This window comes from Ostrea edulis, chromosome 4 (assembly GCF_947568905.1).
Source record: "Ostrea edulis chromosome 4, xbOstEdul1.1, whole genome shotgun sequence".
Lineage (NCBI taxonomy): Eukaryota > Metazoa > Mollusca > Bivalvia > Ostreida > Ostreidae > Ostrea > Ostrea edulis.
This window is the reverse complement of record NC_079167.1, coordinates 37,529,283-37,656,213: the sequence shown is the minus strand read 5'-3', so window position 1 is coordinate 37,656,213 and position 126,931 is coordinate 37,529,283. Positions and strand designations below refer to the sequence as shown.

Genomic DNA, 126,931 nt, shown 5'->3' with positions numbered 1-126,931 from the left:
ATTTTTGGATGTTATTTTTGTTTAGGCAATCTGATATAGTAGCTTTATTCAATTTTTAATTTGTAAATAGAGCTAATAAAATAATTGCTTAGAAATTCCTCTAATATTTTTTTCTCATTGTAAAAAATATTAATATCTTGATCTAAAAATTCAACATGAAATGCTATTCTAAGGTGAAAATAAAGTAAATATATATACGAGTTACAGCCCTTTATATGGAAAGGAAAGAGAAAAACGTGCTAATCGTTGTTTCTGTTTTAATCAAGAATTACGTGTGATTATACATTTTCAAAAGCGCAATAAAGAACTTAAATTATTTCCATGAGTGTACCATTATGAGTAGACTTATAGCTACATTATCAGAATTTGAGTCTCCTACATAAAATGTAAACATGCGATCATGCCGACGACGATGTAACAGAGTTCAATATGGCGGGAGTTTTAGCATTAGCATACTACTGCTGTCACAAAGTACTATAAAAAACAAACTGTACAACAACTGCAGTTAAACAAAACAACAATGTTGATTTTCATAATAGTCAGTCAATCCTTATATAAGCCTAACGTAGCTTTTACGTTTTTTGTTTACATTCCGTCAATCGTATACATTATAAAACTTGTTTTTGTACCACGACATCAAATCGATATATGCATAAAGGTGCAAAATAATATCTTTTTCAGCATACGCTTACCTGCTCTTAACAAATTAACTTTGACGGGAAAGGCTAATCTGGATAAGTTTAATTTTCCAACTCAAATCACTTGTTTTCTTGTGCCTTGCAAACTTCGGTATCCCATACTGCATTACATGTGCTCAATACGCATGCTCGACTTCGTCAAGTTTAATGGCCGGCTTTGTTTGAATTATGAGGCGGGATTCTCATTCTTAAAATGATTGTAGGGTTTAAATTAGATTCAGTACCTGGGGCCTACTCACAAGCATCCACACCCATTTGCAAATAAATAAAATAAAAATGGAATGTAAAAAATTAAAATTAAAGAACAAAAACAAAACAAAAAAGGACCCCAAAATGAATTTTCCTTTAACTTTAGTTAATATTCCAGAATCGCTGGCTGAATAAGGTTTGTAACAGACGCTCAGGTAGCTGTGCCTTGATCTACTGAGGTCCGAAATTGGGCTTGGAGGTTATAAAACTTTTTTGAGCACATTTTCATATACTCAAACTCTGTGCTCTACATATATCATATATAATATTCAAAAGTGAAGGTTATAAAACTTATAAAATTATTCTCATTCTCAAATGGAGTACATGCTCAAGATTTTTCAAGTCTATGCTTCGGAACTTGCTCAAGTTGTACTCAAAACAAACATGACTGAGTATGAGTATGGTAAAAGTTTTATTAAACCTCATCAGCTGACACTTAGCAGTCCAGTTTTCTACCAATCAGGCTAAAGGGCTAATCCACCAACCAGAACTAATAGGAAGGCCATGTATCTAACACTACCACATTGCCCCCCTCCAGAGAGAGAGAGAGAGAAGTGTCCCCACTCTCCCGGAGTGCCAGCGCCTGTGGGGAGAAGTTCTAGGGGCAATAACTCTCACCAAACAAAGATTATACCCAGGCCCCAACATGGACAGTAAATGTAACAGACTGGTTTATACCTCTGCTGAGGATCAAACCCTCCGACACAGTCTGTTTTACTGGTTAACACACTAACTAATCTCAGCGAGATTCGTTGATCAGGCTGGATATTTGGACTCATATGCCTCTTCGGAAGAGGCGTCAGTACAAATATCCAACCTCGATGAATCTCGCCAAGATTACAATTAACCAGAGCTAGTATAAGAAGGTCATGATGTATCTAACACTAACATAGATTTGCCACTCCTCATCAATGAGAATTCTTCAATTGCTCCCAAGGAATCCAAGTACTGTTATAACTGTAGCAGACAGTATAAGAGGGAATTTATACTGCCTCCCTAGTGAGCTAGCTTTTCTAGTAATGTGGTAGAGTTTCTCTCTCGATCATGCAAGTTAAGCAACGGCAAGCATGATTAGCACTTGGCTGGGTGATCGCTACACGTTACAAACTGGTGGCAGTGTAGCGACTCTTGTGTTTGGTGGGCCTTCTTCAGGTAGAGTTTCTTCAGAGCTCTGGGACTTCCGTGTCCATGTACGGATGTGGTTTCGTCCAATGCCGACATGTGGTCATCAGTAACAGCGAATGCAGTCGGTGAAGAAGTGCCAAACATTCAGAGAGAACTCACGCTAAGCTTCGGGACGAAGCCTCCCTGGGCAGGGGGAGTGTATCGGACAGTATAAGAGGGAACTTATACTGCCTCGCTAGTGAACTAGCTTTTCTAGTGGTATGGTGAGTGTCTCTCTTGATCACGCAAGTTAAGCAATGGCGAGCGTGTTCAGCACTTGTCTGGGCGACTGCTACACGCTACATGACCAAGTCATCATAGCAAAAATTGAATATTGGGCTATTCCAACACATCACAGTTTCATTTGTGACAGTACATGTTGTGGTAAAATGGCAGAATTCATGGACCGTGAACTATGATCAGCCTGGATGGCTCTGTGAGTACAACACCTGATAAGTGAGAAGGGTTACCTGGTCGTTTTGTTTCCAGTTCAGCCAGATATTTTTAATCATTCTTCTTACTATTACACATGATAGGCCATAATTTTGCCTCCTTGAATGACTTGAAAAATTTTCAAAGCAAAGTTTATTAATATTGGAACAAGAAGGGAGAAAATGCAACAGACCAGACTGGGATTTGAAAACGGGGCCCCAGAATCTCTAGTCAGGTGTTCTACCAACTGAGTCTATATGGCCACCAACGATCAAATCTGACTGACCGCTATATTCCTCCCTCCTTAAATGTCTTCACACATGAAGATATCAAACCCAGGATCTTAATCCCCTGGCAGGCATTTTCACCTGTCGGTTCCAGGGGCTGGTCTACAGCACCAAATGTAATAGGGAGAAAATGCAACGGATCTGATGAAAGTATCGTAAATATGTCTTCACTGTGTCGTCTTATTTATCCTAGATTTAAATGATATACTGGTGTTGATAAATTTAAATGATGCAAATATCCATCTTTCATATAATTTTGACTCAGTCTCGTTAAAATTGAATTAAACTTTTTGGTCTGCAAAAAAAAAGGGGGGGGGGGTCCGGACACACACACACCCCTCTGGATCCACCCTTGTGTTTAAAGAGAATTAGGTCCTACAACTTATTCATAAAGTACAGTTGATCTTCTTGGTAGAAAGTAAGAAACTCAAGAGCAGATCCAGAGGGAGGGAGGGAGGGGGGGGGGGGAGTGTCCAGGCCAGGTCTAGCCCCCCCCCCCCCCCCCCCCCTCCTTTTAACGGACCAAAATATTTAAGAGTTATTCAATTTTAACAAGATCTTGAGTCGAAATGATATAAAAGGTGGATACTTACATGTAATTGCATCATTATTCAAAGTCAACATAAGTACATGTATATCTTTTAATTCTAGGATAAATAAGACAAAACAGATATGTATAGTTACAATATTTTCGTCAGATACAAGTATCACTTAAGAACTCTTAAAACGTATTTGTAACATTAAAGTTTTGTTTAAGAAGTAGAAAATTTAAAAAAAAAAAAGAAGTGCCAAGAAATGCTCAGAATGCAGGATTTTGCATAATTTACCACATAGCTTCTGGGGGCCTAGGCGGCCTTCAGCCTATCATGAGTAAACTTTAAATCAGCTATCTCTTTCTTTCTTTTTTTATATCATAGTGAAAAACAGATCTGAGTATGCCGAATAGAATTTTTAAAAGAAGTAATAAATAACTATAATTAAGCATTTTCATGTATTAAAAAACTGTCTCAAGATCTTCCTAAGATGCTATGAACACAAGCAAAGGGTGTAATGGGGTAGGGGTGAAGGTTGAGAAAAGTACCTAAATGATCAAGTGCAACCCCCCCCCCCCCACCACCACCACCACCTCTTCACAATTTCCTGGATCTCCCTATGGAAACTCCAAACCTGAATATGAATTTTGATAACTACTGTAGATTCCTACATGAGAAATTTATCATCACGCAATTTAGCAAAATTCACACTACTCGGAAAATAAAATGACTCGCTTTTATTTCGATATTGCTGAAGTACATATGATCAACAGACCATTTGGAAATGCATGTTCTTGTGATTTGATGTCAAGGAATCATTCTGCAATAAAAGTTCTCCCGTAAAATAAGGAATCTGCAGGATAAACCAGACTTATCCTGTTAGACTAATAACTTGCCAGTTACATTAATTTATTTAAGCAGTATTATTATGATAATTCATGATAGGATCAGACAGAAGGCACTGCCTACACAAGTCCTCTCCACCAGTTACACAAGTTATGGTCTACTACCAATGTCTGAATTAAACACCAACATGGTGTAAATATGCTTCTCTGTTTTAGAGTATGGCATTAAAATATTGGCTAAATATAACATACTGTAATAAATCATTATGCTTCCTGTCAATGTCTTCCTATATATTCATTACCCTATTCATTTTGCATGGATATACACTTTTATGTAACTTTAATTTGTTGTCTTTTCACATTTAATTCCATTGATTCAGAAAAATATTTGCTATTTGCAGATTAGAACCCAGTACAGTGCACTTCCTAAGTGAACATGCTATCCACTACACCACCACATCTTTACTTTTATCCAGGATAAATTATAAGTATAAACTAAAGTTTACCACTAGCTAATACAACCTTTATTTGTCCAGATATTTGATTAACCCAAAAATGATGAGTTATCATCCATTTTCGATGATCATGCTCCAATAGAATAACAAACTAAGTAATATCGCATTTAAAATTTCCCCATCAATCATCACTGGACATGCAATCAGAGTGATCCCCCTTTGTTCCATTGAAATGTAAAAACTGATCTATTTTGAAAAAATATGGACAGTCAGCATAATAATCATAAAAATGTTACATTTTTCGTTTTTAGCACTCTCCTTTAGGTCGTGTACTATTTGTTCACACCCTAACTACTATTTTGGCATAGTATATGACAAATGTATCATTATTTTTTAAATGGAACCTCCCCCCCTCCCCCAAAAAAACCTTCAAGTTGACAACAACAGGCCTTAAAGTAGAAGAAGTACCATTATTCAGGAGTCTGTTTATAGTACACTGTAAAAGTGGTTATTTACATGTGGAAGGAATTTACACTAATTATGTGGTCATGTATTAAGTGTGTAAATTTCCCCCATGCGTATAGCTATAAATATTTGATATACATGTACATGAAATATATATCATACATGTATTAAATTATCGCATATTTTCCCCCCACGCATAATGTTGGACAGAAAAAACGCGTACTTAACCCCCAGTGTAAATAACCACTTTTACAGTAATAGAATCTTAAATAGTTCATGTCAGAAATTAAAATACAAGACTCGCTCCAATGAGCAATGCATTCATATAAAGTAATAACTTTAATCCAATAAATAAAATACATCTTACTAGTTACATCCTTAGTAAAATGTTAACATAAATATCAGAATTGTCATATTTAGAAATAACTATTCTGTATTTCAATAATGTTCAGTTGGGGAGATTGACATCATAAAAGAATTTTGTATTTTTCTGCACGAGGAACTCTGTTTATCACAAGACGACCATCATAACTGAGGGAGGCGAAGACCCAGGGGTCGGCTGTGGACCAACATGAGGCATACACGCTGTCCTCGTGTTCTTCATAAGTCGCTATAACGCCATCCTTCGGTGGCTCAACTGATCTGAAAAAGAAGACACAGTTTTACATTTCTTTGGATACTACAAGGTACATATGTTATTTGTATGTATAATATAAGTAGGCATAGATATCCCCCCCACCTCCCACCTGGTAAAAAGTACATATGTTTGCTTATTTTTATACAATTTCAGTTGTAAAATCCAAAGTTAGTGAAATTACAATTACATGGGGTGGAACCCCCCCCCCCCCCCCCCCCCCTCCCAAAAAAAAATTCTTGCATCTGTGCAAGACATTATAATGCACTTTTGTTGGACATTAAAACATTTATGTGACTGACATAAGTTAACATAAATCATTACTCAAGTATTATCATAGTGTTGCCAATTCACCCCTCATCAAGGATGACACATTCCACAAATTCTGGTTATCCCCCCCACCCCCACCCCTACACATATGATCTCCTTTTTATATATCCCTTTACAAAATCCCACATTACCCAGTTTTAACAAAATAACTGCCTACTTTCAGAATGTTCAAGGTTGGCAACTATGCAGTAAGTCTGGTAAATCTGCAGAGCTCCATATATTCATAATATGTCAAGATTTTTTAAAATCTGATTCTTGTATGCTAGACATCTGAACATATGTCCCAGTCTGAACAATGTCACTTCCTATTATTTGGTGGAAGAAAACTTTCGGACAGGCAGTTTTCAAAAACTTTACATGCAAAGCATTAAAGACTGGACTCTATGATCTACTTCAAAGACACATGTACATGTTATGTCGTAAGCTTGTGGTGCTTAGTTGTATGGAATGTGAACTGTTTTTACTGTAAATAAACAAGCAGAAAAAAATGTGGTCATATCTAAGAGTTAAAGGGTAGATGAAACTGTAAGTCATTACTTGTCTTCAGCATCTTCATCGCTGTCATCTTCATTTTCTGCTAGATGACCGTATGGCTCTGAGGAGAGGGACACCACACTGTGTAAGATGACCCGGCTGTCACTGCTGGAGCTCAGCAACAACTGGTCATGGAAGTGATTGTACTTCACAGACCAAACCCTGTAAAACAAGTACATGTATACTATTGTAGAGAGAGAGAGAGAGACAGAGACAGAAAGAGAGATTGTACTTCAGACCAAACCCTGTAAAACAAAAACATGTACATACTATTGTAGAGAGAGAGACACAGAGAGACAGAAAGAGAAAGAGAGATTGTACTTCACAGACTAAATCCTGTAAAACAAGTACATGTATACTATTGTAGAGAGAGAGAGAGAGAGAGAGAGAGAGAGAGAGAGAGAGAGAGAGAGAGAGAGATTGTACTTCATATTATTGGAGAGAGAGAGACTGACAGAGAGATAGAGAGAAGCAGAGAGAGACAGAGAGAGAGAGGGAGAAGCAGAGAGAGAGAGAGAGAAGCAGAGAGACAGAGAGAGAGCTGGTACTTACCAGTGTGAATGCTCTGCCAGAACTTTGAGAGGTTCTGATGGGTTCCTGGTGTCCCAGAATTTTATTTTACAGTCATCACCACAACTCACTATGTAATACTGTTTGTTGGGATTGAAGTCCATATCCCTCACTAGCTGACCGTGAGCATTTTCTATGTGATACACTTGCCTGTAATCAATAAAGAAAATGATGTAAACTTAAGAATTCTGAAGACTGATAAAACTTATTTGTTTATGGTTATTTGTTATCCATATGACTGAGTACCCTTAAAAATAAATTACATTGGTACATGCACGCACTGCATACTGGGCTAATATCATGACCTTTGTATCCCTTTTGTCTTAAAAGGGAAATAAACTGGATGATTTTTCACTTCGGTAAATTGTAAGATAAACTAGTAAAGTAAATGGGAATCAATCTTGAAATTTTCACTTGATACAAAGTTGTATTTTCAAGAGTGATGTAGAAAGATTGTCTGATAAACACTAGGCATACCTAAGAAACAATACATTTGTAAAGTTGTATTGCCACACCATGGTACACAATATACCCATCAGATTGTTTATTATCATAATCAGAGGATTTTTTATGGGACAGTATCATATCAAACTTGCAACAACAACTAACTTGTCAATATATTGCTTGAATTGTTCAAATAACTACAGAAATGATATTGCAAAACATATTTTCATTTTATTAAATGTATTAAGATAACTTCTTTCACGTTTGGTACGAATTACTTAACTATTTGGAGTTGTAAAAAGAAATGCCCTATAACAAAAGTGACGATGAATCATTTCCACAGCCTTATTACATTATACTCATTCTAAGTGGAAAAAAATTGATTAAGCAAATGAACATTACCATGAGACCAAGTTTAATCGTAATGAGAATGTTAAAGTTACGCAAGGTCCACATTTTTCTATACAATAAAGAGAAATTTACATAAACTTTTAAGCAGTGCAAGATTTGTTGATGTAAATAGTAAGTGGAATTTTGTACTATTTGAAGACAATGGAATTCCTCCATCTGTTGTGTGATGTACTTGTTAAGTCATTGCAGTTTTGCAGTGCAATATTGCATATTTATGTCATTATTTTTAGAAACAAAAATACTATAATTATATGAATTGTTATATGGCTATACTTTATGTAAATATGCGCATTCCTTGATGTAATAAGTTTTCAATGAGGTTACTTAATTGCTCTTACTTGAAACATAGTTTTTGTGGAATACTTGTCACTTTTTAAAGTTTTAATTACCTGAATTTGAGCTGCAATTCACATTTTTCTACAGATGCACCAATTTTCAATTCTAGGACTCAATCCATGAGTCCAGAGGGGGTTATGACATATATGGCATCTTAATTAAAGGCCACTCTAATAGTGCAAAACACACCTTCTAATTAAAATAAGATTCATTAACTGACCAAGTTTGATCATTCTAGGCAAGATGATTGTCTAGTAATGAAACAGACAGGGTTTGCCATATTTGGCCATATCATTTTAATTCAATCACAGTGACCTAAATTTAAAGTGTGACACATCTTCTACCCATAATGCATCAGCTGACCAAGTTTGATGATTCTAGGTCTCAGTTATGAGTTCGACACGAAAAAGTTAACAGACAGATGGATGAACAGGAGTGCCATACCATTATACACTCCATCTTAGACAGGCGTTTAAGAACCATATTCTTTTTAAATAATTTTCAATACAGCCTTGTATTGCTGATACTAAAATCTTAATGATCCCATCCTTATGTCCTCGAAGTATTCTTCATCACTTTGTTTGAGCATCATGATACACACCTTATGATCAGAGAATCTGTAGCCATGGAAACGTTTTGTTCATACTTCACTTGTGATAAACTGGGAACTAGAAAACTCACATGTCAGAAAGGGTCCCACAATAAGTCTGAATATCTAAAGGGGTCCACCACTGCCTAATCCAAGTATTATGTACAAAACTTATGAAAATCTTCCCAAGGAAACCAAAGTTACTGCAAGTCATAGAAAGTGCTGACAGACAGATAGACGGAGTCATTATTATAGCTAGGGCACCCCCATATGGTATGGCCCTAAAAAGAACTCAATAGTCTCCTTCACCAAGGTCACTGTAACACAAAATTAGGTCATATACAGCATCTAGTCCATGATTTGGAAGAAGCAACCTATTGTATGAATAAGTTTAGTTTGTCATAAGGTGAGAACATTTCTAAATGCTGTCTTTAACCACAGAAATACAAAATGTAGTAAGATGCAGCATTAATATTCAGACCATGAGTTGGAAGTTTGATTTATATTCTATCTGCCATAAGATGAGAATAGAACTATATACTGGTCAGTCACTCAATGTACAGTTAGGTGAGATGCCAGCAGCAATAACAGGAGTTGAAAGAAGCTCCACAAGATGTTTCAGAGTACAAGCAAGTTTCATTGATCTGTATACCACAAGTCATCAGGTGAGAACAAACCTAATAGCTGTCCTTAACGAAACTCACAAAAGAACAAAATCTGTGTCAGATGCAGCCTCCAGACCAATAGTTGGAAGAAGCATCCAAAGATTTGTCACGCGAGAAAGTTTGCTTTGAATATTACACTTGTGGTAAGGTGAGGAAAGACTTCAATTCTGTCCTTAACTCTGTGTCCGAGTAGCACAGAGGTAACGCTCTCGCTTCTCACTGCTGTGACTCGAGTTCGATCCCCTTGATCAGCAGTGGTTGTATGTGATAGGGTATGGCGGTCGCCCGCTCGGACATGTGGGTTTCCTCCGGGTACTCGGTTTCCTCCCACATAAATGACCCCCTAGCGCAAACATTCGTGCATCAAAGGACCCCATTGGAAATAAGCCTTCGAGCTTTCATGGGTTATCCTTGGTATTTATGTATGTATGTTTGTATGTATGTATATACCGAATAAATATTTATTTATTTTCTCCAAAGATATATGTGTGGAATACTATGATGGTTCCAGAACGGGTATATCCCCCATAATTTCATTACAAAATGAATAATAATCCTGAACTATATGGCATTTTTTTCTGTCAGAAGAATAAAAATGGTTTTCAATATCAAAGTGACTACTTACTGCATAGATCTGAGATCCCAGCCCCTAATGCAGGAGTCATTGGCGGTGGCTAACTGAGTGCAGTTGTGATGGGGGTTCCATCTAACACATGTAAACTTCGGCTGACCTTTGCTTTCAAGCCCAGCAGATTCTTTAATCTTTAAAAATTCACACATCATTTTATCTCTGTAGTGTACGAAAGGGTAGCCCTTGAAATGTTATTACTGATAGTGGCAATTATTAATCACATTACTTGGTAAAGAGTTTATTTTCAATTTTGAAAACAGTGATGTTGTTGGAATACTTACTTTGGCCCCTGAAGACGAAGTGTCGAAGTCCCAAGTGACGACATGGCTGTCGGTTAGTCCCACCAGGGTAGTGTTATCTCCTGTCGGGTGCCAAAGCACACTGAAAATGCATATATTGTCAAGTGGGTTTATTTCAAAAGGCTACTCTCACAAGAAAATGGGAAAATAATTTCAGAAATGAAAATACTGTAATAGAGTGTATTTATAAATAGTATTTTAAGATTGTGGAGTCATTTCAATTTGTCACGGCTAACTTTAGTAGATTTTCTGAAATTTCATTCCTTTATTGTGGCATAATTAGTACTTTGTAAATTAGTTTTTACACTTACTGAAATTGTTGACAAGATCACACCTATATAATACACAAATTTCCAGATTCATTGGAGTTATTTCCTTTTATAAGACTCTTGTACACAGTAAGGTGCAAAACAACTTGTCTACAAGGGGGTGGGTGGGACAAATGCCCCTGCATTATAAAGTAAATGTACACAGTAAGTTTCTCAAATGCAATTTTAAAATTCCATTAATACATAAACCAAGTAAGTAATAAGTATCAAGGGGTACCGTAAATAAACACATGAAATCTTTATTAGGCCAAAAAAAAAATTAATAAGTAATTTCTCAGACCAAAAATTTCAAATTTTGATGAGACAGGCAGGTTTCTTTTTCTTTTTAGCTCACCTGAGCTGAAAGCTCAAGTGAGCTTTTCTGATCACCCGTAGTCCGGTGTCCGTCCGTTTGTAAACTTTTAACATTTTTGACTTCTTCTCAAAAACCACTGGGCCAATTTCAACCAAAGTTGGCACAAAGCATCCTTAGGGAAAGGGAATTCTAAATTGTTAAAATAAAGGGCCAGGCCACCTTCCAAGGGGAGATAATCAAGAAAAGGTAAAAATAGAGTAGGGTCATTAAAAAATCTTCTCAAGAACCACTGTGCCAGAAAAGATGAAATTTATAGATAAGCTTTATTAGGTAGTTCAGATTCTAAATTGTTCAAATCATGGCCCCCGGGGGTAGGATGGGGCCACAAGGGGGGATCAAAGTTTTACATAAAAATATATAGGAAAAATCTTTTAAAATCTTCTTCTCAAGAACCACTGAGCCAGAAAAGCTGATATTTACATGAAAGCTTTCTGACAAAGTGTAGATTCAAGTTTGTTCAAATCATTGCCCTCGGGGGTAGGATGGGGCCACAATAGGGGATCAAAGTTTTACATACAAATATAGGAAACATCTTTAAAAAATCTTCTTCTCAAGAACCATTGGGCCAAAGAAGTTCACATTTACAAAAAAGCTTTCTGACATTGTGTAGATTCAAGTTTGCAAAAATCATGGCCTCCAGGGGTAGGTTGGGGCCATAATAGGGACTAAGGTTTTACATGCAAACATATATGGAAAGTCTTCAGATATGGGCCAAGGTGACTCAGGTGAGCGATGTGGCCCATGGGCTTCTTGTTTACTGTAGCACAAGTTATTTCTCCTTTTTATGTTGACCATAGAATGAGTTACATTTTCTTTCTCATGTGCACGTTTATATAGAATAAGCAACGGAATTTTTATTTTTCTGAGAAAAAAAATAGCTTCACATTACTTACTACATGTATTGAGTGTATACTTTTATTCTTAAACACATGCGCATGAATGAGTATGTATTCAATAATTGCTTGATCAAACTTACTTACAATTTTATTATAACCTTCTGAAAGTTTACCATAAAAATCTATATCAAAAGAGTTACCTCATTTACTTAAGAAAATAAATATAAAATGGAAAAAAAAAATTCTATGTGGTACCTTTTCAACGGATGCGGTGGTGCCTGAGAAACTATTATTTTTTTGGTCTTATAACACTTTATTTTGTTTGTCATTCATACCATATCTAAGATATTACTTGCGTATATGGCATTGGTTTTTTTGTTTTCATTTCAGTAAAGTATTTCTTTCGATAGAATTTTGTATTTCCTACAAGTACATTTACGTCCTTAAACAGAAATCACTTTTCATATTTTTTATCATCTTCCTCACTGATGTCTGTCAGTGCTTAGGCATTCAGAGTAGCACTAAATGCACCTCCTTACAGAAGAGCTCGAGATCTTATCTTGAAACTTGCATCTTTTTATATAAATGTAGTTTGTAAACATATAAACAAGAAAGAAATATGACCAAACATATAAAGATTTCACAATGAATTAAATATGAGTTTAGATATTATTACTGTATGCATGTGATGAAGTTTGATTGAAACACTTTGGTTTCCAGTTACCTTTTCATATCACCATAATCTGCATTGTCAAGATGGCACACTAATTCTAATGAACTATGGGAACTATCATCTGAACTATTAAAATCACATGGTATCCTCCATATGGCAGCTTTCATTTCTGCCTTTGACTCTGAAGCTGAAGTACAAAAAAAACAATTCAATTACAAATTTATATGTTCATGCTGCACATAAAACATACGAAGACAATGGTCATTGGGATTTTTGTGACCAATATTTTGGCCACTGCCTTACTGTAGAGTCCTGAATATAAGTGAGGAATTTATCATCACATAATTTCGCAAGAGGCATCACTTGCGAAATAAAATTTCTCACTTATAATTGTTTGTTGCTCGAATAACAGATGACTTGCGACTTGTTCACGTGATTTGACGTATAAAATTCATTTCGCCATATTAAGCACTTGTGTAAAATAAGGAATCTACAGAATTTTACATCTTATTGCACATTATGTTTGAGAGAGATCTGAATGTTATTGCTGCTATGAGCCATTATGTAACATACTTGGGATTTCCCTTTTTTGGGCATAAATATGTTTTTCTTTTGTCATTAATAAATGACAATATTCAATTGCAGTGCTTCATTGTTCCTGTTTTTCTTGATGGATGAGAAAAATACCAGTCTGCAGGAAACTGGTTGAATTCTAGCACACATGAAAGGATTAAATGGCGGTATATACAAAAGAGAAACATATGCCCAAATTATTCTTCATACTTACTTTTATTGTAACATGTTGTCAGTAAGTTTTTGTCAATGGTGGATGCTGTGAGGTTCCATATTTCTCCCTCTCGATGTAAAAACACATTTTTATTGAGAACATTATTTTCATCATCGAAATCAATGTGATGGACCTATAAAATAAAAGATATTAAAGAGATTGGCCTTTAATAATACCATCAATATTACAATCTCCATTACATTTCATGTAACATTAAAAGTGCACTGCAGGAGCAAAAATATTCATTTGGATACAATTTCGTGATTTTGGGTCTAATATCAACTTCATGGGGACTTAATTTTGTGGTTTTCAATGTTGCCAAATAAAATATTTTTTTAACGAAAGAAACAAGAGGCCCATGGGCCACATTGCCCACCTGAGTCACCGTGGCCCATATTTAAAGATTTTCCCTATATATTTGCAAGGGGTGGGTGGGGGGGGGGGGGGTCATGATTTTAACAAACTTGAATCTCTATTATGTCAAGCTTTCAAGTAAAATTTAGCTCTTCTAGCTCAGTGGTTCTTGGGGAGAAGATCTTTAAATGACCTCACCCTATTTTTGCATTTTTGTGATTATCTCCCCTTTGAAGGGGGCATGACCCTTCATTTGAACAAGCGTGAAAGCCCTTCACCCAAGGATTCTTTTTGCTAAGTTTGGTTGAAATTGGTCCTGTGATTCTGGAGAAGAAGTTGAAAATGTGAAAAGTTTACAGACAGATGGACAGATGACGGACAACAGGTGATCAGAAAAGCTCACTTGAAAGCTCAGGTGAGCTAAAAACCTATTAGTCCGGAACTGGTTTTAGTCTTTACAAAAAGCTCACCCATAATCTTTCTACATTGTCACCTAAGGCTGAGTAAATGTAATTCATTTTTTTTCAATGGATATCCAAATTAAAGACCCTTGATTTTCACATTTAATGCCCATCATGCAAATATGAACCAGGTTTTAAAAAACAGTTCCCCTAATTTTTTGTCGGCTTTTCTTGAATTTCAACCCCAAGGCAAGGGTGCCCCTAAAAATATACTATTGTAAATTATTCTTAAAATTGTAACTTGTCAAAATGTCTAAACAAACAGGGAATGCTTACTCCTCCCTGGCACCTAATCCCACCTCTGGTATATCCAAGGGTTCGTGTTTGCCCAACTCTCTATTTTGTATTGCTTATAGGAGTTGTGAGATTGATCACTGTTCGTTATCTTCACCTTTCATCTTAATTATGGGCAGACCTGCCTTGAAGGCCTTAAAAGACAAAATTTGTTTCAAAATCCATGATTAAATGGAAAAAAATGCTGTTTAGGCCAACTTTGAAGTTTAATTTCAACATTGTAGACAATAAATTATAGGTTCGAAATGAAAATATGAAAATCGTATGACAGGAATTAACTAAAGAAACTTGTTATAACAATGCGACTTTTTCTGGAAAATTGTTCTCCCTATTAGGCCAATTCAACTTAATTAGTAGATTATCATCCAGGGTCACCAAAAAGTATGGGGCGGGTGGGAGGATTTTATTTTATAATTTATATTTTCTGAGAAAATTTTTAATGACAAACAAGTAGTGCATCATTTAATGCCAGATGAATCTATGCTTATTTCACAGACAAATTCCAGGTTAAGCTTTAATTTCAAACACAGAAAGATATCAAACTTCTTCAAGATATGAAGCACATTAATCCTTTCCTTTCATTTACGCCCGTAAGAAGGTGAGAAATTAAGAAAACCATAATATGATCCATTTTCTTCACGTTGCTATACCGGAAATGTAAACAAGAAGTGTAAATACTGGAGTCGGACATGAAAATATTTCGGAAATCACAAGCTCCGCAAAATAAAAAAATTCTGGGTGGGCTGATTTTTGAGGGGTGGGCGGGGATGATAATCTATCAATTAAGTTGAATTGGCCTTAGGTCTTTTCATTTGTTATCCTGTATTGATCCTCAATTCAACAATAGTTGTTGCTGCTGCTCAAGGAATTGTTGAAGTAATAACCAGGCATTATCGATCATCAAAAAATGGTTGAAATTTTGATATGACCCTCATGCAACAAATGAATCTTGTAAAAGAAAAGAAACCGAGACTGTGAGAAAATTTTCGAACAGTTTCGAGCAAATAGAATAAGATTTTCTGCAAAAAAATATCTAAAAGTATAAAGGAAAATGATGTTTCACATAATTATAAATTTCAATCAGACTGGCCTCAAAATGGTACCAACCAGTTAATGGACTTTAGAAGAGCAGGGATCAAAAGATAGTAGCATAATGGTGCTTGACAACAATAGGAAAATTACTAGCCTTATTGGAATTTCCTTAACTAACACAGTTCTTCTCATGACTCATCTAAAACGGGCTAACAGACATGTCATCCTACATCGAAATTTTCAAAGGAATGGAATGTGACACATTCTCAAAATCATTGGTCTATTTCTGAAAGAATGATCAAATACACAAACACTATTTTGATCTTTTACTTTGAAGAAATAAAAGAAATGAGGCCAACGCTCCTGCTATCTTTGATGTTTTCAAGGCTCATCAAAAATTAATTAATTAATCAGAAATTAAAACATTGTGATTGTACCGTTGATACATCAGAAATTAAAACATTGTGATTGTACCGTTGATACTAGCTTGAAATCATTTCTAAAAAACAAGTTTATCAGTTGGTATTCCTAGGTTTCTGGTCAGCATTTGACAGGTGTACCTATTGTCAAAATCACTGTTGATCACATTCAAATGAAATGAAATCAGCCCACACCAACTAGCTTCTTCACAGCTTTGACCTATCATTGTCCAAGGACACCAACTTTACAAGTAACAGGTTTGAACTTGCAGGGATTGCTGGTGCACTGGGGTGTGAATGAATGACTGTTATCCAACTCCCAAACTGTTTGTGTAATTTGGTTGAAATAGGATTGTGTGTTTATATTAGTATATGCACCAAAGATATAATATCTTGATAATACTTCGCTTACATAATATCCTAGTATACAAAGCCTAAAAAATATTGTGTAATGAGGGTTGTGAATTTTATTGTGTATTTCTCAATAGTGTTTTGATTAAATGAATTTCTGTTTGCTTTCAGTCCTTTTTTTTTGCACAGTATTTGGATTAAATATTTGTTGGGATTTAAATTCGTTGGAAACTTCTGTCCATGAAATAAACATAATTAAATCCGCAACTTATAATTCTGCTTCTACAGTATTGCATTTCTTCATTCAAAGAAAAAATTTGTACAATCAACTGTAATATTCTACCTGATTCTCAGACCGGAGAGATTGTGTTCCAACAAGAAACCGTATTTGTTCTGTTTCTGCTGTCTGAGCCGAGATTGTTCTTGCCTAGAAGTATACAAAATTATTTTATCATGTATTCAATTAGCATAAAGTGAACAGATAAATATTCAAAGTTGAATATATTCAAAACTAACATTCTGCCTTTTTACTTTGAATTGTGTATTGATGATCAATGATAAGATCAGGTACCTACAGCAAATATTCACTTATAACCTATTCATAAAAAATATATAATAACTTGTTTCCAATCCAATGATATCTTGATGCAATAAAATATGTTTGACTCTACACAAATATACAATACATGTATCAACACTTCGCTAAAAGTACTGGTCACAGTAGCTCAGTGGTAGAGTGTTCGTTTCATAACTGGGAGGTCATGAGTTCGAGCCCCACTCGTTTCCATGGCCGCATCGAACTTACGACGTTAAAATAGATGGTGATTGCTCCTTCGCCAAATGTTCGGCATTTAGAAGTGAGAATCATGGGTCTTTCAGATATGACCTTAAAAACAGAGTTCCTGTGTCACGGCAGGCGTTGGCATGATAAAGAACTCTCACTGCTACGGCCCTGAGCGCTAACCATAGGTCTACAGCTGGTGACATCTCAGTATGAGTGAAAAATTCTCAACAGGACGTACAATATCAATCAATCAATTGGTAAAAGTTATGTTCCTTGTCTGCCATTTTGCAGTGAAAAAGTCTTATTTCCCTAAGTTGGCCTTTGTCTTTTTCTGATCTGTAGCTTTGATATTTTTATTTTTTCATCAATTGCAGTCAACTACAGTAATGCTCCAGGATGTGTTTGAAAACTTAATAATTAGCTATAATTTACACTTAAGACCTCTTACATTTGGTAGAACTTGGCTATTCACTGACTGACCTCTAGCTGATCCCGCAAAGGGGGATAATTCAAATAACTGGATGACAGAGATAAACAACTGCTTTGGCAGCATGTTTACCACTTGAAATATGTAACGGTCCTACCTTTAGATATATGGTTAATTCCTATTCATATATTGGTTTGATAAATTTATATTGATTTAAGTTTATTTCAGTCCTATCATAAATTGGAATCCAATGTAACAAGTTTTGAAATGATTCTAAGATTAGTAAATATACTATTAACAGAAAAGTAGGCAAATTATAACCATTTCCTGAAATCTCTCTGATTTTGCCGAGTTGAGTTGTGTTTCGCCTTTGAAAATTTCACTTTCATTTTACTTTGAAGTGAAACATCTTCTGAAAATATTGTATCTCAAATGTTTCAGTGGTAGGATTTGGATGGTTTGAACTTGATATCTCTCATTCTAATAACGGTATACGTAATTTAAATAAGGGTGTGTATTTTTACTGAAAAACGGGACCGCAAGATAATACGAGACTTGGAGAAGTTGTTAATCTCTGTTACATATGTCTCTGGTGTATATTAACACCTTTATCTCTTGAGTTTTTATCATCATTATTGACAATACTGTCAATGATTAACGGCAGAAATGTAACTCCCTTGTGAGGCTTGTCATGAAAATCTGAAAGGACGAATGAGAGGATGTCGTCACTCTAACAGGTTGGGAACACTTCCCCTATAGCGAGATATTCTCGCTAAAACGCGATTATCCCTCTCTAGTGAGAGTAAATATATCCCGTACAAGTTACAACCGAGAAAAACCACCCATGGAGTACATCTCTTCATGTTTCACGTGAAAAGAAGAAAAAGTACTAAAATGTCTGATACTTCTGCAAATATATTAATCAAAACAAAAACACTCACAATGTGTATTGGATTTCAGACTGCTTCCCTCTTATGCAGCAACTTTGATATGCAATTTCTTGACTATGTTGTCAATTTCATAGAAACAATTCTCGTCATGTTGAGTATGTGTCACACTTATTCAGTGTTGCACGGGATTTGCCATTATTTTCAATAAAGACGCCAAAACACCTGTTTATGGTAATGTTTACTCTCGCTTAAGAGGGATAATCGCGTTTTAGCGAGAATATCTCGCTACAGGGGAAGTGTTCCCAACCTGTCTAATGTTTCAGATAATGAATCGAGCTACGGTACAGGTGCTTGTTTCACAGACTCCGTAAGTTAAGCTAAGCTATTCAAATAGCATATATAATAGCTTTAATACGAACTCAAGATTAGAAACAAGCGTCTGTGAGCTACAGTCCATGAAGAAATAATGTAAAATATTAAAATAAAAGTAATCTATTTTTTCCTAGCTGTCTTAAGATACTTTCATATACATGTATATAAGTGTTGTATTGATAAAATATAGATGAAATTCAAATTAATACTTGAAATTCTAATCCATAGATGACAGGTGCCTCATCTTCCATGGTGTTCAGTCTTTGGTTGTCGTAAAATCATGCCCGCGATTAAACACGGGTTTTTAGGCCTATTGAAAACTTAATTACTACTTAATAGCGTTTGGTTTCAGATTTAAGCATGTCAAATTAAAATATGTATAAATATTATATTTTTTCTTGCTTTGCTGAGACTTCCATTGTAAATTTTACGACATTCAACAGTTAGATTGACCTGTCAGAAGTACTGCGAGATACCAGCCTACTAGGTACTGACCTAGCAGACGTAGCTTATTATATTCCTACTAGTCCTTGTGCTAGTACTGCCAGGGTAAGATCCAAGTTTGCTAGGCTACCTGTGGTCAATATTGACGGTTTTTGTTTTGGTTTAGATTATTTTTTTTAAAAGTTCGAACGGTGTCATTTTTTATTAATGGCAGTTTTTCCTTTCCTTACACTACCAATTATTTGAGCTTACAGTTACTTATGGTGTTTATATGAATTGTAGACTAATATCCGGGTCGCCCTGTTTTGTGTCAACGCAGCAATTTATAAGGGGGGGGGGGATACCCAGCCCCAGGTCACATCAGAATAGTGTTACAGACCCTAAAGCCATCTTCGCAAGCCAAGTGTCCGATTCGCTTACTCTAAGCGAATCGGACAATTGGCTTGCGAAGATGACCCTAAAGCATACGACTACACCTGTGGAACGGTGAACGATTTAGGAACAAATTTTTTTGTTTGGGGAATGAACGATGTGGACGGAATGGTTCTCATCAAGAATGGAATGGTTCTTATCAAGAATGGAATGCGAGATGGGGAACAAACGGTTCATTGAGAACTAATCTCAGCGAGATTCGTCAAGACTGGATATTTAAACTGATGCCTCTTCAGAAGATGCGTCAGTCCAGATATCCAGCCTCGATGAATCTCGCTGAGTTTAATGACTAGTTGTATTCAGCACGCCTGTGTCACAATTTTTCTGAAGAAAATTTATCGCTTAGTTTTTAATTGTACGTTTCAGGCTCGATATTTCACCATAAGTCGCACATGGCGAGGTCACATTAGGGGTAGTTTTAATTATACACAGTCACTTGAGGCATGATGGGGAACACTTCTAGTATACCGGTACCCAAAACATGGCGCTAAAATAAGTGCCATCGAAGGCGGTTTAGTAAATATACGATCGTGTGATCGGTAAAATCGTTAAAACGGCAAGAAATCGCCCAAAAAAAGCCTTAAATTGAATTCCTTGTGTAAAATAAAATTTTAAAAACTGGTTTTTAAACACATTTTTTAACGTAATTCCACACTCCTGTGACGTCATAAGATTTTGCAAAGTCAATAATTTAATGACTGGAACATAAATTTTGTTGGAGTCTTTTTTAATAGTTATTGTAAAAAATCTTGTTAGCCATAAAATATTTCTAAAGTCTTAGTTATATTTGAATAATCAATGATGTGTTTCAAAATATTGAATCCAAGGACAATAACTCTGTTTTCATTAAATTATTTATCAAGTCCATTATGCAATAGATTTCCTATATTTTTCACAAACATTTTACCAAGGTGATAAGGAATTATTATCTGTGTCTTTTCATGAAATTACATAAAATTTTAATCCATGAGTGGTTTTGAATAGCTCAGTTGTATGGTGCCAGACTAAAGTTTTTTATGGGGGTATACATACTCTGGAAGCTATAGATTTGAAATTATTAAGGACAGGTATGGATTTTTTTTCATAAATAACTATAACAGATGTACATCTACTAATATAAACAGAAAAAATGATATGTAAACCATGCTATAAGGAAATTGTGTCCATATTTGTTTGTTTTTTAACATTTTGGAGAATAAGGCTAATTCAATAATTTTGCACTTATTATACTAAAACTTGATGAACATATTGAAAATGACATGTGTTTTAGTTATTGACATGTTTCCTGATAAATAAATGCAATTTAAATTTTTTGTTTGTTTTTATTTTAAAATAACAACAGATAACTGTTTCCAATGAATTTCATAAAAATCTACATAGGGGTACATTACTTCAGTAGTGTCTGTAATGAAAATAAATATGGAAATCCTTAACTAATTTGCCTTTTCTCATTACTCTGAATGTTAATCTATTGATTCCAAACAAAAAAATGCTACCTAAACCCCAAAAATCCAGGACTAAGGACCCACCTTAATTCAAAATCAAGATTTTAAAACACAATGCAAAAAGACGTACAGTTTATGTTCCTAGAATCTGTTGTTTAGGAAATCGTCACGTGTGCATTATCTTACATAATTCTCCTGATTCGGAATATTATCGTCAATGATGTGATGTTGATGTAAGGAAACTGAATTTTAGCCTTAGGCTAGTACCCGAGGCCTTCCGAATGCATAGCAATTGAAGAATTCCATGCTTGTTTACTTAGTTGTTATTGTAATCTGGAAGTGACATGCCCAACAAATTACGTTCAACACGTGATAAAAGTCAGAGTGGATCCGTATCTCAAAATCCCATATTGGGGGCATGCCCCCAACATCCTTGCTTTATAATTTAAGTGGGCCCAGGTGAGGTAAATATATTGAAAAATATGATATTAACAATTTGAGCAGGAATTATGTACATATAAAATTTTGATGAAAGTCTGATGGCTGATTGATATTTAGACACTTGGAGGGACTCTTTATTTATCTATTTAGTTATTTAGTAAATAATTATTTGTCATAAAAATGGAAACCACTGTGTGTTATATCCTAACTTTTCTTTTTCACAATTTCAATAGATGTCTGACAACCAAATTGCCGATGTATTAGATGACGACTTTCTTGATGATAGTCAGTTTGATGACAGTCTCCTTTCAACTCAATGCAGGAACCGAATTGTGCACTCAGCTACTTCTGACACTTTGGACTCGGTGGTCCTTGAACCAATGACCGATGAATTATCACTACTGGAGGATGCAAATGACGGCAATCGAAGCTCTACAGAGGAAGTAAGGCCTGAGGATGCTGGGATAGAGATAACGGCATCAGAGGAATCAAAAAATGTACAGGAAGAGGATCAAAGTACAGACATACCGGTAAACGTCGAAACGGAGAAGCCTCATGATAGTCCCGTTAAAGAAACAGTCAACATCAGTAGCTACTTCAGCAGTGACGTTCAGGAAAACGATCCTTTTAGTACACTAAACAGTGAGAAAAGTCAGGAGGAAGATATATTTAGCTCTTTTGGAACACCACAAGTAGAGGATATTGCCCAATCAATGACAGAGGTAGAAAAAGAAAAATTTCCAGATCAAACTAAAGCTCCGCAGTCCGAAATAGAGCTGAGTGATGACATTATAGTTCACCATGATGTTTTAGAAAAGAGACTTTCTAAAGAGAAGGCAGAAAGTGTGGAGTTTCAAGCTGTTCCAGAGAGTGATATTAATGTTATGGAAGCTTCCATGCAGTTGATAGATGATAAAGAAGATTTTGAATCGTTCACTGCTGAGAGTGGTCCAGCAGACATGGACCAGGTTATTGGTGGGATAACGGAGCTTCATCTTAATGAGCGACACAGAACCACCTCAGAAACAAATCACCCGGAATACAATACTCAGTTGTCAGTATCGAGTCAGCATTCCCAGAGTGCAGTGCCAACTTCTCCCATCATTCCTTCTCCTGTCAATCAACCATTTAATGGAACACCTCTATCTGCTATGAATGTCTCACCGTTATTAACATCAAGCAAACCGGTCCTTCCTACATCTGTTAGTGGTAAGTTGAAGAATTTTTTTGTCAAGCCATCATTTACAGAGTTTGTGATATTCAAAACAGTCTTAAAACAATTGATAAAGTAAGTGTGTTTAGGTATTTGATTTTGTATGCATTTTCGTGAAGCATTTGGTGCTGAATTTTTGCAGATGATAAAGATGTAGTGCAAGGGTCTTTGGATTTGGAGAGCAGTGCTACCAATACATTCCAGTCTTTAACAAGTGTAGATACCACTGATCCATTCACAGCAAGCTTACAGATGAGCGAGACGGACAGACAGCATGATGCCTGGATTGCCTCAGATGCGACTAGAAAAACTCTGCTAACGATAGCAACAAACGTACCCGGTACCTACCTTCCGTCTCCTGAAGAGCTTACCACCCCTGGCATTGTAGTGGATGAACCACAGGTAAATATAAACCTTTTGGAGAGGAAATAAATGAGATACCGTGATTTCAAAAGTTTCGTTTCTGCCGTACCAAAGTATCAAGTAATCAACAAAGTGCAATTTTTGTTATTTTCTTAATTTTGCCAGACTGTAGTATAGCGTAATCAACAAAGTGCAATTTTTGCTCATAAAGGAAGAACAAAGAATGGCTCTCAATGAAACTTTATGTATTTTCAATTCCATGAATGTTTTGTTTATGAAAATTGATGAAACCACAGTATTTGAATTTTGTACACAAAGGTGCAATGAAATGGTGTTCAAACTGTAGATTAATTCAGAGTTCCATTCAATAGACATCATTTATTGCTGATAGTAACTGAATCTGAAAACTGAATGATCTTAATGGCATGATATTAAACCTCAAAAATATTACATCTGCATAGATATATGTAGAAATGAATCAAGTACATATTTATGCATAATTTTGAATATTTGAGTATATGGTAGTATATTTTCTGCTCGATGAAATACTCTCTTTTTTTTGTACAGGGTGATCCATTGAGAGATTTAGTGTACAGATACATGGGAGAACAGGAGGCTATCAAGAGACAGATTCTGACAGTGGACAGCGTTACACAGGATGTAGAGGGACTAAAAGCTCTCATAGTAAGATTACATGTATTGTGTAGAAGTATGAAAATATAATGGTAGCAAATCAAAGCTCGGTAACAGCATTTTACATGTATAATTATAAACTAATTTTGATACAAGTATATAGGCCAGAGCTTGTTTATGTATATGAGTTTAAAGCATTGTTGTAAAAATTTATAGGTGTGAAGGAGTTTCCTATAAACTAATGACTCCTTGATAAAAAAGTTTCCCTGTAAATATTGGTTTACATTTAACAATTTCATGAAGTATTGTATTGTTACAGAAAGGTGGTTGTTATCGGTCAGCTGTTGATATGTGTAGAAGGTTGTTAACTGCAGCTGGCCAGGGCCCAGGAAAAGCAGGGGAAGTAACCCAGCATACGGTGCACACAATACAGGTAGGTTTCACAGGTTAGGAACAATACATTGATAACATGTAAGGAATTTATGGAATTCATTTCAAAGACTACAAGTCACTGCTGTAAATTATCAGTATGTGGTAATTAATTCAAATCTACATCGATAATCACTTTATAAGCTTTATTTAAGGCAGGCGCCTTTATATATAGTAATCATTGTTTCTGTCTGTACATTTGTCCGCCCATCAGTAATTTCTATGTCATATGATAACTTACATTTCTTTAGGAAGATTTTCATCAATTTTAATGAAATAATTTGTTCAGGCAGAGGAAGACCCCTTTTGATTTTCAGATTTTTAGATTACGGAGTTAAGGGACTTAGAACATTTTTATATTAATAGGGTAATAGAAATTTCTATGGCACGTGATAATCTAATATTTTCATAAATTTTATACACAAAACTTTGATTAGGCAGAGGGAGACCCCTCTTGATATTCAGATTTATTCGTTTTGTTATTACAGAGTTATGGAACTTAGAAATATTTTTTCTATATATTAAAAGATTACAGCACTTTATATTGCATGTAATAACTTGAGATTACTTGAGAAGATTTTCATAGAATTGAAGGTAATGCTCAGATTAGGAAGAGGGGACCCTTTTAGACTTTTGGATTTATCGGTTCTGTTGTTACGGAGAGCTCTCATATTTCATATGTGCATTCCTTGTAACAACCTTTCTTTTTGGCACCATTGCTTGACCTTGTGACCTGGGAGTTTGACTTACCTTAAGAAAAGTTAATCTAGGCAATATCTAATAATTATCTAAGATAGGGCTTTCATATGTTGTATATAGATTCCTTATCACAAGATCTTTCATTTGATTCCTTAATCTTTAATCTTGTGGCCTTGACATTAGAGATCTTTCTTTTGGTAGCAAAGTGTTTGACTCTGTGACCATGATCTACATTTAAGAAAAGGTAATCTAGGCAATATCACCTAAACTATTTAAGGTTAGGCTTTCATATGTTGTGTATAGATTCTATATGGCTAGAACTTTTGTTTCTTTGTTACCACTGGGAGCTTGGTGTTTCAGAAACATGTCTTGTTCACTTGACAGTTATGGTTCTGTCGATTTACCCTGCTGCTAAAATGTCTGGTTCACTTGACAGTTATGGTTCTGTCGATTTACCCTGCTGTTGAAATGTCTTGTTCACTTGACAGTTATGGTTCTGTCGATTTACCCTGCCGATGAAATGTCTCGTTTACTTTACAGTTATGGTTCTGTCGATTTACCCTGCTGTTGAAGTTGAGACTGTACAGTGTGGCAGAATCAGAGATACAGGCCTTCCAAAATCTAGACACACCGGACTTGTATTTTGAATTTTATCCACACATTTATCCAGGACGCAAAGGTCAGAATTACATATTGTATTCAGCATCTTCACACATAAGTGAGGAAAGCATAGCACATGTAGCTCCACAATATTCTCTTTTACCGGTATCTTGTGACAGGGTCCATGGTTCCATTTGGAATGCGAATTTTACATGCTGAGATTCCTCATTACATGGGAAGATCCCAGGAGGCGGTAGACAGACTCTACTACATGCTGGCCGTTACTCAGAAGGTAAAACCCTGTTACAGCGAATCCCAGGGGACTCGGGGGTTATAGTGTCTGTGTGGGTACAGCATTTACTTTGTTTAGGGGTTGTACCTTGGTTGCGTTAAACCCAAGATTTAAAAGTAGGTAGTGAAACCAATCTGATTACATGGGTCACATCAGAATGAACTGAAGATAAACCAATCAAATTGTCATTAGTAAAATCGTTAAAGGTAGGAATAAGTGATAGTAAATCCCGAAATGTTCTGAATAATGACTTCCAAAGGAACCGTAAGTGCTGAATTCAACATGCAAGAATAGGTTTCATTGGTTCTTACAGGAGCATATAAAATTGGATGACCTAAGGTCACCAAAGTGCATGCTGACGTAATTGTAATTAAAAGATTTATATAGCACCCTCTCAACATTAGTTCTCTAAAGCGCTTTACAAATGACATGACCCTATTCAGGATGTTTTCAGATCTTTGAATTAGTGACATCAAAATAGTAAAGTGAATCAAAGACCTGGTTTTAATCAGATTGGTTGTGAAATGCTCTGTATTTAGAGGTGATAGTCAGGAGAGTTTTTGGATGAGACTAAAATCAGAGGTCTCTTATTGCAGCAGGTGTTGACACTATAAAAGAAACCCTCACTACAAAAGCCCTGAGCACCATGCATAGCACTTTACCTACAGCTGTTGGCATCTTGATGTGTCTGTAAAATTTTGAAATCGATGTGAAAGAAATAAAAGAAACAAATCTTATATCTGTAATAATAATACATGTATTTCAGATCAACTAGACATGCTTCATTTTGGCGACAAGGCCTGCAGGTTTACTGATAACCAGGTTGAACAAAAATTCATTTGATTTCACTTGGTCGACGAGGCCTTCAGGTTTACTGATGGCAGCATGTGTTTTATTAATGCTTGTAAACTGTATTTGTATTTAGATATTGAAAAACCTTGATGATGGATATGCAGAAGATGGCAGTGCTGTACAACTAAGTGATGATAGCAGAAAAGGTGCTTATAAAAATAGACTTTACTATCTCTTGAAAATTTTCATTGCATATTTAGAATTTTCCAGTTCTGAACACGTTTGAAAATTGCTTATGTTCCAGGATCTTTGGAAATCTGGCAAGAACGTGAAAGACAAGTCCTGTATGTTATTGGGAATACCTTCCTGACATTAAGAGTAAGATGTAAAACTTTAATAGTACCTATTGTATGTATAGGAGGAAAACAAATATTTACATTGAAAGTTGTATTTCATTTTGCCAACAGAGGCACATACATGTACAATTATGCAATAACCCAGTACCTTAAGCTGAAAACAAATCACTGCAAAAAGCTTGTCTTTCTTTCGTAATTTTGGACTTTTAAGGGAATGTAAGATTAAACTTGTTTTACTTTGCTGCGTTGTGTTTACAACCATTCATTTACACGAATTCCAGGACTATGAAGCAGCGATGACCACGTATAATAGCCTACTGGAAAAAGACCCCATGAAGAAGGTTGGACTACTTAGTGGTATTGGTCGTTTATATTTGCAGGTAAGTACACTCTACCTATACTGGACAGCAAGTAGACACTATAAAAATTCAAAAACCTACGATGAACTTGTAGCTTTAATTTAATCATGAATTTTATATTGAATTTACGAACACACTTTTAAATTCTAGGTCTGCATCAAAATAAAAATTATGTACCTCTCATTGACTGGTCATATTATAGATAGGTCTTATTATGGTATCTTTTTAAAAACAAACTTATATCTTTTTAAACTTGCATTTAATCTGTAATTGGGTATTTATGTTTACAGTTATTTTTTTTAAAAATTCAAAAAAGCACCTCAGTCTTAGTATTATTTTATGCCTTTTTCAATGTAATTTACTGTTCTTTGTTCTAGTCTGTTTTTATTGTTTTAAATGTAGTGCACTTTTAATTAGGGTAATTGTCTTAATCAGATAAAGTGCTATATAAATGTATAATAATAATAAAGTGTCTGTCAGCACATATTATAAGGCTAGGTAAGAAGCCTATTGGTATTGTTTCTCAAGGTCATAGGTTTAAGGTCGAGGTCAAACTTGCATGATACATTCTATAAGCACAAAACAAGATACATGTAGAAACAGTACTAATAAGGCTAGGACAATTGAACTTAATACACATATTCAGCCATCACAGATGGATTGTATTATGGTGCGATGTAGCGTTTGTTTAACCATCAGCACCTGGGGTGGATAAAGTGTACCAATAAGGCTGGGATAATACACCTGGTACATGTTTCCCATGCTGAGAGGAGGATGCCATTTCTCAAAGTTTAAGGTCACACATGTACTTTCATGGGTAATTATGCAGAGAAAAGTTCTGATAAAGTTAGGATCAGTAAACTTGGAACACTCTCTCCATGTTGTTGATACCAGGAATATATTTTGAAAAGTACCAGTAGTAATTATGCTTTTTCAAGTTACCCTTTATTGAATGATATCTTTCTTCACTTTCATAATTAACAAAGCCATCTTAACAGTAACATTTTTTAAATATTCTGTGATATTAAAGAAAATGTCAAAAGAACACTGTCAGATCCATTTTTTGACCAAAGAATGGTTTATTTGTATGTTAATCCTTTATTTGATTACAACTGCATTACACAGGTGTATATTGTAGTGAGAGTAAGGTGGTTCAGGTCACTAAAATTAGATAGAGCTGACAATTCATTCCATGATGGGAATCTGTTCTCTTTCTTGGCTGTCAAAACCGTAAGCTTGGATGACTGACATTTTACGTACTAGTATAACATTATTAAAGTCAAAGACTTATGTTTGATTTATTCATTGATCAGGATATAATTTCAATTTGACCAAGAAATTTGTTAATAGATGATATCTATTTCTTTTAAAATCAGGTTTAAAATCAAGCAAATCTTCAAGCACTTATTGAAACATAAGCACTTGAAATCTTATATTCACCCAAATAAAACACAAACATGCAAATTCATACTATTTCAGTATTTACGACAATTTTTATTGTACAACCATATAACTGTTATAGTGAATACAGGTACACAATTGCATGCACTGAGAAAGACACAGTGCAGAAGCATCCCTAGTAAATCAGCCAATTAGAAATTACAGTTCTCGGGACACGTGCTCACAAAAGTTTGGAATTATAGATTTCCCAAAGTATCATCTGGCTAAAATGAAATATCATATTTTTGCAAATATATGGCTCATTTTGCATCTCAATAAAATAGCTACTCTTATGATATTAGCAAATATTGTCCTGCTGCAAAATTCACCTATAATAAAGTGCACTGGCATACAATCATCCATAAGAAACGGCCTGGTGATGTCCTGCAAGTGGGATGTCAATCAATGACAGAAACTCACCCCCAACCTTAGCTTGTTACATTATGTATTATATTATAGACATCCTTTGTAGAATATTGTGAATATAATAAACTGATTGTGCTTATACATATAGATATATTTAGATGTATGATGTTTGATGTGCTGTAGATGGGCAATGTTGACAAGGCCAAGGAATGTTTTAAGCATGCAGAAGTGATCTCCGACAACAGTGACAAATCCATACAATGCAGAAATGCTATCAACAGGTAGTGTACATGAATGATGATGTATAGGGCAAGGGTTTCTGGTAATTAGTAATTGAAATACTAGTCTACAGAATAATGTCTTGCTTTGCTGGTATCCAACAATATACATGTATCCAAGTTCCATTTGATTCAAATTTTAAAAAATTTGAATTATCCACTGGAAACCAAAATTTTTGGAATTTTAAATCTCTTTTTGGTCACTGTGACCTTGACCTTTGACCTATTTTCTCCAAAATCAACAGGGGTCTTCCTTACCTGGTACCCAACAATATATCAAAGTTTCATTTGATTAGATTGTAAACTTTTCGAGTTATCATCCGGAAACCAATTGTTGACGCCCAACCGCCCGCCCGCATCACCAAACCAATCCGTTGCAACTCGGCTAAAAATGGAATTGTGTTTAAATTATATCTGATCAACTGTCAAAACACATGGTATGTACCAACTTCCTTTTGCTTTTCAGGGGACTGGAGGCCATGTGCATGAACAATTTTTCAGATGCATACCAAAATTTTAAAGAAGCAGTGGAAGCAGATCCCACCAACACCTCTGTAAGTTTCGATTCCAGATTATCGACGTTTCACAAATAGTGATTCCAGTGTGATGATTATCAATGTTTCACAAATATTGGTATATGTGAATATCGAAGTAAAAACTCTCCTGATCTATTTTTACAGGCAGTTAATAACATGGCAGCATGTTCCCTGTACCTAGGGAAGTTGATGGATGCTCTAAAGACCTTGGAAATCCTGGTTCATGAGGACCCAGAGCGAAACCTTCATGAGGGAGTTTTATTTAATCTGTGTACTTTGTATGAACTTGAATCATCACGTGCTCTCCATAAAAAGCAAGCTTTACTGGATCTCGTCAGTAGACACAAAGGCGATGGCTTTCCTGCAGCTTGTCTTAAAATGGCATAATTTATTGTGATTTCTTTGGCATTGTGCAATATCTATAAACATACGGTGTACTAGGTCAGGTTTATTAAATAAGTGGATAAATATACCAAGTTTTATTTTTATTTATTCATGTGCAATTAGTGATGAAATGAATTTGTAGGGGAGACACATTTTTATTCATTTACACTTTACCGTACTAATAGAGCATTCAAATTACAGAATGAGCGACATCACAGGTGGATTTTAATTGAGTATCCTAAACAAAAAATATGTATATGAAAATTCTACTCTGATTTTATCATAATTATTAACATTCTTTTAAAATTGACTGTTTGGAAAACCTTCAGATTGTATCTTATCTAAATAAGCAGACGAATTCATTACTTTATATAAATCATTTTAATGCTATAGAATTCCATTTAAACCAGCGCTCATCAAAGTTGAGAAATTCTGTATTTTGATCTTGCTCTGGTGGTTCTTTAATAGTATCCTCAGCATTGTCAAGTTTAAAGATGTCTTCTCCCAAATGCTGTTGGAGCAGAAAAAGACCAATTAAAGAGAAAAATTACTCTTACCTGTCTATCACAATGTTGTTTGTTTCCCTTTTGTGGGCCACCAATTTGACTTATGGGTAAGTATGTATGTAGAAGAAAAATGTGGAGATTTTTGGTTAAAAAACAAGTGAAGTGATATTCATTGAGCTTCAACCAAAAATTGTGATTTAAACCGCATATATACATGTAAAGTCATTGGTTTTTGTTTCAAGTCCAAATCCTATGATCAACCCCCAGAACCTCCCAGTTTCCTATTTTCAAATAAACAATTCAAGTCCCCTTGAATAAGTTATGGGTTTTTTTTTAAAATGGGGAAATCTTCTTGCAGAGTCCCATTGCTAAATCACAGTATTTGAGATATCCCAAGACAATGTTATTTTATCTAAGCTGATGACCTTGACTTTTTACCTCAAACGTGATAAAGGTAATTTGTGATTGACACCCTTCATTTAAAATTCCATTAGAATATTAAAATTTATTTTATTTGTATCCCAATTCACTACAAGCTGGGGATATTAATTGGATTTGTCTGTTTATCTGAAACACCTTGGTTTTCCGATGGTCATCTCAGATGATATGCGAGTTACTTTGCATGAAGAATCTTCATGACTCCCCATCCTTAATGGGGTCAAGAGGTGAGGATGTCAATATCACTGATCACATGGTTTGGTTTGTGACCCTGGCCTAAAACACAATAGGAGTTATCCTTACATTATGGTAAGTTTAATTGCTAAGGCCTCAATAGTATCAGAAACAATATCTTACCCTATGTGACCCCATGATATAACCTGTGAGAGAAAATATTTATAAGCAAGGGTGAGGTCACTTGCAAAACTGGTTCCAGCCAAGTGTGTCAGTTCAGCACGAGTTATCAAAATGTGTGTTCTTCCTGTAGAGAGTAATGTAGCTATGTCTGTGTGTCAGTTCAGCACAAGTAACGAAGCTATGTCTGTGTGTCAGTTCAGCACGAATAACGAAGCTATGTCTGTGTGTCAGTTCAGCACGAATAACGAAGCTATGTCTGTGTGTCAGTTCAGCACAAGTAATGAAGCTATGTCTGTGTGTCATTTCAGCACGAGTTGTCAAAATGTGTGTTCTTCCTGTAGAGAGTAATGTAGCTATGTCTGTGTGGTCATATCCTGGGTGTTGGTGTTGCTGGGTCTTTTGTGTGTGGAACAGCAGAGACATTTGGTATATACACTCTTTGAGACGATTCACATAATCCACGCACTGGATGTATCAATGTATTCCGAGTGTTGCTGTACCACTACTGATGACAAACTCTAGTTCTGCCAGTACCAATGTACTTGGATGAGGCAGTGTGTGAATGTCTTGTTTGTGAATAAAGTCATTTTTGTCTTTGAGATTCACTTTGATGTTGATAACAATGTGGATTATTCTTAATTCCTGAAGATTCTTTGTGTGGTTCCATTGCTTAAGCTCAAACAATGTATCAAATGGACAGACACCCAGACCCATTTAATATTACCTGTTTTGCTGAAGTGTGCAATAAAAATAGATGACCTTGAAGAAATATTAAACAATTAAGAATTTGAGTCCAGAAATTTTCCTGGGTTGGTCACAAAAGAGAAACAAACAAAATTCTGATTTAGGACTTGCCATTTCAATTAAACTCAAATTAGGGAATCCCATTCATACCTTTTTGGCTAAAGCAATACAGGGCTCAGTAGGTTGTAACTTTTCTATGTCTGCATCCACCTGTGTATTAGAAACTCATTCAGAAAGATGCAGGTCTCAACAAGGTTAATTCTATACTGATTTGTTGCTAAAATCATATATCTATACCTGCTTAATGAGTCGTTACTCAAATCATACATCTATACCTGTTTAATGAGTCGTTACTCAAATCATACATCTATACCTGTTTAATGAGTCATTACTCAAATCATACATCTATACCTGTTTAATGAGTCGTTACTCAAATCATACATCTATACCTGTTTAATGAGTCGTTACTCAAATCATACATCTATACCTGCTTAATGAGTCGTTACTCAAATCATACATCTATACCTGTTTAATGAGTCGTTGCTAAAATCATAAATCTATACCTGTTTAATGAGTCATTACTAAAATCATACATCTATACCTGTTTAATGAGTCGTTACTCAAATCATACATCTATACCTGTTTAATGAGTTGTTACTCAAATCATACATCTATACCTGTTTAATGAGTCATTACTCAAATCATACATCTATACCTGTTTAATGAGTCATTACTAAAATCATACATCTATACCTGTTTAATGAGTCGTTACTCAAATCATACATCTATACCTGTTTAATGAGTCATTACTCAAATCATACATCTATACCTGTTTAATGAGTCATTACTCAAATCATACATCTATACCTGTTTAATGAGTCATTACTACAATCATATATCTATACCTGCTTAATGAGTCGTTACTCAAATCATACATCTATACCTGTTTAATGAGTCGTTACTCAAATCATACATCTATACCTGTTTAATGAGTCATTACTCAAATCATACATCTATACCTGTTTAATGAGTCGTTACTAAAATCATACATCTATACCTGTTTAATGAGTCGTTACTAAAATCACACATCTATACCTGTTTAATGAGTCGTTACTCAAATCGTACATCTATACCTGTTTAATGAGTCATTACTCAAATCATACATCTATACCTGTTTAATGAGTCGTTACTACAATCATATATCTATACCTGTTTAATGAGTCATTACTCAAATCATACATCTATACCTGTTTAATGAGTCATCACTAAAATCATACATCTATACCTGTTTAAATGAGTCGTTACTAAAATCATACATCTATACCTGTTTAATGAGTCATTACTCAAATCATACATCTATACCTGTTTAATGAGTCGTTACTAAAATCATACATCTATACCTGTTTAATGAGTCGTTACTAAAATCATACATCTATACCTGTTTAATGAGTCATTACTCAAATCATACATCTATACCTGTTTAATGAGTCGTTACTACAATCATATATCTATACCTGCTTAATGAGTCATTACTCAAATCATACATCTATACCTGTTTAATGAGTCATTACTAAAATCATACGTCTATACCTGTTTAAATGAGTCGTTACTAAAATCATACATCTATACCTGTTTAATGAGTCATTACTCAAATCATACATCTATACCTGTTTAATGAGTCGTTACTACAATCATATATCTATACCTGCTTAATGAGTCGTTACTAAAATCATACATCTATACCTGTTTAATGAGTCGTTACTAAAATCATAAATCTATACCTGTTTAATGAGTCATTACTAAAATCATACATCTATACCTGTTTAATGAGTCGTTACTCAAATCGTACATCTATACCTGTTTAATGAGTCGTTACTAAAATCATACATCTATACCTGTTTAATGAGTCATTACTCAAATCATACATCTATACCTGTTTAATGAGTCATTACTCAAATCATACATCTATACCTGTTTAATGAGTCGTTACTCAAATCATACATCTATACCTGTTTAATGAGTCGTTACTCAAATCATACATCTATACCTGTTTAATGAGTCATTACTCAAATCATACATTTATACCTGTTTAATGAGTCGTTACTACAATCATATATCTATACCTGCTTAATGAGTCATTACTCAAATCATACATCTATACCTGTTTAATGAGTCATTACTCAAATCATACGTCTATACCTGTTTAATGAGTTGTTACTAAAATCATACGTCTATACCTGTTTAATGAGTCGGTACTAATATCATATGTCTATACCTGTTTAATGAGTCGTTACTAAAAACATACGTATATACCTGTTTCATGAGTCGTTGGTGTCTCTCCTTGACAAAAGAAATAACTGATGTTCTCACACTCCGTATAAGTAATCTGCAAAGAGAAAGTTTCCCCAGATCTGTCTATTATCATATTTGCTAACCAAGGAGGACGCTCCGCAGTGTTTCTCTTTTCAGAGAGAAACACCGTGGAAAGTCGCCCTTGGTTAGCGAAGATGGTCTATTATATGCACTTGCTAACTTTATGGTGACATTTCATTTCTGATTTTTCTTGAAACCTAACATATTATTCAATACTAATATAGTATTCTAATCATTCAATTTTACATGTAATCACTCGGTTATAATATAGTATTTATTTTAAAGTACATGTGTATCTTTTGATTTGTAAAAATGCGTAAAATTTTTAATTAGAGCAATAGTCTTTAATTTTCTGTATATGGGATATGTTACTTCAAGAGAGTAAATCTTCCAGCTGAAGTGAGCACTGTTTATATGGTAATACAGGTGCATGCTACCTGGCTCTAATAAGGCAGGTTAGTAGTTTTGTGTATTCCTGGCTTTGCTGGTCCCACTTCATCCAATCATCAGCACAGAATTTCTGCCAGTAACATGTCTTTAGCATCAGCCAAAACTCCACATTGAACGGGTGTAAGGTAATCAGTTGTTTTAGTGAGGCCTCTTCCCCTGCATATGGAGCGATCAGTGAAATCTGACAGCTTTTTTTAACTACAGTATTCCGTAAAATCCTTAATATTTGTGTGGGTTTAATTTTTGTTTTTATGCCCATGAATTCAATTCAAACACACAAAAGTTAGTGTGAGCTACTTTGAAGACCCCCCCCCCCTCAAAAAAAATAATAATAAACTGTACAAACATTTTTTTTTCTCTATTCAAAATTTTTATTCCCAAGAAAATAAGTGATTTTACAATAATGTCTTTTCATTTATAAATAAATTCTGTGCAGTGAATTGATAAAGGAAAATAGGTCACATAAAATTCTAAGCAGTGAATTGATAAAGGAAAATAGGTCACATACCTTCCAGATCTTGTTGTTTGTGTTGTATGTGATGAAGAAGAACATAAGCTTGCAGTGTTTGATCTGTATTTGTGCTGCTGTTGATCTGTTAATTATAAAAATAAAAAAACAGGTTGCCTCCTGATAAGTTCAGCTTTTTGAGAGTTTTTAAGAGTTTGGTCTGGTGCAAAACTTTTTTAAAACAATATTTAAGTAAAATTTTGGAACATGACATAACATACTGACTATCTGTCCAATCATCAGAAATTCATGTCAACACTTTAAAGGTTTTTACCAAATTCTGAGTGAGTTCAAGAGCCTCAGCTGTCTTCTCCAAGGCCACATAGCACCTCGCTAATGACTCGTTTAAATCATGTCTCATACATCTGTTGGTTAAAGGAAGATTTTCTGTAAAATAAAAACTTAAATGTCACTTGATATACATCTTTCTCCCTATATCATTCTCTGAGTATGGTATATCCCTATTACTTGTCTTAGAGTTATGTTACTAAGAATCAATAGTTTGTTTCAATTATCATAATTTAAGCCATATAACTATGTGCCCCCCCCCCCCCCCCCACCTCATCTAAGGTGGATAAGGGGGGGGGGTGTCACCATAAAAACATGTTTCTACAACAACAAAAATTCAGTGGATTCCTAGCGTAAAGATATAAATTCCACACAAACTATTCTGCTGACCCAGTGCATCTTTGTAGCAAGACACAGCCTCCTCATACTGATTGTGGTAGTATCTCTGGTCACCTCTGAATTTATAAACATTGGCTGCTGTTTCTAAATCCAAGAATTCTGTTTCTTCAAACCACTGGAATTAAAATGAAATAGAAAAAATCAACATGGCCTCTGCAAAGCCATGCAATTCCTTGCATAAGTTTTTTTTTCCAATTTCTTCCAAATCTGATGTATAATTACATATAAAACAGAAGATTGGTTTTAATGCAGGTATGTTACTGCTTTATAACTTGAGATGAACAAAAATCATTTATCACATGTGGAAAAGTTTATATTTCCCATTCTTGTTTTAGTTTATACATTTCAACAACACATTTACTTTCAAAGGTCAGGTATCAATCATTATATACTTTATGGGGATAATTTATTGAATTATTTAAACTGCCAAGAGTACACATTCCATTGTTTATCTTGGTTGTAATTATTTATAAATATGTTTTAATTATTGCACCCAATCTCATAAAATAAAGACAGGATAAAATGATCTAAAGAAACTTGAAAGTAAATAACATCAAACAGAAAATAACACATTTTTTAACCATGTATAGAGCTGAACACCAGTACATTATTAATGTCAAAACTCATAAGTAATTCTACACAAATTTGAAGCCTACCATTGGTCCACAGACTTTAGCATTATAAGATTTGAGTTTTGACTCGTTAGCAGCTGTCTTCTTTTCTTCTATAAAGTCAGTGTCCTCAAAATCCAATCCTAATTCCATTTTGTCAATGCTCTAGTAGCGCGCATTTGCAATGAACAATTATTGATCTTCAGAAAGACAGTAGGTCTAGTGATAACGAAACCACAATTTCACGTACAAAACTTACACGGCGTTGGTTCACAACTGGATTGTCTGGTCACCCAGCTCAGTGAAACGTACTACAGTATGTTTGTATCAAAATTCTTGTATCTGTGACATGACATTCACTATCAATCTTACGAAATAAACTATAGGCGAGACGGCGTTTAACATATAGATCTTAAATTTCATATTTCAAGTATGATGCGTCATATGAAGCTACGTACAGACAATACTGGGTGCGAATAGACCAGAAGATTGAACATTTTAGTCTTTACACACACTTGCTTGGAAGTAGGAGCCTTGCTTGTGTGTGCGATAAAAACGAGAAGTGAACCATCGTCTCTAAAATAAAAAACAAATACGTACATCGTTCCTAATCCGGGTGATTCTGACGGCATGCTAACGTGTGCTTTTTATTAATAATGCAGAAAAGGCTAACTTACTATTTAGAGTACACACACCTAAAAAAAAAATAACTAAACAAAATACAAAACATATTTTTCATCAGATAAGTAGATCAAAGCAAATTTTAGAATACTGAATTTGCTACACGAGTTGAACAGAGCTAGTCTGCATGCTTCTGATCCAATCCTGGTCATAGCACCAAATGTTAACAGAACAAGAGGCCCGTGGGCTTTAATGGTCGTCTGAGTATACACATTTGTTATTTTTTACTCTTTAGAAATCATTGTTACCAGACTATATGTATTATACTTCTCCATTTTGATACTTTATATATATATATATATATATATATATATATATATATATATATATATTATATATATATATGGTATAACTATCATACACATCTGAAATAGGATTCTTTTATCCGTTTTATCACGTCACAAAGCAAACCGATTTTCTATTCGAGTTCTAAAAAGGACAAATAAATCTTTTTAGTTTTCAAAGAGTACTCAATTCACCATAATTAGGTAACTGCATATATAGTTTGCCTGTTTGATTTGCAGGAGTAATTTAGATTTTCTAAATCATATCGCATTTCTAACATACGATCAACTAAGCTCCACCCTGGGACCTGAACCCATAGGACGGTAAATTTCTCATTATAATGAGTTTGTCTGTTCTATGCATGTCCAACAGTATATATAATTAAAGAAGATTTTTTTATTGCATTAATTATATCATTATACAATTTATATGACCAATCTAGCACCACCCTGGAACTTGAACCCTAAAGGGTAATGAAATTTCACAATTTTGACAGAGGGTGAAATGTATGGAGCGCCAAATTAACATAAACTCAAATAATTGAAGATATCTTCAATTATTTGAAGATATCATCAATTCAATTATTGCTCTCTTTAATTGAATTAATGCGCGCATTAAATCAATTATTGCTCTCATCAAATGAATTAATGCGCGCTTCAATTCAATTATTGCTCTCATCAATTGAATTAATGCGCGCATCAATTGAATTAATGAGAGCAATAATTGATTTAATGCGCGCATTAATTCAATTATTGCTCTCTTCAATTCAATTGATGCGCGCATTAATTCAATTAATGAGAGCAATAATAGATTTGATGAGCGCATTAATTCAATTATTGCTCTCTTCAATTCATTTGATGAGAGCATCAATTTAGTAGAAATATTGCTCGCAATAATTAATTTAGAGCTCGGTTTAAATAATTTGATGATCTCTTTAATTCAATTGAAGATATCTTTAAATCATTTACAATGCTTTTGTATAAGGAATTAATGAGCGCATCAATTCTTTTAAAGAGAGCAACAATTCAATTAAAGATTATCATTAATTCAATTGTGGATATGTTGAATTGAAGATATCTTTAATTATATAGTTGCTCTCTCTAAAAGAATTATTACTCTCTTCAAATGAATTAAAGGTATCATTAATTCAATTGAAGAGAGCAATAATTGAATTAATGCACGCATTAAATCAATTATTGCTCTCATCAAATGAATTAATGCGCACATCAATTCAATTATTGCTCTCATCAATTCATTTAATGCGCGCATTATATCAATTATTGCTCTCTTCAATTGAATTGTAGCACGCATCAATTCAATTGTTGATATCATTAATTCATTTGAAGAGATCATTAATTCAATTGAAGCGCGCATCAATTCAGTTGAAGAATTGATGCTATCATCAATTCAATTAATGTGCGCAATAATTCAGAATTGAAGATATCATTAATTATTTGAAGAGATCTTTAATTCAATTGTTGCGCGCATCATATGAATTGATATCTTCAAATAATTGAAGATATCTTCAATTATTTGAGTTTATGTTAATTTGGCGCTCCATTAAAATGCTCATTATAATCATGCAAAAATTTTGCCTCCTTGATGTCCACAAAGATTTTTCTAAGATATGCATTTCCATTATATGATCAACTTAGCCCAAACCAGAACCCAAGGGTCATGAATTTCAGGTTTTATTCGAGGGATCAATGTATTACAATTGAGCAGACATTTCGTCTTCTCGATGTCCAGAAGCAAGATTTTCTGGGATATGCACAACCATCTTGGCCCCACCTTAGGGCCTAAACCCTGGATGAATTTCGATGCTCATCATAATCATGCAGACATTTTTATCTCCTTGATGTCTAGATTTTCCAAGATATAATGCATTTTCAATATATGACAAAATTAGCTCCACCTTGGGGCATGCACCCTGAAGTCATGAATTTCAGTTTCAGTATACCTGGCTGACATTGCTCATAATAATCAAACAAACAGTTTGACTGCTTGATGTCCAGGAGTAAAGATTTTTGAAGATTACATATTTTGATGGTTTTGGCCCCATTCTTCAGGCTCCTGGGTCCATATATTCACAAGGTTTGTTCCCATTCACCCATAGATGTTATATGCAAAATTTGATTGAAATTGGTTCAACAGTTCCAGAGAAGAAGCTGAAAATGTTCGTAAGTTTACGACCGATCCACAACAGACAAAAGCAGATACATGTAGCAATACTGTCAGTCTGCCACTAGAGTGACTCGGACGACCTAAAAACATAAAAGCCCCCCCGAAAGTGTCCATACTAATGAAAGACTGCATAATTATGCTATGTTAAAACACAATATGACTATTTTGAACCCGCCTTAGAGTCAGAACCCTGTGATTGTGAAATTCACAATTTCTGCTTTATTTATTCCTTATACATTAATTATAAGCAAATGACAAAATTGAAGCTATATATAATTTTATTTCAATCTGAATCCATTGTGTGCAAAAAAAAGCACAAAAATGCTATGAAAAATTTCATCTACAATCCTCTTGAAAACAAAAGAATTATATATTTTCATAAATAATTATAATTTACAATAAAATAAAGTTAAGCATTCCCTTGGAGTAAGGGACATGGGGAAAATCAGGATAAGGATATGTTTTATGTTTATAGGGGAATGGCATTACAAAACTGAAATGATCCGATTTACATGTACAAGAAGACAACCTATAATACACATGTAAACAAATATGACATGCATACAACACTGCCCATTCATTCTATAATCATTACACAAAAATCTTTCACAGAGATCACGATGAACTAAATCACAAAATTAAATACATGTACACCTAGTATACAGAGAATCACAATTATTGTACAAAATTAGCACCATAAAATCATAAACTTCAGATCTAATACCAAAATAAGAATGGTCAAAATAAACTGCCATTATTGTGTAAAAAATGGATTCATTTTTCTTCCAATCACAGTTATGCAAATTGGTATATCAGTGAAATATGCTTGATATATGCATTGTGTATCTTATTGTCAATATCTGATCATTAATAAGTTCCTTTGAACTGATAATTAAGATACTATGTATCCAGAGAAGTGTTTAGCACTAATTTAGAATCATTTACACTAAAAAGAATACAATATTCTGAGGTAAAAGTTAGACAATATTATATTATTTAATTTTTTTTTTTAAAAACTTTTAATAAGGGCATCCAGTGCGCTGAACATTTTCCTGTTCTACCAATGAGAACCAGTCTACAGGGGTGGAGTCTATCTTGAAGTTGCGTAAACAGCCCTCAAATCCCTCGGCTGTTCCATCTTTCTGGTTAAAGGAGGCAATCTGCTTAACTGCATAGTCTGAAACACAGATAATACTAGAATAAAACATGATTTTAGTCCCATGATACTACGATGGACAAAAGTATTGGAAATCTGGATTTTTTCCTATACAGTTGACTCTCGATGGTTCAAACTTTGATCTCTTGAAGTGAAATCATGGTCCCAAATTTTTTCTCTATATGACTAAGCAAATTTACTATCGATCTCTCGAAGTTCTCGATCTCTCAAAGTGAAGTTGGGTCCCGTAAAACATGTTTCATTGTTTTTCACTCTCGATCTCTTGAAGTGGTGGTAGCGTATACCCACAGTAAAGCTTTATCGGGAATTAGTTTTGTATGCTTATCTTAGCATGATAGAAGAACAAATAAATACATAAACTTTTAAATCTTTTTATTAATGCAAAATAAGGTTCTTTACTTTAAATTTAAATTAACTATCTGACAAATATGAAGGAAAACCTGTCAAAATGATCCCATGATCTTGCTGGTAAACATTTCCAGTTTATACTGTAAAATCTTAACCATATGGTCGGACCTTCAATTTCCAAATTTCGATCTCTCAATATCTCGAAGTTTTATCAAGGCCCATTGAATTTCGAGTTATCGAGAGTCACCTGTACATGTACTTACTTTCACAAAATTGGAATAAATCAAGATTTTGAGAATCATACCTTTGTTACTAAAAGACTTGACAAGTATTTTCTACATATTTAAATTAATGTAAATTATTTTTACTACTTCAATTGACTCTAAATCTGTTTGCTTTCATGCAATCTGTATAAAGCGTAGATATTTAGCAAAAATACAATGAAAATATTTCTGGATTTCTTTTTTTCTTTTTAGATTTGCACTTGGCATATGCTCCTATATATTGAACTCTTAATTACCTGGTACCCCTCCCACAAACAGGGCAGAAGAGGTGGTGACATATGCTCCTATATATTGAACTCTTAATTACCTGGTACCCCTCCCACAAACAGGGCAGAAGAGGTGGTGACATTTCTGGCTGTATCCTGGCTGCTGCCATATTGAGGGGGACCACCATCTAGAACCAGCTTCACCACATTCCCAATCAGTGTGGCTTCCAAAGAGTGCCACTGATCATTACAGATGCTCTCAGAGCTTTTAGACTCTGCTGTGAATAGGGCGACATTGAACACGGAGAATTTCAACTGCAATACAATGAATTAACTATATTAACAATTTATTATACGTACTACAGTAATTTGATCAGAAGCTTTGATTCTCCGATCAAACAAGTCACAATGTATTACTGAGGTATTGCTTATTAAAAACAAGTCTGGGATCAATTAGTTTAGTTTAATAAATCTGAAAAACACAGTAGAACACTGCCATTGAGACTGAAATGCAACAGAAGTAAAGGATACCTTTCCTTGGTGAAGCTCTAGAGTAACTGCCTGGTTGTCTGCGATAGACAGAATTACACCATTGGGTTTGTGAGTTCGGAATTCTAACTCGATCTTCATTTCTCGACCGACTGCATAATTACTGGCTGTTGAAATAGAAGAAAAACAGGGTATCCAATCAAATCGAACAGAAAGGATAATGAAAGATACTTGCTGATTTTTCTAATCCTGGTTCAGCAAAAGAGTACATGTATTGCTAAAGAAATATTCCCAGCTGAACCCAATCTAAATCTTTTAAAGAGAATCTTAAATTGAAACTATAGTTAAGTTTTGTTGGACTGGCAATGGTATGGCAATTCTAAATGGTTGAAAAATTCTCTTGATCATAACATTAATAAAAATACCTTCTGTGATGGCACATAATTGTAATGTTGCTTTGGTGTGTTGTTTGCAATGTTGATGCCGTATGTACATGTAATTTTTAACATTGTATGATTTGATATCATTTTAATCATTGAATTCTAATCAAATGATAGAAATGAAACTTAAACAGCACATCGATGCAGTTTTCAGCACAATTTTTCAATTAAAGCCTCAATCAACCAAAAATATCTTTTTACTAGTAGTTCTTGCAAAAGGTAGATAACTCTTAACAAATCAATAAAAAAAATGCTCGTGAAACAAAAAACGAACATTGTTGTCAGTTACATGTACACTATTAGATGAACAGACATTGGGGGGAAACTATGGCTTCCACCTCTTTTGCTTTCAACAGAAATGAACTAAGTGATTACATACTATATACAAGTGCTTGTAGAATTTTATCCCAAGAATGCAAACTGAAACATACCTATGACTCCATAGGAGTTTTTATCCATGAACACTCCAGGTTCCATGTTAATATAGCATGTGGTGACTCCCTGTACCTCTGTGGCATCGGCTATCATTATACTCTTGGCGTTAACTTTAAAGTTCTTCATACAACCCCTCAGACTGTGCTTTACCTGAAACACAATCAGAAAGTTATTTTAATTACTTCTTGGGGATGGCGGGAGGGGGAGTTGGGAGTCAAACTGGGAAAAGTGAACACAATATGATTTTAAACTGTTAATTGTTATAAAACAATTCTTGGTTTATATCAGATATATATACAATGTAATTAGATGGGGACTTACCATATCATTGTTACTAATAGATATATCCATAATACTTCCAACAATTAGAGGAGATATTACGGATAATTTCTTGGTAATCTTCCGTTTATCCATTTCCAACTTCCCATCCACCACAAGGCTGATTCTACGTCGATCTTTAGAAATGATGGCTGTGTGCCACTGTCCATTTGTTACAACTTTTGAGGAGATGAACTTTTTTGCCTTTCCACCATTATTTGTCCAGTACACCGAAACAGATCCGTCTCTTATTTGGGCTGCGACATATTTTGTGTTGTTCTTATTGGTCAGCAGAAATACAGCCCCATCGTCATAAAATGTACGAAAGTCAAAGGAGATCTCAAATCTACAAAGAACAGCTGTTTTAATCATTTTGTGGGAAGAAGCTGATAATTAATAGTACAATGACATATGTGATTAATCAAACTTGTACCAGTAATATTTCATACATTTTACATCTATCGCCACTTTATGCGAGTCAAAAATATTGCTTTGGATCAGATGAACATCCATTCCAAAAAATATTCTTCGCAACATTATGCAATGATTGCACTATGATAATGATCAGTGAATGATGTTGGAGGAGGACTCACGATTCTTGAACCTCTGCAGGATCAATTACAATTTTCCCGTGACTTTTTTCTGAATTCCCAAATATCAGTGAAAAAATATTTTGCTGTAAATCTGGAGTCTGTGCACAGGAATTTGGTGCAATAGATGTGGTGGCTGCAGAAGTGGGGACTTTGGTGGTTGTCGGTGTGGTTGATGTAGTGGTGGTGGTGGTAGTTTTTTTCTTTGAGGTTTGGGCATCTTCTAAGCCGACTGGAACACCATTAGTTGGCAATCTACACCTTCCTATGTCTGCTCTTTCAAACTGGAGGGGGGTATTCAAGTTCAAAATTCTGTTTAAAAAAGACAAAATGTTAATCTGTCCGTGGACTTTAAATATTCGTTTGGTAAACATAACTTAATTCCCTTGAAAATTTTCATTCATCCAATGAAGGAACTAGGTTCATTATCAACGTAATCTGGCTTACATCTGACTGTAATTTTACACATCTACTTAAATAATACTAACATCTGACTGTAATTTTACACGTCTACTTAAATAATACTAACATCTGACTGTAATTTTACACATCTACTTAAATCATACAAGTGTTCTTAGTCTACATCAGTTGTTACATAGGTGGAATATACAAAACAAATAATTGTAATTTTCGTGATAAATCATTAATGTACTACATACAATGTCACATGTATTCTTGGCATTGTTTTTTTCCTTTCAAATATACAAAAATCAAGGTTATAACTAGCTGTTGGGCTTTAAAAAGTATGGGCCACATACTGTAGACGTATTTAATTTCGTGTTGGATTAATTTTTTTATTTTCCTGTCTGGGAGAAAATAATGAAATTAAATCCAACACAAATTTTTTATTTCAGAAAATCTTTATTTGGAGAGCATGTATCACAATATTTTGAGATTGAAAACTTTTGAATTTACTACATTTAGTCAAAAATGCAATTTCAGTAAAAAGTAATCTGAAACAAGAGGCCCATGGGCCACATCGCTCACCTGAGTTATAAATTCACATGTAAAACTTTGATCCCTATTGTGGCCCCACCCTACCCACAGGGTCCATAATTTTAACAAACCTGTTCTATATCAGAAAGCTTTCATGTAAGTTTAAACGTTTCTGGCCCAGTAGTTCTTGAGAAGAAGATTTTTAAAGATTTTCCCTATATATTTGCATGTAAAACTTTGATCTCCTATTGTGACCCCAACCTACACCAGGGGGCCGTGATGTTAAATAACTTGAATCAGCACAATATCAGGACGCCTTCATGTGAGTTTCAAATTTTCTGACCCAGTGGTTCTTGAGAAAAAGATTTTTAAAGATTTTCCCTATATACTGGCAAGTAAAACTTTGATCCCCTATTGTGGCCCCATTCTATCCCTGGGGACCATGATTTGAACAAACTTTAATTTGCATTATGTCAGAAAGCTGTCATGTAAATTTCAACTTTTCTGCCCAAGTGGTTCTTGAGAAGAAAATTTTGTAATGACTCCACCCTATTTTTGCATTTTTGCGATTATCTCCCCTTTGAAGGGGGCATGGCCCATCATTTGAACAAATCCGAATCCCCTTCACCCATGGATGATGTGTACGGAGTTTGACTGAAATTCACCCAGTGGTTCTGGAGAAGAAGAAAATGTGAAAAGTTTACAGATGCAGACAGACGATGGACAACCGGTGATCAGAATAGCTCACTTGAGCTTTTAGTTTTCAGTTGGTGAATACAATAAAAGTAATTGAAACATTCTAATTGCTTGGGTGAAGCAATTTAATGACTCAAGCTTAAAAAGATCACAAAGTAATGATTTGTTTTGGAATAGGTGTTAACATCAACTTGCTTGATCTAACAAATCATATATAAATGGCGCATGTATCGTAACGGTATTTAGGTAAGTAAGGATTTCAGATAAGCAACCTTGTTGATACTTGGTATGCATGTATTTTTTCCATAACTTTTAAGTGATTTCAAACAACGAAAATACACACGAAATCATGTTCACTACAAAAACAATGAAATTTTCCCCCAACAAAATTAAATACATCCACAGTGTGATCAAATTAAAGTATCGCCTTATCTCAGTGTTGTACATGTATATTTAAAAAAGATTTTGTCAATGCATTTGTCCCATAATTCGCATTTTAAAAATTGCCTACCAATTTTACTAGAAAATAACAGACATCATAATTTCGTGACTTCATATTTCAAACTAAGAATCAGGGCCAGATATGACCGTTGTCCTTTGTTTTTAGATCACTTTAGGTATGGGAATCAGATAATCCCCATTATCTAAAGATCAGACACACATACTTTTGATTAATGATGACATCACTGACACATCCCTCCAGCCCCTGTGTGTTGGCTGCCATAGCTTGTCCCTGGGGAAAGTTGAGGTTAATAACACCTCCTATATACAAATGGTCCACACTGACTTCCTTCCGCTGTAGAGTAACTTCCTCCAGCTGTTCCTCATCATCAACATACACAGTGATCCTAAAACCAAGATAAAATTTCAACTTCCTCATCAACATACACAGTGATCCTAGAACCAAGATAAAATTTCAACTACCTCATCATCATCAACATACACATTGATCCTAGAACCAAGATAAATTTCAACTTCTTCATTATCAACATACACAGTGATCCTAAAACCAAGATAAAATTTCAACTTCCTCATCATCAACACACAGTATTCCTAGAACCAAGATAGAATTTCAACTTCCTCATCATCAACACACAGTAATCCTAGAACCAAGATAAAATTTCAACTTCTTCATCATCAACATACACAGTGATCCTAAAACCAAGATAAAATTTCAACTTCTTCATCATCAACATACACAGTAATCCTAGAACCAAGATAAAATTTCAACTTCCTCATCATCAACACACAGTAATCCTAGAACCAAGATAAATTTCAAGTTCTTCATTATAAACATAGTGATCCTAAAACCAAGATAAAATTTCAACTTCCTCATCATCAACATACACAGTAATCCAAGTACCAAGATAAAATTCCACCTTCCTAATCATCAACATACACAGTAATCCTAGTACCAAGATAATATTTCAACTTCCTCATTATCAACATGCGATAAATTTTCAACTTAAAATTTACTATTATAAGTCTGTTATTAAATGACACAAAACATCACATTATGAATAATCTAGCACATTATTTTTGTCAAACAATAAAACTTTTTTTAAAATGCAAAATTGACCTGTTTCCAACTTTCTGGATGGCTACATTGTGCAACTGTCCATCATTAAATAATTTGGATGTTGTTATCTTTTTGGGGAGACTGTTGGTACTAAATCTTCCTTCAACTTTACCATTAGATAGCACTATGGAGTAGAAGTTCTGAAAATAAACCACACTGACAAATTAGTGGAGGAGCTCTAATCACACTTTGCAAATCACAATACCATGACAAATGTTAGAATATAATTAAATGATGATGTCTGTGGTAAATATGTTCCCTGCAATACTTCAACTCTCAAAAATTTTGGAGGTTAGAAAGTGTCTCAGAAAGACAGTGCTTACAAGTAATACTAGGTCACTGTCTCAGAAAGGCAGTGCTTACAAGTAATACTAGGTCACTGTCTCAGAAAGGCAGTGCTTACAAGTAATACTAGGTCACTGTCTCAGAAAGACAGATGGACAACAAAGTAACATAATTGAGTTTGCATTCAATAATTATTTGAACAAAAGATACTTATAATCTTGTAAATTTGTCTAAACATTTTACATAAATATCTATGACAAAAGAGATACCTCATTTACATAAATAAATATGAGGGGGTGGGGGGTCCATGCAGTACCTTTTCAACAGATGCAACGGGGCCTGAGAAACCACTGATTAATTTTTTTTGGCCTTATTGATTAGAACATGTGAAACAGTTTGTAAATATTCAGTTTTGAGTAATTCTTTGTACCTTGATCGAGGACAGCATATTCTCCTACTCATTTTACAACACTATGGATATGATATATTTCTTAAATCAAATTAAAAGTATTCCTCCAGAATCACTTTCTCACAGACAGACATGTAATACCTAAATGGGACTATTCTACATAATTCTACCAATGAGACATAACTACAAACTACCCACCCTTTGATCATTATCATAGGCCAAGAGAAGGAGGGCGTCCTTCTGTGTAGTTCGGAAGGACAGTGAAACATCTGCCGTATCTAACAGCATGCTAGCTGCCGTGTACTTGGCAAATCCATTGCCATAAAATCCTATTGTCCTGTAGCCCTGCAAATGAAATCAATTCATATTGTTTTATTATTTTTTCCATCTACATACAAATGTACATGTATTTTAAGATTGTACTTAAAGAGAGACTGAGAGAGAAGAGATAAAAAGAAAGAGAGCAAGCAAGAAAATGTGTCCCCCCGACTGTACTAAGCTCCAATACATGTATCCAATTCTATTTTATTCCTATACTGACAATTAAGTGCCCTCCAACAACCCTTCATCTCCATCCCTCATCCACTTCTTAATGAAAACAAAATACAGACCTCATCTGGACAGCCATTGGTGACCCCTACAGTTTCTCCGGTCAGCAGATCCTGAGCGAAAGTCTGAAGTTGGACTTGTCGAAGGCAGCCTAGGAATCCAGTTCTATTTATATTTCCCCTGTAGAAACATCATTTAACATATTCATTTATCAATATCAGCAATTGATTTCATGATTTTACATGGGTGTCTTCTAGGAAGTGATTTTCAAATTCTTTATATCATACTCCGAATCTTATTTTAAAAAATATTACTTGATGTCTACATACCATTTCAGAAAAGGTTGCAGATCATAACTTTCAGGAATTCCTCCAAAATAGAGTGGTCTCCCTTTCATTTCTAACCCTGTGTTACTGCCAGGAGCAGTGAGATATTTCATATCAGTACCATCCACCTGAAGGTAAGCTAAAACAGAAAAGATATCATTACTGCTCTACAGATAATAACATAACATCTCAGAATATTGTTTTACAGTTCTTTCACAGTTAATTGAATCTATCTCAAATCTCAAAAAAGCAGTAACTTCTTAATTTTAATATTTTGAGTCAAAGAAACTTCAGTGTTAGCGATGTTTATGATTTAATGCAAGGATACACTTCTACAGGTACCACACACAAGAGTACAGGTGTATAAAGTGCAGTTAGTATCAATGAAAAGTATCACTTCACACCAGGTATTGTTTAAAAACATGCTTGTACAGGTGAAGGTCGCTTACATCTATCTACGAGTACATATACACATTACTAATTCAGGGAAGATAACTCAAGAGGATCAGGGAAAGGCTAATTGTTAGTAGTCAACATTATTGCCAGACAAAGCAAGGCTTTATTATATAAAACAGCAGAAGCCATATGTTATGTGTGACATTCCAAATATGGGTTGTGGATCAAACAGTGCATTAGTTGGTCTCTCGTGAAATATGTAAAATATGTGTTAAATGAAGGCACTTTACTCCCTAAATAAAACTATCAAAATCAATCCTTGCAAGAAATATAGAAGTTACCTGAAATAATATTAACTAATTTTTAGATTGAACCTTTTTTTTTTTGGTTTTCTTGACAAAGAAAACCAACTAATATTTTGTTTGATTGCCTAGTGATATATCCGAGTCATTTAATACCCTGTAACCCATCTCTCTCGGCTTGTATTCGAACCCATGAATTGTTAGCGTAAGTTTTATTGGATTCCAAACGTGCAAAACTAACACCTCCCAGGTAAAACTTCAAAACCACTCGTTTATTTTCAAGTGCAAGTGATAAAAAATCACCCTGTAATAAATAAATAGTGTGTTACTACGTGATCTGTAACGACAATGCATTAGTTTGTGGTGGATGGGTTAGCAGCAGCGCCTGATGGGCCGCCTGTGATCTCAGTACCAGTCAGATCTTGCCGCTCCGACACAACAGTATGCCACTTGTTATTGTTATATGCGAAATTGCTGGAAAGTGAAAGATAACTTCTGCCACCAGTATATATCTGCAGAACCACTTTCTGATCTTGTAAACCAACATATAGAAAATCTCCCTGGAATCACAGTCAAGAAAAAACATACAAAATAAGAAAAAACAGAAATTCAGTAAGCGTTCATTCACAATTGTTATATTAGCAGTTACTTATAATATGCTCTTCAATTTGCATTTTTTTTTATCAGAGTAACCTGAACTTTAAAGTTGATCCTTTGAAAATTAAAAAAACTGCAGAGAAAATTAAATATATGAGCTCTCCACCTACAGTTTTGTTATTTCCAGTGAAGAGTAAGATAGCATCCCTCCAGAAAGTTTTGAACTCCATCTTGATGTAAAATTCTGTGCTTCTGTAGGACCTGATCTGAGGTTTGGCGGAGTAACCAAAACCATCAAAGTGGAACGTGCCCGTCTGCTCCGCAGTGGCTGTCGGCCTGGTGAACAGAGAGCAGAAAGTGAGCACAATTCAAATGTGAAAACACTGTAAATTATTCCATTAGTGCAAACAAAATGAATTGGAATTTGTCTGCTTCAAGTTAGATCCATAAAAACTACTGACACATTTCTGCAGCCCCAGCAGCCTTGTTCAGTGGAAGTCTTGAAGTTATGTAGTCCAATTTTCTTATCATCAATGTACATTTCATTCATACATCCAGAGAAGTTCGCCGAGCTGCTCAATTCTTTTGACCTCTGAAACAGATGTAATTCTTTTGACCTCTGAAACAGATGTAATTCTTTTGCCCTCTGAAACAGATGTCTTTCTCCATAAAAACTATTTCAACCTTCAAAAATAAAGCTTTTTAATACATGTATTACCAGTAGATCTGTTGTGAGCTAATACTCAATACCCGTCCAAACTTTGATGAGAGTAATATCCATCAATACAGAATCAAACAATTAGACAGATAAAATAATCTTTAAAAGTGCCCTGTAAAAGGTAAAGTGGATACAAATTGACTGACTGGTACGAGATATTAGACTGGCCATCTGTGAACCAGAATACCCCCTCCTTTGTAGTAGGACATGTTTCTACTTAAAAAACTTCCTAGATTTTATATGGCACACAGATATTTATGTGTTAATTAATGCAATTAATGTAAAGTTTAATTACTGCATGAAAAGTACATCTATGCTTACATTTATGCCAAATGGTACACCAGACACATAGAGTTCAGAGTTCTCGTCCAGCTTCAGGAAAGATCGGCCAACAGGGGACACCCCAGTGACTTTTTTGGTTTCATTCAGATCCGAGAGTTTACTAACCAATAATGTTCCTATTCTTCCAAGTCTGAAGTTTACAGTGATCACAATACTAATATCATACACTACAAAGGTTAACAGATATGGACAAGATCAACTTTGATTTAGAATAACTCCAATACCTGTCAGCTTTGACATGGTACCACTTGTCAATGGTTCTGATGAAGTTAGCCTCATTCTGAATGGGGAGGTCACTTGTGACACTACCAACACCTGCTCCAACATTCCAGGAAAACTGAATCTTTGCATTGATCATTTCCAATGCTAGAAATTCCTACAAAGAGAGTTTTCATTGCACTAAACTAGAATATGATAAAAGCAGAACTATCGCTTACAAGGTGGCTGATAATTCTTTCTAATTCAAGTGAATTACACACAGACTCAAAGGGTTGTTCAAAACCAATTAACCCAACACTTACTAAAAAAAAAACCTGCATATATTCAAATAAATCAAAGCTTTACACCTATCTTCAATGAATAGCAACCAAATTCTGCGTACATAAGTGAATTTCCTATAAAATCGTCACTTTAAACTGTGACCGTCACCTACTGTAGGGGACCTCTGTAACAGCAGAATGATCTGGTCAGTGGTAGTGTTGTTTGTCTTGAAGGAAAAGCTGATTTTGTTGGTGACCCCAGGGACAGACTTGGAGTGGTAGGATCTCACACACTGTCCGCTGGCTGACAGAGACACCTTCACCTGTAAATAAAACAATTCAGGCTGCACACTGCACTGGCAAAAATACTAGAGATTTTACCTACAGTCTGATAATAATCCCGTTTAAAGATTCATTTTATTTTTGCTCTTGTTCTTTTGTACATGCAAATTCTGGATTATTGTGTGATCCCTCACCTTTTCAGCTTGAGCACGAGCTTGTTTGATGTTGTCCCTCAGCATCTTGAGTTTGTCGTTGAGTCTGGACTCTGCTGTCATGCTTCTGTTTGCCGCTGACTCCACCCCCTCCACAATGTCACCTATCTTCTTCACGTTCTTCGCTGCTGTGTCGACTACAAAAACAAAATCCCCGTTATTATTATTCTAACTTTGTATCATTAATATGCAAGATTTTGACCCCCATTAAAATGAAAAATAATGATTGCACCTCCAACAAAATTGATTTGTTAAAATCAATGTCAACTGGTGTTGCCCTGCGACTATAAGGGGTCTGTAAAACTTTAAAGGAGATAAAATGGCTGCTACCCTACCATTCTGCCATCACTTTGCATGTTTCGTTGGCAGTATCACTTACAGCTGATCAATCTTTATTTAGGGCTTTCCTTCCACGTATGTAATGTCAAAGATCGTGTTTCTTACATCGTGAAATAAAAACATGGCTTGCTTTGAGCATACAATATGGCATAATACTGAAGGGAAAAATTACTTGAATTAATTTAATAAAATAGTGATCGGTGTAATAACTTCGATTTTACTGACAATGTCTTTGGTTCTGTGGTAGATTGGTGACAAACAATATAATATGGGGTTCAAAATCTTAATAAATGTACATTGGAACTTACTTGAATTTTCTATGCTTTCAAATATGCCATCAAAGCTGACATCTTGAATTCGGTTAAATTTTGGGATAAGATCGTTCTTTATGTTACTATCCACATTTCCAACGGTTTCCTCCAAGGTTTCTAGATCATCAGCTGTCTTGTCTACGTTATTGGAAACCTTCACAGTCCTGTCTCCGAGATCTATTACAACAATAACGAACAATTACTGAAACATATTACAGCCCTGTCTCTGAGATCTATTACAACAATAACGAACAATTACTGAAGCATATTACAGCCCTGTCTCTGAGATCTATTACAATAATAACAAACAATTACTGAAACATATTACAGCCCTGTCTCTGAGATCTATTACAACAAGAGGTACTGTGAGCAATGCTCACTAAGAATACCCCCCGCTTACCCCAATCTCCCAAAGGGTGTTGTTATTGCAATTCACCTTTGAATTAGAACGCTTTACCCGATATAGTATTGCGTTGTGTGACGACACAATTGAATGAGACGATTGAACAATTTGAATGACATGTTTGATGTAATACAGCAAGAGTTTTCATTGGCCGATTACAGCCCACCCACTTTCTCGAGCGGATTCAGTGTAGCTGGAGAACTGTACATAGCTCTCTGAAAAGATCCACCTCTTATAAAAACCTTCGATTTACGGGTCACAAAAAGCTGCGGACGGTTGAGGCCTGAAATCGGTGTATTCTTGTGTTGCTGTCTCATAAACTCAATATAAAAAAATCTTAACATATTTTCCTACTATATACTTGCGTCCAACATACCTTCAAATATTCATTAAAGCCACACATCACCCGAAAACTCGCAGCTTCAAATGATTTCGTTTGTTGACGTAGCCATGTTAGGTAGCCGGTCAATTCGAACTCTTGCTATTGGTATCTATTCATAAAATCGGTTGTAAGTTATGTATTCGCTCATCATTTATTATCAACACGAATAATTAATAAAAATTAAAACATTTTTGTACCAGTTTTTGTAAAGGTAAAATAAGCTGTAGATGAACGAATATGCTACATAAGGACATTAGATGGAGACCGGCCGGCGCGGCCGCTCATGACTAATGAAAGCCGCACTGCCGTGAGTTTAGCTATTTGAATAATTATCATTTAATAGGATTGGGGTGGTATATTATTTAAACAATTTAGCTAAAATATTTGTGGGGTATTAGTACACATCTAGACGCTATTGTGCCAATATGGAAATGAACCGGGATTCGAATTGACTGGCTTCCTAACATGGCTACGTCTACAAACGAAATCATCAAAAGCTGTGATCGAGTTTTTGGGTCGTATGGGGCTTTAATAAATATTTGAAGGCAAGTTTGGACACAAGTATAGTAGGAAAATATGTTAGGAATTTTTTTTATATTACATTTATGAGACAACAACACAAGAATACAACTTTTTCTCTTTCTTCCTTTGAAGTTTTTTTTCCATCTAGCATCTGGCCGTCATGTTTTCAAATGCTGACTACTCCCGTATAAGGGAATTTGGGCGGACTTATACATATGGACCAATGAGAGTTTCTGTTGCATTTCGCAATTGTATTACAAACAGATTCAATTGTGTCGTCACACAACGCAATACTATATCGGCCAAAGCGTTCTAATTCAAAGGTGAATTGCGATAATAGGTAATACTTCAGTATTATGATCCAAAAGGTATCTAGGAACACAGCATCTCCATGCGATGAAAAAAGCCATTAAAGAATTTAAATGGAAACCATATTGCTACTTCGATGTCCAGTGCACTTGACCTTTGACCTTTTGACCCCAAAATCGATAGGGAACATCTTCATCCCATGGGTAGTCCATATGTATGATATGGTGACTGGAGGTGGAAAGGATAACACTTTAGAGCCCGGAAACCATATTGCTACTTCGATGTCCAGTGCACTTGACCTTTGACCCCAAAATCAATAGGGAACATCTTCATCCCATGGGTAGTCCATATGTATGATATGGTAACTGTAGGTGGAAAGGATAACGCTTTAGAGCCCGGAAACCATATTGCTACTTCGATGTCCAGTGCGCTTGACCTTTGACCTTTTGACCCCAAAATCGATAGGGAACATCCTCATCCCATGGGTAGTCCATATATATGATATGGTGACGGTAGGTGGAAAGGATAATGCTTTAGAGCCCGGAAACCATTGCGTCTACAGACGGACGGACAGACAGACGGACAACCCGATTCCAGTATACCCCCCCCACAACTTGTTGCGGGGGGTATAATAATAACGGAACAATTACTGAAACATATTACAGCCCTGTCTCTGAGATCTATTACAATAATAACAAACAATTACTGAAACATATTACAGCCCTGTCTCTGAGATCTATTACAATAATAACAAACAATTACTGAAACATATTACAGCCCTGTCTCTGAGATCTATTACAATAATAACAAACAACTAGACATGATCTCGTTGCGAGCAACGAGTAGGTCTTCCGTCCGATTTGTTGATGCACTCGGAGTTAAAAAAAGAAAAGAAAGACAAATGAGTCCCAATTTAGTTTCCGACTTTAAGACACTTTAGATATAATCAATTTTTCATATCATAAGCTTCTGAAGCAAAGTTGCGGTGAAATTCGTTTGAAATTCGACTCTCCAGGCGAGCCATAAGGCCCGCGGGCCTATTTCTTGATGTCATTTGTTAGCCCTCTATAGACTCAACAACTTTAGTTCTATATGTCTTTACAAAATATTTACCTGTAAAAAGTTATTGAGATCGACCGATATCGACAAAAAATCGACTCTACAGGCGAGCCATTAGGACCATAGGCCTATTTCTTGATATCAATCGATAGATCTCGATAAACTGAACAACTTTTGTTCAATATGTCCTTACAAAATATTTACCAGTTACAAGTTTTTGAAATCGACTGATATCGACAAAAATCGACTCTACAGGCGAGCCATGAAGCCCACAGACCCATTTTTTGATATTGATCGATAGGTTATGACACATTGAACAACTTTTGTTCAATAATGCTTTTCCAAAAATATGTCGTTTTAAAGATATGAGGCGTCAAATATTTACGATTTTGGCCCTTAAAATCCCTTATTACGTAACATATGACCTACTTTTTGATTTGATAAGAACAAGCTTGTTTAGATGAACATTTCCGCTTCAATGACTTATTACAAAATATTAATAGTTTCTGAGATATTCTCATAAACCTTTGGACCCTTCTGGGCCCCTAATTTAAAGGGTCAGCCCCTTTTGCTTGATATCGTAAGAAAGGTCATGACATTTCAAACATTTTTTGTTCAACAAGTATTTAGAAATTCTTTACCGTTCTCGAGTTATTTCTAGAAGTAATTTTTAGGGGCCAAACTGTAGCTCCCTAACGGGGCTACATAAGGTAAAAACGAAATATGCATATTGTCCAGATCATCATTCTGAACAACTTTTGTTCTTTATTGCTTTTCAAAATATTTGTCGTTTTCGAGATACAAGGGGTAAAAAATTTATGGTTTTGGCCCTTAAAATCCCTTATTACGTAACATATGACCTAAATTTTTATATGAATAGATTTGGATTGTTGAGATGAACATTTTTTGTTCTTTGACTTATACCAAAATATTAACGATTTTTGAGATATTTGATCTAGACTTTGAGCCCTTCTAGATCCCTAATTTAAGGGGCTAGCCCCTAAATCTTGATATTTTCGAAAAGATCTCGTAAATGTGCACAACTTTTGTTCTACATGTCTTAACAAAATATTTGCAAGAAAAAAGATATTGGAGATCAAAGGTCAAAAATCGCCGAAATCGGCGAAAAATTTTGGCATCCATTTTTTCAGGTCCAGGCGAGCTTTTAGGCAAATCGCCTCCGGTAAAATCGAATCCCCCACAAATCTTCTAAAATGTTTACTCTATCTTGTGTAGAAATTTCAAGACTCTAGCTTCAAAAGTAACGGAGGAGATGTGTGGACAACAAGGCCCTTCAAAAAGTCACTAAAAGAGAGATAACTCCTGACCGGAAGTGACGTCAAGCACGAAATTTTGCAAGCAAAGTCTCGTCACCAAAAGACATCTTTCCTGAAAATTTCGTGAAAATCGATCGAGAAATGGCTGAGAAAAACGCGTGTACTACCAAGGAAAATAATAATAATAATAATGAAGAAGAAGAACGCGAACAATAATAGTAAGGTCTTCCGCAGGAGACGGAAGACCTTAATTACTGAAACATATTACAGTCCTGTCTCTGAGATCTATTACATTGAAAATGACAATAACGAACAATTACTGAAACATATTACAGCCAATAAGTTTCCCTCACAAGAGAAGTGCTATACAATGTATTTTTTGTTAATTCCAATCCCGCTTGTGTGATCTGAAGTCTCTAAACTCACCTTTTGGCAGCTGATCTAGTGCTTCCTTAATATCAGCATGACCCTGCTTGATTATGCCTTGTTCTTTTTCCACACGAAGCAAATCTTCATTCAGAGTGTTTAAATGCTTGTCTAGACCTAAAATGGACAAATCTAATTATATAAAATGTGACCTTAATCTTTGAAAATCTGTTATGCTGAATATGAAGCGGTTGAAAATGCATTCTCCGTCATAATCTCATTGTAAAATTGACCTAAAAATTTACTGGTGTCTCTCCCTTCATCAACTTACATTCAACATATTCTATGACCAGTGAATATATCATGTCACAAGTGTTGCGATACAAAGTGTGTATATATGCAGACAGTAAGGGTCATAATCATAACCTGTATTTTAAAACTAATATCAGCCTGTAATTAACTAGTTAAGATGCCATTGAAAAACCAAACTTTCATTACAAGTCATCACAACTAAGCATGAGCTGATAAAGTACCTGTATTCATCAACAAGTCGGACATACCTGGAACTTTGCTCAGGGTTTTACTGGCTTGTTTGAGCAGCTCCCTGCTCCGGTTAAGTGAGCGAGATACTTCATCTGTAATATTCTTCACACCTGCCTGTTCACAGCAAAGAAAATGTAACATTTACTGAATGCATGGACATTCTATACAACAAATTTGCAACATAAGCAAATACATATGCAACAATAGGTACAGTGTATTAGGAAAAATGCATCACATATACATTCTTCAAACGTGTGTATTCTTAAGACTGTGGTATTTGTTTATCAATGATTCCCCTCCATCAAATCTCTTGTGAAAATGAATAAATTACATATTAACCTACAGGTTAATAGGCTGGTACATGAGAGTCCTAAACAGAATGTGTGTGGCAAGGGAAATTGATAAGCACACTCATTCTAAGCTAAACCTACAATTTGGATGGAGTCCTCTGCCGCCTTGATGGCACGTTTGGCGGCCTCCTCCGCCTCATTCACAGCCTTCACAATATTGCTGTACACTTGGGCTGCCTTCAGGGGATCCGCAGCATCTGCTTTGGTTTTTTCGAACTCTCTAATGTAAAGATTAGATAACATATATGTTATATATGAGTTCTTGATTTTAATCATTTGATTAACACTTACTGTTGCATGAAACGTACAAAACTGTAGCATGTATACCACCAGATAATGCATACTGCAAAAGTGGTTATTTACGCTGGGGGTTAAGGACTCGATTTTCCATGCTCAACATTACACGTGGGGGAAGAATACGTGGTAAGTAAATATAATATATATTATATAAAAAATTTATAACTATACATGTGGGGGAAAATAACGCACTTTTTATGTGACCGCATAATTAGTGTAAATTTCCCCCACATGTAAATAACCACTTTTACAGGAAGTCAAATCATTTCACAATATCAACAAAAATCTTCACCTTTCCAACTTCTCAGCATAGTCTGACAGGCCCCTAGCATGACTCTCTGCAGCTCGGACTTTGGCCTCGGCTTCTGTTATCTGACTTCTACTGTTTACTTTTTTTCTCAGTTCTGGCAAAATCTGATCAAAGATGCTTGCTTTTCTTTCTATATCCTAAAACAGAACAAGTATTGTTACATTCATATACATGCTGTCGGAGTGCATATACATCCAAACAACAAGACTGCAGCAACTCGGCTCAGTCAGTCAAGTTTTAAAAAAAATATTATTCCTTGTTCAACTGTTTTAAAAGTTTTACAATACTTTTTAAAAGATGACGGAGTGACTACCTTGATGTTGTCCTTGGCTTGGTTGAGTTCCCCTGCTGACTCGATGTTGAACTGGTGGCCATCCCCTAATATCTTCACAGTGTTATCATGTACAAGGTCTACATCCACCAACAGGTCCTGAAATATACACCTCATATACAACACCAAGTAAACAGTAACGTTCACAATATGTTTTAATAGCTACATTTACACAACTCCATTTTGATACATATGTACTTTAACAACTGTACCTCCGTTTGATTTTGCTTTCTGACAATGTTATTGATCATGTTTAACACTTCATCTGACTGACTCTGGGATTCATTGGAATGTTTCTGGAGGTCCATGAGTTTCTCCATTATGGCCTGAATTTCCTCCATAACGCCAGAGGTATTTACGAGTGTGTTCCTCATATCCAATATTGTTTCCGACAGCTTTTCTGATAATCTGGAAAGTTTGATAAATTGCAAAGTATCAAACCTGAAGTCTTGCTGATGAAAATGTCTATGATATTGAGGATAATAGATACCATCTCAAATAAGACACAAAGTGGGTAAGATATCTGTCTATATATATATACATCTAACATCCCAAAGTAATACATGCTATAGATATAAATGTACAAGAGTACAAGATAATTTTCCACCTACTTGTTCTCATCGAGTGTTCTCTGTAGATTTTTGGAGAAATCTCTGTCTTTGATGTCCTTTAAAATGGCCCTGACTTTCTCCAAGGCGTCTGTGACGTTTATTCCACTTTTGTTGTGGAAGAGACTCTGAACGATATCCACCAACTTCTCCACAAATTCTGAAAGAATTGCATCTTTCTTAAAGCAGTGGAATATATGGATAGATTAGTTAGTGTATTGTTATAACCTTCTGGCCAAAGTATAAACAGGCATGCAAACCCAGACAACCTTCTGTTTTCAAATCAACCAGCTTTATGTCGTACAACGTCTCCATTGCTGACTGTTCTCACCTTTCATGTCTTTGACTGTGTTGTTGAGATCGACTTCTAAGTCCGTGGCATTCTTCTTCAGCGTGACAGCTTTCTCCTCCAATGGTCCTGCCTTAAGTTTAGCTCTCCTGGACTACAACATTCAAATTTCATTTTCATATAGACGATAAAAACCTAATCTGTAAAATGAGTCATTGTTTCAATAAAATTCCTTATAGTTTCTACTTTTAAAATATGACACTTTTTTCTGAAGTGACTGGAATTTAACTTTATGCATAATCTTTTCTTGTATCACAGGTTCCCTCAAATCATGGTACTCAGGTATTCTAGATTTTTTGCTAAAACATCACCAATGTTGAAAACAATGTATTTCTTTCAAAGAATGTCTGATTTTATTTCAATTCAATGGTTAGACATAGATTTCCATGACATGTAAAATTTTCTATGAAATTCCTTGTTCCACAATATTATGAGACCCTGATACAATCTAGTAGACGTGCATATGGATTAATGGTAATGTTTTATCATGGTATCTTGAATGAAAGCTGCAATAGTATATAATGTCTTAACTACTGAATCAGATCCATTTACTCAAACACAAGTTAGATTTAACTGATAGTCAACATATAATTTAAAAGTTAATAGCCAGTTAACTGGCAGTTAAAGTGAACTAAATTTTGTGTAACTGGGGCCGACATATAAAAAAGAAATTCTGAAATTTCATATTAGTAGAAGGAAAGTTAACTGCATGAGACAATTAGAATTGACACGAAAGCTATACGTGACAGTTCACCATGAACATTCAGCAACAAGCAATAGGAAACAAATAGAAAACAAAGCAGTAAAATACATGTCATGAACACTAAAAAGATTAGCATAGCATATACAAGTACACTACACACGCACTACACAGCACATATATCACTCACTCTGGTGAGCAAGTCCTGTGCCTCTTTCTCAATGTCCCTTGTCTGATTTTTCAAATGACCCAGTTCAGCATTCCTAATGGTCTCCAATTCATCCTGATTTTGTTTGAAAATAAAATTAATTACTCTTAATCATAAACTAATTTGTCAAACTTCTCAACAGGTACACAGAATCCGTTTTCTTTATAAAATGCCTCTGGATTCTGTTTATGCACGTGTACCATACCAACCTTGAGTAAGTCAGTTTCATTTTTGATTTTCCAGAGCTCATTCCACGGGACAGGAAGTTTACCAGTGAGGTTCACTTGAAGGGTCATATTTCTGAGGTCATCGAGTTCACTCATCAGGTCAGCAGTACAACCTTCATCACATGCTGAAAGATAAACAAAAAATCACACTAAATAATACAATTCATTTGATATCTATAGAAGCAAAGATGTGTTTGTGAAACTTTATATCCCCATGGCAAAAATCAATTGCAGTAAATCTAACATTGAAACCACCTTGATTAGTTACATAGATTTGAACTTAAACCATCAGTTCATCAAGAATGAAATCTCAATTTCATATGGTTCAAAGTGTAATTCAGATTAAAGTTGTGGACAGTGGAAAGAGACAGCTAGGCCAAAAACATGTCCTTAATCTTCAATCTGAAGGGGAAGGGGGTATAAATAACAAGAATTTCCCCTTTAAAAACCTGCAAAATATTTTTTCTTGATGTTTACAGTAATTTATAACAAGAGGCCCAAAGACCACATCGCTCACCTGAGTTATCTTGGCTCATATCTGAAGACTTTCCATATATATTTGAATGTAAAACCGTAGTCCGTATTGTGGCCCCAACCTACCCCTGGAGGCCATGATTTTTCCAAACTTGAATCTGCACTATGTCAGGAAGCTTTCATGTAAATCTCAGCTCTTCTGGCTCAATGGTTCTTGAGAAGATGATTTTAAAGATTTTCGCTATTTATTCTCATGTAAAACTTTGATCCCCTATTGTGGCCCCAACCTACCCCCAGGGGCCATGATTTGAACAAACTTGAATCTGCACTATGTAAGGAAGCTTTCATATAAATTTCAGCTGTTCTGACTCATTGGTTCTTGAGAAAAACAATTTTTGTAAGATTTTCCCTATATATTTCTATGTAAAACTTTGATTCCCTATTGTGGCCCCAATCCGGGGGGGGGGGGGGGGGGGGATGATTTGAACAAACTTGAATCTGCACTATGTCAGGAAGCTTTCATTTTCACCCTATTTTTGCATTTTTGTGATTATCTCCCCTTTGAAGGGGGCATGGCCCTTTATTTGAACAAACTTGAAAGCCCTTTACCCAAGGATGCTTTTGGTCATCTTTGGTTATAATTGGCCCAGCGGTTCTTGAGAAGAAAATGAAAATGTGAAAAGTTTACGACACCACCGCTGCCGCCAGACAACGGACAAATCTCACTTGAGCCTTTGGCTCAGGTGAGCTAAAAACCTATAAAATATTGTTCATTGATGTTCATGGCAATTTATAAAAACCTGCAAAATCCATTTTCTTTTTTAAGTCTACAGCAATTTATAAAAACCTGCAAAATCTATTTTCTTTCAAGAATCTTTTTAAGTTCAAAGCAATTTATACAAACCTACAAAATCTATTTTCTTTAATGTTTATAGCCAGCTATTTTAAAGATAAAGACCCCATCATTTCAAAATTTATTTACCCTCCACTTCTCAAAATATATGATCTGAAGACATTGATTAGATTAATATGTTGTAAATATTTGAAAATATTGAGCACACTAGTATCTAACTACTTACAGACACATTGTCCGTCTTCAACAGCATATCTGGGCTGACATCCATCACACTTATCCCCTGTTATTCCAGGCAAACACTGACATTGCCCGCGAGCATTACAAATAGTGGACACAGAACCTTGTGGATTACACTTACAAGGCTGACACTTTCCACTGGGTTGTCGCGGGTTTCCATAGTAACCTTCTGCACACCTAAAAATATTTTAATTTGTATAAATGTCAATATTTATGCAAGAAGAAGCAGTTTTTAAGTATGAAAGAACTACATGTGATCATAAGGGTTCTGTTTGGAACCCTAAAATTCAGTTATGCTTTTGCTCCAAAATAGTGCTTTGTGCAAAATTCTTGATGCATTCCTAATTTGACAAAATTAGCTAAATTTAGATCATTATGACATCAAAACAATAACATATAAAATGACTATTATTAACACGGTATTTCTTCAGAAATCACTGAGTGCAGGCGTAGACAAGTTCAATGTTTATGCCATAGATATACCGTTTTCTAGTACACTCAAGTAACAGAAAAAGAATGTTTTGTTTATTAGTAAAGCTGCACTGTATTTTCTGAAGAAAAGCATGCTAAAAAATGTGGTGCACTTTGTTTTCTGAAAAAGAAAGCATACTCCAAAATATGTATTTTTAAAATGATTTTGCGTAAAATTGTTTTACTTTTGAAACCATATATTCAAAATGACTGTTAACATTAGAAACAAATTATATGCAACTATTGAACACTCTCTTTTATCAAATAAAAAAGTTTTGTCTGTTTTCAAAGCTTTGAAATTTCTAGTTTTAAGGGAACCAGAAAAAAAGTTGTTATCATTATATAGTCCCATTTAAAAAATAATCTCATTAAACTTTGTAAATCAAACACTTATAACCTACGAATACGTTGAATTTAAAAACAGCAAATAAAGTAAAACACAATAATAACAAAAAAACACAATACAATCCAAATACTCCATCAAGACAAAAAAGATTACCCTAAACTCCTTGCAGAAGTAAAATCAAACAGCAATAACAAGCAAGCTAACAAGTACATGCTTCAAATTCTGAAGAAAAGACCAAATACGTCCTTCAGTCCACAGTCCACTCAAATCTGTTATGACATGAGAAAGAAGTGAATAATTTCCCAATATGACAGAGTAAACTTCTCCTAAGGAACAGCTTTGAGTGGTTGTAATTGGTGGGGGATAATTAGAGCCTTATAACAACATCTCCTCCCCCTAGTATTGTCATTCAGTAGCAGGAATAATTACCTGCACATAAGCAGATTAGTGTCCACTTAAATACAGGCTGGTTTAAAGCTTTCATTCAATTTCTTGTTTTTCTTTATTTGATTCACAAGCAATAGAACATATATATATATATATATATATTTTGAAAGGTATCAAAATTCATACATATGTCAAACATTGAAAAAAAATTGCTTGCTCAAAGAAATAACATGTAATAAATAGGGATTACATATAAACACATTTAAAGTAGGTATTAAACTATTTAAGTCATTATTTTTGTCTTATGTCTATACTTCACAATAAGTTTTTTAAATTTTAGATTTCTAAAGAACAATTGACTGACAAATACTATGGGAAATAACTGCTTATGCATTCGACACTTATTTGACAAATCCCAAGGAGAAAACATGTTTATGCAATAATCAATACCATATATGTATTCTTTAAATTCCCATCTACAGTAACAATTCTTTTCATAATTCTGCAATGAAATAAATGATGTATTAGTGTATAAACCAATTTTCTTTAATCTTTTAAATGGGACTGGACACCATAAAAAAAACACCCAGAAATCTTATCCTAGACATCACAACAGAATGTTATAAACCCCCAAACAGAACTATAATATGGTGTTATATAATATGTAAATAGAAAAATAGTTTTAAAAACATATGCACTCGCCAAGGAAAACTTGTCATTACTAGTACAAGATATAGTAAAAACCAATTCTGGCCAGATTTCTTTAGAAAGAAACAAAAGAATATGTGAATTATGTAACCTTAATTGTGTAGAAGATGAATTTCATTTCCTTACTGATTGTCCATTCTATGTTGAAGAGAGAAATATGATTTTTAATGGTATATACAAGCTTAGCAAAATTTTTATATATCTAACAAATAAGGACAAATTTACTTGGTTGATGATTAATGAAGACAAACCAGTAATTGTCAAATTGAGTGAATATTTAGTGCAAACTTTCAGAAAAAGAAGTGATGCTTTAAAACTGCAAAAATCATTATAGTTTATTATTCATATGTTGGTATAATACTGATACTGTCCATTTACTTGTGTATACACATGATTAGCAATTCATATATGTATGTACTTGTTTCCCCCAACATGCTGCATCCACATGCAGTTTGCAGTCTATGTAACCTGTAGTTAATGTTGTAAACTTTCTTTCTTTTTTGAATTTCCTTCTTTATAAACTGTCTTACTGTTATGCCCTCTGGGCCCAAAATTGGAATAGACTTATCTTATCTTATCTATAGTAATTAAGAAACATCAAAGCAACACTGGCATATGTTTAACCTCGTACAATTTTCCGATTTATAAAAACATCACATTTTTCTGATCTAGTAGACTTAACAATTGTGGCAATAAAAATGAAAGAAAAAGTGAGCAAGCTCACATACCCCACGCTCCAACATTGCTGGACACAAAAATTACTGAATCAGAATTTCCTGGGAATGTGCACATATACACTGTGTGTTCTTATTAACTACAAAGTTTCACGAAATTCTGTTGAGCGGTCTCAGGAGTTGTGCTGACAAGAACAGGACAGACAGGTTCAAAATTCTAAGTTCAAAAGGGGCATAACTCTGAGAAAAATTGAATCAGAATTTCCTGGAAATATGCACATCTACACAGTGTGTCCTTCTTAACTACAAAGTTTCACGAAATCATGTTAAGCGGTCTCAGAGGAGTTGCTCTGACAAAAAAGGGACATTATACCCTTTGCAAATTTTTGCATGGGGTATAAATATGGCCTATACACATTTCACCAATATTGAACTAGAACTACCCTAACAGTACTAATACCCCGAGGGACTCATTCATGCTGGGACATATTTGAAATGTTATATAGATGGATACCAGAAAGAAAATGTGCTTCAACATTATTCATGTTTCATCTGAATGCACATAACAGGATCCATCACACTCCTTTGACCTCGATATCTATCAATAATCATGATGTAATGGAATACTATCCTAATTTTCAGGAAAATCCATTCACTAATCTGTTAGAACATGTCCGGACAAAATCACGACAGATAGATTTTAATTTAAACCAAATTTTATATTCACAAATAAGTGAATGGGATCAGGCAGCAGGTAAAACCTATTTTAGCCCTCTCCCTACATCAATGTCACAATGACAGATAGATGGACGAACGGACAAACTGCTGATTTTACAACATCCCTAAAGTTTGTTTGCAAAGGGCGTAATAATTAAAATTATAGAAGTAAAACAAGTCAAAGGGGAAAGTAAATGTTTACCAATAGTCCTATACAAAGTAAATGTTTACCAATAGTCCAAAACAAAGTAAATGTTTACCAATAGTCCTATACAAATGTTCACTACTTCAGTCTAATTGAATTCATACTTGTGTTAGAGTGTTAACAAAAACTATACAGGGATAAAAACTCCCACAGGAGTGGGTAATTAAAAAATTAACTACTAGCCCAGGGGCTAGTGGCAGTAACAAAGTTACTAGCCAAAGATCGCAAGTTACTAGCCCATGAACTATTGATAGTAATACAACACAATGCATAAAAATGGAGTTGATATATGCAAGTTGAAATATAAATATGCAAACAATAGTCAGTTCATATCTTTTAATGTTTTACAGTGTGACTGTTGAGATGAGCGAAGACCCTTTACATCTTGCAATGACTTTAGACATTTAATCCATCTATTCATGTAATGCGGGAAATAATGTAAACAGCACATTGTGACATCATACCAGCTGCAATTTTTCTTCTTCTTTTAAACCAAGCAATTAGTAAAAACAATAAAAGATACAAAAGTATGAGAAAGCTTGTCTGAAATTTAAGGGACTGATTCACGATTTTCCCCAAAATTTTCTTTTTCACTTTTAATCATCAAAATCTTCTGTCTAATGTGTTTAAAAGAGTTCACATAAAAATTAAGGTTATACATTATCAAAGAAGCTCATTTTAGAGAGTTTACTATTTGTTTTGTAAACAAAGATTGCGGTATGTTATTGTTTACGAATTTTTTAAAGAAATGGATATCAATCTAAGTTTATTATATCTCGCATTTCAAGCATTTTTGGGGTAAAATGTGTCATCTAAAAGTTAAAATTTGTGACTATGCAAAATTAAGATGCTTTATATTACAAAATCAATATTTCACTTGTTTGTTTGTATACATAAAAAGACTAGAGTCTTTGTTTACATAACACAGATTTAAGGCTAAAATTTTGCTTTTATTCTTGCATTCAGAAGATCAAAATTTTGGTTGTCAACATTAAATGAGATATATTTTTAATGTTTACCATAAAAAATGATAAATATTCTTATCCAAAATCATGAACCAGTACCTTTAAAACCATTGTGGTACTTTCCCAACAATTAATAATAATGATAATAATAATAATAACCTTTATTTATCCAGGATAACACAAATTAGCATACAGCTAGTTTCCATTGTTGTCCTGCATAACAATTCATCTATTTTATATATGGGGTTGTCAATGAAGTATACCATAGAATTTTTCGGAAGCATTAGGGGTAATCCCCATCATTTTTCAGCTGATAAAGAGTATATCACATGACTCATATGTGTAATCATTGGAGCGAGCTCGTCATGAAGTGATGCGTTTTATTTATGATTAAACGATTTTGTTTCATAGCTTCTGGCCAAATGGTGAATGATTCAGCTGAATTATATGGATATTTCGTACTTTTTACACGGAATGTGAACAACCTTCAAGTTCAAGAAAGTTATAAATTTTCGCTGGACCTCTGAATTTTGCGATATCTTTATACTTTTTATGGTACTCGCAATGTATGAGACTTTTCTCTTCATCAAAGTACAATTGTCATGTGGTGTTGTCCACTGTATCTGTCTAGCTAACATTTTCTCTTTGTAATTGTTAAATGAAAAGAAAAAGGTCAAGATAATGAACAGTGATAAAAAATCCTATAAAGAATACAAAATTGAGGACAGAGCAGACAGTGAAACACGGACCCCCAGAAACATCGATACTTCTCCATTTTGTCACTGAACTGACAAATGCCATCAATGCAAATATGTTAAAACGGATTGAAGATCTTGACTTGACAATAAAGTTTAAATTCATACGTATACTCAGCAAACACAATATTAACAGTTGTACAACGGATAATGCATTTACTTTCGCTTTAGATTTACTGGCCCGATGAGCTAACACAGCATTGATTTTTACTCATCCGACCTCTAAAATTGGTAGCTTCGGGCATTGCTAATTGCACACCCCTGTTGCAATGTAAACAGTTTTTCAATTTTAAAGCAATACACACACATATATATATATATATATATATATATATATATATATATTAAATCAAATTTACATACGATTCACATCGAATCCCAATGTATCCCTCAGTACAGTTGGTACAGATCAGCTGACCACGACGAATTTCACAAGAGCTGCTAAAACTGAAAAGAAATATTAAACATTTCTACAATGCACTCCATTCAACCCCAACAACCAATGCTTTAAAATCAATGGAGATTACATTAGGAGAATCTTTATAGAAAACTTAGTACTTGTTTTCAATAGTTGGACAGATACAGGGTTGACAGTCGCCAGAGGAACCTCTGGTTGCATCTCCATAGAAACCAGGCCGGCATTTCTCACAGTGAACTCCAGTCGTATTGTGCTGGCAATTCTGAAATAAACAAACATTGGGTTCACATTCTACACAAGAACAAAAGTACCACAAACAGTACAATATATGCCTATCGGACTGTGAAATTCAACCTGGAAGCACATTATACATCCTGAATTGATATCACACACATTCTGAATAGAAAAGCCTTAAAGTAGGTCATGGTGAACCAATTTATCCGATATGTGAACTGATTATGTAAAAAAAAAACCACTTAAGTGTAATATGGAATCACATCCTCTCCTTCAATCTTTAGGTCTGTAAAGGAAAATTCAGAGTAATTTGGAATCCTCTCCCCCCTATCTTACAGGCTGTAGAAGAACGTTTGGTATGATATGGAACAATACCCCCCACCCACCCACCCCCCTTTAATCTTACAGGCTGTAGAAGTACATTTCATATACAATGGAACCCCCCCCCCCTCCAAATCTTACAGGCAGAAGAACATTAGTGTAATGATGAATCAACCCCCTTTCCCCAATGTAGAAGTACATTTTAGGGTAATATGGAACACCCTAATCTTACAGACTGTAGAGGAACATTCCCTGTGATATGTAACACCCCCACCCTAATCTTACAGACTGTAGAGGAACAGTCACTGTGATATGGAACACCCCCACCCTAATCTTACAGACTGTAGAGGAACATTCCCTGTGATGTGGAACACCCCCACCCTAATCTTACAGACTGTAGAGGAACATTCCCTGTGATATGGAACACCCCCACCCTAATCTTACAGACTGTAGAGGAACAGTCACTGTGATGTGGAACACCCCCACCCTAATCTTACAGACTGTAGAAGAACATTCACTGTGATATGGAATGGGCTCCCACCCTAATCTTACAGACTGTAGAGGAACAGTCACTGTGATATGGAATACCCCCACCCTAATCTTACAGACTGTAGAAGAACATTCACTGTGATATGGAATGGGCTCCCACCCTAATCTTACAGACTGTAGAGGAACAGTCACTGTGATATGGAATACCCCCACCCTAATCTTACAGACTGTAGAGGAACAGTCATTGTGATATGGAACACCCCCACCCTAATCTTACAGACTGTAGAGGAACATTCCCTGTGATATGGAACACCCCCACCCTAATCTTACAGACTGTAGAGGAACAGTCACTGTGATATGGAACACCCCCACCCTAATCTTACAGACTGTAGAGGAACATTCACTGTGATATGGAACACCCCCACCCTAATCTTACAGGCTGTAGAGGAACATTCACTGTGATATGGAATGGGCTCCCACCCTAATCTTACAGACTGTAGAGGAACAGTCACTGTGATATGGAATACCCCCACCCTAATCTTACAGACTGTAGAGGAATATTCACTGTGAGGCCATCATTAAAAAAAATTTTGTTTGATGTACTCCGACCCACATTTTTCAAGTCGGGTAGGTAGGTCGGTATTTTATTTTTTTTAAAATCAGATTTACACAATTTTCTTATGTTTTCATTAAACACATAATACTGCCAGACAGAATAGAGTTTAGAGCATTCATTTTGTACACATTGTATATAATACACGTAAATCTTCCAATGTCTCCTGAAATTTACTCAGGACGTTTTGCATTCGTCACGGATGAGGACCTCTACAGTTGTTAATAAATAAATTAACACCCCTTTTTGTTACCACCGGTCGATTCCGACATTCATAATAGCAATCTCTTAAACACTTTAATGTGATCCATGAATATCCAAGTAAATTGCATGATGACAGCAATTTACAATAAGTTTTAATATTACCCAATATAATTTTAATGCTGACTTTCCCGCATCGTTCAAATTGTTGTGACGATCATGTTCCATTCGTGTGTCTCAGTTTAAGAGCAAAGTAAAAGTGCCGTTCACCTATTAAATCGTCATAACATTTAGATAATCCTATATCAAAATAATATGTGTGCCTTTTCAGAAATATAGACCATCAACTTAAGCGCCGACTCATGGTCCGCATAATTTTGGTGCACTATCCCACATGATTTTTTATCTAAATAACATGCATGGCTTTCAAACTTTTGTACATAAATACGATCAGGCCTAGACGGGGGATTTCGTAGCTCATTGTTTTATCTTGTTGGTAGATAATGTGGTAATTTGGGGTTGTGATGCGGTATATTTGATCGTTTACATAGAAAAATGTTTGAAAAGTTTCCGGATTAACAAATGGTCATTATCAAAGTGAAAGTAGAACCGAAAGACGCCCTAAGGACATTTTGATATCAAGAATTCTGTAAAACAACTAGTCCAAATAAAAAAAAATGGCATCAAGTTTAATACTAATTCGAAGAATGTCTATTTTCCAGGGAGCAAATAAAAAAAACATTAAAAATTTCCAAGTGCGGAAAAAATGATCGGGTTGGGGCAAATTTCATGGGTCGGTCAGAGTACATCAAACAAATCAATTTTTATTTTAAGCCTGATATGGAATACCCCCACCCTAATCTTACAGACTGTAGAGGAACAGTCACTGTGATATGGAATACCCCACCTAAATCTTACAGACTGTAGAGGAACAGTCACTGTGATATGGAACACCTCCACCCTAATCTTACAGACTGTAGAGGAACAGTCACTGTGATATGGAACACCCCACCCTAATCTTACAGGCTGTAGAGGAACATTCACTGTGATATGGAACACCCCCACCCTAATCTTACAGACTGTAGAGGAACAGTCACTGTGATATGGAGAAGGCTCTCACCTTACACACTCCTGTCTCCCTGTCACAGATGTCAGAGTGCCTGTGACAGTCACATGGTACTACGTGCCCGATCACACGGATCGGCTGAGATAGATCTGCTGTCAGGTTGTGTCTCAGTCTGTAGTAGCCATCTGCTGGATCCTGCAACAAAGGTGTACTCCTTAAAACAATGGCTGTATGAATAATTCCTGAAACACATCTCCCAACAATTCAACAGCTACCATGCGAAATTTAGAAAAAATTACAGAGATTCTATGTGCACTTAATATCTATTTTAAAAGATCCCACTCCCATATCTTCAATACCTGACAGGAGAGTCCCGAGTACTGCTCCAGACACTGGCAAATTTCCACCCCCAGGGCTGGGTTATCTGTACTGCCATTCCCCGGCTGGGCACTGTCCAATGATACAGAGGTCAACCTGAAAAAAAGGCCCCTTTCAGTACTACCTGTAATTTGCATAATGGGCAGAAAGTGAATTATGTCAATATATGCAAAGCAGTTGGAATTTAAATTTTTTAATAAACAAAAAGATGAGCTTGTAAGATACTATGCTCCTGACAGAGGTATACAACAAATCACGGTTACAGTGAACTCACTTATAATGAATTCACACTTACAGTAAAACATGGTTACAGTGAACTCACTTATAATGAATTCCCACTTACAGCGATGTAATTTTCATTCCTTGTGGTTTTAAAACATTAGATATAATAATTACTATCACTAATGAATCAAACTTGTTTGATGCCAGCATTTTGCCATAAGTGTGTTTTGCTGTAGTTTAATAGTGGTAAATTAACCTTTATCAGTCACATAGACTTGGCTTGACTTTTCATTTACGAAGTATGAAAACTCTTTTTTCCACACTTCCAAACTTATGACCATGGTCAAAGTCATAGACAGACTGACCAAAACAATATGTCTCCAATATTGATCTTGAAAGTGAGATGATTAAAAAAAAAAAAGACAATATTCTTACATGGTAAATCTGGCTGAGTCATCTGGAGCAGCCTTTATGTAAATATCTGTAACATTTTGTAGCACAATCATCATGAAACTTCTGGTTGCATCCCCAAATCCAACAACTTTCCACCCTGTCTACAAATTAAACACGTGTTTCTCATAAACTTTAACACTCTGTATCGCAGTGTACATCAACCCATACATCATCAGAGTAGCACTTACTGGGTGGAACTTGACCACAATAGATCTCTCCCCACTGAGTGACCATGGAATCACAGTCCTGTAAGTCATCTGGAAGTTGTTTCCAACCACCACGATATCTGGACTGCTGTCTGCTCGAGCTGAAGATCCACTGTCCGACTTGTACTGAACTTCAAGCCTCATTTTCCCATTATAGGATAATGTCTACAACCAAAAGTCTATATCAAATGCCTGTACTACTGGATGATTCCCAAAAACATGTGAGTAATTTATTAGCCTAATTTCACAAGAAGCACCACACACGAAATAAAATTAATCGCTTTTATTTTCATAATGCTGAAATACATGTTAAAACTTGATCAATAGAGCACTCATGAACTCATGATCACGCGATTTGACGTCCAAAAAGCATTTCACGGTATTAAGTACTCGCGTAAAATAAAGGAATCTTCTGTAAACCTTAATCCTCATCAACCACATCCATCAGTTTAGATTAAATGCTTCTACAAACTCCAGATCCCATCTCCCCATACAAGGAGAATGTCTACAAATCAAGTCTAGAATACTGCTTAATCATCATGCTGAGCCAAAGAAAATGTTCTATCAACATAACAAGCAAGTTTATAAAAGTTTGGTTCTATACTTCATCTTACCAGATCACCCAGGTAGCTGTCTGGCAGGCTCCAGTAGATTGGTTTGCTTGCTAAGAACTTTGGGATAGCTGCCCAAGTGGAATTGTGGGGGATGATAACATAGGACTTGTACTTCAAGGAGACCTTGTCCGTGACACGAGGGTCAAACGAAACACTTCTGTCAGGAATCGTCACCTAGAGTAAGCAGTATGAAGGCTATAGGAATCCAGTATCATTTGTTTTGTTTTCATTCTTTGATCATTTATTTTCATTCCCATTGCAGAACAGGCAATTTATTTTCAAGAAATGCTTCTCATTAATCAAAGTACTAAAAAAAACCAAAACTTGGGATATATTTTAGATAATACCATGTAGCAGGTTTTTCCAGCAGGTTTAAAATTGACAATTTTCTAGTTCATGGGTAAATAAATCATTCGAGTGGAATATATTTTGGCGAATATGGAGTTAACAAACATGAAAATTAATATGCATTATAATGTTAATAACGTATCTGTACATGGTTTTACTGCTATCAGAAACAACTGACATAAAACCCAGTATAGTTTAATTACCTCCCAAGCTGAAGAGTGCTACATACATGTATATCTTTGACATAAAAACAAATACTATACAGACTTTTCTTTCTAGCGAAAATATGTATTATTATTGTAAACACATCTGGGTTCAGATTTAGTAATTAAAAATTTGGTTGCATGATACCAAACCAAACCTATCACCCAGTAGAAAAAAATGCCAAATGGTTGGCTCTTAATTAAACAGAATGCGAAATCAGAAACATATAATTTGACACAATGTTCATCAACGAATCTCAGTGAATACTAAATGGGAAGCAGAGCATCAAAAGAAATAAGGTGAGCTAATAAGGTTTTACTGTATATAATATACGATTACACACAAACACGATGTCCTGGTATTCATATAACAAGATACCTTTTTCCAAATGTATGGGACCTGCTCACACCTACTGGACCGCTCAAAGCAGAAGCACTCTGTACACCCATAGGGATTGGTTTTATGTAAACTGAAGGATCCGGCTCGACAGCGAGTACATGTACGTGTTTCTACATTCACCTGATGTAAGGAGTAAAACACCAATATAAAGCATGTTAACTATCAGATACACTACAAGAATTACAATATATGTAGCAATATTTTGATTGCACACTATTTTGTGTAACAATAAAAGTTTGTTAACAGTTTCCAATTGATTTACTTGTTCAGTGATAGCCAAATTTTCACAGTAACAAACTTATATACATGTAGTCATATCGATATATTTGGAAATAAATAATTAACCACCACCTGATCTGTCTTCATGACAACAATTAATAAAGTGACGGGTAACTGACCTTCCAGGGTACCAGTTGAATTACTGAGAACAGATTTACTATACTGACAAAATTACCTCATATGGACACTGTCTACTGTTATCAAACATACTTCACATGGAGTTTGTCCATGTCATCACATAGACCTTACATGGATTTTGCCCCAAACTTTACAGACTTTACTCCGGTTGCCACACAAACTTGACAGACTTTACACCGGTTGCCACACAAACTTGACACAGACTTTGCCCTGGTTGCCACACAAACTTGACACAGACTTTGCCCTGGTTGCCACACAAACTTGACACAGACTTTGCCCTGGTTGCCACACAAACTTGACACAGACTTTGCCCTGGTTGCCACACAAACTTGACACAGACTTTACCCTGGTTGCCACACAAACTTGACACAGACTTTACCCCTGTTGCCACAAACTTGACACAGACTTTGCCCCTGTTGCCACACAAACTTTGCCCCTGTTGCCACACAAACTTGACCCAGACTTTGCCCCTGTTGCCACACAAACTTGACCCAGACTTTGCCCCTGTTGCCATACAAACTTGACAGACTTTGCCCTGGTTGTCACTCATACCTTACATGGACACTGCCCCCTGTTGTCACACTGACAGATCCCTGTCGAGTTGTCACAGTTGCTAGAATCAGTACCATCAGCACTACACAGACAAAGCTGACAATTAGGATGGTTGTAGAATCCAGGTAGGCACTTTTCACACCTGTTACCTGTGTAATCAGCTTTACAGGTACACTGCCCAGTAATCAGGTCACACTGTCTGGATTCAGAAGTCCGAAGATCACAATTGCAAGGCTGTCCAGAAATAAACATTTTTAAAAATTATGAAAGACAAATTTTGAGTTACGTGATTTTTTCCAGTATGGACTATGCAACTTTAAAAAGACATGCTAACCTTGCATCCTGTGATACTGTCATAGCCCCAGGTATTGGGTTGACATTTATCGCATAGTGGTCCAGTTGTCAGGGGTGGACAAACACACTGGCCAGTGATGGAATCACACACATGTCCAGGCTTATCACAGGGCTGGCACCCTGTCAACAGTTTACATCCAATTCATATAGGACCTGTTGTACAAAATCTTGGTCCTACCATCCCACAGTTTGTAAAATGTGAGGCACAAGAATTAGTTATCCATGTCCATTTCTTTTGGGAAAACTTTTCATATACTGTAAATGGGGAAATGATTGCCGTGGTTTTAATTTCTCTATGTTTGCGGTCAGAGATTTTTCCGTGAAATTAAAACAACTGCAATCATTTTGCAAGTGTGACACAATACATTTTGAACAGTTACCAGTAATCAATTTGTAGCCAGAAAATTTGAATTCCACAAAAATAAAACCACTGCAATTAGACCAATATGAAAAACCACGAACTTTTAGCACCGCGAATTAAAACCACTTACAGTATCAGATAATTTTGCCATAAGGAATGTTTGGAAGAAAACGAACTTTTAAAGGGACATTATCTGCCAAAATCATGTTTGCTGGTTGTTACCAAAGGGACTAAAACAGCTTTACGGTACATAAGAATCACCACTGACATATTAGAATTCTTACATCTTACAATCTCTTGTTGTGATTTCGACATCAGAATTTCTTTTTTTATATATATATACAATGGTTGAAACATTATTGATGAAAGTATATAATTCATAGTAGAAAAACTGTACACAATTTTGCTAAAATTCAATTGGAGGTTGCCCTTTTTTCACTCTTACATTTCTTTTTAACAAATTCCAGTATTTTAATCACGGTTAAGAAATAAAATGTTTTTTACGTCCTAGTTGACAGCTGATGTCCCTTTAAGTTTGAGCCAAATTTTTATTTCAAGCAATTTTAATTATCTATATGATTGATTGATTAATTGATGTTTTCCGCCACACTCAACAATTTTTCAGTTATCTGGTGGCACCCAGTTTTTATTGGTGGAAGAGAGAACCCAGATACAATGTACCTGGGAAGAGACAACCGACCTTCCGAAAGTAAACTGGGAAACTTCCTCACTTACCGGCGCGAGCTGGATTCAAACCCGTGCTGACAGAGGTGAGAGGCCGTGTGATTTTGAGCGTGATGCTCTAACCACTCGACCATGGAGGCCCCCAATTATCTATATGAATGGAATGGACTTTGGTAGTTTTATTTTTTGCCAAATTTTCTTTATCCATGAAGAAAGCTAACATTTTAGCATCTTGAAACGTAACAAAACTGGTACGTTTGTATGGCATTTTAACACCTAGCACATAGATTAAGGAAGACTTACGTTTACAACCACTGATGGAGAATCCGTAGTAGCCTTTTCTACACTGATTGCAGTGTTGTCCATCCACTCCTGTTTTACAGGTACACTGACCGGTTCTCTGGTCACACTGCAAATAGACTGACCCCAGTCTGTCACATTCACAGGGGGAGCAGCCATTGCCCGTAGCCAGGCCCCAGAAATTCTCCTAGATAAAGTACGTAACTAAAATTAGCATCTGATAACCGTACACATTTACTAGTGTCATTATACCAGTATGTTAAACATTTAATATGTAGAATACTATCTGATAACCACAAATTGGTATCATTATACCAGTAAGAAACACTTCATCATTCAAATGCTTTGCTTATCGCTTATCGAACACAAATTTTTATTATTTTAGGAATCAGTTGTTAGATAAAAAAAAAAACTAATTAGTCTTCTTCCAATCATTTCTATTACAATATTCTAAGTATTAGATAATCTACTAAGAAACTGCAGCAAACATACATGGGATATACTGAAGAGCGAAGAACAGAATGGCTAGCAAAGAATGACCAGGACATTCCTATAATAAATCATGCATAGCAATGAAAGACCATGATATTCCTGTAACATAGACAACAAGAATAGAAACTGTTTATGTGACGAATACCTGCATTTTAACTTGAGTTAAAGCAATAGATGGATAGATATTGGTATTAACAACAAACTAGAAGCATGGCAAACTATCATGTCTGCTGTCATTTGCTAATTCTACTAGCACACCTACAGTATTATTTAGCAAGAAAAAAAGTAGTGCATATAAAATCATTCGGAAAACTGCGTTGTAAAATTTCACTTCCTTTTTATCATTGATAGTTGTCCACCTATACAAGATACTGAAAATATATAGCAAAGTAATTAGCCAGTCATCGACCTACAGATAAAAAGAAAGCAAGGATCTAGGAGCAGCCCTATAAAGAGTGAAACGATCTACTGGTAAGAAGAAATCCTGAATCACCTTGCAGGTATTACAGCGAGATCCTGTGACATTGGGCAGACAGTTACAGACACCTGTGACATCATCACAGGTGTCCGTCTGATTTGTTCCGTGATCATTACAACGACAGTCTGAGAAAGCACAACATCAATTATCAACTCACAACCTCAACTAACTTGACATTTCGTCAATAAACTTAAGCAGAAACACAGCATTATATCTCAAAGACATTATCAATACTTATTTTTCCTTATTTTTAACACACTAAAAGATTTTATCGAGAAAATTTGGCCATCTAGAACAAAATTCCCTATCAAACAATTTTGGCAAAATGTCCGTTTCCTGGTAACGTGAATATTTACGTGCTACTCAAGAACTCCTACCTACCCTCGCACCCTCGGAAGGAGAATCCGTAGTACCCAGGCAGACATTTGTCACACCTCCTACCAGTAACGCCTACATTACAGAAGCACTGCCCACTAAAGCTCTCACAGACTGACCCCCGTGAGCCCTGGGGGTCACAGTCACATGGTACACACAACTCTTCAACATTACCATAGCCAGGCTACAATAAAGTGCTCCTTTGGTTTATCCCATATGAAGAGTGCAAAAAATATATTATATACATGGATATGAAATTTGAAAACACTGTGCTTATTAATTGAATGCAAAAAATTAGTATTTTCTTATTGCAGCAAACTTCTTTTAACAGTGCAAGATTATTATACAATCACAAATTTTCTGAAATTAGGAATACATGAAAAAAACTACATTAATAAATGATGCATACACATAAACAGAAATCAATCATTAATGTAATCATTGGTGTGTAGTACTATACACATACCCATACCTAGATAAACATTAATGTAATCATTGGTGTGTAATACTATAAACATTAATGTAATCATTGGTATGTATACTATACACATACTCATACCTAGATAAACATTAATGTAATCATTGGTATGTAGTACTATAAACATTAATGTAATCATTGGTATGTAGTACTATACACATACTCATACCTAGATAAACATTAATGTAATCATTGGTATGTAGTACTATACACATACTCATACCTAGATAAACATTAATGTAATCATTGGTATGTAATACTATAAACATTAATGTAATCATTGGTATGTAGTACTATACACATACTCATACCTAGATAAACATTAATGTAATCATTGGTGTGTAATACTATAAACATTAATGTAATCATTGGTATGTAATACTATAAACATTAATGTAATCATTGGTATGTAGTACTATACACATACTCATACCTAGATAAACATTAATGTAATCATTGGTATGTATACTATAAACATTAATGTAATCATTGGTATGTAATACTATAAACATTAATGTAATCATTGGTATGTAGTACTGTACAATACCTAGATAAACATTAATGTAATCATTGGTATGTAGTATTATACACATAATCATACCTAGATAAACATTAATGTAATCATTGGTATGTAATACTATAAACATTAATGTAATCATTGGTATGTAATACTATACACATACCTAGATAAACATTAATGTAATCATTGGTATGTAGTACTATAAACATTAATGTAATCATTGGTATGTAGTACTATACACATACTCATAAACATTAATGTAAGCATTGGTATGTAATACTATACACATACTCATACCTAGATAAACATTAATGTAATCATTGGTATGTAGTACTATAAACATTAATGTAATCATTGGTATGTAGTACTATACACATACTCATACCTAGATAAACATTAATGTAATCATTGGTATGTAGTACTATACACATACTCATACCTAGATAAACATTAATGTAATCATTGGTATGTAATACTATAAACATTAATGTAATCATTGGTATGTAGTACTATACACATACTCATACCTAGATAAACATTAATGTAATCATTGGTATGTATACTATACACATTAATGTAATCATTGGTATGTAATTCTATACACATTAATGTAATCATTGGTATGTAATTCTATAAACATTAATGTAATCATTGGTATGTAATTCTATAAACATTAATGTAATCATCGGTATGTAATTCTATAAACATTAATGTAATCATTGGTATGTAGTACTGTACAATACCTAGATAAACATTAATGTAATCATTGGTATGTAATACTATACACATAATCATACCTGGATAAACATTAATGTAATCATTGGTATGTAGTACTGTACAATACCCAGATAAACATTAATGTAATCATTGGTATGTAATACAATAAACATTAATGTAATCATTGGTATGTAATACTATAAACATTAATGTAATCATTGGTATGCAATTCTATAAACATTAATGTAATCATCGGTATGTAATACTATAAACATTAATGTAATCATTGGTATGTAGTACTGTACAATACCTAGATAAACATTAATGTAATCATTGGTATGTAATACTATACACATTAATGTAATCATTGGTATGTAATTCTATAAACATTAATGTAATCATTGGTATGTAATACTATACACATACTCATACCTAGATAAACATTAATGTAATCATTGGTATGTAATACTATACACATACTCATATCTAGATAAACATTAATGTAATCATTGGTATGTAATTCTATACACATTAATGTAATCATTGGTATGTAGTACTGTACAATACCTAGATAAACATTAATGTAATCATTGGTATGTAATACTATAAACATTAATGTAATCATTGGTATGTAATACTATAAACATTAATGTAATCATTGGTATGTAATACTATACACATACTCATACCTAGATAAACATTAATGTAATCATTGGTATGTAATACTATACACATACTCATATCTAGATAAACATTAATGTAATCATTGGTATGTAATTCTATACACATTAATGTAATCATTGGTATGTAATTCTATAAACATTAATGTAATCATTGGTATGTAATTCTATACACATTAATGTAATCATTGGTATGTAATTCTATAAACATTAATGTAATCATTGGTATGTAATACTATACACATACTCATACCTAGATAAACATTAATGTAATCATTGGTATGTAATACTATACACATACTCATATCTAGATAAACATTAATGTAATCATTGGTATGTGATACTATAAACATTAATGTAATCATTGGTATGTAATACTATACACATACTCATATCTAGATAAACATTAATGTAATCATTGGTATGTAATTCTATACACATTAATGTAATCATTGGTATGTAATTCTATAAACATTAATGTAATCATTGGTATGTAATTCTATACACATTAATGTAATCATTGGTATGTAATTCTATAAACATTAATGTAATCATTGGTATGTAATACTATACACATACTCATACCTAGATAAACATTAATGTAATCATTGGTATGTAATACTATACACATACTCATATCTAGATAAACATTAATGTAATCATTGGTATGTGATACTATAAACATTAATGTAATCATTGGTATGTAATACTATACACATACTCATATCTAGATAAACATTAATGTAATCATTGGTATGTAATTCTATACACATTAATGTAATCATTGGTATGTAATTCTATAAACATTAATGTAATCATCGGTATGTAATTCTATACACATTAATGTAATCATTGGTATGTAATTCTATAAACATTAATGTAATCATTGGTATGTAATACTATACACATACTCATACCTAGATAAACATTAATGTAATCATTGGTATGTAATACTATACACATTAATGTAATCATTGGTATGTAATTCTATACACATTAATGTAATCATTGGTATGTAATTCTATAAACATTAATGTAATCATCGGTATGTAATTCTATAAACATTAATGTAATCATTGGTATGTAGTACTGTACAATACCTAGATAAACATTAATGTAATCATTGGTATGTAATACTATACACATAATCATACCTGGATAAACATTAATGTAATCATTGGTATGTAGTACTGTACAATACCCAGATAAACATTAATGTAATCATTGGTATGTAATACTATACACATACTCATATCTAGATAAACATTAATGTAATCATTGGTATGTAATTCTATACACATTAATGTAATCATTGGTATGTAATTCTATAAACATTAATGTAATCATTGGTATGCAATTCTATAAACATTAATGTAATCATCGGTATGTAATACTATAAACATTAATGTAATCATTGGTATGTAGTACTGTACAATACCTAGATAAACATTAATGTAATCATTGGTATGTAATACTATAAACATTAATGTAATCATTGGTATGTAATACTATAAACATTAATGTAATCATTGGTATGTAATTCTATAAACATTAATGTAATCATCGGTATGTAATACAATAAACATTAATGTAATCATTGGTATGTAGTACTGTACAATACCCAGATAAACATTAATGTAATCATTGGTATGTAATACAATAAACATTAATGTAATCATTGGTATGTAATACTATAAACATTAATGTAATCATTGGTATGCAATTCTATAAACATTAATGTAATCATCGGTATGTAATACTATAAACATTAATGTAATCATTGGTATGTAGTACTGTACAATACCTAGATAAACATTAATGTAATCATTGGTATGTAATACTATACACATAATCATACCTAGATAAACATTAATGTAATCATTGGTATGTAGTACTATACACAAGGTGGTACCCATACCTATATAAACATTAATGTAAGTTTGGGTCAAGACAGACCTATAGTTCTTCTAGAATGAACTGCTCCAAAATCTTTTAATCTGGTAATTAATCCAGAAATTAAAGGTGAAACGCAGCATCTAAAGCAAGCAAGTTTGATCCAGATAGGACTCATAATTAATTCTTCGAAAATTTGACTCCAATTGTCACTCATCTGAAAATAACACACACACACACACACATATGATCTAAAGAGTATGCAGTTTTGCTGTTCATTCCATTATAAAACAGAGACAACATTCAGTATGTGAAACATGACAGGCAACTTGTTATCTTAGATGCATCAGTCATGCAAGTTTGGTTCCTATAGTTTCTTGGGAATGAATCTGCTCTGAAGTTTAAAACCTTACATACAGATAGCTGTTCCTTGCTCTCCCTGATCGTAATATATCTGCTGTTAAACCTTACATACAGATACCTTACATAAAGACAGCTTACATACAGATAGCCGATACTTGCTCCCCCTGATTGTACCATACAGTCTGGTCCCCCCAGATATTTGCTCTCCCTAATTGTAACGTGTAGTCTGGTCCCCGCCCCCAGATACTTGCTCCCCCTGATTGTAAAGTATAGTCTGGTCCCCTCAGATATTTGCTCTCCCTTATTGTAAAGTATAGTCTGGTCCCCGCCCCCAGATACTTGCTCCCCCTGATTGTAAAGTATAGTCTGGTCCCCTCAGATATTTGCTCTCCCTGAGTGTACCGTGTAGTCTGGTCCCCGCCCCAGATATTTGCTCTCCCTGATTGTAACGTGTAGTCTAGTCCCTGCCCCCAGATATTTGCTCTCCCTGATTGTAACGTGTAGTCTGGTTCCCGCTCCCAGATATTTGCTCTTCCTGATTGTAATGTATCTGCTATTACCTGGCATTGGTCACAGCGTCTCCCATAAAACCTGTCCTTGCAAATGCACCGCCCAGAATACTGGTCACAGGAGCTATTCACAGAACCATTCAGATCACAATTACATGCTAAAAAATAAAAGTTCCTCAGTTTAAAACAAAATCTTACATCAATATAAAACATCTGCCTTTGCAGTTTATAAAAACCAATGATAACAGGTATTGGCTTAATCCTATGGTTGATACGAGACCAGAGATGTCATTCCACTGACATGTCATTCATTAATCTCGTTTTTATAGATCATGTGATGACCTACCTTTACAGTCGCCATTATACGCTGTTCCATAGTAACCCTCCACACACCGCTGACAGTTCGGGCCCTCTGTGTTGTTCAGACATCGCAGACACTCCCCTGTCACTCTGTCACAGCTCTGGGGGTTACCCGTGTCAATGTTTCCCCCACACGAACAGGGCCGACACATTCCATCCACTTTGGTTGGATCGCCATAGTAACCAGTATCACATCTAGTTTGAAAGCAGATTACACTATTCACCTGTTTCAAAAATGTCTAATTTAACTAAACCTGTCCTAAACGGACTAATACCCCTCATGAGGCATGGGATACATATTCAAAATAAACATGTTTGAATGACATATTTGTACAAATTTCTATGACTTCTGCTTTACATAGTTATGGATTAGACTATCGGCCCTGGATCATTCTAATGGATCATCATATTGGTTAAACGATCTAAGGCCAAGGTCAAGATACATCATCTAGACAATACAACCTTTTTGCCTAGTACTGCTAATTGAAGCTAATATAAAAATCCCCATATGAAATATAAATCAACTTTGGAAAATTGGTAACTTATGAATAATTTTTGAGTAACAATAAATTTACTCTAAATATGATGGTAATTGAAAATTAGTTTCAATATGGAAAAAGTCCCTGATGCATTTTGCACATGTTACCTCCCTTGGATCAGCTATTTGTCACATTATAGGTATTTGGATAAAGTCTTATCTCAATGAAAAAAACGTAAAAGTTTAACGAAATGAATCTGTAAATAAAAATCTCATAATTTCAATCTCTATTATGGGGAATCCCTGTGCTGCAACATAACTCAGTTGATGTACATCATCAAAATAATACAGGTAAATCTTTTGTTAGTCAATTGTCAGGTTGGTGAAATTAATTCATGTGCGAGAGAACTTCATTTCAGAAGTTATCTAAAAAAAAAACTTGACCTCTGACCTTTCACATCTGTCTCCAACATAGCCAACTGCACATTTGTCACATCTGTAGTTGTCGTAGTTTCCCACTCTTGGGATCAGCTGACAAGTAGGAGAGAACTGATTGGTTGTTTCCAGCAGTGGGCAGGCACATGGTTTACAGTCATCCTCTGTTCCTCGACGAGGGTCTCCATAGTAACCAGGCAGACACTGATCACAGTTTTCACCCGTTGTAAAATGTAGGCAATTCTGTACAACATGTTTGTAACTTAAAAAACAACACTTTTTTGACATTTATCATTTACATGTAGATAAGAAAACCAATGTGCAGAGATAGTACCGGGTAGATCATTATTTTACAGGAAAGAAATTGTTAGCAGATATGCATACACACTTAAGTTACACTTTCATGTGTTGATGTCACATCGTTCTGCGTGGTTATTACAGTCACACTTACGTTACACTTTCCTGTGTTGATGTCACATCGTTCTGCGTGGTTATTACAGTCACACTTACGTTACACTTTCCTGTATTGATGTCACATCGTTCTGCGTGGTTATTACAGTTACACTTACGTTACACTTTCCTGTGTTGATGTCACATCGTTCTGCGTGGTTATTACAGTCACACTTACGTTACACTTTCCTGTGTTGATGTCACATCGTTCTGCGTGGTTGTTACAGTTACACGGTAGACACATTCCTCCATAAAGCTTGTTTCCCACTCTGCGGTACCCAGACTCACACTCCTATACAAACCAAATTAATAAACACTCTTCTGAGATACCCTAAAACTACTCACAGGAAGTGACATCAATGACAAATAGTTCAGCTATATTTTTGAAGAAAAGACATTTTCTGATGAAATATTTGCATAAAAAGAAAACATTTTGTAGAACATGACTAAATGTCAAACATTTGTATTGATGGAATCTTTCTGAGCAAAACTGATGTTTCCCTTACTTCACAGGAGAGGCCCTGGTACCCACGAGGACAGGAACATTTCTCCACAGTCTTCAATGTCGCTGAGCTGTTGGACAAGGCACTTACTGCATCCATTGTCACATCTCGTAAACTATCAAACAAATAAATAAATCAGATTTTAAAACACGAGATATGTTTGTTAAACATATATATCCCTAATTGCAGCAAAGTTCTGAAGTAGACTTTTAATATTAGTAACAGAGGCAACACTTTTTGAAACCAAAAGCTTCTTTTTTTTTATACAAATATCTACATCCAAAACCTTTCAAATCATTGCTGAGAAACCAAATATTTCTCTGATGTTTGATCATAAAAAGATCATAATCAAATGATTAAGAAAAATTTACAGGTGCATTTAAATATTTGACAAGTGCACACCAAAGGTGAAGCACCTCTCACAACTGGACATATTCATAAACACGATATAGAGCCAAAGTGGAGCATCTCACACCAAAATGGAGCATCTCGCACCAAAGTGGAGCATCTCGCACCAAAGTGGAGCATCTCACACCAAAGTGGACCATCTCACACCAAAGTGGACCATCTCACACCAAAGTAGAGCATCAAGTGGAGCATCTCACACCAAAGTGGACCATCTCACACCAAAGTAGAGCATCAAGTGGACCATCTCACACCAAAGTAGAGCATCAAGTGGACCATCTCACACCAAAGTGGAGCATCTCGCACCAAAGTGGAGTATATCACACCAAAGTGGAGCATCTCACACCAAAGTGGAGCATCTCGCACCAAAGTGGAGTATATCGCACCAAAGTGGAGCATCTCACACCAAAGTGGAGTATATCACACCAAAGTGGAGCATCTCACACCAAAGTGGAGCATCTCGCACCAAAGTGGAGTATATCGCACCAAAGTGGAGCATCTCACACCAAAGTGGAGCATCTCACACCAAAGTGGAGCATCTCGCACCAAAGTGGAGTATATCGCACCAAAGTGGAGCATCTCACACCAAAGTGGAGCATCTCGCACCAAAGTGGAGCATCTCCTTGCAACTGGACATACTCATTATTATATCATCAAACCTGATGAATTTTATATTACAAGAAATCACTTACACACCACCTAACCACTACGTACATCCCAACACCATTGTGAGGAGAAAATTAACCAGTACACATCTATCTGACACTGTTAATAGATAAAGACTCACTACACAGTGTTCTGTGCGGAATGATACGTTGCTCGAATCAGGAGCCTCTCTATGTTAAAAAGGAAAATCATAAATTTCTTCTTTGTGATTGGCTGCAGGGTCTCGTAACGGTCATTTTTAACTAACTGGAACCAGCTCGTCTCATTCAGAGTCACAGTTCTCTCCTCCTGAACATTTTCCCGTAAGTAACTCTTCCCATTCACAATGGTCATATTGCCACTCTGAAAACATGTTAAATGATCCAGGTATTAACAACAGGGAACAAATCAAAGTGATTTCTTCCAAGATTTTAATGATACATGTATTTGAAAAATTCAAATTTGACCTTTATTTCAAATTTGGTCTAAAAGACTAAAGTTACCTGTATAATCACATCTACACCATATATGTGTCTCTGGTACGGTACAGTGCGATCAGTTTCATACTTAACTGTGTATCGCAAATTCCCTCCATAAGATGTCAGCTGCAATAAAGCCACATGAGAACTAAATTTTATTTCATTGGAAACTCCTTATCAAGCCATATTTCCATGACATGAGTTCCAACAACTCATAGCAAATATTAATTGTTCATGTTAGCTTTTCATCTATACACATGTATAAAATCTCACTTTAATAGCTGAAATACTACACAAGGAATCCATTGATAGAAATCCAACAACTGTTATTCTTGTGGCGGCATGAACCAACAGATTTGGTTTTATCTTCGAATACATGTTCATGTATGTATGTATCTTAAACATTTCTGAGATGAGTACATGCAACACATTCTTCAGTCTTCTTTTTGAGAGTGTGTTGCCTTTCCTGTTGGCCAATGTATTTTAAGGGTGCCTGTCCATAGTGATGTACTGGTTAGGAAAGTCTGTTGACTTATATGATTCCCAAAGTATTTCCAGTTTTAAAACCCCATGGACTTAATTAATTGATTAACGAAGTATTATAGCGGTGTCTTCCAATACCAATGTGCCATTTTTGTCTCTTTCTTGCCTTATCCATTTTCCGAGGTATTTTAATGGTGCCTGCCAGTCGCAATGTGCTTCATTTTATATTTTGCTGCCTTACCCGATTGCCAAAGTATTTTTGTGGTGCTTGCCAGTAGAAATGCACTATTTTTGAAATTTTGCTGCCTTACCCGATTGCGAAGATATTTTAGTGGTGCCTGCCAGTAGTACACCACAACATTCTCCGTAGGGTTCAGCGAGTTCTGGTTGGCTGGGTAAGCTCTGTAAACTAGCCAGCCCTCCAGATTCTTTTGTATGAAATACGTAAAGCCATTGATGCTGACAGAAGTAACTGACCACCCGCTCATTCCATCAGACATATCACCCACCTACAATACATCAGAAAACTATTTACAAAGACATTCATATTTCAGATTCCAGAATGCTTTCATTTCTCTGCTGCTATGAGTTTCCATTTTAAACATAAATGCAACATCTAAGTGCGAAAGTCCCCCAGTTTCCTTCACAAAGAAGCAAAAAGTCAGGAGGTGTTGAATTTTCTGCGTGAATTTTTGAAAAAGAGGCTTTGAACTCTCTGCACAAAAGAAAAGATTTCATTTAATGAGATCAACACAATGTATGTTAGTAAACTTAGATCAGAAGCTGGAGTGAATTTTGAACAATTGGGAATGACACTACAGGATGGTGAGTCATGGTTACTCCTAACAACCTCATAATGAAGACAGACACCACACACCCTAGTAATGGGTTCCTTCTCTAAGTTTAGTGATTCTGTTTAATCAATTCCAATACCGAAAAAGATGTCTTTTGTGAGTGATGAAGACCTAATTTGTTTTAACTTGGTCCAGGAATCTTAAATTTGATCAACTAAGAAACTTTATAAAGATAGTATTGTATATTATTTTCTACTCAATTTCTTGTATTTCATTGTGTTCATATAGAAATAACAAAAGTGAGGAAAAGAAATAAAACAATCAATTAGCTGTTACAATATTTGGTCTTAGTTGTCAGTTCCATTGTAAGATGGGACCAAGCACCTCACATTATAAACAAGTTAAAGAATGCATACTTGCACAATACTTCAGTCATCTGGTTAATGTAAACAAAAATATTTCAGAATGTGTCTGCAACTAAACATTTACTAGTTTCAATCCAGAAATTACAAAGAAAAGTTTCTTGTGCCGTTAAAATTTAGTTTCAAGAATGCAACAATTAGACATGAATGGGATCAGGGTAAAAAAAAGTCTTTTGCATTATAATATCAAGTTTATTCATTAACAAATTATATAAGATCTGTGTACCACTCCTAGCAAACTGTTGCTGACAAGTGTCAAATTTTGCGGGAATGTCTGTATAAATATTCATAATGACAATAATATATTTTTCCAAGAAAGAAAGTTTACGGATGTTATTAGCAAAGAGTGAAATACATGCAGTATTGATGTGAAGACGAAAGTGTGAAGCTACAGAAATTCTGTAGTGAGAAGATTTGAATTTGATGCTCAGAAAGTACCCATTGTTGTAGAAAAGAACCAATCAAAAGCTTAATAGTAGACCTTGCCAAGAATGACGAGAAAAAAAGCACATTTTACAATAAAAGATTATGCAGTCACATGTAATTCTTACCCCTCCTGGAATCTAATGAAAAATATTACAAAATTTTGTGAACTTCATTTTCTTTCATAAGTCCCTAATATGTTTAGACTGACATTTCTTATATATACATGTACATGCACTTTGCTTTCCAGGAGCTAAAACTGTAAATAATGATGTTATGGAAATTATTTTCATTTTAACAACTATAGAGCCTGATGATATTAAACTGTAAATAATGATGTTATGGAAATTATTTTCATTTTAACAGCTATAGAGCCTGATGATATTAAACTGTAAATAATGATGTTATGGAAATTATTTTCATTTTAACAGCTATAGAGCCTGATGATATTAAATTGATAAAACTGTTTCACATAGGATTTTTCTCTCTCTAGAATACAGTAAAATGAAATCTGACTTAAAATTGTGAAACAAACAGGTGTAAGCTCTCTGACAGGGAAATTGCATTTCATTCTGTGATTTGACAATGTACACAAAATCATGAAACACGCTGTACCTTGATCAAGCCCAGATTTGCTGACTGGCAGACGGATGACACTCCAAAACAGAAGCAAGGCATACAGCCTACTGGGTTGTTCTTGTGGAGGTTGAAGAAACCCCTCTTACACCGGTCACACTTGAACCCTTCAACATTGGCCTGTAAATCAACTGAGTATCTTATAGAAATTGCATTCTCATAATTAGTGCGCCAGAATTTGACTAAATTTTGTCATGAAAACTTTTTACACTCTCTTTTCCTTTTTATCAAAATACATTATAAACTTCCTCAAGCTGACAAATTACACTTTTTTATTGCAATGAAACTGATTGCTAACCATCATATACAGTTACCTTGCACACACAGTTGCCACTGCACTGCTGTGAATTGACTGTGCCTGCACCATTACACGGACATGGCTTACAGTAGGGATAACCATAGTAACCAAAGGCACACTCCTGACAGGTTGGGCCACCATAGGTTTCCTTACATATACAGTCTCCAGGTCTCTGGTTGTATAGGCAAAACAACTTTATGAATACCATAATGCAATGAAATACTTCTTTGCCACAATGTTAGTTTAGATTGCTAAATACAAGGTTATTTTCACTCTGTATTTTCACTGTTCTTCTACACTTGCAAACAGTTCCACCCTATTTTAAACTTGCCCAGACACATTTGTGTTAAAAAGAGAAGTAAGAGAGAAAACGGTTTCGCCCAATGACAATGTGGGCAAAAAGGGCAAAAATAAAAGGGGGGTGAATATTTCACTGTATACAGAATATCAGATGACAAATGTCACAAAATACAAAAATAACCGAAGATTAAATTTTACCTTCCCTTCACTCATCATTGAGTCATCTAGGACACATTTTCCAGTTGACCCTAATGTGACATCACACCGACAAGGTCTGCAAGGAAAGCGTGAGTAGGGCGTTTCCCCAAGTGGGCGGTAATATCCATCTATACATTGCTCACAGTTTATGCCTGCAGTATAATCCTAAAAAAAATTCAATTGTGTTAAACACTGTCTAAATTATTGATTAAATAATCATACCGATAGGGTAAATTCTTTATAGATTTAGTTATGACCTTGACCTGACCTTGCAGTCAATACAGACACCACCTCCATCATATTCCCCCGCTGAGTTCAGACTGAGACTCATGGCATCTACAGTGGCATTGTACACACACTCCATGGAATGTCCATGGCAATTGCATTCTGTCAAAAATCAAACAAGAAAATCAATATACACCACATTATTTAAAAACAAAATTACCAAATGCATGAAGAACAACAAAAACAGATCATACTTTCGCATTTTAGGCCATTGTTTCCAGGTTGCCATGGTTTTTGGTAGTAGAATTCACAACATTTTTCGCAGTTATTGCCACATGTGTTGTGCTTACATTCACAATAAAGTCTCTGGTAAAAAAATAATAATAAAGCTTAATTTTAAAATTCAAGTTAATTGACCAACAGAGAACAATGTTGATGAAACCTTCAGAGTACAAACTGAGGTAAGTAATCTTCAACCCCGGCCAACTAGAGGTTCCATGTATTATATGATTTTTTGGTTTTTATTTTCATTACATCTTATATTCATCTTATTACATTTACACACTTTTTGATTACAACATAACAAGTGCTGGGGTGTATAAATACAGTAGGGGTATTAACTGAGGCTCTTACGTGTAGATGTAATTTTTATCCTAGGTAGCTTGAATGACAGATTTTGATTGGTTAACAAACCTGGTGTAAATTTCCATACACCGGTCTGCTGAAGCCGGAGGTAAATAAAGTGACATCATAATTCAATGTGTATCTACATACAAAGAAGAAAAATTTGAGATGTTTATTCCTTAGAATATATTTGTCACGATTCAATCTATTATGACGTCACATTATTTACCCCAGCTTGAAAAATATCTTGCATGCATTTCCTTCTTTTAATCACTAACTTAGAAAACTGACAACTCAGAAAGGGCCCTGTAATGGTGCCTGACAGACAGACAGACGGACGGGTGAAAATCTTCCCAAGAAAACTTAGCATGTTGTCAGATGTGAAGAAATTTAACAATCAAAAGGGATCTTCCTCTGCCTATTCAGATTTTAATTAATGAAAATCTTCTCATGTAATTTCAAGTTATTGTGTGCCATAAAAATGTTATTATTCTATTGATATTAAAAAAAATTCTAAGTCCCATAACTCTGTATAAATGACAAAGCCAATAATTCTGAATATAGAAAGAATTCTTTCTCTTTCTAATCTGAACATTTCCTTTGAATTCTATGAAAATCTTCTAAGTAATCTCAAGTTATTGGGTGCATTAGAACATGCTATTGTCTTATCAATATTGAAAATTCTAAGCCCCATGCTCTGTATAACAACAAAGCCAATAAATCTGAAAATCAAAAGGGGTCTTCCACTGTCTAATCCAAGCATCATGTATAAAATTAATGAAAGTCTTCCCAAGAAAATTTAAGTTATCGCATGCCACAGGAAGTGCTGATAGAGGGACAGTGATTTCTATAGAGCAACCTCTTTATGGTAGGGCCATGATAATTACACATAATAGTATACATATGAAATAAATTTGTTATCGGGGTCCACAAGGGTGTGCGGGGATTTGCCTACAGAACCAACCCAGGGTAAATAATAAATTTGTTATTGGGGTCCACAAGGGTGTGCGGGGATTTGCCTACGGAACACAACCCAGGGTAAATAATAAATTTGTTATCGGGGTCACAAGGGTGTGCGAGGATTCGCCTGCGGAACACCAACCAGGGTAAATAATAAATTTGTTATCGGGGTCTACAAGGGTGTGCGGGGATTCGCCTGCGGAACACCAACCAGGGTAAATAATAAATTTGTTATCGGGGTCTACAAGGGTGTGCGGGGATTCGCCTACGGAACAGAACCCAGGGTAAATCCCTGTACATTCTTATGGAAATGGATAACAAATATTTGGTAGAAAGGGATAGTTTCAGATAAAGTACCTAAAAATGAAAGCTGCTGGATTTTAACATTGTATATGAAATAAACATTACTGATTGATCTTTGATAGTAATTAATCATCATATTATTAAAGGAAGTTTCATGTAAATAATATTGTTAACAGGGAAAAAGTCACCTTGATTATATTTTTGCCACATTCTTTTCGAGGCAAATCTTATACCGAGTCAATATCTAACTTGCAACTCTAAAGTAAGAAAAGATATTTAAGCAATGTCCAAACAGGAGTGGGAGAAGTAAATATTGAAAATGTTTGGTGAAAGTAACACAAGTTGAAAATTTTCTAGGCATCCAGAATGTAATCTTATGGTGTTTATGAATTCTGAAAATTCTTAGGAATTATTTCTGAAAAACCTCTAGTGCAGGAAGTTCTGCAAGATGTAATTCAAAGACAGCTGCAGATCTTTTGTAAGAAATTTTTGTGTGACTAAATTCATGTATTCCATTGGCATAGAAAATATTTTGCATTTCAAAAATGCTCTTGCTAATGTATGGAAGTTTCATTCATCATCCAAAAGTCTATATCACTTATTGAATTCAGAGCTATGGGAATAGTGTTAACACTTACGTCGGTGTTTGGCCTTGGTTTACAAGATGAGGCATGACCATAACAAATACATTGTCCTCCAATTGAAATATCTTTTATAGAATAAAAGTACTGAAAGAGAACATTAGTTCAAAATTAACACACTATTAACAATAAAGGCAATATGTACGATTAATATGGAAGTTTTTCCAGTTCTAGCCAGGTGCTGCTTAATGTGTAAGAAAAAAGTATCCTAGATCGTAATGATGCAATTTCACAATTACTGATAAAAGTACACGGCAACAAAAGGTACATGTACTTAACATGACCAAAAAACAAACCATGTACAAAGCATGCAAAGTTAAAAATATCCTGAACCAGTAGAAGACAATAGCTTACCCTCCTTGTGACAAATGGATCTATGAACTTGAGGTCACTGGTTGACCTGAAGGTCATAAGGTCAGCATTGAGTGTCCTTATCCTCTGTAATCTCAATCTGACATAACGGGCTGATGTAAACTCCTGTTACCATTTAAAATACCACAGATAAGTTATATGTGTGTATCAATTATATCAATTACACCTCATAAACTCCTAGCCATAAAGAGGGTATGATTGGAAATGACAGCCAAAATCTGTGTTTAAGAACTAAAATGATCTAGAGATTACTGTACATGGATTGCAGTGAATGATGGAAGAACTAATCTATTGCATTATCTTGACACTAGAACCTTGATGTATTTCCTCTGTGCCAGTTTAGTGTTGTAAGACACTAACTATTTTGCCTTCCCAGGTGGCTGTCTGGTCAGTGTTCCTGACATACTTAAATATCTGTACCTTTGTTTTAAATATGAAAAACTTTTATTATGTGTATAGTCATTTTCATGTTTGTTTTGCATGAATCGCTCATTTTTAAGTCAATCAGCTAGAACTCTGTCCATTTAGGAGACATGATTAAATATGCTTAGTGTCCGTATAAACATGAAAGAAATTCTGATACAGAGTTAATTCCTGCGAAGATTATCATTTGTATTGAGTTTCATGTATTTCATACTCCTAGGCATGTTTCCCATAAACAATAAGAAGATGGAACTATTCAGTAGGGGCTGGTTTGTGACTCTCATGCATCTTTAATCAAACAGGTATGTCCGTGTTTATTAGAATGGGATTAGAAAGGAATTTCTGAGACATAAACTCCCAGATTTTTACGATCAGTTGAGGATCATCTAACAATGTAATCAAGCCTAGTACTTGGACGTCTGTATCCGATTAAAACATTCTGTAATAAAACAAGAGGGCCTCACTAGCCTGACAAAACAGCTTAGAACTACACTTCAGCTTCTCACCAGGAAATTATTTTGATGTTAAGGAAATACTGTGGAAAATTAGCTTAATTTCTTGTAAATCATACCTTGAAACAGGACAGATCTAGTGATTTTAAACCAAACAAAAGCTCTGATTTCAGATTTATCTTTTTTCCCTGATCGCCATCCCTTGATGCCTAGGCATCTCAAAATCCATTTAAAATTAACAAAACACAGATAATTCTATGTAACATACTATATGAAGTTTTCCAAATACAGATAAAATGCATAGTATAACATAAAATCAAAATATTTCTAAGGGAAATGATAAATGCATTTAATGGTGGAATTAAGGAGAAAAGTTTAAATATAAGCTGGTTAATGATGATATATCTTACAAGTAATGTTGGGCTGGGTTTTTTCACTCCTGGTCTACCGTTAATAAGTGATATGAAAATCTACAACAAAAAAGACAAATTCTACAATGATCAATACCATCAGGAAAGAAGCATCCCACAAACTACTCATAGAAATGACTTCCAGTTGAAAAACTGACTGACCAATTCAAACTACTGCAATTGTTGCAAGTTTTTTAAGTGAATCGTTTAATAAAGTTAATTAAGTTTTTTCAAAAATAGATATTCAATCTATTTGCACTTATCTTCTTTTTTTCCCCATTCAATTTTACGATGTTTAGACTCTTAATTAAAAGTGTAAACCTAATTCTGAATGATTTCATACTTCTCCGTTTTCTAAAGGGTAGATTTTTGAGTATTTTGTTGTGCAGATGACTTCATCATCTCGGAGGTAGGTTGGGATTCTGCGGCTGGCCTTAATGCCATATTTTTTTTTGCAGTCACGATTCCGGATTCCAAAATACTGCCATGGCTGATAGGTAATACCATCTATCGATCTCTCTAAGATCCAGTTTCCTGGTCGAGGCGAGTTGGCTGCTTTCACAATTACATAAGCTACTTGATAAACCTGGAAAATAACAGTAACCCTTCAAGAAACCAAGCTCACACTGGGTGCAAAGTAAAACATCTTTTTATTCATAAATTAAAAACATAAAATTCAAATTTAAGAAATTACGATTGTATCTACACAACATTGCTACAGTTAACTTTGAAGTAAATCATATTAAGTGAATATAATCCTTCTCCACACGGAAACCTAAGGGCAAATGTGCTTCTTATTGAAATAGCTCACTTAAAACCTATCAATAAAAGTTTGGGGGTCCATTCTCATTTCTTGGGTTATGAAATGTTTCTACACAGTTTATGATAAGATTGTGTCTTGCAGGTCTGTCTCTTATTGAAGCCACACACCTGTGTGGCCTTGCATATTTTCTTCTCACTGTATCACAAAGCTAGAAACGGAACCAACACAGCTTTCATTCCCACAAATCAACCAACTTATTCATCGAAATATTTTGATTATCAAGCTTTCAAAAATTCTATGTACATTTAATTCAAATAGAACAGCACACAAAATTTAGTTTATTATTTCTAACAAATATAATGAGTAGATTTTATGTCATTTTATTACCAATAAATACTTATAACAATGTGGCAATGGTTTCAATAGCTTTTGATCAAGATCTGTAACGCCATGAAAAAACGAATTAAAATCCCTATCTTAAACACTCCTCACATTCACGAGATTATAATTCCTCATTTTTCTCTTATTAGAAAAAAACAGAGCATTGTTCCATTCAAGTTTAAGTAAATCAAGTGAGAGAGATTTTATCCTGATTTGGGTTCTACATTTTTTTTTTCAATACACCCATTGTTAGAGTTTGATTTTTAACTTTGATTGTCTGACCTGATAATACTGTTGTTATTACTTAAGGGCAAGATATTAAATAAATTCAATGCTTGTGTGCTGCCATGTATAATATTTTACTCAAAATTTATTAGTACATATAGTACATGTATACCAGTTAATATGAATATTTTTTTTCCTGTTAATCAAAGAATGATATGCTGTAGGGATGGATTCTAGTAATTTCTGTACAGACAAAAGGAGGGAGTAAAATTAAGGATTAAAAAAAAATCCACATCACTTTGTTATTCATATATGAGAGATGACATTAAAATGTGTAATTATCAATGGATACCTTGTGGCAAATATAGGTATCTTTATCTCATAGTATCAATGTACTAAATTACCCAGTGCCATGTAGTATAGTTAAAAAAAGACTGCTCTATATTTCCTTAGTACGTCATTTCATTTAAACAAGAGGCCCATGGGCCACATTGCTCATCTGAGTCATCTTGGTCCATATTTAAAGATTTTTCCTATATATATTCACATGTAAAACTTTTATCCCTATTGTGGCCCCAACCTACCCCCGTGGGCCAACAAACTTGAATCTGCACTATGTCATGAAGCTTTCATGCAAATGCAAATTTCTCTGGCCCAACTGCTCTCGAGAAGAAGACTTTTAAAGATTGTCCCTATATATTTGCATGCGAAACATTGATCCTCTATTGTGACCCTATCCTAGCCCTGGGGGCCATGATTTTCTCAAACTTGAATCTGCATTATGTAAGATAGCAATCATGTAAATTTGCACTTTCCTGGTCCAGTAGTTCTTCAGAAGAAGATTTTTAGATTTTCCCTATATTTTGGCAAGTAAAACTTTAATCTTCTATTGTGGCCCCAACCTATCCCTGGGGGTCATGGTTTTAAAAAACGTGAATCTGCACTATGTTAGGAAGCTTTCATGTAAATTTCAGCTCTTCTGGCCCAGTGGTTTTTGAGAAGATTTTAAAATGAACCCCCCCTCCTAATTTTAGCATTTTTGTGATAATCTGGATCTTCATTTCAACAAACTTGAAAGTCCTTTATCCAAGGATGCTTTTTGCAATGTTAGATTGAAATTGGACCAGTGGTTCTAGAGAAGAAGTCGAAAATGTGAAAAGTTTACAGACGGACAACGGACAACCGGTGATCAGAAAAGCTCACTTGAGCTTTCAGCTCAGATGAGCTAAAAAAAAAAAAAAAAAAAAACAAACAAACAACAACAAAAAACAAATAAAAAAACCCTATCTCAAATGAAAAAAACATGATAATGATGTCATGACTAAGTTGGACCCTTTTAAACTTATGATCAGGGGAACTTTCATATGGAGTCTACCTGCCACCTGGACTAGTCACTCTCGGAGTACAGAGGGGGTTATAGCATATCAATCTCTCCAACCAAGTATAAATATATACATATATAATATATATATTGTAGCAAACATTTTGACTCGCGCGGGGAAGGCAGTTTTTATATTTTCCCATTTTACAAAGTAAAAGAGGAAAATGAACAATTACGCAAAGCCAAGGAAAACTATTTCATAAAACTGTTTAAGCCGAAACTAAACTGTTAATATTTTTACTTCATGTTATTTAACATGTACATTTTACATAGAATGTTTCCTTTAATGTACAGGAATTTAGAGGCGCTTACATTAAAACTTATAGACTGAACTGTTTAAAATGTCTGTATTTTTAAAAGTGCCTAACATTAAAATTGTATAATGTTCTGACATCACAATCATGACTGTATTATGTTTAATGTTGCCCATATAATGTCATGAGGATGACGTCATAATGTAACTTGTTTACATTGTTTAACAAGAGGCCCATGGGCCTAGAATCGCTCTTCTGATACATTGTAGAACAGGCAAAAATTCTCACTAACCAAGATTCATCAATTAACAAGGTTTTAAAGACCTATCACATGATAGTGTATGAAGGGGATATCATACAGTACACTATTAGATTAGGCATTCAAATTAATTACAAAATGAAGTTACTTAACCTACATGCATATCTGGGTAGTAGATATTTCTCTTCTACACGAATTTTTTCAAGGGACATAGAGACGGTTGGGGTGCTAAATACCGAATTTACAATGCATACAATTAGAACAAGGGGATCGCATTGTATTTTGTCCGATTTTTAATGCAATTACATTTCATGCCATTGTTGGAGAATGGTTCTTAAAACCAATATCAACAAAATTGCATTTTAACTTTTTCAGCTCTGTTGAAATAAAAAACAAAGAGTTAGTTAAGTGAAGGTTTGATGATCCTTGGGTTTTTAGTTTGAAAGATGTATAGATTTGCAAAAAAAAAGCAAAATTAGGTCACAGTGACCTACCTTTTAGCTGACACACTCTGAGAAGCCAAGATGCATCAACTTAATAAGTTTGATGGATCTAAGCCACTTAGTATCTGAAATATCTAAATATAGCCATGAAATTCAAAAAGAATATCACAGTGACCTACTTCTTAATTGACACACTCCGAGGACTCACGATACATCAACTGAAACAGGTTCATGATTCTAGGCCTCTTAGCATTTGATTTAGATATAGCTTTGAAGTTAAAAAAGTAGATCAAGGTGACCTAATTTATAGTATGCACACTCCGAGGACTCAAGTTGCTTCAACTGACAAAGTTTGATGATGTTAAGTCAAATAGTACCTGGAAATTTAAATGTAACTGTCCAAAAGTAGGTCACGATGACCTACTTTTGGTTGACACACTGAAGACTCAAGATGCATCAACTGACAAGTCAAATAGTATTCAAATATAGCCATCAAAGTCCAAAAGTAGGTTCTTAGTGACCTACTTTTTGGTTGACACACTCTGAAGACTCAAGACCCAACAACTGACAAAGTTTGATGATTGTAAGTCAAATTGTATCTGAAATATTCAAATATAACCGTCAAAATCAAAAAATAGGTCACGGTGACCTACTTTTTAGTCAACACACTCTGAAGACTCAACAGGCATCAACTGACAAAGTTTGATAATTGTAAGTCAAATAGTATCTAAAATATAGTCGTCAAATTCCAATAGTAGGTCACGGTGACCACTTTTTGGTCAACAAACTATGAAGACTCAAGATGCATCAACTGACAAAGTTTGATGATCCTAGATTTCATAGTGTCCAAAATATGCATCTAAAATTGAAAATGTGAAATTTGAATGTCTGCAAAATTCAAAAAGTAGGTCACTGTGACCTACTTTTTTAAAATATATATAAATATGTATCGAGGCCTCTAGACGCATCAACTTACAAGGTTTGATGATTCTAAACCTCTCGGTATCTGAAATAACAACCTAAAATGTATTCATAAATGATTAGCCATCAAATTCAGAAAGTAGGTCATGGTGACATACTTTTCACATGATCCACTTCAAAGTCCAATGATCCATCAACTGACAACTTTTGATGATCATAGGCTCAAAAGTGTCCAAGATTTGCATCAAAATCCATTAAATAATAATTATCTGCGAAATTCAAAAGGTAGGTCATCATGACCTACTTTTCAGACAACATGATATTAGGTCCTAAGATGCATCAACTGACAAAATTTCATGATCCTAGTCTTTATACTAAGCAAAATATCAAAGTTTTAACAAAACAAAATTTAAGGTCAACTTTGAAGTGACCTTGAGACCACACCCTTTGCCCCAGGATGATGCCTTGAACAATTTTTTATCTACAACCTATCCTCATCCTTATGCATAAGTTTGGTGATAATTTGCTCAGTGGTTCTTGAGAAGATTTTTTTGCAACCACTACTTTTGTTTGCATTTTCCTAATTATCTCCCCTTGTTAAAGGGTCACAACCCTAGTTTTAGTCCAAATGAAAGCCCTTGGGCCAAGGATACCCTGTGACAAATTTGACAAAAATTGGCCAAGGGGTTCTTAAGATATAGCCCTTTTTCAAAAAAGTTGACGCACACCGCACGCCAAACATATGGCCATATGATTAGCTCTTTGAGCCTTTGGCTCAGAAGAGCTAAAAATCTGACGAGCCCGCTGGGCGAAAGCGCTATAGATAAAAGTTTGAGCATTGGATTTTATTTTTTGACTATATATATATATATATATATATTTATATATATATATATTATATATATATATATATTATATATCTGTACATGATTTATATGTCTGGTGATGCCATAAGGGTAACTGTAGTGCAAAAAAACACACACAAAAAACACAGTGTAGTGAAAATGAAATAGTTTTTACTGCAAGTGGTTCTTGCACCAAACATTTTCTGAAGCACTCAGATACAGGTATTGTAGTCAACATTCATCACACCTGTTCAAAGGTCATTAATGGACAGTCAGGGGTCTTAAATGACATTTATGCGACACATTTTATGTCCTCACTGACACATAAATGACTTTCTTGAATTATCTTGTAAATATATGAGTTGTCTGCTGGTTCTCTGCTGTAAACCAGTGTTGCCTTGTAACAGGAGAACAAGAGCAAGATGGCCCAACCTTATCATAAGATCAAAATGACACGAACAGCTGACTAGAGCATCAGCATTTACTGGATGTTGTTTTTCCACATCTTATATAGACATTTTATTGACGTGAAAAATGTCCTTCACTGAATGACAAGTACCATTCTGAATACTGACCTCACCCCCACCAAGATAATCAAGAGGCAAAAGCTATTTGTCTCTCCCACTCTCCAGTGGCCTTCCACTTGACTAAGGAATTTATTACAAGGGTACATTTCTGGATAAACAACGGACTTCAAAGTGTTAGATAATTAAATCTCTTCCAATGCTAGATTAAAACTTATTGTTTATTGTTACCTGTGCTCTAACAATTCCCAGACAACCCCCTGCAAAGAAGTTATTAGAACAGAAAGAACGTGTAAACCAATATAGTTTTGTTATCCATCATCAAATTCAACATTAATCACCCCTATATCATATCAATCCAACGGATTACCTAAAAACAAACAATACGCCTGCATACAACAATGACACAATCCTGTACAATCAAGCTAAATCTATATACTTTTCCAGGTGAGCTGAACTTCGACCTCTTTCAGCTGTTGAACATAGCCTGTCTCCAAAACTATAGTCCATTTCACTTTATACCAGTTCTCTGGATTTCTGGGGTTCTAATTCTGGTAGTAAATCATCTTTATCAGCCTTATTTTCAATTTGGCAAGTGTTAATGTCTAAAAGCTTTTATCATTGGTTCTAATTTGCACCTGCCACCATAGAGAGAAATGGGTCACTCAATCCCAGACTACCTGGTAATTATAAAAGATCAGCTTAAATAAATTCATAATCCAAAATTCCATCTGGTATCATATCCTTTGTAAATTCATTGAATTAAAACTCATAGAACACAGATGTGCATTGTGCACTGTTTTAGTTTGAAGTGCTTCCACATTGTAAATCAATTATATGTACAAGGTATCATTCCCATATTATTTTGGATTTTATTTGGACAGAGCCAAAAATAGGCACAGGCCCATTCTAAACATGCAGTTTTGAGCACAATTACATCATAACTTCATCAAATATTTCACACTCTGACAGATAAGGGTTTTCTTTTTTTTTAGGCAGTAGACATATTTACCAACACTATTGCATATCATTAAGAAATTAAGAGTCTGAAGGCTTGAAAAGTATTGAAAGAATAGTGTAAAAATGAAATACCATATTGGGTATAAATATCTCAAAAACTTTGCACGCACGAAACCATTTAATAAACATTACACATAAAATACAGGGGGGAAAAATAAACATGAAACCAAATAGTGGTATTGCATGTTTGCCATGGAAAATCTATTCTTTATACTTTTTGAACAACCTACACATGAAAGATCAAAGAGTCAAGATCCCTAAGACACTGCAGTCATCTGCTAAAAGAATGATCAGGATCCAGAATTCTGTGACGCTGTAGTCATCCGCTAAAGGAATGATCAAGATCCAGAATTCTGTGACGCTGCAGTCATCCGCTAAAAGAATGATCAAGATCCAGAATTCTGAGGCTTCAGACATGACAACCTTGTGTTCCCACCACTGATGATATATCAAACAACAAAACAAACTTTACAAGGTCTCTTTCAACACTTAAATCCCAGCAAATATTGGGCACTGATAATACTACAATAAACGGAGAGGATTCTTATCTTCTACCCAAGAACAAGTCCCAAATACCAATGTCGGTCATTTTATTGAGAGTGGCAAGACAAATGTCAACAATATAAATCTAACACTTTCAATAAAAGAATGAGTTTTTACTTTCTCAAGTAAAAAAATGGTGGTTTTTCCAGTACATTCCATTACACTTGAAAGAGTTCATGTATCTAGTATTCAATTTTTTTTTAGGTTTCCCTTCACAACTCTGATGGTAAATTGTGGTTTAAGGGTATACACAGTTCCTTCAAATGAATTAAATTTTGTGTGTGCAGAACCTAAACAAGCTGGAGTTTGTAGACGCGAGTTAATTAGCCTGAGAAGTGTGGGATACAGTAATTACTGGGTAGGTGACTGTTATTTCGACCCACCGCGCTCAGGAAATTAATGGGTCCCTTTGCACTGCATTGTACTAGAATTATGCCTCAAAGCCCCGTGCAATTTGCCTGGTGTACTCCCTTGACTTGCTCTAGTCATGGGCTAGTTCATAGGTAACATTTTCAAAATTTTACAATCATACATAAAATTTGTTGTAACATCAGTTACACTTATATAATCGAGTTCTCAATGTCCCATACAGTCCTCTTCAACTGATATCGTCATTTCAATTTTTTTCCGTTAGTTATGACTCATTTCATGAATTATGATATTTTTTTCATATAATTATCAAATAAAAGTTTGACATTGAAAGATCTGCCATGAAGACAAATTGGCAGGATAATTTTTTACTACCTTCGAGGGACAGCATAGCTCAGTAGGCCACCCATCATTTATTATTGCTTTAATTGGACATTTAGAGAGGTTCAAAATTCTGATTCAGGTAAATGTTTGGGGGATTAACCAGCTGGGTTTATCCTTGCATAAAAATGTGTCATTCTTAATCATTCTTAGCAGAATAACTGATAAAACTTTATAAAAAAAAAAAAAAAAAAAAAATAAAAAAAAAAAAGGTTTTCCATTTCACTTGATCCAGCACATTGAACAACAATCACCCAGTCAAAAACAGGTAGATCATTGCAAATTCCCAGTCATACAGCTCTTCCAAGTGTGGTTTAGCTAATTCAGACTGAAAATTGCCGCACCCACAATAAAGACAAACACAGGTTCATAAATTACAAATCAGATGAAGTGTAAGGTCTAAGCAAACCATCTTAAACCCTTTCATGGTCAATTTAGGACCAAATCATGCAGAATTGACATCTGTACTTTTAAATAGATGAGTTTTCAGAAGATAAAAAACACTGAACTCCCCTAATTTCCTATGTCCGGATATTTGTCAGATCTTGTTTTCTGTAAAGATCTGTCCTATCAAAGGTGTCGATGCCTCAGCCTCTTGTATTAATTACCAGTAATTACCGATCTGCATCAGAGGTACAACTATACACCACCTGACACTAATGAAGAGTGTCTATATAAACTGAAAAACTCTAATGTTCAACATGAGACAATTAACTCACAGAAAGCCAAACTGTGTATGCACTTAAAGACTTCAGACAATAGCTAAGTACAGAAGAAAGCCACAGCATGCAACCCTCTATCTGGAGAGAAGAGAAATCCGATTACTCCAGATTGTATTCTGATATTATCTTTATAATTAGAATTGTTTAAGTAACATAATGGTCAAATTCACAACTTCAATGCCTGTAATTCACTTCGTAGAGAGAGCGATCGAGTGTCAAACTAAGACAACTGTAAGTGACCTCGAATTTTGAGATAGATACATCGTAAGAAAATGATTAATCAGAATGTTCTTGCAATAGTAAAATTAATTCTTTCTTGGTGTCTTTTAGTTGTCAGAATCTGAGAGAGAACATAGAACCCAGAGAGTCGTTAACCTTTATCCTCTACATGTTCAATGAAACTGTCTTTTATGATCAACCACAGCTTGAAAAGAACCTGTTAATTACATTGTGTGAAAATTCAAAGACTAGTGTAGCCGGAGATTAGATAACTTTCAGCTATGCAGTGCATGTGCCCTCCAATAAGGTTTTAAATCTTAGTTCAAACTTTCTGAATTAAGTGGCACAAAAAATGCCACTGCACTTCAGTAAATTATGTGAAGTGGTGTGCTTTTAACTTGGGTTTCTTTATCATCCACTTCAGACAAATAAAATTCATGCTTCTAATATACCCAGTGTTAATCACTGTAATATCTCCTAATCATTTCATTATATGGACTACGGATAGCAATCAAGATGATTGAATCCCTTTTATAAAATATTGATGATGTTCACGTTAAAATACAACAATTTCTAAACTTTCAAAACTTTTGCATTTATAGTCAGACTTAACTACATGTGGCATTTGAAAAAGATTTCCTTGTAAACCTCTCTGTTAAATCGATCTGTATAATATCTGCTTAAAAATCACTTAGATATTAACTCCAACATTTTAATCTTAATCAAGTTTGTAGATCCCTGCACCACCATTGTCGATTTTAGAAATTCAGATTCAGATCCAAGAGGATTATTTCTTATGATTAATCAAGTTAAAGCATATGGACAAATTCTGATTTTTTAATCGACAGTCACATTTTTAATCTGCCCCGGTGCAAAGAACACAATTCTGATCAAGCATTGTGCATGGTTTAGGTGACTCAACACCAGATAACATATCTACTTCTGCAGTTGGCTATCCCCTTTCCATTTTCCCATCCCCTATTTGCTATGCACCTTCGTGTCGTGTCTGTAACCTTTTAAGGACTAATGCAGATTTTTTCAATGAGAAGGTGCATACAATTTGTATTATTCGTAAGATTTAAAGGGACTTGAAATATAAAGATTTTCAATAGTATGAGCAAATGTACCAAAAAATCATTATCAAATATGACTGAAATTTATATTCAGTGACAAACAATGTTAGAAATTATTAATAAGGCTTTACAATAAGTATATAAACGATTTCACGAATTCAAATGCATTGTATTTGTACTTAACTTAGCTCAAGGAAATAACAATCCAAAAATTGGTATCAAAGACATTTTAGGACATAGCATATGGTTACATGGAGCATTATAAACATAAAATATGTGGAAGACTTATTTTCTTGTCATATAGATACTGCAGAAAGTCTAAAAAAAAAATTCAAAAGTTGAAATAATAGATAAATCATCAAATATACAGCTGTTATTGCAGGTCTAGATATATTCTTGTTTTTTGAATGACACTTACATCTGTAATTTTAACTGTGCTATGAATGCCATGGTGTCATTTTTGTCACCTGACATTAAACTATTCACATCACAATCTGTTTGAGCTAATCAAGAAATCTGAAGTACAAATCATCTTTGATCTCTCCTGCATCAAACAAATGTCTCCAACTTGTAAGGAAGATGGTCTTTACAATATTCCTCTAAACTTTTTGTTTTCCTTTGAAAAGATTTTTGGAGTACATCTGAAGCACATGAAAACCAGATACCAATCTTTTAAAGGTCTAACTAAACCCAACTCCCAAGTTTTATACTTTGCAAATATTAAAAACTGGAGATTTTTTTTATTGCAAAGGTGGCGATCACATTTCCTTCACAATTTACTCCCTGTAATGTTTACATCACCAACCCCAGAGCAACATCTTTAATTCGAGAAAATATGATTAAAAGTATCAATTGGGTCCCATGACATTATGTACCAATCAGATCAAATACACATTTGCCATGTGTGTCGTAGGTGTTCAGAAAAATGTCATCTATTTCAAATTTCTTTAAACAAATAAGTCACGTGAATATTCATTCTATGAGAGGACACTCTGACTATATAATGCACAATATAAATTTGGTATTTTGATTGCAAGTGAATAGTAATACCATCCAGATTTTTACACCCTTCCCTTCCATTACTATTGGTAATTACCCCTGATAGTAAATCAGACCTAAACAATTACTTCTGTCCTGGAGACATCTTTAAGTGACCCAAACGAAATATACATGCATGTTCTCTACCTTGAGCAGATCACACAAACCTGAGAGACTAATATACCATTTATCTGCATGAGAATCACATGGACATTTATCTGATTCTTTGCAGCTTTTTCTGTATATTCTATGGGGAGAGTGTAAAGGGTCATATAAAAGTACTTTCTAACAAAATTTTAAAACCAAAACCTATATCATGTGTATCACACCCTGGATATTTAACTTCATCTGTGCATTTTGGAAAAATCAGTTCAAAAGGTCAATCAAAAGTTATTCAAATATGACCCGAGTCACTTTACCTATGCTCTCTGTTTGCACAGCAAACCTTTAGTGTCAGTGTGAACAGTTTTCTATATATAGATGCATGTATTAAAGCAATATTAGCTGCCCATATTGTCGTTGGAAAATTTACTATTTCAATGACAGAAAAAAATTAAGGTTTATAAACTTTTTGTCATTAATGTTTGTGTTAGAAAACCTATTCAAGGGCTCTGAATGAAGCAAAATTACATTATTGTCTTCCTGTACAAAAATTGATTTCTATATAATGCTACATATTCAATAGAACCGAAATCTTTAATTTGATAAAATTTTAAACTTGAGATCTAATTTCATTAATAATTATGGTAAAAGTTACATACAAAACTACCAAAATATCACATTTTTACAACAAAATAAAATTTTCAGATTTAGAGCTAATATTGCTTTAACAAATGCAAGCATTTAATTAGGGAATGAAAAAGACTCAAAGAAATCATATCATTCATAGTTTCGAAATTGTTACAGCTAAAATTTTCAAAGTACACTCTGCAAATAGCTTCAATGCATGTATACAAGTACAGAGAAAATTAAACAGTGTTATTATTTTAACTCATGTCATACCCAAAGAGAGGAGTTTAAAAAAAAAATTGAAGTGTTTTTAAAATTTTCTACTTACAAATTTAGTTGTTTTGTAACCCAGCATGATAATTTTTTTGATAATACGAATTGAAATTAATGTAGCAGAAGTTTTCGAAATCTTTTGTTTAAAATCAATATTGATACATATTCAATCAAATTCATCTTTACACATACATCTGTATTTAATCCCCTCTATCCTACTAATCACCAATTGCCATTTAAAGACTTCTGACATGCACCAACAGTACCTGCTGAGGCATTGTAACTGCTGAGGCATGTACACCTACATAATCTGCTGAGGAATGTGCACCCAAAGTACCTGTTTAAGATCCAGTGTAATGGTGACATAATTATGCAGGGCTCCATTTGTCAGGGTTGGACTCTGCCACCAAGAGTTCCGCCCATTGATTGCATTAGTGATTGGGTGACGGCGTCTTTCATCTTGGCTTCTAGCATCACAGATGTCACAGTGAGAATTCCGGTAGGGGAAAATCTTGACATGGTCCACAAGCTTACAAAACACCTCACTCTTCTCTTCTCCGCAGGTAGCATTGACAGAGATGGTGGACCTTGTTGCCAAATTCAGGATGTTTGGAAATAAACCTACATCATCTGAAATCATATGTTTAAGATGTAGCATGCCTATAAGAAAATATAAACATGTATATTATACCATGTATAAACATCTGATTACATGTACTTTAAATGTGCATTTCAAAAGATAACAAGGCAAACAAGCTCGTATGGTAATTTTAACACATGTATAAGAGTAAATCAGAATTAGTAAAATCAGTGAAATTACCAAAATAAAATATACATACTACATGTAGGACATAAAAATCTTTTCAGCTAAACATTGAAATTACTCGTAAAGAAACTTTATTGTTTACCTTCCTGTCAGAAACTCCAATGACTTAGAATGAAACAAGAAGTGTTTCGAAACATGCATGTCCCCCATGGTACAAAATTGAAAAGGGTTATATACATGTATCATTTAATTGATAGTAGTGCCAAAACAATGCGGTCAATATCGGGAATTCCTATATCAGAGTGGATTGATCTTTGACCTTAAGACATTGTTGGCCTCAAAATCAATGGGGTTATCTACTCCTTATGATGTACCAGTGTACCAAGTTCACTGTCAATCAAGCAAATGATTCTCAAAATATAGAGGAGACAATATATTACTATGTCCAGTTTGACCCTTCACCATGTGAACCCAAAATCAAAATCAATCTAATCCTTAGGATGTACCAAGTTGTCGTGTGTCAAGGAAAGGGTTTTCAAGATATTGAGTGGACAATATATTCCCATGTCCAAAGTAGACTGACCCTTGACCTCAAAATCAAGAGGGATCATCTACTCCTATACCAGTGTACCAATTTTGATGTCTACCAAGCAAAGGGTTCTGATTCTCAAACTATAAAGAAGACAGTATGTCCAGTTTGACCCTTGACCTTGTGAACCCAAAATCCGTTACCTCGCACTCGAATCAATAACCCTTGACTTGTGAAGATGTTATTCTTTACGATGTACCAAGTTTGATGAAAGGGTTCTTAAAATACAGAGTGTACAATATCTTCCCACGTCTAGAGTGAATTGACCCTCCCCTTTCCCATGTGACCTCAAAATCAATAGGGGTCAAGTCTTTAAGATGTACCAGGCCAAGTTTAATGTCTGTCAAGCAAAGGGTTCAATGAAAATATATTGAGTTTTCAAAGGGGGGGGGGGGGCATAAAAGTCACTCAACACTAGGATAACAGACTATTTGTAGTTGGGTTCGGTGGATTGCATCTATGCAGTGCATATAGTCGGTTAAAAGCTCAACAGAGCTTGTGTTGGTTTGTTGAAGGTATATAGTGCCGACTTTAAATAAAATTTATTTTACTATCCAATTAATTTTCTCTTGAATCCTAATGTAATCTTTAACTATATTAGACTAAGTATTTTTTCGTTACTATATACAAATACGATTACGATGACTGCATCACGATAAGGTAGATACAATGTCACCCTATCTACATTTCAACATTTCATCACCTGTTTCAAGTTTCCCTCCACAACGTCAATGGTCAGATCATACGTTATATTATTCGAGAATGATTTCAATAAGTGATTCATGTTCGTATTCGATATGGAAGCATCAATTTACTCAACTGCAGGTTGAGTTTTAGCTTTGCGAATAAAAAAGCAAAACAGAAAAATAACATCCAGCACCCACCTTCCTAGAAGTCATGGTTGTGTGATACGCCGTATTTGTGGTGGATCAAACATGGGTAGAGCACACCTCCACGTCACGTGACCGTCTAAAACTAGCTATTCTCTTTAAAATAACAGGGAAGTGGAGAGACATAGTCATGATAGTGGATGTAGGCTATGCTTGTCCACGTCTTTATAGAGAATACGGGTCATCCACTCGTTAATATATTTTGACACAGAGAGATTGAAAATAAATGCAAGGCTGTCCTTATTTTTGATTTTTGTACATTTGTAAAAACTTAGAGGAGATGTGTATCACGCCTATATATGGCTTCAAACAAATAAAAGAAAAAGTCAAAGATGTAAGTTATGGGGGACAGATTGCATTATAAAGTTTAGTTACGAAACATGGTAAGGTTACTTGCAGTCTTGAATAGATTATTGCACGTTGCCGTACTATACAGAAATATGTCCTGGATATTGCAAGATGTGGTTATCAGAAAATCTAGGGCTAATGTGGCAAAAATGAGACATATTGTAAAAACATATGTATAAACAGCTTTAGCGGTTTGAAATTAGATATAATCTCATCAATTTAATCCAAGATCTGTGTGCTTCTCATCAACAGTAACTGTGTGAAGCTACGGAAAGACTCTAGGGCAAGTTTGCGTCTAACCCACATTCACTGGAGCTCTCGTGAATATCCTCACATTAAAAGGGAACAAATAGTTTAATTACAGAAATCAAACAAGAATTTTATATAGTAAGAGGACTTCACACAAACTCCTTTTATTAGTGGTTTCTACCGTAACAGCGCTTATGCGCTAAACCAATAAAACGACAATTCGTTCGCCAATAAAGGCCACAGAGCCAATTCAACGTGTTGACTGATGCGTCTCTCTGTAACTGTATAGTAGCACAACTTCTAAACAACTTTATCATCAAATAGCAAAGTTCAAACTACGAATTGCTTGTACATGTAGCTCCGCGTGGCAGTTTGTTTCTCTGACAATTCTGGCGGGTTGTCCTATTCCTTGGAACGTTAGTAAGTTACACACTGCGAAAACTTTTTAAAAAGGGTTCATATATATTTTTCAATGTCTGTGAGTTGTAAAAAAAAAAAATTGTTAACATGTTGGACATCGTTTTTTTTTTTTAATGTGTTAATTTAGATTTGTTCAGTTTTTAATTTAACCATTTAGGATGAAGCAATATGAAAATCGCATGTCCCTGAGTAGTAAAAGTGTGTCCTACACCTATGTCTTAAATAGAGAAAATTAATTTTCACCACAGTTCCAAGGCTGAGCAAAAGTTAGTGTGTCTCTGGTATACTAACTTCTTTACTCGATTAAAAGACTCTTTTGATGGTTCTACACGCTCTCGCAATCTATATGGACAAGGCAACTGTCGGATGCGACGATTAACTCATTATCTCTCAATCTGACTGCCTCTAAAACGCGGAAACGAGGATTTTTTGTGCGATTATTAGATTAGCATCTCCTTGAAATATATTTAAAAAATAATAACCGAATGGAAGTGATATAGTTCGTCGCGGTGCCTATTAATGTAGTGTTTATGATATTTCATTGGACATGACAAATGTCGGAGAAATAGAATTTATGTACAGTCACCAGAAGAAGTAGACAGCAAGTCCTTGTTAATGCAGTGATCTTCATTAAAAAGCCAAAGTTATTTCCCAAACAGGTGATTTCCCTTAGAAGTTAAGCTGTTAATTCACCAAAGATTACAATATAGAATTTGCTTTTTTGTGAAAGTTTCAGAGTGCCGCTTACGGCAGGTGCTAAAACCTAAATATATATCTTTAAAGTTCGAAATTTTATATGCAATTTCTTTCCCACATATGTTCCATTTTGATAACATGAAATCCTGAGTAATCAAGGTTTATATATATATAAAAATCGAATTCAGTTCAAACCGCTATCTTAGATAAGGTTGTGTCACCTACAGTTTTTGACAGGTAAACTTACCTTGGCATTTGATCACAGGTAAAATTAACATCCAAGAAACAAACAGAAAACAGGTGACTATAATCATTTTTGTCGTTAATATTCCACATATGAATCTACCCATTTGTAGAAAAAAATCATTTTATCCGTTGTCTGACTCTCAACACCTATGGAGAAAGCAGACGCTCTCTGAATTTCCCGGCCCGTCACGCATGGGAGCATCCACTCTGACCGTATAAATACCGCTATAGTCTGTTTCCGGCCTGGTTGGAGGCGTACCTGATCACGGTTTGCAGAGAAAGCAGATTTTTTTTTCGCTAACGATTTTAATAATTATAGAATTACTTACATAAATTAGACACGGGTTATAAGTACGTTTTAATTTTCATCGCCTTCAATATCATTTCATTCATTTATTTCTTTATTCATTCACGATTTAGTTTATATATTTATTCATTTGTCATTTATTTATTAATCTTTTTATCTATCTATCTATCTATCATTCATTCATTCATTCATATATATTTATTCATCTACTTACAAAAGGATGACAAGTCACTGGTCTTTCGGATAATATGAATATGACCTTAAAAACGGATTCAGGTCTCGTGTCATTTGAGGATATCGAATATATTATGAGCTATATATCTTCTACTGTCACTGCCCATTGCTAGTAACGATATTCTCCTAGTAGTGCGGATGAGGATTTTGAGGGAAGGCAATATCAATGATGCGGCATCTCGCCATACTACATATAAGTTTACGAAGAACAGTGACAAGATTTATTTTTCAGATGTCTTGCTTGATATCCCTATTTTGGTTGCGCTTCGTTCCCCTGGACATCACCCGGTGATGAAGAGACGAGTGACTTGCATTTTGAGATAAACTCCATCTGAAATTTTGTACATTAATGCTCTATTACAAAGAACTTTGCTGTGTTGTCTGAATTGGTTTCCCTACACGTTGACATTGTAACGATCAATGGTCAATTATTCATACCGGTATACACTTTTAAAAATCTTGTTCAATTTCTTTTACTTTTAAGGTAATTCCACCCTCCTGTGATGTCATCAGATTTTGCAAAATCAATGATTTATTTAGATTTATGCATGATAGGATCATAAATTTTGTTGGAGTCTTTTCGGTCAGTTATTGTAAAAATCCTTGTTAAACATAAAATATTTCAAAAGTCTAAGTTATTTATGAATAATCAATGATATGTCTCAAAATATTGAATCCACGGTATCCACGCTATGAGCAGAAAATCCCATCCTAGTATGGTGGGGCCAATTTTCTTGTCACCAAAATTGATGATATTCGCATAAAGTACATAAATTAAAAATAGTTTGTTTTTTTAAAAATCATATTAAGGGATAGAATTCACAGATTGCTTCATACTCTGACAAATACTAAGTTGCTACAGCTCTTTTAAACAAAATTTGGGTGAGGAGAACTCTCTAAAATTATTTTTTAAAGTTTTGAGCAAAGTGGAAGTTTTGCGCGTTTACGTATATCGATATCAGCTTATATAGACTTGATATATATAAAAAAAAAAAAAGGTCGACATCAAGGCATCGCTAGATATCTGTATGAAATTCTTGATGACGAAAAACATTTTTTTACCCTATTGTATTCATACTAAGGAGGAAAGAAGAAAAACATCATGGATTAGTAAATAACTCTTGTAAGAATTTTCCTGACATGGACAATGATCAGAGGGTGACCTGGTTCGTGATTAATGAAGATAAAAAAATATTCTAACAAATCAGTAAAATGATCCTAAAAATGGGAACGTAGAATTTTAAGGGTTTATCTCAAAAGTTGTTTAACTCCTTGTATGTTCATTCTTCTCTCTTCTGTCGCTTTCATATGAATGGATTGTCTGAACTACCAAATAGTGCAGCACAGAAAAATTGATTGACTGTCCACAGGCACCGCCCCTTGGTGTCCTCCGTATCCAGGCCAACTTATTTTTATTACTATGTTATACTTTTACAGTGACTTTTCATATTGCATCTTTGTAGTATTGCGCATCTTCAATATTTTCATGATCCTATTTCAGATCAATATGAAAACTTATTCAAAGCATATATTGAAGAATGTATCTATGATGAATCTAATTGTTAAAAGTGTACATACTCCACCGGGGTCCTTGATTGGTAAATAGATATATTCTATATACATGTCGTACACCGGGGTCCTTGACTGGTAAATAGATATATTCTATATACATGTCGTACATAAGTTATATATCTGTAATATCTATACTATTTTTGGATATTTTAAAAACATAATTAGCATCAACTTCGATTCATACTCTTTGAAATCATTGATCCCATCGCCTCTAAAGACTTCACACACTTCAATGTACTCTCATCCGTGATAACACAGTGGACAGTGGCAGTCACCAGTAGGCAGTCAGTGGCGGATCCAGTGCCTGTGCTCCGGACGGAGATTAAGCCCCCCCCCCCCCCTTCTCACAAATGTAAAAATATGTCCAAAAAATTTAAATATATACAATATATATATATATATATATATATATATATATATATATATATATATATATGCCTTATTTTGTCATAGCTCAGTAGTTTCAGGGTGCTTCATCAGGGGTACGCCCTGGACCCAATGAAGACCTCAAGACAGACCCCAGACATCCAGCCTTTTACCCCCCCCCCCCCTTTCAGAAATGTCTGGGTCCGCCAGTGGCAGTCACCAGAAGGCAGTAAGTATAGACTGTGAGAGTAGCACCGGGCTGGTAGTTGGTTGTTGCATGTAGAATTCAATAAAGTAGAATTCCTACTCTAACTACCGCTGTGATATGTGCAACAACTGTTCAATGTTAAATTGCATAAGAGGCCAGCAGAAAAAGAAGTTGTGAGGATATGAATGCAATGATTTATCTTATGAACATGAAATTCCCGGATAAGAGTTCTTGAACAATGTCGAGGAATGCACATTGTTAGAAATGCCTGTTACTTTAATTCACAGATATTTGTATCTCTCGATTTTACAAGTTAATCTCGAGTGTGACTACAGGGAAGTAACTCTTAAGCCGCATCGGTGTCTTAGAAATTTATACATCTGCAACAAGATTCTGAAAATGAGCCCCCTTCGCTTGCCAGCTGCACTTTGACATGTTTTATGCATTTATTGTACCCATCACTCCCACCTTACTTCTGCATTCCCGACAAAATTAAATTCTCTCTCTCTCTCTCTCCGATCCATACTTTGAGTTCTGTAGTCATTTTACCCTCTAAATAAGCATTTTGATAAAAATAACTCTTTAAAAAGTGTGTACAGACCTACAGGCAATTCAGTGTCTTACAAACCGGAGCTCTGATCCGAGGTAAAGGTGGACGTCACAAGACGAACAAAAATTAGAATCTGTACAGCGGGTACAATGTCGAGCTGCTCGCTATGTATATAACATACCTATAACACATTAAAGGGTATCTCCAGTCAAGATTTTTTTAATATTAGAATTTGAACAATACTCGAAAAATCTGCACCTGGTTTAGCAGATGACATTTTCCACCTTCTCACGGAAACACACGTGAGCGTCATATGGCATCTGAACCAAATGAAATTGAAGTGTTTTGAGAAGAAGATTTAGATGTGGAGGAAGATTTTACAAATCAAGAAGATTCTAGTGAAGATTCATCTGACCCAGAGGATGAAGATGTTGTCGCTGCTGGACCAGAGAACACTAGCCGTAGCATTCCCCCTTGCTAATTTGAGATTTGCGCATCTCCTGATGATGGGAGATTTATCTGACAATGCAGAAATTGTCCAGACAGGCAGATCACATATAGCACAGATTGGTGAAGAATAGTTTAACTCTCTTAAACTTGATAATAACATTACTCAGTAATTCAGTGTGTGTATACCCCCTCTTCCTTACTTAATGGAAAAATAAATATAGAACCAATTTATCCAACATGTGTGATTTCCGTCACCGATCACCTTTTAAGAGTCGGTTTTTTTAATAGTCAGTATCTACTTTCTATAAACGTTTAAGATGACCACTTATGAGATACTATTAGTAATACATGCTGTGAGATTGATCACTGTTCGTTATCTTCACCTCTCGTGTAGTATCTCATAAGTGATAATCTTTTTTTTAAAAGTTTACAGAAAGTAGAAACTTACTATTTAAAACGACTTAGGAAGGTGATCGACGGGGAAATGACATTTTTTCGATAGATATACGTACGTAATTACAAATATTATAATCATGGATTACAACTTTCTCTTAGGATTATGCTATTATTATTTTTTTCCCAAGGTTACAATTTATCATTTAATTTATTTACTGTCTTACAAAAACCTTTGAAATTTTCCGTGTTAAACAATTGTAATGATTTAAACATTGAAGGTCTTTTATAGAAATGTGTCTTCATATATATTTTCCGTAATTCTGAATATACAGGACAAACTAATATAAAATTTGTATTGATCAATATTATTCACAACATCTATGTGCTCCGATTGTATTGGAACACCTCCCTGTTTCTATGGCTGTATGGTGCGAGAATAATCGCATTTTGGATATACACTTATACAACTTTACAGGAATTGATTTTCTATAATCCATCAATCAAATATTTGTAAAATGAACATTTTCTTGAATTTTCGATCTTTGAAAAAAAAAATCTTGCTTAGCTTGATCAAAAATTCTTTGTTGTACAGTTTGTAGCATATGCTTATTAATTTTTTGATTAATTCAAATGTCATTGAACCCAAGACCCATCAAATTTTCTTCACATGAAAAACCCAATTTCTACATTTGTAATTTTCATATTCATGCTCAGCAACGGCATCCGTCGTTCCCGACGACAACCACCGTCGTCCCCGGACGAATCCACGCGGCCACGTCTGTACATTGACACGAAGTCCCAGAGCTCCGAGGAAACTCTACCCGAAGAAGGCCCACCTAACACCAGTCACTGCGCAGCCACCAGTTTGTAACGTGTAGCATTTTTTCATAACACTTGCTAATTATACAATTTTCGTTAGCTAACACATTACTCCAAAACTTAATTGTGATTTTTAACCTATTATACAATATACACAAGATGTATGCACTGGTGGCGAAAACATAAAACTCAGAAAATTTGTCAACATCGATTTAAATGTTGCCCATGGTGAATAAATTAGGCCCCTAAAAGCTGAGTTTTTAATAATATCTCACACTACTTATACAATCCGGAGGGCGCATGTGACGTCACTGTACCACGTAACTACCTACCTAATTAACTCTAGACTTTTGAAATCGTGGCTTAGATTTAAGTCTGTATTGTGGTTAATTATCGCAAAATTTTGGCGAACGAACTATTAGAATTAATTACTATAAGCATAAAGAAGACAAAATGCATGTAATTTTGTATACTTTGAAAACATGAGATGTGTCCTTTAATGGTTTATAACCTATTATACGTACACAAGAGAAACTCTGCCCAATTTAGTGTATATACAACTACATTGCTTGTACTCTTTTTCACACCAAGTATTTGCTTACAGAAGTCAGTATGTACTTTTTCAACATTACAACCATTATGAGTACCACATCGCTCATCTGAGTCACTTTGGCCAAAATCTGAAAACTTTCCATATTATTTGCATGTAAAACCTTAGTCCATATTGTGGCCCCAACCTACCCCTGGGGGCCATGATTTAAACAAACTTGAATCTGCACTATATCAAAAAGCAATCATGTAAATTTCAACTCCTTTGGCCCAATGGTTTTTGAGAAGATTTTCCCTATATATTTGTATGTAAAATTTTGATCCTTATTGTGGCCCCAACCTACCCCTGGAGGCCAAGATTGGAACAAACTTGAATCTGCACAGTGTCAAGAAGCTTTCATGTAAATCTCAGCTCTTCTGGCTCAGTGGTTCTTGAGAAGATTTTCCCTATATATATCTATGTAAAACTTTGATCTATTGTGGTCACATCCTACCCCCAGGGGCCATGATTTGAACAAACTTGAATCTGCACTATGTAAGGAAGCTTTCATGTAAATTTCAGCTCCTCTGACCAAGTAGTTCTTAAGAAGTTTTTTAAATGACCCTACCCATTTTTGCTATTACCTCCCCTTTGAAGGGGACATGGCCATTCACTTGAACTCCCTTTACCCAAGGATGCTTTGTGCCAAGTTTGGTTGAAATTGACCAAGTGGTTCTGAAGAAGATGAAAATGTGAAAAGTTTACAATGATGATGATACCGCCGACGAGAGACAACAGAAAAATTTTGATCTTTTTAGAAAAGCTCACCTGAGCCCTCGTTTCAGGTGAGCTAAAAAGCGATAATAGAGTTTCAGTATTTAGTGACATCCTTGTATTTCACCTTTTCTAGTTTGTAAAGCGACAGAGGCTGCTGCCGCTGTTGTTCACAATTTCTGATATCATACAGCCGATAACAGCGGAAACTCCCGAGCAACAGGTTACTTACATTGGGTTTGACATTTTAATTAATTTCAGCTAAAGCACAAATCCTACAAACGTGATTTCTCCATGACTGTGCCTTCGAGGTAACCTTTAAAGCACGACACAATGTCATCAACACGATAAATACACTCCAGTGGCCAACTCGAGCTGAGCGCCAAAATCATTGCTAATAAGTTACCTTCTACCAAATCATAGACTTTATACGACAGTAGAACCATACAGAATCATCCACATTCAGACACATACAAGCATCCGAGGATTCCCCTACAAATAATGTAATGGGATCCCCCCCCCCCCCCCCTTTAGTCCATTTACATTGAACAGCTCATGATCACACCTGGTCTTCATTCCATCAAGAAATTCATCCAGTTCAGAATATATTTTATCTTTTATCAAAATAAAAAAAACCACTTCACTTTCTAATTTAATACTGATCACTTCATTATTTTGTTGAAAATTGGGCTGTATACCGGCAAGTAATCCTTTGTAAAAAAAAAACCAACCAAAAAAACAAAACGTAAACTTACACGAGTTTAATTAATTCTACGTAATTTACAGCACAGATGCACGTTTTATGCAGTATAAAATGAAAGGAAATTACTTTGCTTCTGATGCAGGAAGCAAGGTCCAAATTTATCAAAGAGTGTGGAAATGAGATGCATTCACTTCCACTCAGTTCCAGTTCACAATATTTGCACGTACTTTCCACCCGATGTTGTGGTTAGTTTGTAGTCTGGTATGAAATGTACAACTTTAACAGTCAATGTTTCCAAGTAGCCTCTTTGCCAAAGTTTTTTGAAAATCCAAAGACGTCTGTTATCCAGACTGAACCACCTGTGTCCGACTTTGCACACTCTGATCATCTCGATGTGGTCTATCGCGTCTGGATCATCCTGACATTCGTCGAGAATTTCAAAAATAGTTCTTCCGTCACCTAAGTGACGTCGGATGGTGTCTTGAGAGTAGTAAATGTCTGCTGGACACAGATTCACAAAACGCATCCTCTTTTTGTTTCTTTAAATTTCAAGCTCTGTCTCAAACTGGGTTTTAAATGATTGCGGTAACAAGTGTCCCGTGCACCACGATTCGGATTGTGACTGAAATTCAAACATTTTCCAGACCTGATAACAGATAAGCGGCTGCAGAACATTTTGAATGACAGAAAACTAAACTTTGTTGCACTTGCGGCCATGTTATAGCGGGGATTTGCAATTAATTGATCGATTGTATTTCCTCTCTCATCTTGATATAAATTTAAAATATGACCGGGTTAGTGTATACATGTACAGTGTACATACTACTGGTGATAATCTGTGTACTATCCTACCTACATTTATGTAACCTAATGACATTGTCCTCGCACCATCCATACTATACAAGTAAGTAGATCTATAGTAGTGTTGTAAAGTACTACTGTAACCTTGAGCATTTCACCTTCAAATGTATAGAGTCTTGCTCTGGCCTAGAAGTATGGAGCGCCAAATTAACATAAACTCAAATAATTGAAGATATCATCAATTCTATAATTGAATTAATGCGCGCATTAAATCAATTATTGCTCTCATCAAATGAATTAATGCGCACTTCAATTCAATTATTGCTCTCATCAATATTGAATTAATGCGCATCAATTGAATTAATGAGAGCAATAATTGATTTAATGCACGCATTAATTCAATTATTGCTCTCTTCAATTCAATTGATGAGCGCATTAATTCAAATAATGAGAGCAATAATAGATTTGATGCGCACATTAATTCAATTATTGCTCTCTTCAATTCATTTGATGAGAGCATCAATTTAGTAGAAATATTGCTCGCGATAATTAATTTACATCTCGGTATAAATAATTTGATGATCTCTCTAATTCAATTGAAGATATCTTTAATTCATTTACAGTGCTTTTGTATAAGGAATTAATGTGCATGCGCGCATCAATTCTTTTAAAGAGAGCAACAATTCAATTAAAGATATCATTAATTCAATTGTGGATATGTTGAATTGAAGATATCTTTAATTATATAGTTGCTCTCTCTAAAAGAATTATTGCTCACTTCAAATGAATTAAAGATATCATTAATTCAATTGAAGAGAGCAATAATTGAATTAATGCGTGCATTAAATCCATTATTGCTCTCATCAAATGAATTAATGCGCGCATCAATTCAATTATTGCTCTCATCAATTGATTTAATGCGCGCATTATATCAATTATTGCTCTCTTCAATTGAATTGTAGCGCGCATCAATTCAATTGTTGATATCATTAATTCATTTGAAGAGATCATTAATTCAATTAAAGCGCGCATCAATTCAGCTGAAGAATTAATGCTATCATCAATTGAATTAATGCGCGCAATAATTCAGAATTGAAGATATTATTAATTATTTGAAGAGATCTTTAATTCAATTGTTGCGCGCATCAAATGAATTGATGATATCTTTAAATAATTGAAGATATCTTCAATTATTTGAGTTTATGTTAATTTGGCACTCCATATTGAAGTAGTATACTGACTCGTATGCAACGTATGCAAAATATTACAATTATTGTGGCACGTAGAAGTGTGATGGATAGACGAACACTATATAGCACTGAAGACGACATCTTTGATACGGTGCCCAAATGATTATATTTTAACGCGAAGTTTTCGCGAATAACGCGTAAATTTCACGTTATAACGCACAATCTTCGTGTAATAACGCGAAATTTTGTATATAGATATAACTATGTAAAACAGGAACCTGTGATTGGTACAATGAACGAAGACTGACTTTTACGCACTTATAAGTAACCTAGAAAAAGAACTATATTTAAAGACACACGCTAAAAACGCCTACATTTTGCTCACGCATATTTCAGAATGTTTGTTAAATATGATATTTTAAAAGTTTTATTGAATGTAAAGTAGAATTCATTTTTTGTGTTTGATTATTACCAGTAACAACAGCTTTTAACATCGGGGGTATAAAATTTCGGTCATTGAAATCAAGGCTTAATATGTCACAGAATTTTAAAGAACTATTGGATTATCAACCACAATCGTCCTTCCGTCCGTCTGTTCTGGGCATTTTGTTTCTATTTTCATTTTTCTGTCATATATCAAGCTGCAACTTGCAGTGTAGCATCTTTATGGGTCACTCTAGATCATGTTGCAGTTTTGATCCATTTTGACCTCTCTTGCAGGAGTCTTGCCCCCTTTATTTGAAAATTAATGTTATGGAGGGTACATATGTAATTTGTCCGGCTAACTTCTCCCACAACTTTCAACTGAGGACCTTCTTATTTATAGGGTGTTTGTATGGGCATTGAAGACGTGCATGTGGCAAGGATTTTGATTTTCTTAAATTTTTGAGAAAATTACAGGTTGTTGAACTTAGTCAGTTTTGAGTAAATATTACACATAGAGTATGTACCATCGTCACTAGGGCTCCACGGTTACGCATATTATGAAGCGCCCATTAGTTACAACAACTAAACAATGTCCATTTTGCTCTCATTTGGCAGTCCTCGGATACGAGCACGCAATGACCTCCAAACAATTTTCTACCCCCCCCCCCCCAAAAGAAAAAAAAAGTCGGAAGCTCACCGATTGCTTGACTAATGAATATAAATATTCATGAAGTCGAGGATATTTTAATCATACAGCCACGGCATTTGACGTAGTGTAAAAGGAGACAGTAGGCGTGGCTTGCGACGATGAGAAAGTACATGATTTGTCTGTCTAACTCCTCCCAGTTTTCAAGTAAGGGCCTTCTTATTTAAAAATCCCGTGGGGATCCGGGTTAGAATAGGTCCTCAGTACCCCTTACTTGTCGTAAGAGGCGGCTAAATGTGGCGGTCCTTCGAATGAGACCGCAAAAACTGAGGTCCCGTGTCACAGCAGGTGTGACACGATAAAGATCCCTCCATGCTCAATGGCCATAAGCGCCGAGCATAGGCCTAAATTTTACAGCCCTTCACCGGCAGTGGTGACGTCTCCATATGATTAAAATATTTTCGAGCGGGACGTTAAACAATAATCAATCTTATTTTACAGGGTATGTGTTTGAATATGGAAGACATCCAGTTGGCAAAGATTTTGATTTTCTTCAATTGTTGAAAAAAATTGCAGGATTTTAAACTTAGTCGATCGTTTTAGGAAATATATTAGATAAAAGGCATGGTTTGTCCTTTTAACTCCTCTCACAGTTTTTAGACGTACATAGTGCAAGGATTTTGATTCTCAACAATTTAAAAAAAAAAAAAATTCTTGATGTTTAGAATATTTACAGGTTGTTGAAATATTTTATACACAGAACTCTTGGTTTGTTCATCTACCTCCTGTCATAGTTTTTAAGCTGGGAGCTTTAATTTTTAAGATGCAAAGAAAGTATGTCACAGCCTGATGATGGCTGATACTATCTGAAGTAAAGTTCTACAAATCATGGCTAAATAAAAACACCCTATGTAAGCTTTTCACGAGCGTATTATGTACCGTTTTCAGTACTCTTGTTAATAAGGAATGCATTTAATCGATAAAGTGTTTATGCCAACGTTTCTTGTTCATAAGCAAAATTTACGCTTTATACCGTAAAATTTTTGTGCAAGAAAGCGCACTTTTCGTGTTATAACGCGAAAGTTAGGAGTTTTAATATTCGCGCTATAACGCGTGTTGTTTTTTTTCAGCGACGAAAGTGAGCTGAATGGGCTTTCGTAGGAATGGGTGATCAGTTAACAAGTGTTTTATCTTTCGACCGAAATTTGCACAGACTGCATGTCATTTACCAATCATTGCCTTCCTTTTGAATACGACAAATATTATACGTATGTTACACCCCAAATCGTCGCCCCATCCCAAATCACCCCCAAATCGTCGCCCATTCCAAATCTTGGACGGACGACAATTTGGGGTGTAACATACGTATGCATCGATAAACTTAATTTGGGCTGTAAAGGTACCACCTGGGGATGTCAAAGGTCGAGGTCACATTTAGACCTCAGTGTATAATTATTGAATATTGGATGATCGAATGAAATAAAACTGATCAAGATATAGATAAGAATGTAGACGAACCCATAGAACCATAAAAAGGGGTCAGATGGGCTTATGAGGGCAATTGCGCTCACCCGAATGTTCTTAAGTTTAAATCTCATATAGCAATTTTGAAGGTTAATAACTTGATCTTTGAAGAGTCCGCCTGTCCACGAAACGACTATTGAAGTAAGGTAAGGACTATCAACTCCCGCCCTCAGTTTGGGCTGTAGGAGTACCATCTGGGACGTTCTGAGGGTAGAGTAACTTTTCAGATATCTATTATCATTAAATATGGCGTTATCAAATAAAACTAAATTAATCTTGAGATGAATAACAATATAGACTACCGCATTAAAATATTGAAAAGGTGGGCAATTGTAAACTTTTCATCTTGTTCTGCAGAACCAGTGTGTCCATTTCAATCAAATATGGCAAAAACCATCCCTTGGTGAAAGATTTTCAAGTTTGTTCATTTCAAGGTCGATGCCCCCCTACAAGGAGAGATAATTAGAAACTTTATAAAAATAGGTTTAGATCATTTAAGAACTTTCTTTTAAAAAAACAACACGAATCTTAAAAGTCAAAGCGAACTAGATGGAGTATCGACTTGAATTGGTCAAATGGTGGGTCTGTGATCATGCAGGACGGGGCCACAATAGAAGTATGAATATCATGCTTGTATGTCGTGGTCTTCCCTGAATTTTTAAAGAGTTCAACTTATTTGTTTTGCGTCCCTTCAAGAATTTTTCAGGCCTTGTACCGGCTGTGTGTACCACAGACTTAGACCTAGTATGCCTAGCGCCCAGGGCCGTAGCAGTGAGGGTTGTTTTTTTTTAGCGTACCAAGACATGAGACCTTTTTTGGGCTTATCTGAGCTGAAAGCTCAAGTGAGCTTTTCTGATCACCCGTTGTCCGTCTGTTTGTTTTTAAATTTTTCATATTTTCGACTTTTTCTTCAGAACCACTGAACCAATTTCAACCTCACTTGGTAAAAAGCATCCTTGGGTAATGGGGATTCAAGCCATACCCTTTCAAAGGGGATATAATCACAAAAATCCAAAAATAGGGTGGGGTCATTTAAAAAAATTTTTTTCTCAAGAACCAATGGGCAAGAAAAGCTGAATTTTTACACGAAACCTTTCTGACATAATGCAGACTCAAGATTGTTAAAATCATAACCCACCCCCGGGGTGGGGGGCACAATAGGGGGTCATAGTTTTACATGGGAATATATAGGGGAAATCTTTAGAAATATTCTTCTCAAGAGCCACAGGGCCGGAAAAGATCAAATTTACATGAAAACTTCCTGGCATAGTGTAGATTCCGGGCATTTATCAGACATCTCGTTATCCACATCCTTCCCCTGAACAGGTGAGTCCTCCTGATCTGGTGAATCCTCCAGGTCCCTTGCACTAAACCCTTTCAACTCTGGCACTGTAATATCCATTGGGGAATTCGAACTTGTCTGGGACACATGACTAATCCATGGAGAAGGCCTCAAACTTGTCTTCTTCCAACCCGATGATGTAGTACTCAGATGTTTTCTTCTCCTCTGGTGCCTCTTGGAACCGGACTCGGAACCTCTTTAGCCCTCTTTAAACGACGCACACGAGAGAGTTCATGTTTGTCCCTTTTCCCAATGACTGCATCCTGTCCACATCTTTCTCCATTCTTAGGTTTAACATCCAGGGTGTACAAACATCAACTACAAAACACAGTCTAAAATGATATGTGCGGACACAGATGGGAAAGCATGTATCGCTAAGCTGAGGACTCTGCCCGCCCACTGGTGCAGCGATTCTCCCACATTCTGAGAAACTGACTGGAAATTCATCTGGTGTGTGCACTGAAGATCCGAAGCGCTTCTCGAACCGTCTCAAGATCTCAGCCAGTGAGAGGTTATCGTTCATTTCCAACAGCAAGATGTAATATAGTCGTTCGAAGTGTCATCTAAGAAGAAGTAGAATTGGTTGTGATGCTCCATTACTGTTGACTGTTGATTGCAAGCTAGCTCAACAATCTTCTGCAATAAGGATTTCCAAATATAATTCCCACATTACCGTGTACCTAGGCGCGTTTTTACCCGAGCCCATCGTGTGTTCCCCTGTACAAGAGTACCGGGGGACCGGGAAGGGGGTGTGGGGCACTGGGGCTAGCCCCTAGGTGGAACGTTAAGAGAATTGCGTATGCGGTTCTAATTCACCTAACTGGAGCTGAACGTTGGCTACTCTACCCCCTCCCCCTACAATCAGTGGTGCCAGGCTGTGTCTGAAAATGAGCAGAGCGTCCCTGCTGATGATAGGGGACGGTCACGATGTGGTACATACTGGTGAGTTCCGGGGGATAACCTGCGGCTCTATTAATAGGGCAACTAGGGGGTACGGTCCTGGTGTAGGGATATGCTAGCGCTGACTAGAACCCCTGATACAAACTCTGACCTGATTTCTGGTCATCAATATATCGGTGAGGGGGTTTGGCTGATCTCCCCGACATTCAAGTGAAGGGATGCAGTGACGGGGATTAGATATTCTGGTCGATTACCAGAATTGGATATGTAACCCTCGACTATATAGTCGTAGTAGGCCTTACTGGGACATCGGGCATAGCTGACCCCCCCCCCCCCCCCCCCCCCCCCCCTATGGGAGACGAATAGCCGTTAGGCAACCTATCTAAGTCCCTAAACATTCCGGTATCATGGCTAGGACTTTTCTTGGGTGAAGCGAAACTAATAAATTTCTCCAGGGAGTCGCATCTACAATATGGATCTCCATCTAAAATCTAAGTTGTCAGTCTCCTGGGAACCAGTAAACCTCACCCTGAACATTCCAATTCCTCCCTCAAATAAAAAGGCAAGGACGGAGTGAAATAATCACCACCCATGGATGTTCCCAGAGAAAAAACTCTCAACTTATGACCTTTCCTACCGCCGTGGGCACTCCCACTCTGTGGGTTGTCTAGACTAAAGCCTACATTGCCTACCAACCCACTCGTGTAAATTCGGGGACGCGGTGTTACGCCGCGTGATCGCTGAAGTATCCGGGGAGAGACACAAGCCCAACACAGAGTACACCTAATCCATAGACAAATCCATCACAATTTGTACACAAAATATATACAAAGCTACTAGATTGTGATTTAAAAATGTCTAATTAATTGATTCTATCTATCTATTTAAAAATAATTACTAAACCTCAATTTAATTAAAAGAACAAATGTTAACTAAATGGAAAGACCGCGACAAAATAGCGGCAGACCAGCGCTCTGCAGGGAAACCACAACTTTGCAGCCACCCAGACATAAAAACACATGTCTTGAATTGGGCGTCGATACAATACACTAAAGAAGTCTGAAAATGGACAGAGAATCGGAAGGCACTAGATGCGACTGAGTGCGGAAAATGATAGCCTTGGGGGTTCCCTTTCTTGCCTGCATAATCTTTTAGCGGACTCTTCAAAGATTAAGTAGTTATTAGCCTTCATTATAACCCTACATGGTGTAAAATCATGAACTTCCA

General features: G+C 35.1%; 5 protein-coding genes across 12 annotated transcripts in view; 1 reads left to right on the top strand and 4 right to left on the bottom strand.

The window, feature by feature from the left end:
* LOC125668649 (myelin transcription factor 1-like) overlaps positions 1-1,069 on the bottom strand; it is a 31,531-nt gene extending 30,462 nt beyond the window's left edge. The window contains exon 1 of one of the 2 annotated variants that reach the window (XM_056162550.1): positions 693-1,069. The gene's annotated coding sequence lies outside the window, so the exon portion shown is untranslated. The remainder of the gene's footprint in view (positions 1-692) is intronic. The other variant, XM_056162549.1, reaches the window with a different exon arrangement.
* Positions 1,070-5,452: 4,383 nt separating this feature from the next.
* LOC125668202 (EARP and GARP complex-interacting protein 1-like) lies at positions 5,453-19,278 on the bottom strand. The gene is made up of 9 exons (XM_048902037.2): positions 19,145-19,278; positions 16,806-16,889; positions 13,552-13,684; positions 12,816-12,951; positions 10,554-10,653; positions 10,267-10,403; positions 7,179-7,346; positions 6,630-6,788; positions 5,453-5,770 (listed from the first exon to the last, which is right to left on the bottom strand). The coding sequence occupies exons 1-9, from the start codon at positions 19,184-19,186 to the stop codon at positions 5,596-5,598; spliced, it is 1,134 nt and encodes a 377-aa protein (XP_048757994.1). The 5' UTR covers positions 19,187-19,278; the 3' UTR covers positions 5,453-5,595.
* A 56-nt stretch (positions 19,279-19,334) lies between these two features.
* LOC125668201 (trafficking protein particle complex subunit 12-like) lies at positions 19,335-30,525 on the top strand. 3 transcript variants are annotated; one of them, XM_048902036.2, is made up of 13 exons: positions 19,335-19,484; positions 21,931-22,906; positions 23,053-23,312; positions 23,841-23,957; positions 24,226-24,339; positions 25,575-25,713; positions 25,814-25,926; positions 26,852-26,924; positions 27,023-27,096; positions 27,356-27,454; positions 29,423-29,520; positions 29,984-30,071; positions 30,198-30,525. In XM_048902036.2, the coding sequence occupies exons 2-13, from the start codon at positions 21,931-21,933 to the stop codon at positions 30,438-30,440; spliced, it is 2,394 nt and encodes a 797-aa protein (XP_048757993.2). In that variant the 5' UTR covers positions 19,335-19,484; the 3' UTR covers positions 30,441-30,525. The 3 variants fall into 3 exon arrangements, 2 of the variants coding, with proteins under 2 accessions (XP_048757993.2, XP_056018523.1); XR_007367503.2 differs by lacking the exon at positions 30,198-30,525 and adding an exon at positions 28,572-28,663 and having other exon boundaries at positions 19,358-19,484; positions 29,984-30,023; XM_056162548.1 differs by having other exon boundaries at positions 19,358-19,422.
* Positions 30,526-30,799: 274 nt separating this feature from the next.
* On the bottom strand, positions 30,800-37,729 carry LOC125668203 (uncharacterized protein C8orf76 homolog). Its single transcript, XM_048902038.2, has 8 exons — positions 37,157-37,729; positions 36,492-36,615; positions 36,088-36,200; positions 35,814-35,898; positions 35,293-35,461; positions 34,796-34,868; positions 32,633-32,692; positions 30,800-30,948 (listed from the first exon to the last, which is right to left on the bottom strand). Exons 1-8 carry the CDS (start codon positions 37,262-37,264, stop codon positions 30,814-30,816), a joined length of 867 nt encoding a protein of 288 aa, XP_048757995.1. The 5' UTR covers positions 37,265-37,729; the 3' UTR covers positions 30,800-30,813.
* A 2,792-nt stretch (positions 37,730-40,521) lies between these two features.
* LOC125668200 (laminin subunit alpha-2-like) lies at positions 40,522-112,180 on the bottom strand. 5 transcript variants are annotated; one of them, XM_048902031.2, is made up of 63 exons: positions 111,969-112,180; positions 108,101-108,393; positions 95,744-95,986; positions 95,401-95,460; positions 94,098-94,220; positions 93,741-93,830; positions 91,470-91,581; positions 91,259-91,377; positions 90,991-91,155; positions 90,509-90,664; positions 90,174-90,314; positions 89,687-89,698; positions 88,231-88,428; positions 87,461-87,562; positions 87,100-87,320; positions 85,911-86,022; positions 85,583-85,696; positions 84,971-85,197; positions 84,028-84,236; positions 83,733-83,839; positions 78,528-78,705; positions 78,162-78,271; positions 77,180-77,363; positions 75,812-75,951; positions 75,478-75,711; positions 74,488-74,628; positions 73,558-73,731; positions 72,926-73,108; positions 72,720-72,838; positions 72,044-72,158; positions 71,739-71,879; positions 68,901-69,022; positions 68,706-68,789; positions 63,101-63,291; positions 61,530-61,672; positions 61,303-61,395; positions 60,395-60,506; positions 60,067-60,223; positions 59,668-59,863; positions 59,438-59,554; positions 59,107-59,261; positions 58,599-58,737; positions 58,185-58,281; positions 57,685-57,801; positions 53,304-53,483; positions 52,639-52,793; positions 52,336-52,485; positions 51,908-52,059; positions 51,663-51,813; positions 51,085-51,242; positions 50,794-50,959; positions 50,439-50,586; positions 49,332-49,467; positions 49,065-49,182; positions 48,652-48,798; positions 47,760-47,899; positions 46,846-47,028; positions 44,552-44,860; positions 43,962-44,304; positions 43,637-43,790; positions 42,808-42,932; positions 42,378-42,591; positions 40,522-41,438 (listed from the first exon to the last, which is right to left on the bottom strand). In XM_048902031.2, the coding sequence occupies exons 1-63, from the start codon at positions 112,069-112,071 to the stop codon at positions 41,281-41,283; spliced, it is 9,636 nt and encodes a 3,211-aa protein (XP_048757988.2). In that variant the 5' UTR covers positions 112,072-112,180; the 3' UTR covers positions 40,522-41,280. The 5 variants fall into 5 exon arrangements, with proteins under 5 accessions (XP_048757988.2, XP_048757989.2, XP_048757991.2 ...); XM_048902032.2 differs by lacking the exon at positions 50,439-50,586 and adding an exon at positions 50,183-50,330 and having other exon boundaries at positions 111,969-112,142; XM_048902034.2 differs by having other exon boundaries at positions 51,085-51,215; positions 111,969-112,142.
* Between the last annotated feature and the right edge of the window lie 14,751 nt (positions 112,181-126,931).

Bases quoted from the DNA above. Each gene is read 5' to 3' on its own strand.
- LOC125668202 (XM_048902037.2), bottom strand. From the start codon at position 19,186: ATGGAAGATGAGGCACCTGTCATCTATGGATTAGAATTTCAA. The intron at 10,654-12,815 runs GTAACTGGAAAC...ATGCATTTTCAG, and splicing joins GATTATGGTGATATGAAAAG to TGTGCTTTGGCACCCGACAG. The intron at 5,771-6,629 runs GTAATGACTTAC...CTTCTTTTTCAG, and splicing joins GATGAAGATGCTGAAGACAA to ATCAGTTGAGCCACCGAAGG.
- LOC125668201 (XM_048902036.2), top strand. From the start codon at position 21,931: ATGTCTGACAACCAAATTGCCGATGTATTAGATGACGACTTTCTTGAT. The intron at 23,958-24,225 runs GTAAGATTACAT...GTATTGTTACAG, and splicing joins AGGGACTAAAAGCTCTCATA to AAAGGTGGTTGTTATCGGTC. The intron at 26,925-27,022 runs GTGCTTATAAAA...CTTATGTTCCAG, and splicing joins AAGTGATGATAGCAGAAAAG to GATCTTTGGAAATCTGGCAA.
- LOC125668203 (XM_048902038.2), bottom strand. From the start codon at position 37,264: ATGGAATTAGGATTGGATTTTGAGGACACTGACTTTATAGAAGAAAAG. The intron at 35,462-35,813 runs GTATGTGACCTA...CTCCATATGCAG, and splicing joins CAAACAACAAGATCTGGAAG to GGGAAGAGGCCTCACTAAAA. The intron at 32,693-34,795 runs GTATATACGTAT...TCTAATACACAG, and splicing joins ACCAACGACTCATGAAACAG to GTGGATGCAGACATAGAAAA.
- LOC125668200 (XM_048902031.2), bottom strand. From the start codon at position 112,071: ATGGGTAGATTCATATGTGGAATATTAACGACAAAAATGATTATAGTC. The intron at 93,831-94,097 runs GTAAGCTATTGT...GTTCTCTTTCAG, and splicing joins ATCCATTTGTCACAAGGAGG to TACTTTTATTCTATAAAAGA. The intron at 60,224-60,394 runs GTGAGAACAGTC...CAATTCTTTCAG, and splicing joins CACAGTCAAAGACATGAAAG to AATTTGTGGAGAAGTTGGTG.